Source organism: Dromaius novaehollandiae, chromosome Z (assembly GCF_036370855.1).
Source record: "Dromaius novaehollandiae isolate bDroNov1 chromosome Z, bDroNov1.hap1, whole genome shotgun sequence".
Classification (NCBI taxonomy): Eukaryota; Metazoa; Chordata; class Aves; order Casuariiformes; family Dromaiidae; genus Dromaius; species Dromaius novaehollandiae.
The window spans coordinates 25,292,999-25,437,177 of record NC_088132.1 but is presented as its reverse complement, the minus strand read 5'-3'; the positions used below and the strand labels follow the sequence as shown (position 1 = coordinate 25,437,177).

General features: G+C 38.7%; 2 protein-coding genes across 2 annotated transcripts in view; one reads left to right on the top strand and one right to left on the bottom strand.

Annotated features, from left to right (window-relative positions):
- Window positions 1-49,451, top strand: part of LOC112981888 (aldehyde dehydrogenase 1A1) — a 51,006-nt gene extending 1,555 nt beyond the window's left edge. Inside the window, exons 3-17 of the mRNA XM_026097881.2 lie at window positions 1,149-1,254; window positions 11,951-12,024; window positions 12,310-12,428; window positions 22,585-22,689; window positions 26,979-27,119; window positions 30,274-30,403; window positions 31,466-31,527; window positions 33,599-33,727; window positions 36,564-36,677; window positions 38,392-38,494; window positions 39,072-39,256; window positions 42,535-42,699; window positions 44,637-44,794; window positions 46,396-46,470; window positions 48,814-49,451. Of these exons, the coding sequence (XP_025953666.2) occupies window positions 12,339-12,428; window positions 22,585-22,689; window positions 26,979-27,119; window positions 30,274-30,403; window positions 31,466-31,527; window positions 33,599-33,727; window positions 36,564-36,677; window positions 38,392-38,494; window positions 39,072-39,256; window positions 42,535-42,699; window positions 44,637-44,794; window positions 46,396-46,470; window positions 48,814-48,886 (1,530 nt within the window). The 5' untranslated portion in view covers window positions 1,149-1,254; window positions 11,951-12,024; window positions 12,310-12,338 and the 3' untranslated portion in view covers window positions 48,887-49,451. The remainder of the gene's footprint in view (window positions 1-1,148; window positions 1,255-11,950; window positions 12,025-12,309; window positions 12,429-22,584; window positions 22,690-26,978; window positions 27,120-30,273; window positions 30,404-31,465; window positions 31,528-33,598; window positions 33,728-36,563; window positions 36,678-38,391; window positions 38,495-39,071; window positions 39,257-42,534; window positions 42,700-44,636; window positions 44,795-46,395; window positions 46,471-48,813) is intronic.
- Window positions 49,452-70,246: 20,795 nt separating this feature from the next.
- On the bottom strand, window positions 70,247-137,378 carry LOC135324812 (transmembrane channel-like protein 1). The gene is made up of 20 exons (XM_064501758.1): window positions 137,339-137,378; window positions 127,393-127,458; window positions 126,894-127,269; window positions 122,408-122,548; window positions 113,114-113,204; window positions 111,445-111,526; window positions 103,283-103,389; window positions 101,950-102,048; window positions 97,445-97,587; window positions 93,859-94,003; window positions 91,635-91,829; window positions 86,013-86,192; window positions 85,638-85,790; window positions 84,313-84,441; window positions 79,232-79,299; window positions 76,176-76,415; window positions 73,429-73,554; window positions 71,635-71,713; window positions 71,388-71,526; window positions 70,247-70,634 (listed from the first exon to the last, which is right to left on the bottom strand). The coding sequence occupies exons 1-20, from the start codon at window positions 137,376-137,378 to the stop codon at window positions 70,363-70,365; spliced, it is 2,871 nt and encodes a 956-aa protein (XP_064357828.1). The 3' UTR covers window positions 70,247-70,362.
- Window positions 137,379-144,179: the final 6,801 nt, after the last annotated feature.

The following is a 144,179-nucleotide window of genomic DNA, read 5'->3' as shown; positions in this document are numbered from 1 at the left end:
AATGGAAAGGAGTCTTGTGAAAAACAGACCAAGAAGTGTAGAGATGCACAAAGAGCAGACTCTAGCCTGATGTTCTAGTTGTCTCAGTGCTCAGAAGCTTGGGATTACTTGTGAGAGAGGAACAAAAAGGAGTATCTCCCAGTGCACAACATAGTCTAGCGTGCCAGCTTTACTACTTGCGAGTCACGGTCAGAGAAATGATTAATAAGCCAGAGGCAAAAGCAGATTTATTAAGGGATCCATGAAGGAGACAGTGATAAGTTTCAACTTAAGAAAGAAGATTGGGAGCTTCTGAATGGCCCTCAAAGAGGTAATTAACAGATTAGAGTAAAATGGAAGAAAACGGATTCTTAAAATGCATTTGCTGCAATTCAAGTCCCAGCTCCCAGCAATTGCCAAGTTTTACAGCGGCTTTGGGAATATTTCTCTTCAAAAGTCACAGCACAGAGTTATGGATGCATATGCACTGAAAGGGAATGCAAAGCTGTCTGTTTGTGCTCTCACTGAGGTAATGAGAAGCGGATCTGGCTATACTTAACCTATAATGGGAAAATATTCAGAGTGTAAGCAAAGAATCCTAAATTTCCTGTTGCAGTCCTTTCTAACATTTTTTATGTCTTTTTAGCTTCTTTCAGTAGTTAGATATACACAGTTCTCTTTGATTCTAATCTGTATCTGAGTCCACAGTAGTGGAATCTTCACCTTAAAACTTTCCTTGTCTTTATTAACATTGTAAGTTTTAGATTGCATGTATTTTGAAGAAACTCACTCCCTTCCCCCCTGCTCCTCCCGTTGACCAGTTTCTTTTTTGCCTTATGGTTTGGTAAAAGTTTTTATACTTACATATGCTGAATTAATACAAAACTCCATGTGAAACTCAGATGTAACCAGCATTTTGCTTAGTTTTGAGATGAAATGGTAATTTTTTCTTGGCAATGATGGGAAAGGAGTGGTTTCGTGCAATCCTCATCCTGAGCAAAACAGCTATTGACTTATATTGGTTATGAAAGACTAAATTCTGTCTGCCACAGCCTGCAAAACTTCTGTGGCAGTGGAGTTTGGCAAGCTAACTAAACAAGGAAGGGTAGCAATATTTTAATTTTTCTAGCCCAACTTATAACTTTAGCTGTATGCAACCTGTTTTTCAGGGAAAAACTGTAAGGAATCAATAGAAACTTCTACCTTCTATAGCTGTCCCCTGCCTCTGGCTCATTTTTGCTTCTCTGCCTTCTCCAGAATCTGCTGATTGTTCAGGTGAATTTTATTTTATTACTATCATTAACATCACTCCAGAATACAACCTTGGTTATCATCCAGATAATGCATAATTCTTAGAATTTTTTGTGAGTTTAGTATAAGCATAATTATTGTGCATAAGGCATAACGTTGTCACTCACCACCCAAGCAACAAGTCAGAAGTATGAGGCAGCTTATGTATTTGACAAGCCTCAGCAAGATCTTGAAAAACGCATTGAAATCTTGTAAGCATACACCAATTTTTCCTAAGAATAAGAAACCTTGATGTTCTCTGTTCTCGTATTTTTCCTTATTCAAAGTGACAGAACCAAGACGTTTTTTGAATTACTATGCCAGCTAATAATTGCAGCAGTCAAACCAAAATAAATCTCATTTTATTTTAAAGCATAAAAAAAATTAAGCTCTTCAAACATTTGTTTTAAAAGTCTGAATTTGTTTCTTTTCTTGAAACACTGAGGCAGCAGCAGCCAGAATATGTTACACACATTTATTTACATTCTTAATTATATAGATTACCAGTGGCCCAAATCCACTGATGATCAGAACAAGCTTTGGAGCATTAGCCGACTTAAAGTTGCCTGAAATATAATCAGAATAGGATGAAATATACAATGTGAGATTGAAAGGTACTTTCACTCTTTAATGTGTTTGTGAAAAGAAAAACAGCAATCCATAAAAAAAATCAAATCAAAAATAAAGATTAGAATCACAAGGAGAAAAATGTTTTTGTTGCTCTAATTTTCTTCTAAATTGTTTGGTAATCAGAAAATATTTGAAGCCATTTTTTTCTCATAATTACATTTTTGGGGGCTATACAATTTCTGTGTTAAATATTCTCATTCTTTAGAGAAAGGTTTTTTTTCCTTTGTCCAATTATCCTCTTTGAAGGGAGGTGAAACAAAAGTATTGAATCAATCAAAAAAAAGTGGGTGTAGTTCTGTCCATCTCTGCTATACTCTACATGTATGTGCAAATGCACACACCTCACACATCCACAAAACATGTTTGTTCACAGTAGTTCTAATTTTAGATGAACAAGTTAATAATGTCACACACCACATGCAGGGATGTGGTTTTCACTATAAGCATGGCTCCTTCCAAGATTTACTGTAGCTGGTCTTGCATTTGTAAATCCGCTGGATAACATTTTTCTGTAACAAAGCAGGAAATTAGTTCCCCAAATGTATTCTGTTTATCTGATTTCTTGTATGAGGAAGTTATTATCTTTTTCATTCCTGAGTTGAAGGGATCTTACAGAAATGACTAATATACTTCAAATTTGCCACAACAGATATTCCTTTCTAAATGTTATTATTTTACTAAATGGTACACAAGACTTAAAACTACTCCTTCTCAAGACAATGGGAAAGTTCTCAATAGCATTCAGTGGGGGCCAGACTAATCACATCATCTTTCTTAAAATCATAGTCAAGCATTTTAGTTGTTAATTCTCACTTACCAGCAATGCTAATGAGTAGCATATGTACATTAGTATAATGCTCCTATCAACAAACACATGGGAATTGGATCATAACCATGACAAAGTACGTGAAGAATGGGAATTACAAATGACAAGCTAATGCGGTCAACTCACTTTATCTAAACTTGAAACTAAGATGTGAACAACAGGACAGGGATAATATCAATCTTACTAATTACCTTAATAAAAGGAGAGTAGATTCTACCAACAGGGAAACAGAGACAGTTTGTGATTTGTTGCAAAAGTTTTATGCTATACTGGGATTTGGATTCTGAGTCTTATCCCCCATAGCACATGTATGCTCAGCTCCAGAACTTGGTTAAAGTTCACTTTTCATTATGAACATCACCAGATGGTGACAGCCTCCACAGAGGCCTCCCTGAACTCTGTAAACAGAGAGATCTTGCCTAGTGTTAGATATTTGTTTGTTTAAGTTAAATCAAATCACTGGGAAACAGGGGAGTTGGAAATCCATCAAAATCCTCCTTTGGCATTATAATACTAGGAAAATACTGGAGTGTCGCAGTTAATTTGGAAATAAGTGTACGATGAATCACTCTGCCAAGTTACTTTTTGTTTCTGATAACTTATATACAAGCATGGTACTTTCCTGGCATTCCTTATTTCACTTCAAATGTTATAACAGTGAGCTCTGATCCAAACATTTCTTACCCATGTGAGTAGTTTCTAGCAAACTCTGTAGGAACTTTCCAGGAATAATCATGATAAAATCAAGTCCAGGAAGAGATAGAAGGCCTGTTATTGACTCCACATTAGCTTTTATTCTAAGTTCAGCAGAGGTCCTTTTGATTTCTCCTACCACAAGCAAGTTTCAAATCATATCCCAGCTGTATGGGGAAAGCGCACTCTCTCTCAAGTGAGAAGGCTGTTCTCACATCCACTGTGCAGATCCTATGGCCCTATATATCCTACACAAAAAATAAATCTTGAAAAAACACTGCAAGTTATAATAATGCTACATATTAATGTCAAATACAAACATTAAAAACAATAAAAATTGGTACAAGTAAATTATGGAATATGTATTTGGAAAACTTTTTTTTAATCAAAAAAGAGGTAGATTAAACATCCCTCTGACATTTTTTTTAGTTGCACATTAAATGGGTTTTAGATGCTCTTTAAAACTTCAGAAGTAGAAAGAGGGTTATTTTCACATGTGAGACTTTCATAACTGAAGAACACAATCACTACACACAGACTTATAAAGCATGCATAGTAATTATGTAAAATCAATTGAGGCTGTCTAAATCTTGGCTTTGAAACAAAGGTTCATGGAGGAGATGCTGAAAATGACTTGGCAGCAATTGCTGCTAACAATGCAGGTTAATAATTAGCATTGGGCCTGATTCTGATCTAACTCAGGCTAGTTTTGCACTTGTATGAAGTCCATTGATTTGCAACAAGTTATTCATGACATTCACTGATAGCTTTTATTGTAACCTATGGCAAAAATCTGCCTCCTTATTCACAAGCAACTATTTGAGGAAACTAAACTATTTCATTACGTATTTTCAAAAAAAAATGAATAAATATATCTGGTTTAATATTTAACAGAAAGGCAGGGATAAATTTGTCATCATGACTCAGGCAAATTGCCTCTACTTAACCTTAGGCTTCTACAGCATAAATTAAGGACAAATATAACAGTATTCCAGAAAAATATTCTAAATGTCGAAACCATTCTTTGCTTCCAAGACAGGCATGAAGTCTCTGAAATTATAATGGCAAAAACTGCGCTCATATTTATTTACTGGTAAGATGTTGCTGTGGTGATACTGTTCTTTTATTAGTTCTCATTTATTACAGCCTACATGCAATATTCTTCCCACAGTTTTCTCAAAGCACTATTGCGAAAGAGATATAAATCTCAATTAAATTTCAGAAAATAGTTAAAAAAAGCAACAGACCAGTAATAATTTTTTAATTGAATAATATCCTGTTGACATGAAAACTAGTTTAGCCTGAGTGAAAAACGCATACTTTTGTCAGTTGCTAATTTATGAATGGACGGTTTCTATGACCTTAATTTTGCAAATATTTGATGCCATGATAGAAGATAAGGAGGAATGAGCAAAGCAGGAAAAATTCTATTGATATAAAAGACACTGTTTAGAACTGTATGTTCCATATTTTAGGGTAAACACATGCAGAAGCAGACCATTAAGATTCACAGTTACATTTTTCATAGGTATGGTTTATCCCTCTCTCGTGAAAACTGACCTTTGTATGTACATTTCTGAGGCATCAGACTATAGTGTTATTTGCATTTGTTGATCTCTTCACGGACAAAAAGATCTGTTTTATTTTTCTGTCAGTTCTTTGATGATAAATTCAAAAAGGGAGAAAAACAATCACATGTCCTTTCAACCTAAGGGAACTTAATACATTAAATGTTACTAAATAGTCTTGCAACTTTTAGGAAGTGCTGTAATTAGTTAGTACCTAACTATCTAAATTGTTTTATAAAGAAAATTCCTTCCTATGGCTGAAACAGGTTCTGCAGCTAACCTTTTTTTAAAAAAATGATGTTAAAATTTCCTGAAATTATTATTCTATTCTCTCTCATTGTCCCACAATATTTCTAGTTCATTTTAATACTCTCCTTTTGTTTTTTTCATTTTTTTTTGTGATGGTCCTAAAATCATTATTTTATACTGAAATTGTCCTACATATGGAGATATGGTGTCTGTCCTCAAAATTAATACACATTAAGAAATGTATGAACTAGAGATCAGGAAGAATCAGTGTCCAGGTGATAGGAAGGGGGATGAGCATTTTGAAAACATGTGGTTGTTTAGATGGATCTTGCTTCCAGGAAAGTATTTTGCCCTAAATAAACCCTAGATTTTAAACTAGATTTTAATTAACTAGTCCTGGACTCCCAGTCAATCTTTTAAAGAGCAAAGGCTCTCCTGCACAGAGGATACGTTTATCTTCTCCTGAGGGCCGGGAAGGGGCTATATCCATGGAAGGGATACTGTTTGTCTCTAATGTTGTTAAGCTTTATTCAGAGATTACTACAGCTCCAGAAGCAATATAAAATTTCATAAAAAGTAAACAGGAAGTCATCTCCCTAAGTTTGGGGGGAAAAAAAACAAAAAGTGAGACCTGTCTCACCTGACTGTAGATATCTCCAGTAAGATGTTTGTATCTGAATTAGTTGTCTAGACTCCCTTTACAGTCACCAGCAACAATTAGGCACCCCTAGGATTGTATTCGGCTGATCTAAACGAGGTGCCTCCCTCACAGTGTAAGGAATTGTGCTCTGAAGGCGCCCGTTTCTCACCACTGATTATGGAGGAATGGTGCGTGCTTAGCACAGATGTGGACAGCTGTGTTTGAGTTACCTACATTTGCTCAAGCGAGCCCCATGCAGATGGGCTAATCATGACGAATCACATCAACTCAGCCCAGCAAAACTAGAAGGATTGGGACTACGGCTAGTTTTCTAAAGGTAGTTTTTGACTGGTTCTACTGCAGCCTATATGATTTGCAGAGTCTCCAGTCCACCAGGTAACCTTGCTGTCCCTGTGCTTGGGGGTTACTGGTTATCTGCACTGCTGCCCACACTATAAATATGGATTGTGGACTTTGCATACTGAGACCCAAGTTTCCTTCTAGGTACTTTGTTCTCTCTTGCTCTGTCTATACTTTCCTGCCTGTTGTGAAAGGATATACAGTGAAAAGCTGAAATATTTGTTGCTATGTCTGTTTAAAGGTCTGGATTCTGCATACAGAATACAGAGTTGAGAAGGGAGTTTCTGATCTGTGAAGGAAATTAGAAGAAACAGTATCATTTCGCTAGTAGATGGGTCTCTTTCTGAATGAGAAAGTATTATATTGTGGTTACCTATCACTTTCTAAATAGGAACAGAGGGGACACTTTGTCCTTTGCAGAAAATATCTTGAGCCAAAAGTGTCAATACTGGATTCAGCAGAGAATAGGCCTCGCTATGGCTTCTGCACAAGCATCCCAACCACAGATGGCAAAAAGTTATTCAATATCTTTTGATACCAAGATTACAAAATAAGTAGCACTAGTTTTTCTACTTCTTACTCTGCCTCTGCCCTTGTTTTAGAGAGCCAATGCAAGTTAACCCTGGCCATTACTGGAGCAAAGGTGTTTGCATGACTCAGCCAAACAATAGCTAGCATGCTATGTGCTCTGACTTGTTTGTGGAGGCATTATCAAGAAATATCTTCTGGCACATTTCTTCATACACTGTTATCTTCTATGTAGCAACAGGGAAAGATTTTTCACTAAATAAATAAAATATGTTAAAACTCAAATACATGCTTATTCATCTGTCAGCTGCTGCACTCCAGGAGTTTGTACCTTATGGACATTTTATAATGAATAAAGAACAGTTGTACTCAGAGATATCAATATTTATATAACAGGAATGCTTGGATTTTCAGAAATGCAGCATACCTAGTATGCTGCAAAAGTCAAAGCAATTTGCTTAATTGCCTTGAAAATTTGGTCATTTTCACTTGAATACTTCCATCTCAAAATTAGAGTTATCAGAGCTTTTAAATCCCAATGTCCTTTGGCCTTTCAGTCTAAACTACAAAATTCACATCAGTTCTGACCAGTTTCTAATGTGGCTGCCTTTCCACAGCAATCTAAACAGTGACCACTCTTTCTGTTCAATAGTCTTTGATGGGATTTCAGAAGAAAGATTAACAAAGTGAATAAAAGATTTTAGAGAGAAGGTCCAGTGATTTCATGAATATCGATGATTACCACTTTTTTAAAACATATTTTGGTGCTTTTGAAATTTGTTGCTTCCACCCTTTTTGTCAGTTCTACAAGAGAAACTATATGAATCACCAAATCATTTCCATTCTTGACTCCCTGGATAACACAAGTTTGGAAGAAGTGGTTCAGCTAATTATGATTTTGAATAACATTGATATTGTCTCAATGGAGATTTTTCAAGTGATTTTTCATGATAAAATTTTGCAAGGTAAAAATGTGCTTTAAGCATTAGAGACTAAATGCAGCACAGATGATACAACACTGCTACCAAACTGTGGAGTGCATCAGATGATTCAGTTCATTTCCTATTCCAGGGGACATTTGACAATAGCACTTAAAGCCACTACGTTAGGCTATTCACCTGAAATGTTTTGAATTATAACAATTACAACTTTTTGGAAGTTGCTTAGACCATTATAGCACTTTCTAAAAGGCATAATAGTTATGCAGCTCAAGGAGTAATTTTGGTAGATCATCAGATGCCAAAAACATGCAATTAGAACCATTCCCAGAACATGACAACAACTGAAAGTAGAGAACATCTACTGTCTGTTTCCCTGCAATAAAATCCTTACACTGTCCTACATTAAAGGTAATGCAAGCTAAAAATACATGGTCTTACCTGATCTGCCTAGATTTTAGCATGTCTAGTAGAAGATAATAGTTAGATGTCCCTAATGATCAAATATATGCATTCTGAAGGGCATACGTTCCTTTCTATAGAAACTGTGGCCAGAATGTCTTACTGCTGTGATCACGATCTCAGCATTACACAAAGAGTAAGTCACCTGTCCCCTATGCTGGAGAACAGAGGCACACAGACTGTGGGAACTGGGAAGACGGTTGGCACTGATTCAAGAAAAAAATAGAAAAGAAAAAAAAAACAAAAAGAAATACATTGTTTTGAAAAGAGACAAGTTTGTGTCTATTCCATAACAGCTTTTAAATGAATACTTGAAAAGCAGATCTTTTCAAATAATATGGCATAATTCAAAAGTAAATATTTCTGTATCAAATGCTGGAAGGGGGAGTTTTGTAACAATTATATAGCTTTCACACTGTGTCCTGCCTGACATAAACTAATGTGAAAATACCAAGCAGAACCCTAAACCTTAGCTCATGGCTTCTGGTGCAGAAGCCTGGCAGAGATGACACAGGACCTTCAGGACTCTCCTGAACTGACATCCTGGGGTAGGTAAGGCATTTCAGATAGTACTAGTACTGCATTTAGGGAAGTGAATCCAGTGACAGGTTGTCTCTGGGTGATATCATTAGCTGACACACTGATTTCATTAGTTGAAGATTTCTGGCTGACTCAACTGAAAACTTTGCCTTAGCCTGTTAATAGCCTGTTACTAGCCTGGCTATTAAGTGATATCTCCTGTGCAGACCATGCTAGTACAATGAATCACAAGAGCATAGGCCAAATGTGCTTCAAGCCAAATAACTTGCCCATCTAGATTTCAATAAACCTGACCAAAAAGCAACTGCTAACAATGTTGGTAATATCTCACTGTATTGCCACATCTGAGGAGAAAGGTAAGGTTCATCCAGCCCAAATCAGTTGTTTTAGCACCTCCAGTGTCCTGCAGCAGGGAAGTTCATTACTTAATTACAACTTGTATGAATAATCATCTACTTTCTTTGTTCTTCCTTGATCATGTATTAAATAGAGGAAATCAGTAGGTTTAAACCAGGAGTAAAGTTATGAATTAAAGAGTAGAAAGCACTATCACACAGTTACATATGATATCGTGTATTTCTTCAAGGTGTACAGTGGCAAAGAAAATGGCTCTTACCTTAACAATAAAAAGATAACAATAAGTAACAATCAAGACAACGACCAAAAGAAGAGGAAAAAATCAGATGGAATCTAAAGTCTTCACTGTTAGGTAGAAAATATTGACAACAACACTATGTAAACTTCCACGTGTAGTAATATCTGTAATATCTGAGTGTTGGTTAATCCACCAGCTGAAAAGAAGAGAGTGCTGAAGTGAAGCTCACATCTTTATTCTGGTGAAATATGTAACAGTAATGTTGCAAAATGGAGGGAAAAAAACCTCAGAGAATGAAACCAAAGGAAGCTGTAATAAACAGGCAGACAGGAAGTGAGGAAAGGGAAATCATATCTACACTGGGCCAGAAACAATGCTAGGCTGAAAGTGGATAGGAAAGTTGTTGGATGAGAATGGGATGATCATGAACAACTACTCTTAGTAACAGAATTTCCTGGAAAAGGGAGGGGAGTCAGGCATTCATAGATGTGAGAAGACAGAGAAGTTAAAGGAATTATTGACATTAATGGTAATGCAAGGAACAAGTTTCAGCAGATAATGTCAGACAATAGGACAAGCAAAGAGGTCAAGATAGCAACTAATCTTTTTAAGAGATGAGACTTTTTAACAATGTACAAGGTCTAGAGAAAAAAGAAAGGAGTCACTGGAAGTGTACTAGTGAAGGTGATTCATGCAATCCAAGAGTGAAAGAAGGAAACAAAAAGGAGAAAAAAGAGGGTAAAATAAGTGTTAAATGAATGAATGGTGTGGAAAATAAAGCAATGATTACCAGAATGTTTGGAAAAGTTGAAACTTTTCACCCAGGGTAGTATCTCTAAAGCCTGTCTGATGAGATTTCAGGCTCTCCTCATCGACATGGAAAGGGGATAAATGCCATTGTTTCTCAGAGAAGTTATCTTAATTCACTTGTGGTTCAATCATAAAAAAAAAAAAATCAGGAATGTATTAGTGCCTAAAAAAATGAGAATGCATTCAGGAGGATCTCTCTTGGGAGAAAGAATTTTTTGTTTGTTTGAAAGCTTGAAACCAGGCAATTCCACTGATCTCTGCATTATAGCTCCAGTTAAATTCAGTCTAAGTCATGCAAATCTGAGCAATTAGCAGGTGAGCTAACTGGAGACCAAATCTTTGTGGGTTAATGGAGAAATAAGTAACAGGAAGACTATTGTAAAGATTAGAGTTTAGTATCTAAATCAGAAATTTGCATGGAAATAACAAAAAGGCCCCAAAAGTGCTGAATAAAAATAGCACTGAAAAGCTATTTTGCAGATGAAAGTGTGATCATACAAGGAAAATGCTTACACATCTTTAATGAACAAATCCTATTTAGACACTGCTTTTTCTTGAGGCTCAAGGACATTATTTAAGGCAGGCAGACACTGTAACCCAAAATGTTAAGATCAGCAAGAGATCAGTACAGCACTTTTGAATATATCGTTCTACTTTAGGATGTCTTGAGCCGGGCAGTTGATGAAGATGAAGGACGCATCCAGAAGGAAGTTACTGAGTTGGCAGCCTTAGAAATCATGGCATTACAGAGATGAGAACTGGAGCCCTTTGTCTGCATGAAAGAGTGGATGGCTGAAACCTGTTCAGGTCCCCAAAGCCCTTTAAATCTCACTGAGAGAAGGTTATTCTGAGAATAGAACCATCTCTTTTCCAAAAATTACTCTGAGTTTTCTCAGGGCCAGAAACTCTTCCTACAATCATCTGTCCAAACACAAAAATCATCGATGAGAATTATAGCATACTCTTTAATTCAGAAACTATGTTACATATAGCTAATGCATCGTAAGATTAATCTCATGATACGTCTTTTATCATCCATTAGTTAAAAGCAACAAAGCCTCCATTGCCAGATGGTTTAGATGAGTCCTGATACAAGAATTAGCTGATCTCAGTGAGTTCTTCAAGCATCTGTGTAGTCTCAATGAAAGCAATAAGACCATTTCTCTTTATTTCAATGGCTCAAATCCTTTGTGCATATATAAAATCTCAGCATATAAAAATAAGTGTTAATTCAGGAAAAAATATCCCAGTGTGTTCTGTGATATCATTCTTCAGAAAAAGTAGAACATGAAGAAAGGAGTTTCCTATGCTTTATAAAGATACCTGCCTGTACCAAAGGTATGCTTCTCAGTGAATAGTCAGAACCAGCCATACGTGCACCAGTGAATTCCACCTTTGGTAGAAAGGTTCTGTCTACTAAATAATTCATTTGAAGGGCACAAACCCAGATTTTTCAAGGGGAACTACAATAAAAATTCTGTCCTTACAATCAGCGGTGCTGTCTGGAAGAAAAATAATAAGCCTTTGCTTGGTTTTACTCACAAAGGCTTTTCTGGATCAATCAATTTTGTCCCACCTTCACATTATTTGAAAAGCACAGGAGGACCTTTGTATTAGCATAGTCATCCCTTATCTCTGTGATCTACACAGCAGATATTAATTAAAGGAATTATAAGCAGATATTAATTAAAGGAATTATAATTTACTCTGAACATACTACAGCACAACCTAGAGTGGCTGTTTTTTTAGTGAACGCTCTGCAGGTTTGGGAATTATTTTTGCTAGCTCTACAGCGAGGGCTTAGTTTGTACCCAGAGATAAAAAGTCTGTCTTTACCTCCAGAACCACCTTCAAGAAAGTGAAGAACTCCACTTAAAATCTGCAGACCCGCCTACTGAAAGCAAGCAATTTTACTGGTAAGACTATGTTTCCCAGCAAGAAATGTGTTGTGTCTGGGTAGGCAGATTGGTACAGCAGAATTTGCTTTGTCGAGGTCTCGGCTTGGCGAAAACACTGTTGCTCTTGGTCTTAAAAATAAGTAGTGTCATTTTCTCTTTGCAATGAATTCTTTCATCCAATCACATTCCTGTATGCAAATATACTATAGCTGGTACAGATAAAAAAGCACAAATAAAGCTAAAGGCTCAGTCAGGACAAAAATCCCTGCACTTCCCTGATACCTCATTTCACCTGCGTTTCAGGAGCGTCCCCAAACTTCTCAACCGAAAATATGAAGAAACAAGGCTCGGACAGCAATCCCGCTCCGGTTAACCCAGCATTGCCAGAACCACTCAAAGATTTGAAGATTAAGTACACCAAGGTTAGTAGCATTTGCATTTGTTAACTTTTCTTATGCAGGCAGTTCAGAGTGTAAGATGTGCTAATTTAATTTTATTTGAGCCATGGAAGTAAAATTGAGTCAGGGGTGTGTTTAAAATGTTTATTCAGATTTTTTCTGATATTGTACTTGTTAGTAATTAATGTTCTGTGATCCTTTTGCCTAAGAATGTCAGGAAGTGTGTAAGCGTGTCAGGAAATGTGTAAATGTGATAGAAATGTTTCATGTTTTCTTGGTAAGGGGGTCTATTCCCCCTAGCCCCCCCCCCCCCCAAAGTTTCTGCAGTGATAAGTTTCCTAGAAAGTATAAATGGAGCAAAGAAGGAAAAGTTTATATTATTTTTCAGAACAGCAAGACCAAATTGAAATATTATGGTTATAGCAATGTATTATAAGCAGATTTAAACAATTATGCCAAATATGCTCATGTGGAAATGGATGTGTGAAAATGACACTAAAGTTCACACCGCTCACATATTTTTCTTAGAGATAATAAGCTGGTTTTCAGCGTAAGCAAGTAACTATCAATAAAAAAGATAAAGGCTACCATTGCTAATTACTCAATATTATTATTATTATTATTCTTTCCATACGCAGTTAGAAATACACAGATAAAAAAGACTTGCGTTTGTAGCTTTAAAAGGCTCCTTGCCTGTTTGATACCCTAGTATGCAGATATCTGCAAGAACTTTGAACAAACTCTTGGCAAAAATGTTGAAACTCTGCCTTCTGAAACTTTTGGGTAGAGCATTGATCAGAAAGGACATTTTCTCTTTGGAGACTTCTTGATTACTGTTCTTTTTTTTTTTATCATTACCCATGCAAAGGAAATAATTTTTACTTTTCTAGAACCACTGCTTATTTTCTTTTCCAAAAACAAGGTGCTTGGGTGTTCAACAACTACCTAGACTTTGAATTCTGTTCTATTCCATCATTTATTACTTTTAATGTGAAAACCTACCCAGATTTCAATTCATACTTTTCCTGAATAAAGCATGCAGGACCTTAGTTTGTAAATATTAAACAGGCTAGGAAAGCGGTGTAGTTCTGCCACGTGATAGTTCACTAGTGCTCTTCCTGTCTCAGAAAAAAGGGAGGGGGGCACTCAATTCTGAGAAGATACTTTAGTTCCTAGTGGACAATGGTGTTCCAGAAATTACAGTGATCTTTGTTCAATTTCTAAATTTTCCAACAGGAAACAGCTAAGAGCTAGCTGCCAACACAGAAATCTGCTGTCACTGAACATGACAAACAAATTCCAATAAACATTTCTGTTCTTCCAAAATATTTAGTTGACAAAAGCCTACTTCATTAATATCAGAGATACCAAAGGCAACCACAAGATAGGCAGCGTGGTGGAAGTTTCTATATTTTGCATTAAGGAGAGTGTAATCTAGCAAATACTTTTTTTTTTTTTTTTTGCCTTGACAATAGATAGCAGTTCCTTAAAAACTGCATATAATGCATTCCTCTGCAAAATTGCAAAGCATTTGCAGAACTATATACCTGCAACTGATCAGATCAAACATACCCTTGCAAATGCTTTCCTTTTGCAGTTCTTTCTTCCTCCTTCTTAATGTCTGAAAGCCACAAAAGTGAACAGGGGGACAGGGAGAAGGGATAATAGAAATTTCATTCCATCAGCAACATATGCAGCAATGCTCCAGCAGTTTAATATGGCCTTCGTATGGCTGGACTGACTTTCCAGTAGTCTTCTTACCTGCTCTGTTCCTCTCGTGCCCCCTCAGAGCTGGTGCACGGTGTGTGGGTTTGCCGTGGCGAGTTATGCTGGACCATTGTGAGATCAAGACGAGAGAAGTGTGTGTTAGTGCTGATGCACTAACCCTGCTACCTGAAGCACCCTGAGCATCAGCAGACCCCCCACCTCCTGGAATTCACTCTTCTCCTTGTATGTAATGATATGATGTCAACTGCCATCACACGAGGATCTGAGGCAAAGTGTACAGCAGATGTTCCGAGCGCTTAGTTAAGTCCCCTTAGTTGAAGTCTCTCCCTATTTTGCTGTCTATGAGAGGAATCAGCTTCGCCTTATATATTTTGGTAAAGTTTTTCATCTGGGGGCGTGTAGGTTGATATAACTACGTTTAAGAGCATGCCTTTCACATAGAGCATAAGACTAAGCACACTTCAGAGAACTAGAATTTCAAGAATTAAATTGTATGAATTTTAGAAAGTTAAATCAATTTGGATATTGAACCATAGTGCGGTCTTGAATTGGTTTCCTATCTGAATCTCCTTTAAAGATATGCCAATGAACTCAAAGAGTGTTTCAGTGTTGGTGGCTGGCTACAAATGTACCAGTAAATATTTTACTTAGTCAACTCTGAGGAATTAGACAATGATTGTTTGACAAATTATTTCTGTCATGATTCTTTCAATATATAATAATATATATAATATAGTAATCTCTGTCATGCTCCTTTAATTAGGGAAACCCAGATCAGTTAAATATTAGGTTGTTAAACTGCATTTGGAGGAGAAAAACAGCCAAGTATTTTCTTACTAAGCTCCTTATAGGATACCAGAGAGCATGGTAAGCCACCTTGAGGGAAGAAAAGTTGCAGCCAAGTATCATGTATGTTGTAATCACAAACAAAAATGAGAGAAGGGGAGAAAGGGAAAAAATTAATTACAATCTCTGCAGTAAAGGTAATCAACCATAAAGCTACTATAGGAACCAACTTTTTTTTTTTTTTAAACTCAGCTGGCTGTGTGAATACCAAGCCACTAACTGATGCACTAAAATTTTAAATAAATAATAAATAGAAAGGATAGCCTCTCTGACTGCTAGTTCACTGCAGAATTAAAATGTAATTACTGCATCAATAATAAAATACAGTTCTTAGGGAAACAAAAAATTGTCACCTGAAATATTAATCAAACATCAACTTCTTGTAAGGAAAAACTTGAAAAAAAAAAGAGAGACTTCACAGTAGGTATTCCATATTAATATATAGGAAATATTTATTTAAGCTTGTGATTTCTTACCTTGAGAAGTTATTAAAGTAATTGCACTGATTTTAATGGTAGTCCTTAAAGAATACACTGAGACTTAATGAAACATTTTGGGAGAAGTAAATCAGAGGTTACAGCACTTGAAATAAGTCTACTCACAGGCTACAGCTCTTTCAGGTTTGGATATAGCTCTAAGATTTACTGGCAGCATCAAACCCAAGAATAACTGAACACTTCTTGCAGGCTATAAGAGCAGGTGTGAATAGGCACCAACTTTTTTCAGCTTTGTGCTTCATCTCACCTGAGCAATGCTGAATTCAACAGCCCAGCTGAAGCCCTGGTGCACCCTTCCTATTCCTAGCCTTTAAAAAAACTGGCAGGGTAGCTTACTGGTTGACCATCCGTGCTAGAAAGCTTGTGAGCAGAGTCAGTGGAACAGCTGTTGGAACAGGGTGATCAGGTTTAGCTCTACATATAACAGGCAACTGGACACATTTGAAGAGCATTGCAAAGGAAAGCTTTATCAAGCCAGAGTTATAGGTTACCAGCTGGCAGATTCATAGGAGGAAGAGGTTATGCATTTTCTGCAAGTATTTGGAAAAGTTACTAGTAGCTAGAGAGAAGATAGATTAGACATATCCTTGTACATTTATAAAGCCACCTTTAGGTCAGTTTGAATTGTCTGCATTTTTTGTTTTATTTTTTTACTTTTCTTAAGTGGATCTCTGGTGTATGGTTTATATATTATAATAGTAACATTACAATAAAAATTCTTCCCTAATGAAGAATAAATTTATAGACAGATCCTGAATATGGGAGCATGTATAGGATCTTTGCAGCATCAGAAATGCAATTTTTTCTCCAAGCTGCACAACAGAATAAAACTTTTAATTTACTTCTACAGAAGCACTGAGGCCTGAAAATCCTGTACAGACTTTGCACAATAGAAAGCCCACAAAAGGGGAGCTTTAATCTCTGGGAGATACTCTCATGAGCTATGCTTTACTACGGCTGGCACCTAGGGCAGAGCCCTGAAATCCTACCCAGCAGAGCTACACCATGCTCCACCTGAGACAAAGCTGTCCTGACTCAAACACTTTCCTTACGCAACAAAGACACAAATATGGCACTTTCTAGCTTACAAATACTTTGCAAAATGTGCAAAATGATTCCATTGTCTTTGCAACATACACAAGGGCTGAGGGAGGAAAAAAAACCCCACTGGGATGACAAAGAAAGGCAAAGAGCAGGTCTTTTCTCCCAATTCTCTGCTCACATCACTTGAACGACCAAATCAACTGTCTAAACAAAGACAGAAATACTTCAGTCTTGCAGATAACTTAAGCCCCAAATGGCAGAAGCTCTATATCTCATTATCTGAATTGAAATCAATCAGTTCAGAGAACCAAGATTTTATTTTACTCCTACACCGGCAAATAAAACCAGTCAAGGGCATTTTGACTGCAATAGCCTGTTACCTGGGCTTAATTTTAAATACAAAGCTTTAGTAGTGTCCAGCATCATCTACATCAAAAGCTGATTTCCATCTCTAGTGCAAGGGTAAAAGTTAACATTCTTAAATTTGTTGTTTCCTAAAAATGCCAGTGAAATAGCAGTTACAAAATGCATGCAACAGTATTTCTAAGTCAGTCCTTGCAACAGAAGTTGTGGCCCTAAGCTCCATCGGCAGGATTCAGTCATTATAGACTGGACAGCATGTGCAAGAGAGAAGGGGGTCTTTTGCACTTATGTCCGAAAAACAAACAAACAAAAAATGGATTTTGGCTGCCAAAGAAATTCTGCCTGACAGCAGAAACATGTAACCTATTGCAAGATGATCCCAAATGCTTTTTTCAGTAAGACAGGGGAGTAGCCAGAGACTGCTTTTGGCTAGGACATCAGTGCTCTCTGGATTTAGAAATACACATCCTGTTTGTTTGCAGCATATGCTCCGCAGTGCTAAATGAGCAGGGCTTCTCACATGACCGGGAGTGCAGCTACCTGCAGTATATGTAATACTGCTTATGTGGGAAGTTTTGACTTTTTCCTTCTCTTTTCTGTCTTTCCTACCTGCTTAAGGAAGACTGCCATCTAACTTAGAGAAGACATCTGGATAGCTTGACTTGTACAGTCATGATACAATTTTGTGTACATATTTAATGTAATAAAGTTAGTTTTTTAAAAGGGAATGGTATTAGAAACATTAATAAGAAAGATACTCTAAAGTAATATCATGGCTGATATTGGTTGGTGCAATAAATGTGGTATTTAAACAAATACTTTCAGAATTTCCAAAAATGGTATGTTTTGCTATTATTCCTTTCACAGACAGATATGAATTTGGCATACTGTAACATCATAGCAGTGTTATGTTAATATTTACCTTTTACTTTGTCTCTTTTCTTGGCAATGTAACTACTTACTAAAGATGGCTTTTTTCATATTAACTATTTAACTGCTGTCTTTACACTTTCATAACAATCAGAATTTTATGTGGATATTCCTGAAATTTCCAGGGACTTATATTTCCCTTATGTTCCTTACAGCTTTTGATAAGTTAGGAGTTTGCTGGTCAACCCTGATAGCTAAAGGCAACTTTTTCCTTTGCAATGACACTGTGTATATTGTGCCCACATATAAACAAACTCAAACATATAGGAATATAATAATAGCAAATTGTTACCATATCCATTTAGAGAGAAATATTTTTATTGGCCTTGACAGTTTACTACCAAATTATTCACCAATTATTAATAACTGCCCAGAGAGTCAGTGTAAGTAATTTCAATATTATGCAAAAAAATCTATTCCCTGAAAGGTTTTCTGTTTTCAAAACATATAGGGTTATAGCAGTTGTGTTTAAATTGCAGTTCCATGTGACAAAATGCATTTATCCTGCAGTTATGGTGCCTTGCTTCTGCCCTCCTCTGAATCAAGCATTATTTGCTTTGATTTGCCTGCCCCAAAGTATTTCCTGGCTATGTAAATGTAGAAAATCCTGCTGTTATGAGCAGCCGTAGCGTTTTATCTTGATGGAGAGGAAATGGGAATGGTACCTTTTCTGCTAGTTGGTCTTCCTTTGATGGCGTGGTTATTAATCAGTGGGGCAAGACGGTAGTTTCAAACCATGATCCCAAAGATAGGCGTGATGTGAGAATAAAATACCCTCGTAGCAACGATGGCACAGTCACAGCCCGCCGCCGTCCCCAGGAGAGTGAGTTGTGCTCATGCCTTCCCTGTGCAGGGGCAGGCAGTGCAACGGCATTGGGAGCCCACAGGAAAGGAGGATGCCAGCCACCAACAAGGAGGGAGATGGGCTCAAACACAGGGTTTGGGGTTGCTCAGAGAGGTGATCCCATTTCAACACTGACCTCAACCTGGAGAGCGTAGGGAGGATGCAACAGAAGCAATCGCTACTGGTAATATAGGACCGTACACATAATAGTGTCCACTTTAAAGAGCAACCTACACAGCACCAAACACAGCCTCCTCTTTTCATCATCTGTGCAAAGTTTTAGGTCTTTCCTTTGAAGTTTTCACTCCTCTTTCAAGACAACTTACAGAATTAGAAAGAGAAAATTAACTCTTTCATAATTTCACCAGTAGTGGTTCAAAGATGGCAGTCTTTAGGGTAGCACAGATCTAGCACACCTACTAATCAGCCCCAGATTCCACTTGGAATTAATTTCACCCAGAAGACCTTGGCCTTCACCCTGCTATTGTATTCTAAATTTTCACAACTTTCTTGTATTACATAATATCTCAGTAATTGCAGTTAAGATAGGGAATATTTTCAATAGATCTATTCCTTCTCTACTGTCTAGCAATTGCTGAATCCCTTCATTTTGTGTCATCTTCGATATGATGAATGAGAAACTTCAACAGCATTATAGTCTTTTTATAAAGGTATAAAGTAAGTGTTTTAGAAGACACCATCTTTACAGTGGTGTGGAAGGTGTCCTATTTTCCCCTACAGAATCAAAAAAAAAAGATTTTTCAGTAATAATTTCTGTGGTTTAATGTTCTGTGGTTTCCTTTTTCTTTTTCTAACGGGGAAGCAGGTTAATTTCTACACATTACATCAACTGTCATATTATCTAGACAGGATTTATTAGTAATCAAAAACCTACATGGATGCAGAACTTCTTACTCCTGAAACACACTTTTAGTGTAGTTTTAAGGGATGTATAGCAAAACTGAAATAAGAATGCCAGAGCTTGGAGGAGCAAGAAAGAACCATACTAAACAGATAACAAAATAAAAGCAAAAGCAAACCAGAAAGGATTTTGTGCTGTCTTTGGAGAAGGTATTCTTGTTTGACATTGATTTCATTTAGACTTTATAAGGAATTCAAATATTTAACTATTTCTTCTACTGTAATGGCCCATTTGCCAATTACTTATCCCCATATAAAAGAGTCTAGATTTGAATTTCTGGTACGATTATACCATGAAAGGTTATGGATCATAAAAGTTCAATATGGGAAACTGCAATTCCCAGCTTGTCTTATTTTGTTCTTATTATATGTATGCCAGCAGTGTTTCAGTCAAGATGTGATGGTGTTTGTTCCAGCCATGCAAAGTAATTTTGGTACACACTGTGCTTTCAGCCTGCATAAAAGCTTAGACTTTGAATAATGACACAGTTCTAGCAGTTATTAAATGAGCTTTGGATATCAGTTTCATTGCTGCTGGGTAAGCTGTTATGATTAACTTTGATGTGGGCCAGCCACTGTGCAATCGTTGCTTCTATATGCTTAATTGCTGACTACATGTTTGGCCCTTTATTAACAGCTTGAAATAGCACAATACTAAACAAAAAGACAGAATATTCTAGCAAGACTGAGGAAAGCATAGTTTTAGCTTATTTTCTTGTGTTTAATGTTATTAGACTTGCTCCCATCCCTGTCATGTAAAAGTCATGAGAAAACACTTAAATAAGCAAAGTGTGGTTGCCTGGTGTTCCTGGAATATGGATGTTCAACTTGATGGCAACAGCTTACAAAAACGGGCCAGGAACGAGAAAGGAAATTCAAAAGCAGTGGTGCCTCCTAAGGAAAATCAGTGCAGAGACGTAACAGAAATCCTCAGAACTGGAATGAAGTATGAAAGACTGTCAAGCTGGACACAAGTATTATTAATTTGCTGTGATGCCTCTTGCACTTCCAATAAAAATATTCCAGCCACTAGTGACAGTCAGAATAACTGGGGTATATTTGCACTCTATCCCCATCCGCTGGATGGGAGATGGGAAAGCAGCACTGATACCAGGCAGACAAAAGATTTGCAGTCTGTGTCAATTAAACTGGAGATAATCAGAGCACTGATGGAAATTACTAAATAAGCATTGAATAGCAACAAATGATTGTGACTGGCTTAAGAAGAAAATACTCATACTGGTTATGCAGTAATGACAGCTAAAACTGTCACCCAAAGACCATCTCGTCGAAAGTTGAAGCTTCATCTTTCAAAGGCAGGAATTGCAGCACACACTGAAGACCAAAGAGGGAGAGGTTTGAATTCCTGATGTGTTGGAGAGAAAAGCTGAGGTAGGGAGGGGAGAGACAAGAGCTGTCCATAAATGTGACCATCAGCTGTAGTCCTGCCCAGCAGTGGGGGCACATATAGCAGCAACAGCAGCAACATTTGTTGTATGTTTATGTGAGTATCCCCACATGCAGAGTCAAGGATTATGGTCATATGATTATAACTCCACATCTGGCATCTGTTGTATAACCTCTGTGATAAGAAAATGTTCAGATTCTTCCAAAAAAGAGGAGTAGGAAATAGCATCTTAAGCTATGATCAGAGATCCCACTGTTTCTCATACATTTTCAGCTAGGATGTTTGTAGGTCTATTGGATTACATGTGTAGCTGGGCACCACTATCATCTTCTGCTCAGGAGCCACCCTTGAGAGTCCCCTTTTCATCAGCTCTTGGACTTTTTTAGCTTGGCCAGTATGAATATTTAATGTGCGCTCGTTATGGTCTGGAAGGCAAGACCATGGCATGGAAGGCAAGAACTCTCTTCCATATGAGACTAGGGCAGGCTGAAAAGACAGCCATTAAATAAAAAGATGTCTGGTTTTTAATCAATGGATCAGTTCAACTTTTTGCAATGTGACCATGGTATACGAGAGAGAACTTTTTTCACAGCATGCACTGCTAAGCTTTTTTTTTAAGCATGTGTCTCTCTTAAATGTGCCCGCTACCAATTGCAAGGACAGTGTAGGATTTCTGCATGAATGCTAACAGTACATTTTTGGCAAACACATCAATAATTTCCTCTTGATTTGTGATTCCTCCCTTTGCTTAATGGAGCAGATCCTGTTTCTCCTGTAAAAGGTTAATAGAATTAAGTTTCTGCTTTTAAAAGTTGATTATGATCCCATCCAATCCACAAACCCAAATGATTTTGGTGTAAAATAAAACAGGCTTCTAATCTCTGAATATTTTTCTCCTGTAACATGGAAATAGATGAGTATACAAACAACTTTGATTGACCTTGTACTTTGTTTAAAGGTTTCTCTTTGTTTCATTCACTGGGCTGTGATTTTTTCAGTCTTGACTTCGTTTCAGAGAAACATGCTACCATTTACCGTTGGGATTCCCCCCCCCCCCCCTTTTTTTTGGCAGGAGAGAATGAAGAATTGAAGGAAAGCTGAATAAAATGGCATTCTCCAAGATACTGCATGAACTACATGTATTAAACCCAACTATTGGGTTTATTTCTGTAGGGACATGTTTATTTCTGTAGGAGCAGAAAGGCCCTCCACTGTTACTGAACCTGAGAGCATAGTAAAGATGGATAATTTTAGGTAGGTCACTTAGGACTGTGTCTGCCCTGTTCTTCACAGACCTTGGTTTAGCAGAGGAAGGACCCCTAGGAACCAATATCTTTTCATAATATGAGAAAAAGTGAAAATATCTTATGGAGAGAGAAAATGGCTTGTCTCCATAGGAAGTTAATTTTAAAAAGCTATTCTTGGTTAATGGCCTATATGAGCACTCATTTCTTCAGAATGATGTAGAAATAGCTATTCCATTTTGCATTCAGGTGCTGACCAGACAGCTTTCGGTTATGAACAATAGATTTAAACATTAAAATAGATAATAGACAAGATGCTACTAATAATGTTGCATTATTCTTTTTTCCTTTGCAGATATTTATAAACAATGAGTGGCACAACTCAATCAGTGGTAAAAAATTTGCGGTCCTTAACCCTGCAACCGAAGAGAAAATCTGTGAGATTGAAGAAGGTGACAAGGTGGAGTTTTCTTTCATGTTTTTAACCTTGCCTTTGAATATTATTCTGTAACTTAAAAGCAGGAAGGCAACATTTTTCTTTGTTCATGTAAAATAGTACCTCAGGTGGAGATACATCTACTTCTTCCTATATAAATTCTGCAAACATAATTCTTAGCTTTTTCACTAAGACTTACTGTTGTGTGTAAAATGACCCTGGAAAACTGATTTACACTTACGACCTTACTCATCTGAAGAAAATTATGAGGAAATTTTTTTTGCTAATTTTTATCTATTACTTTTGATCAGTAGCATCTAGTCATTTAACTGTCCTTTTAGCTATTTTTTCACCTGTCATCCTTACACAGTGATATAATCCGCTCATACCACATACTACATAAGGCTTTTCATTACCAACAACATAATAAAGTGGACAAATACTAGTATTTTCGCATGATAGGCAAACTCTGAGAAAATGTTAATAGGGTCATCACTATCCACATTTACAGCTGTGAATTTCTGTCTTCTCAGTACTGCTCCCACCAACAAGGTGGTTTTCCAAAAAGCATATTGGAACACAGTACTAAAACAGACTCTGAAGATGTAGGTTACCTATCAAATAGATACTAATTCCGCCAAAGCTGATTTGCATGTGGAATTGATGAATTTAAGAAGAGGTCTAAAAATATTGTTAACGGCTATAAACAAACATTCATTCTGGCATATATGAGATTTCTCGGTGAAAAATTACAGATAAATGCAGCTTAATCAAAGCCATAATGAAAACCTAAGCACTCAAATAAGCAGCTATATATTTTCATCATTTTAGGTAAATTTCATTTGAGAAGAGTTTGCTTAGTGTTACTATATAGTTTAAATGCATGTTATCAAGTAGGGGGTTACTTGTTTAAAAAGAACAGACACTGCAGCTTAAACAGTTTCAAAACTGATGACCAAAGAAACTTTTTGGATAAATTCTGAGAAAGTAAGTCTGAGAAGTGAATGTTCTTTTTCTACTTGACAGCTATAAAAAACTGCTAGCTGGGCTTGAAAATAATACTGGTTTTGTAATTATTGCTTTGGCTCATGCAATTATTTATTTGGTTTTCTACACTTTCCCACCAAGGGCAAATTTTCATGTCCAAATGCCAGAAAATTTGCTCACATTTCTCACAAATGACATCTGACATTCAATTTGTTTTCAGTTGGGCTCGTTTTTGATCAAGAAGTATGCATACTTATAATGATTTGTTTAAAGAATCTGTTTTATATTTAGCAGCAAAATGGTTTAACGGTAAACCCCTTCTTATCCATAAGAACTATTATGAAGCCTATAAGCACTGTATCTATCTTACCAGTTTACCAACACAATTTATTGCCAATATAACAAACAGAGTCTCTTTCAGAATATTTTAATTTTCTGTATGTAGATTCTCCATGAAATTAAATCCTAAATTCAACTTTCAGTGACCATTGAATCTCAATTACTTGATTCTATAATTTTGTCACGGATCTCCTGATAAACTTTGGCCCAAATGCTATCTGTCAACAGAGATCATGCATGCTGCCAGGATTAAGAAAGTCATAGTTAAGACATTTTTTTAAACTTTTTGTTATACAAAAGATGGCTGAGAAAAGTCTGCATAATCACAAATATCTGAGCATGAGTCTTGAAATGTCTCATTCTTGCTTTCTTTAGTTCTCGTTATCTGTGTCTAGAGCTCAGTCTCACTGAGATTGTTTCAGGCTCTTTCTGCCTTCAGCCAAAGAATTTCATGAGCATGCTGTTAAATGCTGCACTGCATCACACTAGCATCATAGGTGCTTTTGATGTAAAATGCTACCCCTTCTACCTCTTCTCTGTTCAGTCTTTGAAAATCAAATTACACTGCAAATCAGGTTGGCCTGATATTTGATCATCCTCAAATTAAATTACTCATGACCTGCAACTGTTCACTTAGCATTCAGAACTCTTGTAGCTTTCATTCTTTACAAGCAACCTAACAACTCGTTAAATGAAGAGATAATACTGTTCGACACACAGGTTTGCTTTCTCTCCAATAATTTTGCAAACTAATGTGTAATGACAACTGCTATTAACTGAATTGCCCAGTGAAATGTACAAATCTAGTAAATTGCACAGTCATTGTGAACCTAATATTCTAGAGCCTAGTCTTTAGATAATGAGCCAAGAGATTTTAGGAATTTAATTTGTGTGTACAATAGAGTTGACAAAGGGCTGTACACGGCCTTGCAGTGGTATTTAAAAAAACAAGTGGAGATTACAAAGCACAGACACATATGTGGGTGGGAACTGTTTTCCTTTCAGTTTGATGGCTTTTTCAAGCTACATTCACTAATCCTAAAGGCCGCTGCTAATAATAAAGGAGGACTACATTTACTTAACAAATGGTCAGTGGCATCTAGAGTAAAAAATCTATAAAAATCTATTAAAACAACTAGCTCTGCAAGGCACTATCAATCTTGATTCTCTCAGTGTAGATTTATATGCCTAAATTTAATTTCATATAGTTGAAGAAAATCTTTTTTTTCTTACTTTACATTCACAGCATTTAATTAGTTTTAAATATTTTTTCGTGATTTTTTATTTATTTCTACCTGCAGTAGAAAGAACACATGACACTGTATTTAGTTTTAATTTACATCATTCATGGAAGTATGACCGAAGTTCTCAGCTTGTTCTTTCTTTTCCAGTACTTATAAATGCCAAATGTTACAGGCCAGGGCATACATCCCAAGCTGTTGTATTGAAAAGCTTTAGATTGTTTGCAATAGTTAAACATAAGAAAGATATGAAAGTATAAATTAATTATTCATTGAATGTAGTTTTCTGGTCCACAGATAAGTGATGAGATATTTGATAAGATTATGAGAGTTCAGAAGAGAAGCAATCCTTCTTAACTTGGTAGCTTTCAACTACCTGATGTAAGTGACTGGTCAGAACTACTGTATAATGATGAATCAGCTGATGGATCCTTTGGATCCATCCTTTTCTCAGATCTCCTGACTTTACAAGTAGAAAAAGTTCTGGAGGGTCTCCTGCCTTGCAGATCTGTGCTGGCTTGGGGATTTGGGGGTTTTTCAAGGGAAGATTTGAGGCTTTTTTCTCCCCTTAAGGAGAACTAATTATTGGTTATCAACATCAGTTAAAAGTTCTAGTGCTGGCTGACATTTAAAAACAATTGACTTTGGTGTTGACTTAGTCAACTCTGCAGACTTAGTCCACCTTGATAGTGATTTACCCAGAGGAAACTCTAGCAACCAGCAATACAAAAAAAGTTAAAAAGAAATCCTTTTAAAGAATGCATGCAAATTTCTCAGGGAAATGTGCCATAGATATATTTGTCCTTTTTTCCTTAAATTTGTTTTCATCTATAATAAAAGACTAGAATGAACCTCTTTTTTTGTTTTTCTAGGAAAACTTTTACAAGATTCATGAAATACAGAAAATTTCCAAGCACTGAAAGCCATTTCTCAGGAGATTTTTAATTGAGTTTTTTTATATCCTGGAACACCCTCACATACAGAAGAGTTTCATATAATTTATTGTATGCTTCTTCATTATACCAAAAGCCAAATAATAAATAATAAATTAAGCTATAGAAAACATTCATAGTCTGACAAGCTAACTTGTTTCATGCAAAGACAATGCTCAGAGTGCTTAGGCTCAGGATTTTAAACCTGGTCAGCTAGTCAATTACTCACAGTATTTTAAATGCTTATGTTCCTTAATATCTTCAAATACAAATGCAATGATTTGTTTCTCCCAATAATACGTTTGTATTCATTTTACAAAGCATTTTCAGGAACAGATTTTTCTAAATTGGTCTTCATCACACCACCAGGTATTTTTAGATTATGTTGGATGCCTGAAATTTTAACTTGCAGATTTGGGCATTTCTTTGTATCTGAAAGAGTTTAAATTGCATGAGCAATACAACTTATGGGTACATCCCCAATTATGGATGCTAAAAGGTGGACAGGTTTGAAAACAAAAACCTAAAAATAGAGTTCCTTAATATGTTTTTACTTTAGGAGCTTTGAGAACCCATCTGTTTCTCATACGGCTTCACATTGCTGAAACGGTAGCAAAAATCTTTGAAAGGAAAAGAAAAACATGCATCTAGTTTACTACTACAAAGTTACTATACTAATTTTGATTCAATTCTAAGTTTTCTAATGGAATGAGTGTCTCGTTATTCTGCAAAACACCTTGCATGTTTAATGACCAACAAAACTGGGTGACAGAATCAATTATTGATGATAAAAGTTTCCCTGTTTTTCCTACAGGCAGATGTAGACAAGGCTGTTCAAGCAGCCAGAAAGGCTTTTGAGCTTGGTTCACCCTGGCGAACGATGGATGCTTCAGAACGAGGAAGGCTCTTGTATAAACTGGCTGATTTAGTTGAAAGAGACCGGGTACTTCTTGCAGTAAGTATAATATGTGAACAAAAAGGAGGAGAAAAAAGTCTGTGCCCTGAATTTTAAAGAAAGAGGTATCAGCAAGGGTAACATGCACAACCCCTGGGAAAGTCAGGCTATCTCAATACTTGGTTTTGCTCTGTATTGCAAATGGACCTCGTTAAACCCGCTTGCACTCTGGTCCCCTAAGGCCCCGGATCCACAAAGTACTTAAATGTTTGATCAGCTTTAAGAGAATGCTTAAGCCCGCTACAGTCAATGCAGTTTTAATTGCTGATTGTTAAGGACACACTAACATCCAACATGTGCTTAACGCTTGTGCTTAACGCTTGGCTAAATCAAGACCTGACTCAAGGCCTAAGTCACAGCTCGGCTCAAAGGTCTCATACTTACAGAAGAAACAAGTCAGAACTAGGAGAAACCTTGAATTCATGAGTACGATTTTTTGTTGTTGTTGTTTTTAATCACTGGTCCTTCATTAATTCTAGCTTGTAACTGGCAATGAGTGAAAAATACTAACCAGAACCAAAGGCAACACTAATTATCTGTTAGTAGAAAGAACATTGGAGTGGGGCGGAGAGAGGAGGATTTCCTATCTTTGCCAGCTCCGGTCTGTTGGCACACCCATTTTACTACTCCTGTCAGCAGCACCACCACCTACCATCTGTGCACAAATGCAACAATGTTTGAAGTAGAAATGCACTACTTGTTTGGTAAACTGTTCTGCCCTACACATTTTAAGCCCCAAATTTGATGCTATCATTAAGATGATCTCTTCGCTATTTCAAGCACCTCCTGGAATTAAATTTTAGACAGGATACTTGTCTGCACTATCTTGAAGAGGAATTGTGTTTTCTGTGAACAGTGTCAAAAATTTAAGAAAGCATAAGGAGTATCAAACATTCAGGATCATCACTTTGACTGATTTAATCACAACTCAAAGTATTTAGCCATTTGCTACAAACAGCACAAACAATAAACTAGTAAAACTTTAATCTCCAAAACACATAAAATTTGCAAAAAGTATTCCGTTGTCCTTGGTTTCTTTCTGGCTCTGGTCTAGGCAGATATTTGCACTGGAACTGAGGTTATTTCCTCAAAACTTCAAAGTTTGCAACTGTCAGCTTTACACTTTTCTTCAATTAAGTTCTTTCTCTAAATTAATCCTATTGGATAAGGTGGCATTTTCTTCTTTGTCGTACAGCCTAAAAATTCCTCAAGGAAGCAGAGCAGTCAGTTTTCATTCTTATTTGTCATTTTTATAAGAGCAAAGTACTCCTTCCCTCTGGGGCCTATCCCTTGTTTCTGTTTTACTGACTTTGTTTTTATTTCCCACACCTTCAATACATTATTGGCTGCTTTTCCCTTTTAGATAAGGTGTGTTTGAATGAAGTGCTTTCCAGACTTCATCAGAACAGTCTGAGTTCGCCAAAGAGGTTTTCTGCACTCACAGCTTATCTGAGGAGTTGCGGAGCCACTAGAGAGAGAATAAAAAACAGCCTTGTAACCACTAGAGGCCAAACTAGACCCCCAAGTTCATTGTAAATACATTTTCACAAGTTTGTGCATCTGGCCAGGATCAGAATTATTGTATTTTGTTATTTCAGATAATGATAAGATGCCTCCTCCAAAAGCCACAGAGGCTGAACAGTCTTGTAGGTAGGCCACTGGAAGAGTAAGTCTAAGTAGAGTACTGAAAGAGCCACAGAGATTTTTGTTTCTAAAGTTTCAGTCTGTTGTGATGTTCAGAGTTCATAAGTTTGGGGCCAGAGAAGAATTTTCTCCCACAGCCAAAGAGAATGTAAACAATACAGGGCTAGTTATTGCCTTGAGTGGAAAGGGTATATTTCATTTAATCAGTTCCTTGTTGAAAACCATCAAGCATTTCTGGCTTCTCCATTTGATCTGTTCTCTTCCTGCAGTCCTTTCACTTAACTAAAATTGTGGACAATACAGGGAGTATTTAGGTGAAACAATATCTTTGCAAGATCAGACTATAGACTCATCCTGAAACATTAAGAAACCTTAGCTATATGAAATACTAAATTTCAAAAGAAAAGAATATTTCCAAGATTTGACTAGACCTTGGAAATATAAGTTGGGATTTTCCTGCCAAGAATTCTCACAGGATTGTCCACAAAAATGAAGGTCCCTAGTGTCTCTGTGTTTGGAAAACTTGGGGCAAAACTTCTAGGAGTATCAAGAAGATGTTGACATTATTTAAGAATTGTATATGGTCTTTAATTAAATTTCCCAACAATTAGGGGTATTAAAAATTAGATTTGGCTGGAATTCTACCTTACTCAGTGCTGGGATCTCTGTGGGATCATTAGCGCACTGTGGGAGGAACAGAATCAGTCAATGGAAAAGTTATAGATGAGTACTTGCTGATTATTATTCTACAGGTTAAGGTTTTGGATATATATTCACCGGGCATGGAAAGATGGTTTCATATTGACTAGTTTGTTCACTCAGTTATTAGCTAGCCAATAAAAAGAGTCTCTTCTGTATACCTTACTCTCCCTTAAAGTTTCTTGAGGGCTCAGGTCTTTCCTTTGCTCATTCAGCGACTCAAGGCTTATTTGGGGACTAGTATTGCATGCTTTGGGTTTTCTTGCTCATGTAATTTGCCACTTATGCCTCCATTAGGCACCTAGAAAGATGTCCCTTGGTAATTAAAAAGCACAGCAGCCTAAATAAGTGTGACAGTCATTGCCAGGAAACTACTACCTACCTTGAATATCAGTACAAAAAGCACACAGAGTGACGGTGACCAATCATTTTATTTACATCAGCTAACCCACACACTCCTAGTTGTAGATGTTTTCATCTACACTTGTAGGATATTTAGATTAAATCAGAGAAGTTTCCCTGATTCAGATGGAAGAAATTTAATGTTTTCACAACCTCTGATCATTTCAAATGTACCATGACCAAGTTATCTGCACAGATTGCTGAGAATAAACCTTTATGAAAACTTCTTATTTGTAAATTGCCCGCTTGGGTTTTTTCAAAAGTTAACTCTCCCTCACAGGAGAATTAATGTTCTAGATGATTGTAGTAAAACTAAAAAATTGAACAACTGAAAGCTGTATGACAAATTACTGATATAAGAATGCTTATCAATATTTGATATTAACTTCTTAACTGTTGTGGTCTGCAGACAATGGAAACCATTGATGGTGGGAAACTCTTTTCCAATGCCTACCTAATGGATTTAGGTGCCTGTGTTAAAACATTACGGTACTGTGCAGGCTGGGCCGATAAAAACCATGGTCGTACTATTCCAATGGGTAAGTAATTTTGAGAAAACCAAAATACGGGACTGAATCCATATGATCTGTTTTTAAGAAAAAAATACCTCTTTGTAAAAGTGGTGCCATACAAAAAAAATCTTAAAAGGAAAATATTTTTTACATCTAAATATAGGTTAATTGAGGTTTATCATAGTGTTCTTTTTACATATTTAATGTAGTTATTCAAATTTATTTCTTTGATAGATACACCACTAATAGGTACTCCTTATTGACTAGAAAGGTGTTAGCCTGTATGTGCATCAAAAAAACTCTGAAAGGTTCCTTTTACATAGGAAAATGTAGCTTGTATGATGCTATAATAATGTAAGCCAGGTATTTGCTCATTAAGGCTAAGATTATCACAAGTAATAATCTTTGATTCAGTTATTGGAGAGTGTATTAGGAAGAGTTCAACAGATAGAAATGAGGAAACACGCCCTTATTTTGCTGAAATTCCATTCTCTTCCCTCTTCCCATTAACTAGCTCTATGAAAACATTTTATCTAACTGCCTTCTCTCAGGAGGAAAAAAAAAAAAGAAATGGTAATAAAGAAGGAATTAAGGAAAACTGCAGTGATAAATATTTCCAACTTTTTGCATCACGCAGATCCCTAGACTAGACTTAATGGAACACATGTTTATTTGAAACAAAGAGAATTTTATACTTAATGGATTTGATTTAAGCTGAGATCTAATATTAAAAAATGTCTGATATGTATGTAAGATTGAAAGTAGCTTTTAAAAAAGCACTTTCAAAAAAAAGGTGATAGAAGAAAAAAGAAACAAAGAATGCTCATTGGTGTTCTGTGCATACCATATTGAGAAGCAGGGTTACCATTGCAGCAAGTCAGTCAGACTGGCAGAATCAAACCTTGAAGCTATGAGATTGAATCCAGATGTACTTTTTGGTTGTTGTTGCATAGTTAAAATTTTGAAAATGTCACTTATAAGTAAAATAGTATGCAGCTAAGTTTGGTATCCAAGTTTATCTTCTTTTTTATTTAACTATTTCTTCCAAATGCTTTGTCTGAATGTCTGATTTATTTCTTCTTCCTCTAGATGGAAACTTTTTTACATTTACAAGACACGAGCCCATTGGTGTGTGTGGCCAAATTATTCCTGTAAGTTGGAGCCATTTATCAAATCAAATGTTCCTACTGTAGATGGACTTGCTTTTGAAATTTTGTCTGTGCAAGTGGATATGTGAAACATTACCAGTCAGAACCTCTCTGGTCCTATAAGGTAGAGACTATCCATCTTGAGTACTCCTCAAAATCTGTTAAGTGGCATTTTGAAGAATGCTCACCTGTCCACCCTCACTTCTCTTTTCCCTGTGTGTGGAAAAAATGAATAAACAAATCTCAAAAGAGTGATTGATCGATTGCTTTGAAAGACAGGTATGTGTTCTGTTGGAACTGAAAAACTTGGGAATAAACTAGTAGGAGAGGTGAATATTTACAGCCTATAAACAATATGCTCTTGGGGACATGGAATGTCTCCAATTCTGTTTTGTACGGCACCTAGACCACTGGGATCTTTATTTATGACTAAGACTCATACACCCTGTTGATGGTTGAAATAGCAACACAAAGAATGTGTCCAATAAGCGCAGTGATACTGAGCCATATGTTCCCAGGCTCCTGTTGAGAGTGTCAAAATTCCCATTTTTTTAAGTTACTTGTTCTAAGTGGAGTCAAAAGGACTGCCTCAGTCTGAACACCCCAAACCCTGAGCAACTTGACCCTGAGATTCTTTGGTAAGGTCTGGACGGATTTGATGGGTTGCTGTGAAAATAGCTATTATTTGTTACAGTTGTACTACACACTCCCCATCCACCCACCTCTGTGCACATGGTAGGGTGTGGGCAGCCTGACCTAACCTGTTTGACAGCCTATCGGTTTTTGAAATAGTCAGCTTGTCCACCAGATCTGCTCAGACCTGTGAGTCCCACACATGTTCCCAATGTCTTTCAGTTGAGCTTGGAGGTTTGGCCTCTCTTTAGACCACTGCATTGGTTTTGAGGTCATCACTGGAATAAAACATTTGGATGGAGCCTCTGGGAGAGCTGCTATTTTGGGTCCCCTTGTAAGTCAGGCATGAGCTATTTCAAGTAAAGCGCTCTGAGCCAAGACATGCTAATGAACTGGACACATGAGATGTGGTGACTTCTAAGTAAAACTGTAGCCTTCAAGTATAGACAGTTGGCTGTTAGTGCAAACACTGGCCACCCTTATAAAATATTCAAGGACTTCTAAGTGTATCTCTCTTTGCTCTTCATTGAAACATGAACCCATCAAATTGGAGTATTTTTATATAAACAAAATTTTGGAGGATTATGTGAGTGTTGCAAACCACTTCAACTAGCTCTGCTTTTCCTTTCTGCTTGCATTTTTCTGCTTCACTGAAAAAGACCTAGGAAACCCTGTAGTCCCTTACTTTGTGCTAGTTTGTGCTTTTGTTATATTGGGGGGGAGGAGGGTTGGAATGAGTTAAGGAAAGAGAGAGAGAGAGCAGTTGTATAGGCATTTCTCCAAGCTTTTCTGGCATAATAGGTGAGGGTTAACAGCCTTTTCCCCCCTTTCTTAGATGTAAGACACTCTCCGTCTCCTGCGGTGAGGCTCATGGGCTCCGTACTTCTAAAGCTACTAGAAGGATTCTCAAAGGGGCAGAAATGACCAGCCCCGTTTGTGCCCCAGCCACACTGTGCCCCACGTGGCTGAGCCTGCGGGCCGAGCAGTCAGCCGTTCTGCAGCCTGGCTGGGCTCACCGCGATAGACAGCTGCCAGTGAAACAGCCAGGGAAGAGGGCAGGGGCAGTGTGGCAGATTATTACCTTATCTCCCTTAGAAGGCTGAACTGATGCCGGATGTGGTCGTTTAAGAAAGAAGATAGCAAAACTCCCAACTTCACCACTAATCCAGGAACTCTTTGTCAAGCTTTGTTAGAGGCATACTTTTATTGTCTCCCGAGCTTTTAACTAACCCTTTGGATTCCCTGGACTCACATATACCAAAATCACTGGTCTTTGTATAACAGCACTTGCTAGTTGCTTTTTCAAAATATCTTCACACTGAAAAGAGTTCAACAAAGAGTTCAGCCACCCAGTTGACAATTCATGTTATTATTGCAAAAAAAGCAAGGGCAATTTGGTGGTGTATTAGAAACAGGATACACCTTCTCATCTGTCTTTCAGTGGAACTTCCCATTGATTATGTTTGTCTGGAAGATCGCCCCTGCCCTTTGTTGTGGAAACACGGTGGTTGTCAAACCAGCAGAACAAACTCCACTGAGTGCCCTTTACATGGGATCCTTAATTAAAGAGGTAAGTCAATAAGAGCCGAGTTTTTGCACTTCTCAGAAATGTAAGGGAATACTTCAGCTGAAGTGCCATGGAGGTAATATAAGCCCGGCTGCTCTGTGCAAGTACTCCTCATTGCATGTCTAGCCTTGTGCTATGGAACTCGCCTTACTGTAAAGCAGTGAAGCAAAACCAGGGCAAAAGCATGAATATCTTTCCGCCTAGTCTCGGCACAAAAAAACCCACAACAGCAATTTATTAAACCCCATTCCTTGGCACACATAGGTGTATTACAAAAGCGCCATACCTTTCAAAGTCAAAAGCAAACAACGAGTCAGGAGCAGGGTTTTTAGAGCTGGGTGGCACCGACTTTATTAGTTATCACAGAAAGGGAGCTGTTTGTACAGCTAATTATTATTCTTATTTTTATTATTAACTGAACAAACATTTCATCCATATGGGTTTATGATTAACAGAGAGCTGTAAAACTTAACTGCCTAGCTGCTGCCAAACTCATGAGCAATCTTCACACAGAAACTGGGAGAAGGCTACACCTTGTGCTTCTGAGTGCAGGGAGCAGGGTAGTTCCCCCAGTGCCTCCAAAGCAACCTTGATTATTGTGCCCAGCCCAGCAAACACGCAGAGAATATCAGGGAAACAGTTTAGCTATCCTGCCTCCCAACAAGGTCAACAAATGTAAGCTCACGTGTTTGAGGGGTCGGCGCGGGTGTCAATAACTGGCAGCCCGGTGACCTTCCAAAGTGCTGATGGCAATGACTTAGCACATTTCAGCGTGCCGAAATGCTCCGAAGCAGTGATTCAGCAGGGCACACCGCCTGGCTGCACCCCAATATGCGGGGCAGGCGAGGGGGGTGCAATGAGTGAGTGTCATGGAGAAGCCAAATCCTATTCAGAGGTGTCTTCTCTATTATTTTTTAACAAGTATCAAAAAGTTTATTTCTGTAGAAAAGCAAATTTACAGGGAAAATAACTCAGTTCTGACCTGAGTCTAATAAAGTATCTGTTCTGATACGACTTCTTGAAAGGAGAGCTAATAACTGGGAACGTGGTTGTGATTGCATTCAAGCTCAGGACTTTTACACAGTGATAATGACTGGTATGACCCTACAGCACTTTTAGTAAAAGACAAGAGATGATCCACATTTTCCCTATTCAGTGATCAGCTGAATGAGAAATTTAAATACATCAGTGTTAAATGTCTTTAGTGGATTATCTGGCAGACACTGTGGGACTTTAATTAAAGGCAAATATTTATCTCATCAGATGACTCAAGATTTATTCACCAAAATCTAGCTGAGTTTTTGTTTACATCTGAATTACCCAAATAAAGTGGGAGCCCAAATCCTTGTTAGAGATCAAAAACCCAGTGATCACTTCAGTAGCGTTTTTAGAGTTCTGGCGAAACTAACTGGTGAGCTAATTTAGTTTTGTTTTTCTCTAGTGTCTGAATAAGAAAAGAAATATAGTCATGGCTGGTAATCCTTGCTATCCTTATTAATAGCCCTTGTGAGGCTCCTCTGATATAGATAATAGCTTCTGCTACAGACACAGAAATTAAATGCCTGAAGTGAGAAGGTATGATTTACTCCCCCCCCATACACACACACACACTCTGTAGAGGATATCTTCCTTATTTTTCTCTACAAACTATTTGTCCAGATTAGCTTTGAAGCACACTGCTAAGGAAATGCAAAGAACCTCATTGTCTCATCAGTTCTGGGTAAATATTGATCTGAACTGTTAAATGAGCATAAAAAGATTGATGGAGTGAATCAGAGCGTAATCCCATGAGTAACTGAAGTTGCTAGAACAGAAATACTTGTCTGGTGTTCATAATACAGGATATGAGGTCTAGGAGCTATAATTCACCAGCAGATAAATGAAAATGGAATCTAGGCATGTTATTCCGGTTTAACCCTTAAAAGTGACTGGTTTAAGTGATAACAGAGGAGATGCGCATTTTCAGTCCTGTAACTCTCTGCTTGCTCTCTTCCTAAGCGCTGTGGAGATCCTATAGCTGCTTCAAAAGTGTGAAGAAAATCCAGCTGCACCTCACACATTCATGAGAATTTGGGCTGATGGGCTGTTAGAAGAAAAATAACTTATTTTGTCTATGAATGCAGCATATCCAATACAGAGTTAGTAGGAGACAATGGGTTTTATTTGGCCCATAGGAAGGGCATCTTTAAAAAGAAACTTTGCAAGATACTAGAACTGCAGATAGGCCAGGTAGCCAGCTGTTAGCCAGACCTGCCTTCTTTTGTACCATAAACTGTCATATTGTCCATTGCTCTGTTTCCAACCTATGTCCAGAAGAAGCAAAGCCATTAAATTTGAAATACTATTTCCATCATTTTTCATAGTAGAATTTCAGATTCACATTATTAATAGAATTAATCATCATTAATTAAGTAATCACTTACTAACAAATTAAATATCATCTAACTTGAGGAATAATGAGCAGAAGTCAACAGGCAAACAGAATGATTCAAACAGCTTTAATGAAGCAGACAGAAAACTAAGCAATCTTTTTCTTTACACATCTGACTGAGGGAGAAAAGAAAAACTAAATGTATTTGTTGGCAATAGCACTGAAAAAAACCCTAAAATAAAACAGAGAGTTCTTCTTTTTAAAGGGCAAATTTAATGGCCTAAAAGATAAGTATGGGGAAAAAAATAATGTGAAAAATGAACACATTTCGGATTCTACAGTTGAGAATATCTGTATGTTGAGGACAAGGTGGCTGGAGAAATGAAAAGGGAAATAAGACAATATGAGACATATTTTTCTAGTCATTATCACTTCCTCATGTTTATGGGTTTCTCTCTTCCAATTCAGGCTGGATTTCCACCTGGGGTTGTGAACATTGTGCCGGGCTTTGGACACACTGCCGGAGCAGCAATTTCTCACCACATGGATGTAGATAAAGTGGCTTTCACAGGCTCTACTGAGGTATTATAATGAATGCAAGAAAGTGTAAGCAGGAACTCTGCCCCTCCAATTCCCAGTAATGATTTAATGTCCAGCTTGTTCTGTGTAACTATTTTAACTTTTTTTTTTTCTTTTGGCTGCTGGTTTGTTAAACAAAGTCTGTTTAATGATTTGTTGGTTATTATTAACTTCAAACATATTTAAACAATGTTTGTATTGCAGGAAAGCCCTTCAAACAAAGGCGCTCCATGAGCTACAATTGTTTCTAGTATACCAATGCTATATCAAGACTTGTCTTTAAAAAAGAAAATATTTTCATAACTTTTTCAGTTTTCTTCTTGTTTAAGAATGGTCATTTTTACAAATGCAAAAGTGAAACAATCTGTGCTCTCTTCTATTTAATTTTAATAACAACATGATGGTAGCAAGGTACTTCCAGAAACCTCATTTCTGGTCCTGCAAAGACTTAGGTTAGGTTTTGGCTTTTGATATCTGAATAATACTGATGGTCATTTGCATGGCCTTGGAAGTGTATTTGAATATTTAGGGGTATAATAATTGAAAAGAAGGTCACTGTTAATTTTCCCTCACCTTCTTTCTAAAGAACAGTGATTCATATGATTTAAGATTTCTCAGTGCAGACATTATATAACTATATACTTAATACAGTGCATTATGCTATACTGCATGCATGCTATGTAGAAGAGCTGCCAACTGGTCTTTTAACTTCTTGGATGTAGACTCCAAAGATAAATACCATTGCCTCATGTCAAGGGTCAGTACACACAGAGTGCAAGAGTTATGTTTATTCTCAGAAACCCTCAGTGCTAAAGTAGTGGGAAAAGAAAACAACCCAAAAGTGCAACCTCTGAGAAATAGCCCATAGACATTCCCTACATACAGCAACAGCTAAAATCCCTAGTGCTCCCAGGGAACCTCATTCCCTCCAGGGGCATGTGGAGCAGAGGGAATATCTGCAGACTCTGTTGATACCTGACAGAGCAGTTTAGCAGCAAGAAAGGAAGGAGAGGTGTTCCCAAAGGCCAGAAGGCAAGCACAGGCAAGAAACTATCTGAAGTTTGCTACACACTGGCCACAGCCACAAGTGCTATAAGCATATTTTCCCCTCACAAGGGAAGTACATATGGTATTTTTTCCAGGACAGTTCATAGAAAAAAGTTCTTTTAATTATACTGTCAATGCAAAGGAACAGGAGAGCTGCACAGGTCTGCCCCTTTCCTCTGGTTCTCTCAGGCCTCTCTCTCAGTGATGTGGGCCATATACCCGGTATGGGTATCTGTATTTTCTCTCATATACTTTGTGCATCAAAGGGCTTTCCCATGTATAAAGTAGAGAAATCTCAACCTAATGGAAGGAATTGGCAGAGCAGAAATCAGTGTCTACTTTAGATTACAGATATGAGAAAGTAGAGTGGCAATACCAAGCAAGCACCAGATAACTTTTAGTATGAGAAAGTCCAAGGAGAAGCTGTTTTAGGAAGCAGTCCTGGCTTGTGATTTGTCTGCATCCTGGCTCTTCCCTTCCAAGTCTTCTCTCTCTTTTATTCATTTGTTTGTTTGTTTGTTCTGTTTTGTTTTGTTTTGTTTTGTTTCTACAGTTACTGTGATAGTGGACAGCTGTGAACTGTGATTTTCACTTTTGAGGAACTCAGAAAAGTGTTACTGAGGTCATAATAAACTTATTGAGATGAAGTTGTTCTTTTCCTACCTTCTAGGTTGGCAAACTGATCAAAGAAGCAGCAGGGAAGAGTAATCTGAAGAGGGTTACATTGGAACTTGGAGGGAAAAGTCCTATCGTTGTATTTGCGGATGCAGACTGTTAGTAATGTTTTTATTACATAAACCTAATACATTTGCAAGTCCTACTTTTTATCTTTCCTTTGTCGAAAAATGGTTTATAAAGAGGGGAATTATCCCCCTAAAGAGGGGTAATTCTTCAATTTTTTCTAGTCATGCCATAGTTTTCATTTAGATTGCCACCAGAAATTGATGGCCCGTTGATGGATGGGAACTTCTGACGACATCCCAACCCTCACTGTAATTAAGTATCATCCTAATTCAACATAAATTCTGGGAAAGAAAACCAACTAGATGGATATTATATAGGAATACCAACTTTCTAGCTGAATATTCCTCTTGGTACTGCTAATAGAGCAAATAAAGTTAAATCAGCATTTCGTATGGCATAGTCAAATGTGCGTTTGTCCAGGCATATTGTGGTATTCTTCATGAGAGTAGCTTTAGACATAAGTAAACAGATAAATATCTGTGTTTTAAAGGGCCAAAATATAGAAAGTACTAAAAAGGGAAATGAGGTGGCATGACAAAGGTTAATAAAGAATTTGTGCTGTGACACTCAAGCTTATGGTTTGATGAACTCTGCATTTCTTTTCAGTGGACACCGCTGTGGAATTTGCACACACTGCTCTGTTCTACCACCAGGGTCAGTGTTGTATAGCAGCATCTAGGATTTTTGTGGAAGAGCCTATTTATGATGAGTTTGTTCGCCGAAGCATTGAACGAGCAAAGAAGTACACCCTTGGGAATCCTCTGTTGCCTGGTGTACAGCAAGGCCCTCAAGTAAGTTATGTTACATGTTTCTAATGTAATTTGAATAACACATCACGTTTTAATGTACTTATAAAGTTATTGTTGTATTAGTGTTGTGGCTAAGTACAATTGTCTAGTGGTTAGGCTGAAAGACCAGGAAGAAGAAACCTGAGTTCTAGTCATTACTGCCACCACCACAGGCTGAAAGGTAAGCTTTGATCCTCTTTTCTAGTTCCCTGTACTGTGGAATGGGGACAAGTGTACAGAACTTAAAACACCTCGAGAAAGCTCAGATGTGGCAGGTGAAAAAGTGCAAGTTCAGTCACCCATGTCAAAGATTGCTAATAGCACTGTATTCAAATAGTGCCACTGTAAGTGAGCAACTTGAGGAAATTAAATAGCGTCTTTTCCCCTTTTCCAAGATGCTAGTGTATCATCATGGGAGTCAGTTTTAGAGTATTGCACGATTTAAACACATCATTTTGTACTTTTTCCTGCTTGTGTTAAAAGACTTTGCCAACAGCTGCACCATTAAATGAATGCTAACATGCAGCATTAGAAAGCATTGCTATCACAGGTCTGTGGATTACATCAGAGAATTTTAAATTTTTTTTATCTAGAATCTTATTCATATATCAGTTTGTACTACAAGATGTACACTTTCTTGGCAGAGTTGTTATGTACTCATTTGATCCTTACAGAATAAAGGAACTGTATCAGAGATAAAGCAAAAGCTGTAGTGACAGAAACTCCCACACGTTTGATAATGATAACATGTTCTCTATTGGTGTAGTCACTTTATGTAATCAAAGACACCATGCAAATTAGAAAACTGCATTCCAAGCCGCACAAGCTTTGGAGAATTTGAAAATACTAAAGATGCTATTTTGATATCCTGAGGTGTGTCTTGCTAATAAAATAATATCTTCAGCTGAATAAATTCAAATGCCAGAGATCAGGGAGTCTGTAACAAGGAAACTCTTGGAATTCATTATCTGCTTTTCAGCCTAGTATATAGTTAATAACAAACTAAGAGGAATCCACTCTTATTGTTTCTTTATTTCTGTACTAACAATTTTTATATTAATAATTTAAATGATAGAGAAAAATACATTTTATTAACCAAAATGAAAGGTTAAACACTTGAAAATAGCGTTGCTGAGAATACTTGAAAGAAAGTGAGAACTTCTTTCTCCATCAGACTCAGCATTTGCCTTTCTTGACCACTTTTTCTCCCTAGCAAGCTTTAGCAGACAACTTCTTCACAGGTTAGCAAAGTTTCTCCTTCTAGAACTTGTGTGGTCTACTTTTGTCTGTGCCACTCTACCAGTCCAATTTTAATGGCAAATTGTAACCATGCAGTTTAGATTCATTTCTTCTGTGGTAATTCCTTTAAATACCTCTCTTTATCTTTAACTTCTGTGCTGTGTTTTGCCTACTTCTCGGGTATCTTGAGTCAGGTATATCACTACGACCTCTTGCCATAGAGCCCCCTCGAAAGCCGTATTTGCCCCCCCTGCAGCGTGCAGGCTCTGCAGGGCAGCACCTGCCTTGGCACCGCTTTGTGCAGTGGGCACCAAAGAAGGGCCGAAGGCCATGTTGGAATGCACAGGAACATATATATGCTAATTCACGTGTTATTAAGAAAAATAATGACGATGGTAGTAATGACAAAGGGACAACTGACAGCAACATGAGCTGTATCATCTGAATGTTTTCTTCTCTTCATGATGTTTATGCACAAGAGGTCACCAGGGTAGCAGAAATTTTATGTCTTTAGTGTGCAATGAGGCAATTGTTTGAAAGCATAATGACAAAGGGAGTGCAGGGAGCTAGAAATCACATTCTTATAAATATTCTTATAAATAAATGTTCTTATAAAAATAAGCTTCTATCACATTTTTTGTTGAGTAACTGTTTAGTCTAATATGTCTCCAGGATTCACCAAAACCTTTTAAAAATATTTTTTTATTTTATGACTACAGTAATACTTGTTCCTTATGCTGAAATGGCAAAAGAGAGTACGATGCAAATGATCCATTGCTGAATGTTGTAGTATGACCACAGAGAAGCAGCTTGTGTGCAAGGGTAGCTGTCCCTCTGGAAGTAATCTCAGTGTCTCCATAAGCCAGTGCTTGAAGGGTTGAACTTTGAAAAAATTAAGGAAAGAGTAATGAAATTATGAAAATGGCCTCTAATAAGCAAGCTTTACCATTGACTTTCTCTCAAAATAAATGTTACTTTCTACAAAATTTCCCTGGGTGCATGAAGTGGTGAAGTGGTGATGTGGAGAGGGGAGGAGAGGAAAGGAAAAGTGATCTATTTCTGTACCCCATGTAGAAGTTTCTGGGGGGCTATAGCTATAACTATTTCCAGTTACTCCTTTGCCACTGAAAACTGAAAGGGGTTGGAGGAAGGCAAGCCTCTTTGTACTGCCGTCGTAAACTCCTTTCCCAGGCAAACACTGTACATTCTGCTATACCACAGAGCCAAAATGAAAATGGCAAAGGTTGTACTTGTTGGTGGGTTTGTGCAAGGGACAGGAGTGGGCTTCCTCCAGTAAGCAATCTGCCATCTGTGTTTCTCAGGCTCAAATGTACGAATCTTTATTTCACTAACATGTCAGAACGAATGGGAAACAGAAATGAATCTCAGTTATATTTGTATCATTGCTGCTCTTTAACTTTTTTAAAAATAGTTTAGGAAAACAGCAGGGCCAATCTGCTGGCCCTAGTGAAGAGTGGAAGAATCCCACTGGCTGCACCAAGCTCTCTGTTATGACTGCAGAATCAAGCCCAGCAATTCTCATTTTAATAGGCAATTTGTAGTTGACATGAGTATTGAAAGAAGTATAGAACACATTTATTTTATAGAGCATTTTTCTTTTACCTTCTCTCCCCTTCCCTTCCCTTCCCTTCCCTTCCCTTCCCTTCCCTTCCCTTCCCTTCCCTTCCCTTCCCTTCCCTTCCCTTCCCTTCCCTTCCCTTCCCTTCCCTTCCCTTCCCTTCCCTTCCCTTCCCTTCCCTTCCCTTCCCTTCCCTTCCCTTCCCTTCCCTTTGGGAAAACAGGATATCAGACCCCATAAAGCTGAGTCTCTTATGCCTAATTTCTGATTACTGGTCCATTTGAGAAAAGCCTGTGAAATTCTGAGAAGTTACGACCAGAATGCTTGTAGGGCTCTCCAGCTGTTTCACTTCAGCCCGTACAACTGAGGAAAGCTAGAACATTGTTACAGTGCAGCTAATGGGTTAGAAAAGAATTGTTATCAGTGTACTCTGTTTTCATCCCTGCAATATCTTTTCTTTTAGATTGATAAGGAGCAGTATCAAAAAATCCTGGAGCTAATTGAGAGTGGGAAAAAAGAAGGAGCCAAACTGGAATGTGGAGGAGGTCCATGGGGAGACAAAGGTTACTTCATCCAGCCCACAGTGTTTTCTAATGTTACAGATGATATGCGCATCGCCAAAGAAGAGGTAAATAAATTCCTGGCAGTTTGTACTTTTGCTGGAGATTGTCTGTTTAAATGTCTGTACAAAATATCCATTTAGAAGGTCAAGTGGCTACATAAAAATGTTCCTAGTAAATATGTCATTCTAGCCTGGTGCAGTTTAAAATCCTTTTCTTGGTTTCTTGCACCCGTTTCAGCAACTCCGTGGAGGTGAGGGAGAGGAGAAGGAGGCTGGCCTGCCAACAAAGGCTCTGGCTTAAGCCGATAGGACGTAAGAAGTGTTAAGGTTGGGACTGTTAATTACATTGCTCCTGTGTCTCTCATACCAGAGTCACGGTAACCTGTAACAGGGAAACAAACCTTGGAGGCACAGCTTGCGAATTTGTTGCCCCCCATGAGGATCCAAGCCACTTGGGGTTTTGACACAGCTCTGCAACCAGGAGCTATTCTGCAACAAGAGAAAAGAGTTTAACTGCGCCTCCACAAGTGTTTTTCTTGGTGGCAATGACAACAAAGCACAGTTGTACCTCTGCAGGGTTTATTTAACCTGGATCAGTTTGGAGATGTGCCCACGCAGTGTTGAAGGAGCCTGCACTAAGGAAACAGTGCCCAAGCAGCAGTGGCCAGCTGGAAGGGAGGAGAGAGGGTTAGGAGTGCAGAGCTGCTTTGCTTGAGAAAATTAATTGCATAAACAGAGCCTCAAAGTACAGTCTTGGCTTCCTCTCTCTCTGTTTTTTTACATTCACCTTGATTTTAACATCTGCAGTTGCGCTGCAATTGGTGCCCATTATGCTTCTGCATACTAGATGGCTCCTTTGAAATCAGTGCAACCCTAGTTATTACTTTACATAGCCAGCAATACTGCAGTTGCATTCTGCTAAAAGTATCCAGTGCATTCATCAGGCTGACTTAAAATTAGCACGGGAGTGCTAATGGAGAATCTAGAGTTCATTATAAATGGGAGAAAAATAGGAGAACTCTGTCTGAGAAGTAAGTTTGATTATTTTTGCTGATCTGGCAGTCAGGTGGGAAATTGCACAGAGATATATTTCTTCATGGATTTATTAGTTTCCTGTGGGTCAGCAGTATCACAGCTGCGCTTCTCATGCTATTTCGAATCTATTGAGTAATGAAGCCACAGTGAGCCAAGGCAATTTAAAAATATTTGGGTTCTGAATATCACAGGTGGAACTGTGGAGCCATGTTCAGTAGCTTTCTGATTTATGTAAATCAAATCCTGCAACTATAGTTAGAAACTTAGCACGAAACCCTGTTTCCCATAAAATCACATGGAAAGCTCATGGATTTCCATGGGAAGAAAATTCTTTTGATGTGTCAGTGCCTCCCTTCCCCTGCCCGACATTAGCACTGTGTGGTGGCACTGACATCTCTGGCTGAGAACACAGTGTGAGGAGGTAGCAGGAAAGCTGACTCTGAAGAAGCATTCTTGTGTATAATACTTAACACCCAGAAGGAGACCGTAATTAGTTGTTTTACTTGATGTATATGTCTGGTTGTGCAGCTACTTGCAGTGACGAAAACTCTAATAAAATGTTCAGGAGAAGGAGAAGCTGAATGTCTTTTTCAATTAACTGGAGTTTAGAGAAGAAAATAACAGTTTACTGGTATCCAGTATAGATCTGTAATGTTTTGTGATTTCATGCTAGGTACCTCTATGCTAGATGTCTCTTCTTCTTAAGTTATTTTCATCATTTATTTTCAATTCATTTATTATTTATTGCTTTATTAATCCTTTTACAATAGACTATCTTGATATGTGGCATAGCATACAAATCTTATGGTTATGTGAAACTACAATACTTCTTATTATTCTATTCTAAGAGGCATAATCTTGACTAAATAAATGTAGGAATAAGGCCCATCTGAAAGAAAAATACTTTTAAAAATATAAATTATTCAAAAGCTATATTAATTGACTTCATGTGTATGTTTCTGAAACAGATATTTGGACCTGTTCAACAAATCCTGAAGTTTAAAACTGTAGATGAAGTTATCAGGAGAGCAAACAATACTACCTACGGCTTAGCAGCAGGAGTTTTTACCAAAGATGTTGATAAAGCACTGACATTTACAGCTGCTCTTCAGGCTGGAACAGTATGGTAAGTAATGACTTACTTAATTCTTCCTCCTTCAGATCTGCAAGTGCCAATGGCAATAATTGGTGGGAGTAGACATCTATATTTCAATTCTTGGCCATCTTCAAAGAGGTAGATTAATGCCATCCTCCTCTGCTTCTCTTCCATCCACCTTTCCACATTTAATGTGCTATAAAATAAATATTTCTTGCAAGTCGTCACATGATTCTCCTGTAAAGTGATTTCGAAAAATGAAAGAGACTTGCTTAAAAGGAAAAGAGAGAAAAGGGAATCCAGTGAGAATGCCAATTTCCTTCCCATTCAGGATGCTGAGAGAGCCCAACACACACTCAGTTTGGAGGGATCACTTTTTGTCCCATATAAAGAAATCCATTATTTGAAGGCCCTGGGCCATTAGCCTGCACAGAATGTTCTCCTGCGATTAGAATGGTTGATAAAACATGGCTGCAAGAAGAGTGGAACTGGAAATGGGAGGAGACCAGGTAGAAGGAGGCTGGAGCAGATGCAGGGCAGGTACTATGAGGCAGGAGAAGGAGCCAAAGAAGCTGCCAAGCTGAGGTGGAGCAGGGGCTCCTCTCCTGCAGGGAGCCGGGAAGGGAAAGGCTGGGAGAAGCAAGAGTGAAAGCCTGGAGGAAGAGCAGACTGAGTCTCATGGCTATCACTGGCAAGAAGACCTGCATTTCCCTACAGATATCACAGTGCATCAGACAGAGAACAGATGGTTTTACTTGAATCCAAAAACGTGTCTCCCTTTTATATTAGGTCTCGAGGAACTTGCAGCCAGCACAAATTCCTGCCCAGGTCCTGTGACCTAAACAAACACACTTTCTAAAACTCAGTTAATATTTTAACTGGTGTGTTGGCATTGTTTGAAAAGGAAGAAGGTTTAAAAGAAAATCAAAGCTTTATTTTTTAATCTTATGTCAGAGCTGATCTGCCTAGAAATCTTCAGCTATAAGAGGAACCTCTTTGCTGAAACCAGTAAGCTGGCAGTGAGAGTAGAAAAGGTTGTCAGATGTGAAAATGGAGAATCTCTATTTGCCAATGTTGCAAGACAGAAAGAGCTTCTCAGCTAGTGAGCAGAATGCTTGTTCCAATAAAACTCTTCATACTACAAACTCCCAGTGTGAAATTCCTTTCTTAATGACAAGCCTACCTGTTAATGTATTCCTGACCTCAACAATATAGAATATTCAAACCACTGAGCAGCATCAAATAAAATTCCCTAAATAGGGACTGAAGTGATCCTGAATTTACCTATTGGAAGCATACCTGCAGAAGACTAATCATGACTACTCTTTGGTTTGAAAGCTCATGCAGTAGCTAGGAAGAAGATTTACCATAGTCACCAGCAGAAAGATTAGACTGTCACTCTGTTTGAAGACCTTTGATCAACGGTAACACCTGGTCATATCTAGTAGTATAATTTCTGGTGATATTTTGTTTCTCTGAATCTTGACCTACATGGATTTTTGAAATATATATAGTCATACGTAGTTTGTGAATATCACCATAGGTTTATTACAGTCAAAGGAACAACACTGATTTTTCAGAAGTGGAAAAATTGTACCACACTGTGTAAAGTCATTTGCCTGTTCTTCCAGGGTTAATTGCTATAGTGCACTGTCTTCCCAGTGTCCTTTTGGAGGATTTAAGATGTCAGGAAATGGACGAGAAATGTAAGTAAATACTTTTCTAAGTGTAGATTCACAAGAACTGCAAAATGAAATTCAGAAGCCCACTATTAATATTCATGACTAGGATGCCCAGTTAGAGATTTTGTCACTATTATTAGGAACAGTGCCAAGCAAAGATTTCCTCTATAAAAACAATAAGAAAATTATTTACATACACATGTCTTTTGAAAATTACGGCTTGTAGTAGCTTGCATATATATGTGTAAAACTGATCATTGTGTTAACACTGTGCAGTTTTTGCATATATATAGTGTCATTTGCATGAAAGTGTATGTACAGTCATGCATAGCTTGTCAAATCCTCTTTAAATGCTCAGTTTTTGAAATGATAATACCTTTTTGCTCCAGTTTCAAAATCTTTGATTTAGAAAAGAGTTTCCAGGTTGACAGTGTTGTGGCAACAATGTTTTTGCAGTACTGTCCAGCTTGGTCAAAAGTTATGACAAAAATAGCCTTCTGAGGTCCTTAAGCCTTTGGCCTTTTCCCAAGTTAGTAGCACAGAATTATACACAAATGAAAAGCTAACCAAATTCTTCTTAACATCTAAGGTTTAGTCCAGTTTCAATTTGAATCATGTCTTGTTTTATCTGCATTCATTCTGATATTCATATTAAAAAACAAATCATGTAATGTGCAATATCATGAAATGTTGGAGATCATATTTGTTTGTTATATTATATAGCATTATGTCTTCTGGGTTTTCTTGGAACATAAATCACAAGCAGCCTTTTGCTAAAGAATGCCAAATAAGTGAGAATACTGACCAAATTATTTTTACAGCAAAGAATAAATATCAAAGTATGTAAGTTTTCCCTTTTGTTAGTTCAAATGCAAAGTACCTTTCCTGAATTATGGAAGTAATTCAATAATATGTGTGCAGGCATAACGCATGAGAGCTTCTTATCCTTTCTTTTTTTTAAAGAGAGAGAAAGGCTAGGATTTTCATGCTTGCTCATCACTGGACTCAGTCTGCTCCTGATGGCAAAGTTCCCACTGACTGCAAAGGAAACAGAGTTATGTCAGTGCTGAGAGCTTTAGAAAATGTCAAAATGAAAAAAAATATATATAATTTAGGCCATTACTATCAAGGACTGTTTTGCATTTGCTGAATATCAAAAATTGGGAAGATCATCAGTTCTGAATTACTGTCCTTTGCAGAAATACTTTTGAGATTTATCTGCTGGAAATAACAGGGAAACAATAATATAATGTCATAAGGATTAATATTGTCTGTAACAATGCATTTTAAAGGAGTCCAGCTTTTGTGCATATGAATTTTTCTCGTGATGTTTGGTGCATAATCACAAGTAGTGAACCAACAAAAAAGTACTTTTGCCATAGGGAAATGAAGGAATTAGTACTAGATAGATTGTTGCCATGGAAAAAAGAAATTTAATGCCAAATAATTTTGTAAACAGCATGTGACAAAAAATTTTAGGAATGGAAGAAGTGGTTGTGAAACAATTACACTGTAATAATCAGAAAGTCAATGTATCAAGGCATATCTAGAATTTCCTTGAATCCCGGAAGATAACTCCCTAAATAATTCCTGGAATGATAATATCAGTGTGAAGTAAACTATTGAATGTTACATATTAACAGGATGCCTCTTCAAAATAATATGAAAAGAAGATTAGTTAACATTTTCCCACATCACACAGTCCTGAGCATAGATTTCTGTTTTGCATACCTATGTGCCTAGTAAGCTGGCTGTGGGAACTGGATAGCATTATATTGTAGCAACTTTTGTTCTGTAAAAGAATCATTTATCTAAATTGTGTGACTGCATCAAATACGAAACATCTAGGCACCCAAGCAATTTCATCTCATAATGTAAAATTTAAAGGTGGAATCATGCTAATTACATGTCAGTAAGAGTTAAGATTTTTTTCACTGTCTAAGAGATATTGTAGTGGATTATGTCCCCTCATTTACTTGAGACGAAGCACCTGTTCTCAGACTCTGGGGAAAACTGAGAGCTGAGGAAGACTTTTGCAAAAGACCTGTTGAGTGTGCTTGTGAAGACTTAGGAGGTCCCTGATCTGGTGATCAGAAGCCCAGTTTAGAAATGCACTAAACTGATTAAGCAGCATTCTTCTACACAGAAATGATATTGTTCCCTCTCCCTCTTTTCAGGGGAAACCATTGCCATTCCGTTTCAAAAAGCATCCAGCAGCAATCTAGCTGCAGAGACATCTTCAGAATATGCATAGGGTACTTGCTATGCATCTGGCCAATTGTACAGCACCACAAAAAATCCCATCCAGGACATAACTCATATAAAAAGAATTAGTCTAAGTACTGCCTTTGTTTCTCTTTTATCTAGGGGAGAATATGGCCTTCATGAATATACAGAAGTTAAGACTGTCACAATCAAAATCCCACAGAAAAACTCATAATGCTGCTGGAGATGTCGAGTTTAGCTTCGTCAAATGCTAAATGATTCTGCAAATGCCATCTGAATTCTGAGAAGTTTTATATCCCAAATTATTACATTAGCCCTTTTGCTTTCTGATTGTATAAGAGATACTTGCTTACATTAACAATATAAACAGTAATGTAGAAAATTAAAATATGATTAACTGAGAGAGGGAAACTTCAATGTCTGGAACATAGCTAACATTTTGAAATTCATATTAAGAAAGAACTTTTTTTATTTTCGTTGGAAGTTATCTGTAATGCTACAAAAATATTCCTTTTTCAGTACACTATACATGTATAGCTTGAATTTGTGTGCTCTTCTAAATGTTAGATGGCAAGCTTCTCTTTGCATTTTCTTTTCTTGTGGCCTTAACAAAAGCACTTATGAGTAACTAGCAGATAGATACCTTTCTGTGTCTTTGGAAAATCATAGACTTCTCCTAGATGTATTTCTTAGAATGTTGAATTTAGTCATCATATTAAGTACTACTCCAATGTAATCTGGATAATATTAAACAATATTAAAATCTACCTTAAAACTAATGTTCTTTCTTTTATTAGTCTTTTCTATTGCACTGGTTTACTGCTGGGCACTGTGTAGCACATATTTTATACCCTTAAAGAGGCACTACTGTCTTAGCAGTGTGTTTAGGTCATTAGAAGTATATTATATTGACTATAGGGAGACTAAACTCCCTAATTCTTTGACAGTATTATAAATGGAAAAATATGAACCCAAACAAAGAGCACCAGCCAGTTTGCCAAAAGCCAGCACTGGGCTTTGTAGTGATAAGTATATCATAAAGTCTTAAACAGATGACAAACGAGAAATAAAAGTGTGGAGGCAAAAGGAGGGAAGTGGAGGAGAGGGAAGGGAGTCTCCTTTCTGATTTATATTGGCTCCATTTACTCTATACTCATACGCCTGCATGTCACTCATATGTACTCCTCACTCTTTCCCCCCCTCCTCCTCTTTCCAGTCCACCTGTTTCCTTTCAGCCTCTTCCTTTGGCATCTCTTTTATGCACAGTTCCTCCCACAAAGACCCTCTCCAGACATACACATCTCAAGATGACGGTAACCCTTTAAGGTCCCTCCATCTGTGCAGCTTTGGTGTTTTCATTATTCCCCTCCAAAGGTGGCTTGTTTTCAGCAGCCACCAGATACTCTGGGGTGGTGGTCTCCAGGCACCAAGTAACCCACTGCCAACAGGGCCATATTTTCTCTAAACCTCACCAAAGTCCAGAGGCACAGTTCATCTCTTGGAAACATATGTGTATATAGCCTTATATATAAACTCTACCCATTAGGAGAAATATGGCATGCTGAAAATTTTTAGGCAGTGAATGTTGCATAGCATTGAAAGGAAAGAGATTTTGTTCATTTGGGTAGACTGTCAGAATTTTTTTTAAAAAGGGGGTTACAACAAAACCCTGATCAAGTTTTCACACTGTGCCTCTTCTCTGGATACAAACAAGTTTTGTCTCTGGGGAAATTAAGAGCTGGACATAGGTCTTAGGGCAGAGGTCCATGCCTTCACAGGCATCCATACCATCTGGCTTTGAAGGGTGACTCTTCCGAATCCCCCTCATTTGCCCTCCGAAACAATTTCACTAGCCATAGCTGGCAAACAAACCCAATCCTTGTCCCATGTCAAGAAATGTAATAAAGTCATAAAAGAGGGAAAAGAAGGAAGACTGAATGGAAAATAGAAGTGCACTGTGGTAATGTTTAGCAGAGCTTATTCAAAGGAAGGAAGTGTACAGAAGAAAGCACAGAAATAAAAATAAATACCAAACAAATAAAAAGAGAACTTCCTAAAAAAATAAGCTGCAAAGAAGAAGGAAAAAAAGACAAAACACTTTGCAAGACTTTAAAAGCAGTAAGGGACAGTGCATCAGAGGAAATCTGGATGCAATAAAAGAGTAAACATTTAAAAGGAAATGCAAGGCAGTATCCCGAGCAGGTATGGGGCTTCATAAATCTCTGATTCTCCTCCAAATTCTGCTCTTGCTGGAGTCAAAAGAGAAATAAGTCAAATGAGCGTAAGTCAACATTTGCATTGTGGTTTGGATTGGGAGTGCACCTTTGAAGTGATTTTCCCCGTGGCCCCCACTTACCACACTTTGGTGCACACCTGGGGGGCGATCCTCGGGGGCAGAAGCATTCGGCTCACAGAGACAGACCAGGGCCAGCCTGAAGCCAACCCCTCTGACTGCGCACAGCACGGGCAGAGGGTCCTCACCACCCAGCAGGGTCCTTTTGCAGCAAAGGACTGCAAATCCAGCTCTGCTGGATGACACTACCTGCTACTATAAGCATAAGCAAAGAGTGTCTTCGAAATGTAACCCAAGGACTGAGGGGGCGAGAAAAGCATAAATGCAAGGGGATGCAGGGAGGACTGACTCTGTCCTTGCGTATTTGTATGTATTCTTCTTTGCAATGCCCAAAATATTTTTATACTGTAAAAGAAGCCTGGCGATGTTCTTGATTTGTCAATTTAAATGGTAACACCTATCAGTGACTTTAAGTTCACATCTTTGCAATAATTCTGAGTCAGAGAAGTGTGTCCAGTGTGTACTATGGGCAAGAGAGAGAGAGCAAAACTTCTTTTGCAAAGGTTACCATTCAGCCAAGGCAAAACACACAGGTATTTCAGCAGAGCCAAGTACAGCTTCGGGTTAAACTGATGACAAACTGAAGTTATTCCCAAGAGATGCCAATGTAAAGAGATACACCTTTTGGCTCCTGCTTGGTTTAAAGAATTCAATATGTCTCTGTTTGTCTAAAGTATTTGAGATAAGTTTGAAGGAGGCACACCAAAGTCTCAATAAATTGAACAGCACATTTTACCTAACAAGAGCAAGTCAGTTCACACTGTATGACAAAAGCATCCAACCCAGAAGAATTTCAGAATATAGCCCCATTTTTTCCTCAACTGCTCAGTTACTAACTCAACGTGGCAGAGTCAACATCAAGGGTGGATTTCTCTCCACAGTACACACAGAGTTGGTACTAATACAATCTCTCTGTGAATAGAGCAAATTCTCAGAAATGAGCTTTACCAGTGAGTTCTTTCACAATTAAGAGTGTTCTTAAGTTACTGTTAAATACTTCATTCATCTGCTGGTGAAACATCTTTGTAACATCTTTGCAGCTCTATCTGCAGATGGGTACAGTGGCTTGTGATCACTCAGTCCGGGCAGGTATAAATGAGGACTTACACTCTGCAAATATTACAGAGGTAATTAAGGAGGCCCTTTCTTTCTGGGGATGAATCTCTGTCATGTTACTCCTGTTATATGCCAAAATAGCACCACTGAAATTTATTTACTAGGATGAAACAGAGAAGAGCAATACTTGATCTCTGTGTAAACACTGCTCATAGAGTTAGTGAAGTTGTGTTCAGCATTTCACAGAGAATAAAAATCAACAAGGAAAGTGAACATGCTGCATTTGTTTTCAAAGCACCTGAAAATTGACTGCTATAGTCAGCAGCAATTACAGAATATATGTTTTACGTTTAGATTAAAATGCTGATTTTTTTTTGACTATGCTTCTCCAAGGCAGTATGTGCCCTAATAAACCATCTACACCATAATAAAGTCCTAGCAGCATTGAATGTTACCTTTCCTCTGGGCATCTATCAATGTCCTTTCTACCTCTTTAACATTATTGAATGCCTACCTCTAATTTTGAACAAAAGCATCGCTGAAGAGATGTTTTTGTACAGTTCTTGGAAAGTTATTTTTTCAGGCTATTTTAGACCGTGTGGAAAAGCAAGCCCTAGAAATTTGGAGTCTTTAGTGCCAATGTCCTGCCATTACCCAAGTGTCCCCCCCCCCCCCCCCCCCCCCCCCACGCACACTACTTTATAAAAAGAAGGGGAAAGCTGTTGAATGGCAATAGCAAGAAAGAGGAACCCTCGGGCTATTTCCAGCAAAATAGTGAAGCTGTAAGGAATTCTCATTCTCTCTCAAGAAAGAAAATTACTCATAATCCCAAGCTGCCAGATATCCAGGTCTTAAGACAGACAAGAGAAGATATGGAAAAAATATTCAGAGCAAGAAAGGCATCTGGCTTGGATAAGGAGTGAAAATTCCCTGATGAAGTAGGTTTTAGGGAGGAATTTGAAAGATGTGAGACCTTGGCAGGCAGAAAGGGTTAGGGGGAGGAGAGGGGGATATTCCATCTGTGACACAAAAGATAACACAAAAGACAAGTGCAAGAGAAAGAGGGCGAAAGGAAGGGAGCAATAGCAGAAGTGAAAGGAGTGAGACCAGGAATGAAAGCAAGGCTGAGGATCACCTTGACACACTGTAAGATCTCTGAGTTCACATTAAGGGCTTTAATAGATGACGCTCCCGCCCATCCCCATGTTCGCTGTCAGGTTGTATTTGTCCTGCCTAATGGTTCCCTCATCCTCTTCTCATTCAAGTCATGCTTCAGTTCTCTTGATGTTAAGGTTGTCGTCCGTCTATCCATCTACTGAAAACTGATGTTTAAATAGCTCTGTATTAGAAAAAGCCCCCTTGAAAATAAAGAAGCAAAAGCAAGCAGAGTCTCTAAAACTTTGGGAATAATAGTTCCCTGTGAACTTAGTGGGAGTCCCTAAAGACTCTTCTCAAGGGTTGAATTATAACCTTTGCTATGCAGAGAGAAAAACAGTGGCTTGATGAATACACTATTCTGGAAACAAAAGTTAAAGATCTGGGAGCACAACATAAACTGACTCAGTCAAATAAAATGCTGCATAGTCTTGTAGGAAGGACATAAATCACTTGTTGCATTAAAAATTGAACAGGCATAAAGGTTCAAGAAACAGAACTGAGTTTTGGGGGGGTTGACTGTTGAAATGCCAACTTGTGCAACAGTGCTAAAAGGGCAGTGATGCAGGTGATTCACACAGTATAATAAACTGGCCAAGCAAGAAGAGACCACAGCTGTTTTCACACATTACTAGCAGGCATTGCGCAAAGACTGGGGAGAAGTGTAAACCAAAACTCAAGAAGGTTGTCATGGATAGGGACAGTAGTAGAAGAAAACTCTTCTGAGAAAAATCATTAGTACTGAGAGGAATTTAGAAGCAAGCCACAAGGAGAGTTGTTCATTATTTTAATTTTCACTCCTTATATTGCTTTTTGTTCAATATGAAGTGTGAGGTTATGACTAAATAATAGCAAGTTTTCTTGACAGTTATGAATGCTCAAGACATCTCAATCTAAGAGGGCTCCAGGCTCGAAGAGCAATTTGACGGCCGCTGACAAGCATTACAAGTTTTTAAACAAACCACTGAGACTGGGCACCATCCTTTCACTGTCAGCTATGGATACTTCTTTCATGGAAAATTAAGAAGCTTTAATAATATAGTACAGCATTATACATACAGAACAAATCCAGCTGTGGCAGACAGACTCAGAATATTGCCTTTGTATCATCATACCTTGCAGAATGGTACCATCAGTCAGTGCCTTACCTATTAGCTTCTGGTAGGAGACAAGTGACTCCAGTGACATGGATTCTGCATTTGTACCTAATAAAGCTCCTTATTATATGTATTTACCATGCTTAGCTCCAAGAAACATACTATGTGGCAACAGCAAGAATGACACTGACAAGATTTGAGAAAGATTTGAGATTGGTTGCACTTGGAAAAGAGGAATCTCTGACAAGCAAATAAGTGAACTCAGAACAGACAACCCCATCCATGACTAAGTCTATTGAAGAACTGAGAAAGATTTTGTGTGAATGTGAAGAAGCAAATGTGCCATGTGCACATTGCCTCTGGACTAAAATGTGTCCAGAATATAGGCACATAAACACATATCATAGAATGCTTATTACAGACAGAGTATTTTTCTAAGCATGGTACCTACTAGAAATGTCGCACAGAGGGTCCTTGATTCTGCTTATCCACTGTGCTGATAACATTCTCTAAGAGACCTAAGATCCTATGGCCTTTTCCAGCTCCAGAAATCCTCAAGGAAGAGAGTCCATGCAAGAGATTCCATTCAAGTTATCTCATATACACCCTCATGACTAATCCACAGAGCACGTATTTTCAGCATTGTGTGTCAGGCCTCAGACTATAAACTGGTTATGGCCGAACTACAGTGAAAAATTGCCAATGCACACATTTGGATGATGAATTGACACAAGAAAAGCATAATTTGTCTGCAGATATTTCTCCAACAGAGGAGGGAGATGAATGCATAGAGTAAATATTTCTTGCAAATTATTTGCTCAGTATTAACATACTAACTATTACTCAATATTCCTCTCCTGGTGTTTTCTCATAGTAGGGAGTTTCAGGGGAATATAGGTCATCTATATCTTCTATGTGCACTGAGTCAAAATTCTCAAAAAGAAAAGAATATTTGAATATAATAGACAATGTAAGTACTTATTTTTTGAAAGTCTTGGGCAATTAAAGGGTTCATCTGAATCTGGGTGGCTTTGGGCATAGGCTAACTAAAGGTAGCAAAAGGAATCTGAAGTTACACCTGCATGTATCCATGTCTCATGAGGGAGATTCAACCTGAAGGAAGGAGACACAAGCACTCACCTTTTGTAGTTGCAATGCTGTTCTAGTTGTAGTGGTCTAAGAACACTTACAAAACACCATGAGACAAAATCGTATATAAGACCAATGGAAATAAAGGGACAATTGTTTTGGGCAGCTTTGGAAGCTTTTGGGCACAAAATCCCTTCTTCATGTCACCTGCTGGCTGCCTGTTGTCAGTGTGTGGTCATGAATGAGAGCGAACAATTAAAGTCAAAATATAGCCATTTCCATCTCATAAAAAAAAATTCTTTATTAGCTTCCCTATGTATCATCTATGGTGAAGTGGGAAAAGCAGTCAAGGTTTCTGCTGCCTCAGCCTCCTACTATTGATGCACCTACCACTGATTCCTCAGTGCTGCATACTTCCTTCTCTGTTATCACCTTTCTTAGGACTTGCTTTGAAATTAGCTTTCCATGTTGAGTTCCATCATAAATAATTTTGATATGATTGAGGAGATATCTGCATGAAGTTATTTACATGGACAACTAGTCATAATAGTATAAAAATGGGTAAAACAAGCAGTCTTCTCTTCAGAGCTTAAAGAAACCTCTATTGAATCTAGTAAACAGTATGTTTCGTGTCATGTGTTTTGCTGAGGTTGGGTTTCATTATATTTCTCTTTGGACTTCAGCAAACAAATGGAGCCATTAACACTAGGGAGAGATTAATCTCCATGAGGAAATATCTTAGGAACCTAAACCTTATAATCAACACAGCAAGTTATCTTCAGGGTGTGTGTTTCATTCACACTATGTTTCTTCAACTTGTGTTGTGTCACTGTACCCCTCTTTAGAAACATTTTAATTACCTTTAACAAAGGAAAAATGTCTATGCGTTAGGCTATTCACTGATACAAGACCAGTCATGTCTCACTATATATGTTGTTTTCTCAGGAACTGCCCGTAATTGTTTTCTGTATATCATACACGAGCCATCACTAAGCAAGGGAGCCCTTGCAAAATTTTTAGTATTTTATCTGTCACTTTTCCTTGCTTTGGTAAATATAGTCTGAACTGTTAACCGCCACCACCTTACTGCTAGGAACTATTGATCTATGTAGCTTTATGGACACTGGAGGTAATTTTTTAACCTCATTTAGCCAAGTGACTTATTTTTATGAGATGTATTTATTTGTTGCATAAGTAACACTTATTTTACTTTGTCTCATTCTTGTTTTTCATATAAATACTCTGCTTAGAAAAGATGACATTTAAATACTAATCCTGTGCAAGCAATATACAAACATGAGCTTACACATAAGCCATTGTATTATAGAGTATATTTACAAGAATAGAACAAGATAACAGAATTTTATTTCATAAAAGTGCATTATGAAAACTAAAAACCCTTGGCATACTGCACAATTAGGAAGAAAAATAACTGTCTTATACATGCCTTCTCCTCCACACCACCAAGCCTGTCCAAATCAAGGCCACAACAGCTTCACTGTGTGCTTCTGTGCCTGCTTCCCTGGCATGAAATCCGTGGCCTAGGAGGAGCTGGGTGAGCCAGTTTGACTCAGACATTTTGGGGAGGAGGGTATGTAAATATTGCAGCTGGAGAGGACAGAGGACGTTAAGAGTTCCTTCATGTCATATAAAGAGCTGCATGGGAGAAGTCACCTCTATTTTAGAGCAATCCCCACATGACAGACTGAAATGTTCCATAACAACCAGACCTAGCAGAAAGGGATTTTCTAGCATCTAGCATTTTTGACTGTTAAATCAAGCACCCTGCACTGGCGATGCTGGCACTGACCTGTGGATGACAGAGACCAGCCTGAAGGCTCTATAGACTCTACAAAAGTTTCAGCTTTATCCACATAGAGATTATTTAAACTGAAGATTTCTATCTGTGTCATCTATTGCCAGCATTAATTTTGACAGGTCCAGGCATCCTTGTGATTCAGGTATATATCTTCTGTGAGCCTTGCTACATTGTCAACAGAAGAACCAGTTATTCACCATGTTCTGGTGCTTTACTATCCAGGATTGCTTGTGTGACTTTGCTGCTTTAGCTTCCAAAAGCATGTTTTATCTGAAAGGTGCATTTTAGCTCTTTAATTTTTAAACAAACCAAATGGATATCTTTAAAACTACTCTTTCTCTCGAATATACCATAGAATAAATTATTTTGAAGGTGAGACTTTTAATAACGGCATTCAACCAGGGAAATGTATAACAAATGTGAAGACAGAAAAAAAAGTGCACCAGTTGAGAGAATCCAGAAACAAGTTAAATATTTAAAACTAAAATTCTCATTGTATAAATAAGACATTACATGATTAAACAGAAAATATCTGTTTACTTTTTAGTCATTGTGGTCTCTGTGAGAAAACTTGCTGCTCACCGATGCGCAGGTCTGTGAGTGTGCATGTCAGTGTGTGTGTGCACATGGACCGCTACCACTTAGCAAAATACATAGTGCTAAGGTCAAATCTTGTCATAATAATCAGATAAGGGAAGAGGGATTTCTTGAGCAAGATGAACAAGATTTACCCATTTTGTCTCCCCAAACATTTATGGGCTTAAACAGTAAAACTGGAAAAAATAAGAAGTAGCAAAGATATCAAGTAAATTATGAATCCTTACTGGAAAGAGAGAAAATATATGCTAGCAGAAAAGAAGTAAAAGTGAACAGAGAGTGAATGCAGAAAAATACACAGAATCTTTTGCAGAAGTAGAAATAGCAAAGAAAATGACTCATTATGTGAAAATAAGTCAATTTCGTAATTACTTTGTGTACGTAAGAATGAAGTGTCACGAAGTCAAACATTCCACCCTGTTCTTCCAATTTGTCAGTTGTCTTCTAGAAGGTCCAGTTCCTAAGCTTTATAGGTCTTCCCTACTTCCCTACGTATTTCTTTAAAGAATACCTATCCTCGGAGGCTATAGTTCAACATATATATTGATAAGTTAGAATGAAGAAAAAAGATTACAGAGAACAAATTCAGCAGTATGGACAGATTCAGAGATTCCACAGTTAAGATTAGACTTGAAAGAAATGCAAGTACACAATGCATAAAAGCCACAGTAGGGCATACAAATTTCTGTAATCTTTACAGTGATACTCTGTAGTCACCAAAAACTTATGAAAAAGCCATTTTAGAGCCTCTGATACTAGGTTAGAGTCACTGATTTATTTATTTTTAAGTCACATCTAAGTTTTTTACATTCTTTTCTCCTTCTTCTCAGTACCTGAGAAATAGCTGTGTAACAGTGGAGTCATCCACAGTTAACCTGCTGGGGGGCAGTATGCCATTAAACTCAATCATTGACGTAGATATTAATGAGAATTTCAAGAAGGCAGTGAACAACGGCTTATCTGTGAAATATGATTCTACAGCTGTGACACTTGTGACAGATTGGCCTTGTTTTCCCCAGTAAATACATTTTTTTCCTCTGCCATAATGCAATGCAAACACTTGTTCGACAAAAATATATCAATACATGAAGAAATACTATCTGTCAAAAGAATATCTGCAGAAGGATTTATATAAAAGAGATCCTCCTAGCCTCTAAGAGGTGACAACACAATATTACTTAAAACTCACCTTATCTGTCAGTGAAATGAGAAACACACAAACAGAAAATAGCTCTACAGCTCCTGCCAGTAGGAAGGCTCCTAGTTTTTAACCCAGGATTGAAATATTCTTTATTTAATTATCGGTCTGGGAGAAAATCATGCTATTTATGACACAATCTCATACAAATTAGATGTAGAGCTACAGTAGGCCTGAGTTAAAATAGTGAACAAACAAAGTTTTCATTTACTCTTCATTTAAATCCCTCTGCAAACACACTTGCCAACTTCCAGGAGATTGACAAAATGCCCTAGAAGTTATCCTACCGGTTTAGGCTGTAGTCTCTAATCTGAAGGCACTCTGCTCCCTGCAGGTATTCCCAGTAAGGCGCCCTGAGCTCTCAATAGTAGAGCAGGCATGATCAAGTGCTTTGGAAAGAAATCCACAAAAACTTCTATACTGAGCACCAAACCTCACTGCTAACAACTACAAAATAGTTGAGAGTTGTGGCAGCTAAACACAGCACAGATGAGAGGCCAGTTTCCCCCATCCGCAGGGAACAGCCCCTATAATCACCAGGCTCCAGAGTCAGCTGGGCTCACCCTCTGGCCCAAAGACTCACTGACTGCACGTGGAACTGGAGAAATGCAGAAAATGCCATCTCCAGAGCCTCTGCTGCATCCACATTTCCTGCAGAGAGGAAACAAGACGGCAGAGCCTGCTCAGACACCGGAGATTTGCAACTGGTGCCATGCACAACAAAATCCATCTGCCATCAGGGCCCTAGGACAGAAAAGGGTAAGTACCAGCCTGACCTTCTATATGGTGTCAGTCATTTCAAAGCTGACATGCTTAAACCAGGTGGGATTTAAGCCTGAATCTGAGTTACTCCCAGTAGAGCTTGGGTGACCTTGTGCTTGGTACAGTCAAGTCTTAAGCAGGTCTGCCCATATCCTAGTAGATGTCTAGGTGCCAGGGTATCTCTGGTGGTAAAAAGATATATTCTTAAAAACTTTTGATAATATCATGCAGGGCAGCAAGAAAGTGAATTTTTTAACTCTAAAATTTTGAATACATGCAATGAAAGTGGAAGTTAAATGCCTATGCTCTTCCTCAGGTTCATCTACTGCTCCTCTGCTTTGTACCTCTCAGACACTAGTGTAGCTGATACAGGAAATTTATTCACTAATACTTTGGCCATCCTGCTGAGAGGTCTCAACCAAATCACTTCAGATGGCCCTGTATTTGTTTAGACTTACCCTAGCAAGAGAAGCAGAACTACAAGGACAGTTTTGAGCAGAACTTCCTGCAGCCTTACAAGGGTTGTAAGCAAAATTCACCACATGTGCAGAGATGGTACAGTCACTTGATACATAGGATGAGGGATTCTGTTATATATCTTCAGCATGTCATAAAACACCACAGAGCTGTAGCCTCAATAAGTAATAAATTATTGCTAGCGAAGAATGCAGTAAAGAAAATTATCCTTATAATATTCTTTTCATCCTTCCCAGGAATTAACTTCCTTCGTTTACTTGCTGCAAGATTCCTATACCATTTTAGTTTAGTCTGTAACTTTTAGGAGACCAGAAAGCATTTATTCTGCATTGCACAGTGGCAGCTAGAGTGAAGGCAATATTTGTCTTCTCTGAAGTAATGCTAGAGGTTGTCTAGAGGGAGTATTATTTGCCGCTGCATAAGTATTTGCTGTAGTTAACTGAAATACGATGTGGGGATAATATATGCCCCATTGCTCTCCATGGAACCTGGCTGCACCTCTGCCTTACATTTTATTAAAAATAAGATTCTTCCCACACCTTAATACTTCTCTTCTGTGTTAGGAAAGGGAAAGGTATGGTCTGATGGTATGGTCTACACCATGACTGCATGGCGTAGAGAAAAGCCAGCATGTACCTGCATCCTCCTGCAATGGATTTCTCAGACCTTGAACATGTGTTGCACTTAACTCTATGGGCAGTTTTTGCAGAAAAGAGCAGTTTTTGCCTTTGCCCTGTTTGGTCATAGCTCTTAAACCTGTGGCTTTCTCTTCAGTCAAATCTCTGCATGTGATCTCCCTTTCCTTTCGTATTTGGACTATTACAGATTCTCCATGAGATGGAAAACTGCTGAATTCTTTGCAGCACTTCACTCATAATCTTCAATGAGAGAGTAGTAGTTTACAGTTTGTCCAAAAAACTGTGCTTCACAAAACTGTCTATTGAATTATTCTGGACATGCTTCATTGTCTGAATAGTGCCACAAATGTGTGGATTGAGCCTGCAAAATGTAAAACCCTGCTGCATTGGTCAGTTACTTTAGACAAGACACTTTGGTCAGATGGTATTATTTTGCCTTCCCAGACACAGTCGGGTTCCTGACATGAAAACTCACTTTGGTGAGCTTGCAGCATGACGTCTCTGTGGTTTTTTCAGTAGTGCTTCAAGCTAGATTTTCCAATGAACATTACATTGTCAAGTTTGAAACCAGAGAATAAATGGAATATTTTGGCCTGCACTATACCTGTGGGTCAGACTATACAATTCAGTGATGTTGTTTTTGAAAACAGAGACCAGCAAACTTACTCCCAAGTGACTATACTTCCAGCTGTTATATCTGAGATACACGAAAATTTTAGAAAGGCCTTTTTTTCATCAGATTTTCCCATGAGATATTTCACATAACCTTTCAAATTCTCTATTTCCATCCTGTCACAGTACAGCAAAGCCTGCACTATCAGTATTATTCCAAAATTCCAGCAAATTTGTGGCATTCCCATTAATTCCCATTGAGCTGAAGCCCTACAAGCATGCTTAGCTCAGTCAGCTTTTAAAGCTCAAATGGCATTGGGTTCCCCCCGCTTTTCTAATGCAACTACTCACATGGGCAGACAGCAATATGTTATGTTGTTGTGACCTCTGCTGGAGAAAAGATAAAGGCACATGCTTTCTTCTTTTTTTATTTTTTTCCTCTCTGAGACAAGAGAAAAAGAAAAAAACAGGACTTTACTGTAAGCTTTAAAAGTATTTCTTCTTACGCACCAGAATAATAGACAGATTAATTTCTATCTGATGACACATACCAAAGTGAAGCTATTGGCTAAGTACTCACACACGTAGATGCTCACTTTACTAGTAACTCTCAAAGATCCCCATCAGATTCGGACCAGTTCTACAGTGGGAGCCACACAAACAGATAAAAAGGCTGCACTACTTCAAAAAGCAATCAGAAAGTCTGACAAGGAAAAATAGCTGAAAAGGAAGCAGACAGGCAGGTAAAGACAGTAGTTATAAAAATGTAGATTTTTTTAATGGGTTAACTTTTTCATCCATTATTAAAGTGGGTTTGCAACTCTAAGAGATGCCTCTGCAGTCAGTGAAACTGGCTATTTCTTAAGTTTATGCTTAAATGCTAGATAATGAGCTATGTGGCTACAGTCTGTAGTGATAGAGCAGATAGGGTAGAAGCTAAGCTGTCAGCCAAGTCCTGAGGTAGCAAGGAAGAAAGGCAAAGAGCAGGATTTCCAGGAGAGGGCTGAAGACTTAAAAAAAGACAAGGTACAGCTCAGAGGTACAGTTTCGTTAAGTTCAGATACTGAGAAGAAAAATGTGATACATTTGTCTTTGTTGAGTTAAAGCCAATGACCTACTGAGATAAATTATCTCCTAAGTAAAACACTTTGGAATACAGAAGTACAGAAGGGATTGTATCAATATAATTTCATTTAGCTTTAAGGCATCTTCTGATAAATACAGAGGCTAAAGTTCTGGTAAATAGAGAGGCTATCAAAGAGATACTGAGTGCCCTGAAGAAAACACTGCAGTCATGTTGGAGACAGCATATAATCTGTACAAGAAAATCTATCCAGCCTGAGTTGCATAGGTAAATGCAGAAGTTGGTCCCCACTGCCTAAACAACCCTACATATAACCAGTGGCATTTTGGGGAATGATCTGCAGAGCAGCAGATCTGGAAGTGGCTCAGGACCACCTCTGCAGAGAGAGATGTCCCCTGCCTTTGGGCATCATACTTGGAGGCAGCATTCTGTGTCACCTACGTAGGCAGCCTCGGCCGGAGGGAAGATTTCCTGAACCACACGAAACACGAGGAAGAGACGACTGGGGAAATGGTTTGGTCACAGAGGGCCCATGGATGTATAGGGTGAGCTGAAGGGAAGCACGAAGGTGCCTTCCCTTCCCTGTTCACGCTAGTATCAATCTGTCCTCCTCTGTGCCTGGGTCTGGAGAGAAAGGGAAGAGTCCTCTCACCAGATTTGCACTCAAGCCCAGGTGTGAAGGATACCTGAACAAGGCCTAGAGGCAGCTCTGCACTGACATTGACGCGTTTCTCTTTTCACCAAATGGATCTGGCAGAAGGCAATCCTGATATAAACAACAGGAAGTTCCTTTTGGCTTCCCTCTATCTCACTTACTTTCAGTTATCCATCTGTGAATAGGGCAGAGGACAGCGATTTCCTAAGAGAGTACATTTTGATGCTCCATTTGGTAAATCCTCAGATGAAGTTCTGTCGATGATTTGAGGCAGGGTTTGGAGGGCAGGCACGATGAGCCGGAGAGCGGGATCCCCCATGCCAGCACCTGGGCCTGGGCTGGCATCACGCTCTGACGGGGAGGGGATGGCCGGGGGGATGGAAGCTGTCACTAGAGCAAACCTCAAATGTAGACAGTATAGAAAACCCCTGGGAGAGACCCCTGAAGTGGGGGGGGGGGGGGGGAACAGAGATTAATCCATAATGGGCTTTGTTTTCCTTGCTATAACTGATGTCCCATTTTCTGTGCTGTCATGAAACCCTCTATGCTGTTAGAAAGCTTTTTATCTTTTTCTTTTTTTTTTTATCCTTAGTTTTGCCTGGTAATGAAAGCAACATCCTGTTATTCAGGCAGCCAGTGGGCACTCAGCTCCTCTGAAAACTGCTATTTGCAGCAATGTGTCACCATGCCCCCAGAGTATCTTCCTTCAAAAGCATGTTATGCCGCTCTCCTGCGCATGGGGGAAGGACAGGAGATCTGCTTTCCCTTGCGCAGCAAAGGTTGTTTGGGGAGAGCAAATGCCAAGTGCCAAGAAGCCTGCCTCAGCAGACAAAATCAGTGAAAACACAGCTTATGATCTGAGACTACCCATCTGCGTGACGCTAATCCAGTACACGGGAGCAGCAGTGGCACAGGCAGAGCTATCAGTCTGCGCTTGCATGCTGCCTGGGAGCGAGGCTGATCTCAACAAAGAGAAACTGCTTGCTTAAAAAAAAAATAATATTTTTAATCTGTTTGCAGCTGGAACTCATTCAAGGTCCACCAGTATTTGTGGCCATCAGAGATACTCCGAAGGTGCCACACTGTTGCTATAAACTGGGGACAAGAATATGCCTTTAGTGTGGGGTAACAGGTTTTAAGAGGCTTTCTGCATTAGTTGTTTACAAGCAATAAGAAGACTTACAAACTGTTTTGAAAAATATCCTGAATGTTTTAAATACAATTCCTTCAAGCGAATGAATGTAGCATGCAGACTTTCTAAAATTATCTGTTACGGAAGGTACCTGGAGCTGAGGCTCTGCCTGTGCTGCATGCATCACAGTGAATTTTAAAGAAGCAGAAAGGAATGTTCTTCAAAACTAAAGTACAACACCGAGAGTACATTGGCTTCATCCTTCCTACAAAAAGAGAGAGAGAAGGAAAGATAAAGGTTTTGAAATACCACATTTAACTCCAGCTGGTAAGAGAAGAGCCCCATATTGATTATGATGAAATCGCGCTTCATACTTGCACGCTCTAAGGACTGAAGTGTTACTTTATGTAAGACAGATATATCTTACTGGTGGGTTTTGGTGTCTTGCTGAAGATCTGGCCTTCATACTTTGAGAAGCTCTGAAAAGTACCAGCTTTTTTTCCTATAACTGTTATATTTTATTTTTTTTTCTGTTTTCCCTTCATTTTTCCAGTTTTTTTTTTAATCTAGTTGAAAAACAGAGACAATTCCCTTATCAGAGTGCGAAGAAATGGTTTTACTTGTCCATTATTCATTTGACTCTTATGGCAAAAGGGAAAAATAGCTTTTAGTTTCTGGAGTCCATCACTTGTGATGAGCACAGGTAGACCTTTGTAGTCAGAAAGTTCGAAGTGTTAAATAAACAGTTTTAGTGAACAGTATTGTCTGCAAACTGCTCTAAGAATTACGCAATTTAAATATCGGTAGTATAAATATTTTGTTTCCTGATTACAGACTATTGGATGTTGTTCTTGGGTATTTGGATATTGGATTGGGGTTTTTTTTGTTTATTTAATTCCAAGAGACAGAAGAGAACGTTCTGGTTCTACTTTTATGGAGGTTCTTCACAATGGTTTAAAAGTTTGAAATGTTAAAAGCTCTCCCCACAGTCATGTATCACAGGCCAGGGCACAAGAAAGAAACAAAAAGGTAATTGATAATCACAGCTTGTTGCAAACCCATTAGTTATTGTATGATAGCAGCCCACACATGATAAGAGCAGATTTAAGCCAGGAATTCAACCACAACTTTTGAAACCTACACTCCTTTCTTGTGTAGGTTCAAAATTAAATAGCCAGTGTTTTTTAAAATATAAGCACCTGTGATATTAACCACATGGAATAGTACATAGAAATACACAAAACATTTTCCAAATATCAAGAACAACAAAAAAATCAGATAAAGTGTGTAATACTTTTTTTTTAAGTATTTTGCTAACACTTCAGCAGATGTGGTTTGCAGCTTTCTATGACTATGCACTGCAGCTGAGATGTTATATCTCAAGAGAAAGAAAATAAATTTTGATGTGGCATATGAGCTTTGCTCTTTAGATTTTCATTCTAAGCAGGATAAAAGATTCCCATTCCTGATGTGTGGATCGGTACATGCTGGTGTTCCCCAGACAGGCAGAGGGCTGATATTTATCCCTGTCTTGAATTACTATTGTCATAGCTAAACATCTTTCAGCCCTTTACAAGAACCTAAAATCTTCCAATAATGTAACTACAAGCAAATACTCCATGGTGAACTTTGAGACCAAAATACAGCACAACCACGTCCTAACCTAAGGGGCATTTTTGCTCGCAAGAGGCCAATAGGGTCTGTAACCTTCATATAGAGCATATAGAGCCTTTTATCCAAAAGTACTTGCTGGCCTCCAGGTCATTCTTTAATTTAGGGAAATATTATCTTTCATAGTTTTTTATAACCAGTGGGTATGGATGCACATGAGATGGTAATGAACTTCTCTGCAGGAGGTAAGGGAATACTGTTTGTGTCGCCGTATTTTTATAAGCCCTTTTTTTGACTGTTCAGCGATTACAAGGAATTAATACAGACAGGTTATGTGGCACGGACAGTACAAACTCAGAGTGAACTCACATAGCCTCGTTCTTCGGTAAAGGACAGACATAGAGCAGATGTTACCTGCTTTGGGAGTTAGTCTCCAGCCACAATTTTAACAGCCCATTTTTTTTCACAGAGAGCTCGGAACTGAAGCAAAGGACTCAGCACAGATAAAAACTGTATCTAGTTTTCCAGTGAGCATTTTATGATTTGTTTACCAATGTAAGGTAATTAAATAATTCCTTAGATTTAAATCTCTTTCAGCTTCACAGCTGTTCTAAATTTCCATGGATTTCCTTGCAGAATGCATGTTATTTTCAGCTGCTGGCTACCATAGTGTTGAAAAAGATATGTTATAAAAAGACCTGTCTCCCAGTTTCCGGGCCTTTGGTCAAGGCCTGACTTTATTTTCATCCTTCTGCTTCCACTCCTTCTGAGAACATTTCAGAGTCCCCGGGGTATGATTTTGTCATTGAGTAAAAATATTTAATTCAGCGTCAGAAAAAAAGATGAATAGGAGAAGGGAGATATGTGCAATAATTATAATTATTCAGTAATTATAATTTTCACAGATCAGTGTGAAATTGAATTTTTGGCAGGAACTTCAAAATATTTTGAAGGCCCCTTTGTGGCAGTACACGAATGTAGTGAAACTGCACTTTATTATGCAGAAAATTACATGAAACGCTCAGCCAAATATTGTGAAGACAGCATGTAAATTGTGCAGAGGAAGCCATGGGACGTGGGAAGGTGCACTGAGCCCATATTTCACTGAAAGTAATTTGATAGTAGGGCTCTGAGACATTCCCAGCGCCATTTGCAGGTCTTAGGCAACAGCATAGAAGAAAGAAAATGATACATGTGTCACTGCTGAGAACAAAATATATTCTGTCTCTATAAGCAAGATCATCTGGCGTGATCTGAATCACAGTAAGCATTATTCCTGCTGTCAAGATTGTTTGTTACTTGTTCAGCACTGTTCAGGACTTAAATAAAGGCATAGATGGGTAGGTACAGGGATTGAGGTTGCATGAGGTACTTTTTTTAAAGAAAGCAGAGAGAAAAGATTTGAACTGAGAGAGTCCAAATATAGAAGGAAAGGGAAAAGGCTATACAGAAAGGAAATGTGAGTTGAAATCTGATCATGCAAAATTACTGTAACAATCCTGGAACCAATTTTGCCAAGAAAAAAGCAGGTTTTCTTAAAGGTGCATTTAGTATAGAACATTTAATATTATAGTGTTAGATCTTCTCTGCTAAATTCCTGTTATTTTATCAGTAGGATGGCAGACAATTAAACAGAACTAAGGAAGCACAGTCTTACGAAACACAGTGCCAAAAGATCTTTACTTAAAAGCACCAAGGAATATGAATAAATATTTCGTTTTCAGTCACAGCAGTTTAATGCTAATCACAGGACATGCACAACATCTAGTCCTATTGTTATTCATGTTAGCTATTACATGCTCATCAGTGCATATACAGATGCATTCTGAGAACACATTTATTCTTGAAAATCAATACAACATATAGATCTAGCAGAAAGTTCTTCAGAATAATTTCAGCTGGTGTTTTTATTGTTGTCTCTCTCTTCCATTCATTGCTGTAAAACAATCATGCAGAGCAGAATATGAAGCCCACTAATAATGAAAAAACCTTTAATACCAACAGAAACTTTGCACTCCTAATAGAAACAGGAATCTTTATTAAGATCAGTGTATATGGCATAAACCCCCCTCTACATTTCTGAGAAGCAGGCTGCACCTAAACCAATTTACAACTCCAATTTATTCCAACACCTTTGAAAAATGCCGTTCTATTTGATGGCTTCTTGAAGGATCATCAAGCTGTAAAGCATTTCTGAAATCAGTTTATTTACCTGTTCTATATGTCAGAATGCAATGTGCAGTCTTGAGTGCAAACTAGCTTCTTCCTTTTTCTAAGGAATATCCCGTGTATTGTCATCTAAAGTTTTCTCATTTTGAAATCTCTCTTCCAGATAACAAAAGATGAGCTAAAATCTCTACACAAATCAATGACAGATAAATCACAGCTTGTAAGAAAAAGTTTATCTTAAAAACACAAATGAGACAAAGTCTTAGAGCATTGGGGCCCATGCTTTACTTTGAAATCACTGAGACTACTTACAGTCTGATAGGTTCATGGGCTAAAAACATGCACACTTTAAAAACTAATCTTGTTAGAAAAAGTCTACCTAAAACAGATTGAACTACTGCATTGTTTGCAATATGTCTGAAGTCCATCGATTATAATTCTTATCTGGGAAAGGTGAAACAGTTTATGCTACACTTAGCCATACTTCGTGTAATTTAACAGTACAAGACCCACTGCACCCCAAATGTGGTCGTGCCTTGGGATCCAGTCTTAGAGCATTTGTCCCCTCATTTAAGTAGCAACTTGCTTCCAGTCTGTTCACTAGAAAACACCCTCTCTTGTTGTCACTGTGATTCACTTATCTTCATTCGGTTGATGTTGCTCAGTGTTTGCATGCAGAACAGCCATGCTCGTGCTGACGAAATGTCTGTTTGATCTAATATCTTATCTCCAGCTGATAGCAGATGCTTATGGAAGCAGTACAAGAGTCGAGTCAAGTATAAAGGGAACTTTCCCTTGATTCATCCTACCACAGGCTGGCAATTGATTTAAAGACTTCTTCAACTGGAAATTGCATCTGGATCTTTGTGTATTATGGGGATTTGTTGTAATCCTGTTCTGACTCCTTTTATATCCATGACTTCCTGCGTCAACAGGTTCCACAGTTTTATTATATGTAAGTTGATTAGTGATGTCACAGATTTGCCTTATATTGAGATATGGTTAAAGTTTTTTGACTGTATAAAATAGACCTGTATTATACAAAAGGCCCCCAATGGAATTATATTCATTTTTTAAGAAGAGTCTATTGACTACTTTTGTTGTTATTGTACTTATGGGTCTTAAAATAAATACCATGGCCCAAACTCTGGATAATGGATTAAAATCAGAACATAAAAATAAAGCTGCCTTATAGGAATAGGTAGTAACAGCTTGCATATGCACTTGCATCCATTCTGTATTTGTACAAGACCTATGATACTAAAGTCCTGTTCCACCCTGGACTCTCCAGAAGTCATTACAATGTAAGCATACAATAACAAACTCACAGAGCAGTTGTGTTTAATTATACAGCACATGTTCTTATGCAAACTAAATGTCTCTATGCAATGAAACAATCCTGGTCAGTATCTGGGGAAAATATTACAAAAAACAGTCTTACCTCTCTTCCCCAACTCCTTTTTTTCATAGGAAATATTTCTTCCTCTCTTTGATTTTTCAAATTTATTTTTAGTCTTTCAGAATGTCATAAAATTCATTATTACTATATTGACTAAAAGTGGTACTGTAATAGGAGTTCAGTTTTCTTCATTGCAACAGCCAGAATATTCCTTGTCCTTTACCTCTTTATTGCTTTCCCAAAGACTTCAGAGGTAACTATCCGGCTTTTGAAAAAATCCCAGTTTTCCTATGCAGCGTAAACTCTTTGGGTAAGCATGTCAGACTGGCAGGAGACAAGCTATGCTCATATGCTTTGATTAAGTAAAAATGACTGATACACTTTATGAGAAGTTACATTTCTAGTGAACTGGGCTTTTAAGCCAAAGAAAAAAGATACTAGAGAAACACTTTTAGGGTTTTAGGCAAAATAACCAACTTAATAAAAGAATAATTTTCATTCCTCTAATAAATATGCGTAACTTCAGGAACATATTGACACAGATAACACATTTTTGCAATGCCTTCAGATGCAAGCAGACAGATGCAACGGTTCCTACTGAACTTGAACACTGAAACCTCCTATCCTGCAAATGCTGAAGCATGAGTAACTTCTATGCACATAAAGATTTACAGTGAACGCAATGGGGTTCTGCACTTATGGGAGTGTTTTGGGGGTTAAAACCACTCTTTTCTCCCTCAGCGTCCTTCATCGTATTACAGAGCACTTTTCCCCGAGGAGAGCCTCCTCATCGGTAGCTTGGAGGGCCCCTGGGCACTCCTGGCTGTGCCCCTGGGAAGCGTGGGTTTCCGGGAGGATAGCCTGGTGCTCCGTACCCTCGGGGCCCCGGAGGCCGTGTCACAGCCACATGTGGGGGAGGAAGGTTTCCTCCTCTGCCCTGGGGGGATAAGTGCCCATTTGGGGCTGGGCCCGGATGCTGGAGGGACGGGGAGGAGCTTGCTTCCTGCTGCTGGCTTGTCTTCTTCTTTGATTCATTGTCTCCTTGTCCTTTCTTGTTATCTGAAACATATTTGGAGAACAGCATTGAAGGACGAAAATGCAAAACAGAAATTCCTTGCTAGACAGATTCTGCTGCAGCCTACCCTCTCCCGAATATGAAGGTGGCTGACATGCTTTCCACAAGGTTCTTCCGAAGATGATCACTTCTAACGCATTTCCAAGCCTTTCTCTCTCAGTCATGAGCCTCTAAGTGTTTTGTGGCACACATGGAGAGGAAAGTCTAGAAATGTTCAGGAGTAAGGAAATAGCCTGTGAAGTTCTTCAGGATGGGTCGAAACCTGCCTGGCCAAGCTAGGCTTTCTGATAAGGACTGCTACTGTACTGTGTTCTCAGTGCATCTTCTGTTGAACCTTGGCTTAGAGGCCATATGCTGTCCTGAATGGTCCTGGATCAAAGAAATATAATAGAAAGATACAATACTTGAACCATACTGATTTGCAATATGCAAGAGGGATCACTGACATTCAGATCAGACTTTACGCAACTTTTTTGGACTGGGACCTTACAATATGCTACAGTTGTGTTGTTTTATTACTTTGGTAAAAGGTTTTGCTTGCTGTGGAATGTTGTTACAGTATTTCTTCAAAAAGCCACAGGGAGAAAAATGGACTGGAGATTAGGCTAATAATTGTAAGACAGTGTTGTGACTGTCGTTGAAGGCATTACTGCAAGTGAAGCAATAAAGGCAGCAAAGACAACTACAGCCTGACGTACAAATATTCCTCAACCTGAACAATTCAAAACAGTCCTTACCTTGATTTGGAGTGGATTCATCTTGCTTGTTGTTTCCTTTTTGCTTTGGCTGTGGTGGTTCTGTCTCAAAAGGGTTTTCCTCTTGTTCATTTGATTTTTGTGCTTTTTGTTTATTTCTTCTTTTATTTTCTTCTGCTTGCTAGAGGGAGAGAGAGAGAGAGAGAGAGAGAGAGGTCACATTTCAGTGAGCTGACTGGCTTCTCTAATATTTAGTAGAAACAAAAATGAACAGTTGTCTATTCCTTACACTTTGTAGCTTCTTTTTAAGTTCCAAGTTAGCTTCCTTGTAGGACTTGGATGTAGCATTGAGATAATAAATACTCAGGCTAAATGTAAAGAAAAAGAATATATCTTGTTAGGTAATGATTTAAATATAAAGAATTTTACAGTATTCCTATGGCAATAACTACAACTGTGCGATTATAAAAACTGTATCTTTTCCTCATTTATATCTTACCAGTAGTAGTATTTTGACAATTAACAACACACTTCCTCACAGTGTGAAGAAGGCACTCTTATTTCAGGGATAAAAAAAGGCTGAAAGGAATTATTCCATCTATGAATATTTCACATGCAATATTATGGTAGTTAAGGAAGATGCTCCATAAAGCTATGCCTCGCTCTGAAGTGTGTTCTAGAGAATAGTTTGTGAAAGTTAATTAACTTGTATGACATATTTAGAAATGACTAAATGATATTTATAAAAGCTTTTTAACTTACACAATAGGCAAACTCATGTACTGCCAAGAAAACAGCCAAAAGCATAGGTTTTAATTTTTGCTCTAAATTACAATCTCTTTCTACCAAGTAAAAACACAACTGCATAATGAAGTTTTTATTTGCCAATGTATTGTATTAGTTTTGCGATAACTCTATGAAATTACCATTTTTTCACCATCCTGATTTAATTAGAGACATGCTTATGTGAAGTCTTTTACTGATGTAAGCAGTAAATAATTAATCTGCATATGTTGTTTTCTCTGCTTTGCCTGATTTTGCCTTGAATTTTCTTTTCTTCTTCTTTTTTTTTTTTTTTTCCTGTCTTTGCCTTGAATGATTCCAAGATAGGAACAGTACTCAAGAAAATCAGTGGGAGCCGAGACCATGTATTTCAGAGGACAATCTGTATTCTTTATTTTTTCCAGCCAAGGGTTAAACAGAACGTGATTTTAAGTGAATCTTGGCCAAATTCCATCTCAAAATTTCAGTTTACTCACAGAAGATACTTCTGTAGTTTCTATTGTATTCTATAATCTTCTGTTGGCAGTGCTACAATGCAGGGTTAAATCCCAGCTCATTTCCACCAAGAATTAACTTTTAGTTTAGCAGTATACTAAGCAATCCTATATATGCATATTGCAGTTTACAATAATTTTATCTTGAAGGACATTTCACAGTCTCTGAGAAAGGCTATTCAATGACCATTATTCTTTAACAGCTCCCGAAATATGGAAAATTCCTACTAGCCCTATTCCACAAAGTGGCTTTGGACATGACGGATTTCAGACAGATAGTTGAGATAGGAATGTCTCCATATGTTATCTCCACCACCCTGTCTCACATTCCAGGCCCAAAAGCATAGAGTGCTCTTTTTATCAAGGAAAGTCTCAGGCACTCAGGATCAGACCTACTGAGAGTTACCGAGAAATAACTGTTTCATGGTGGTCACAGTTCTGAGAGCTTTCTACTGAAATATTTAAGGATTTATGATATGTGTTCTGCCTACTAAACAGGCTGAGCAAAGTCATTGCACTTCAGATTCCTTATAAGCTTTTGCATTTTAATAGTTTGGCCATTATGGTAGCAACAAAAAAATTAATAAAAAAAGCAATAACAAAAACAAAGCCATTGAACAAAAAAGACATTGCCCTTTGTGCACAGGCACATTAATTATGATCAAATAAAAGGCTCATGAATTCTTCAAGTCCCTCACCACAGGGCAATCATTTAATTAGATACCCAGGCAGCGAAGACAGAATGAAAAGAGCTTAACCGACTTTGGAGGAGGCAAGCATTGAGTTAATATTGAGTTAATACATACACCATCAGCAGTATGAAAGGCAGGACGAGCCCAGGGTTGGAAGCATACCCAAATACCTTCCCAAACCAAGAAGGGAAGTCGTGCTCCAAAGTTTCTGATATCACTTCAAACATTCTAGTTTTCCCACTATTAAATAGAAAAGGTGACAGTGTATCACATACAAATATTCTGGCAGTGGCAGTGCAGTAGTATGAATACTTAGATGAACCACATCACAACAAACTTGGGGCAAGGACAAGAAACTGTAGAAGTTAGCGTTATTTAAATCTTAAACTGTCATTATTTAAAACAGCATTTATGCATTTTAAAGAGAGCAGTGGATACCAATACTTTTTAATGTCTGCTAATAGATCCTGCCTGTAGTTTCCAACAAGTGCTTGTTCTGTCACCAAGATTAGTTCTCCAAGGATCAGTGTACTGATCTGTGAACTCCACATCACCATCCATAGTGTGGAGGATTATTTGTGCTCTAGGGAGTCCTTGAGACAGACTCTTGAGACATCCCATCTTCATATGATTGAGAAGTCCACTAGCAAATAGTGTCCATTCAGCGGTATACAGGCCCAAATTCTCTCTCTTTGCTCTGTATCAATCCTACAGAAGTCGACGGCTCTGTTTTAGGACATTTTAGTTATTTTTCTAGCAAACTAATAACTTTTATACTAAGTTTTCCCATAACCAACTTTTCTAAAGTATTTTTTCACTAGACCTTTAACACACAAGTTTTTCTTGCAGAATCATTTTAATAGATGTTCCAAATGTTCTTGTCTTTTTATTTTGCTTTTGGCTGTGCCTCCCAAGGTAGAGTTTGACATTGTTTACCTGAATGCCTGACAGCGACATGGCTTTTTATGTGCATTGAGACCAACTGGCAGGTTTACTTGGTTAAAAGAATTGCCACTAAATTCACCAAATTGCCTCCAGCCATTGAGGTTCTCTATCTCCTATTTTTAGTTCTTGTAAAACATTTCTGCCAATCAGATCATTTTCTTAGTTTAATGATCTCAACCTTTATGCTCGTCCTGCAAATATAACAAGATTACAGGGGGAATTCTTCCTTCAGATCAGCTCGTCCTCTCCCCTTCCTCCCCACCAATGGTAGATGTGAAATTCCACTCTCTTCTTATTCTTCTCACCAGCACACACAAAGCTTCTTCTGTTCCAACTTTGCTAGTTCTGTCCTGCCTCTCCTACTCCTGGCAGATCTAGAAATCTCTGCTTAGTTGTATATGCTGGCTTTAAATTCAGGATTAAAAAAAAGAATTGGAATTTTCATAATGGATAAGCCACTGACTTACCAACAGCAAAACTTTTATATATATATATATATGTGTATATACATATATATATATATATATATATATATATAGCCACACATTGCCAGTATTTATCTGCTCACCAGTTGTATTACCTATATAAAGGTTGAATGAACCTTCTTTAGTTTATAGCCCTTCCCAATTAAAAGCTGTATTGAGGATTTTACATTTTTGATGAAGAAGAAAATATCTTTGCATTTGACAGAGGAAAAGTTACAGGTTACATGAACCTTCTCACTTCTTTGAAAAGTAATCTTACCGTGTCAGTAATATCAGATTCAATAACCGCAGCTACTCAGACTTGACTCCAGATGTCTCTCTCTGTACTTTCTTTGCTATGACTCAGTTAATAAAAATCTTACTTAGCGTCACTTGTTTTATCATCGCTTCCCTAAAATCCAAGCAATTTTCTGTCTCAGCTGAATTTTTTGCATGTCATGCAGTTCTCTCTCTTAGTGACTGACTATTGCAGGTGGCTAGAAAAGATCTCCCACAGATGGCCTTTGGCCAAAGTTAATGTGTCAAGACTTCTGCTGCTTTACAAAGTGTACTGGGGATTATGCAGAGATCACTTTACCCATGACAGTAATGTATTATTCAAGACCTTCACTGGAATCAGGAAGCCTCTTTTACTGTTCTACTGTTCTTGCCCTACTGATACTTTGTTCAAAAGCAATGACTGGAGCCTTTTAAAAAAATCTGAATTTTATGTATTAACTGCTGTTGTGTACTCATTAAAGTTGTATCTCATGCTCAGAGGCAAGTAGAGACACTGAGAATGGTCCTGGACTGTGGCAGCACCTCAGCTAGCTTGTATGCGAGGCACATGTTTGCACAAGTGCAGAAGGCCTGTTTTTTCAGAAGAGACCAGCAAATGTGGAGGTCTTGAAACCTGAGAAATAGATTCAGCATCACAGAGGTAATACTACAGCTGCATGAAATGAAATACTGTGCCACTGCAGAAATTCAGAGCAGCCAAAGACTGTAGTGCCTCCTTGGCAAACCACCACTCACCAGCACTCCAGTATTCCCATCCTGGCATGGCACGTGCGGATATTTCCTGCAACCATCGCTTTCAAGCCAATAGACGAGAGATCCCTAGCAGGTCACTGCCCTACTCCCTAAGAATAATTCCTGACTTAGTTACAGTAGTAACAGTAAAATTTTTCATTAAAATCAACAAAAGAAAAAAGAAAAAAAGATTTTCTCTTCTACATTTTAGGAAAAACTTTAAAAACAACTAGCCAGTTTTCTAAGGTTTCACCATCAAGCATCATGCGCGATTGAAAAATGACACAGAATTAAACATTCAGCCTATCAGACACTAAAACTTCCCAAGGAAGCTCCTTTTCACTATTGGATCATTCACTGTGATGCTGTGAGGCAGTTTATCTCATCAGTAACAAAACAAGGACATAAAATACAAAAGACCTGAAAGGACCACAGTCAAAAGATGGTGGGATGGAGACAATCGTGTACACAGCAGGCAGCGTGGACAGAAAGAGAATGAAGAGCAGCATGGCCATGTAGAAGTTGTTGGATCTGGAAGCCTTGAAAACCCTCTCCTGGGGCACATTGCAGCACATCACTGCCCAGCACTGCAGGTACATGGAAGTATGGAGGCGGAAGACGTTGATCGCTGGGAGGCATGGAGCATAAAAAGATCCCATCCTAGAAACCAAACAAACAAAATATAACCAGTTTGTTACAAAATTTCTGCCTTGCTAGACAGGCCACCCATTCCCTTCTTTCATAGGCTTGTTTTACAGCCACACACGCTGTGCATGCAGAAACCTAGTTCATAAAACATTTACATTTTTTCTACTGGTCTTGTCTCTCTGGTCTTTTGTTAAGAAGAACTCCAGGCACATGGAGAAAACTCTCTATATGAAATTTTTCTTTCAACATTCCAAAGCCCCTTTTCTCTGCAAATATAATCACCACTTAATGAAATATTATCCACCTGTACTTTGACCCTTTAATTCAGGTAGGATCTCACTTTTGTATTGTGTACAGAAAGATAAAGCAAATTTAGAAAATTATCAAAATAATCTTTTTCTTTATTATTGTCTTGTCACCATTTTAGGAAGGATATTTTTGCTAAGCTGACATTTATTTTACTTCTGTTACCATGGTTATTTAGTGACTGATTCCAATGAACTGCTTATTGATTTGCCAAAATATTGTGTTTTCCTTATTATCTACAGTTGCATGGTTATGACACTGAAACAGCTGAGACCATTTTATTTTTATCTGACCTTGTTTGTTGTGCCCTGCTGACTGAAGAGCAATCATTTCCATCAGCATGGCCAAGTGACACAGAGTGTAAGGGATCAGGAATCGACTTCTTCCTTGACCACTGGCCTGGTCACCAGGACTGAGCCACTTTGCCTCTGAGTGCCTCAGTTTTTCTATTTACAAAATAGGAAATAGATCTATTTCTCTACATGGTTGGAAAGACCTCCAGAGTACAGTGATGTCATGACAGAATGAATATATGATATTGATATCGCTCCTTCCTTATTTCATGCATCTTTAATGAAAAGTGACGGTAAAGACGTTGGTAGTCTATGGGTGAAGGCAGAGGGCACTTCATGGCTCTGTTTCTTATGGTTACAGAAATCATTGCAAAACACTCAACTTTGGCAAGCTGAAACTCTGGGTAATTCATGGCTGCTATCATAAGTTCTAGGTATAACATTTATTGTAAGATACAAGTATTCTTTCCAATGCCACATTAATATGGAAAAGACTTGCAAATGACTTGCAATCCACTTGCTTCATGAAAGCAGAGAGAAAGAGAAGAAAGGAAATTTCCTAAGCACATGGTCTCTCTCTCATACAGAAATATAAAGGCACACATACATGCCTCTCAAAGCCTTTCTAGCTCTGTGATACAGCCAACTCACCAGGTGCACCTTAAACTTGTTATTCTGTTTCAGATGAGCACAAGCATGTGCAGTGGAATATGTAAAACTATATAAAACAGAAACAAATTTATCCTCTATATAATACTATGGCTTCTGAAGTATATATTTACTATAATTCAGTCACCATTTTTTTAAAACTATTCTAATATGCTTAGTTCAGACCTTTTTTTAAAAAAACAGCACAGTTCTAGCGCCTTACTTGGCACAGCAAATATCAATTGGCATGTAAATGTGATCCTAGCTCTGCAATTAGTAGTAACATAGATAGTACAGTAAGATAGATAGTAAGATAGATGCCGTATCCACATAGCATCATTGGGACACAAGTCACAGATTCTGTGATAGAACATATATATTGGGACATTGTGCCATGGAAGTGCACGACGTCTGTATGGGTAATGAAGTATAAAATGATAGCTGCTACATATAGAAGTTTTCTTAGAGAATAATCAGGAATCTCCTCCCTCATCCAGTCCCCAGCTTCTTTCAACTACAGTGATTTCCAAAGTATTAATTACAGCAGCAGAAAGTGTGAGTGAGATCAATCGTGTATAAAGTGTGCAAGCACAGGTTACACTGCAGCCTGATCACTTTGATGAGCAGCAGCCTGAGAAATGTTTCCTATTAGAAACTAGGATGCCACTTTTAAGGCAGACAGGAACATACTGATTGCAAAGCTAAGCTCACTATTTAACTCCAAGTGCCATGTGCAGTGCAGGTCCCCTGCACTTCAGCAGTAGGTTGGACTCACTCTTCCCATGCTCCGATGGCACACAGCAGATACGTGGCCATAACTGATGCCGTGCTCATCTTACCAACGAACCCTTCATCTGAGCAAGCCAGTGGGCTTGTAATGCCCCTTGGGCTTGCACGAAGCAAAAAGTCTAATCAGCAGAGTTCTGTTAAAGTTAAATAAATCAGGTCTAAACAATAATTAATTCAGAGGAGCAGTCAATAGTGCTTGAGGAAGATGGTTCCTGAGAAAGACAGAGCATCTCACAAGGAGTCAACAATTTGCTTTCTCAGCAAACCCAAATAAATAAAACCCAGAAATGTTATAAAACAGATCTCTCATGTAGCAGTGTTGAGGACTAATACTGCAGCAATAGCATTTTATGCACACACACACACACACACACACACGTGTATATAAATTTGTTTTAAGGCTTTTTTTTGCCACAGGGCACATGGGAAAAGAGTATAAGATATTTGGAAAGCCTGAAATTAAAAGCAAAACAGGCCAGCTGCTTGCTCTGCTGTCACAAAGGACTGCAGCTGTCAACCCAGCTTTATACTGGTTAGTCTTACCTGTTCATTGCAAGATACTGCTGCATCTGACCCCATAATCTTAGCCCGGAACTGGTTTTGGAACAATTATGCTGATTTCAATGTGCATGAGTTTGATATATATTGCATGATGCTTCTATCAGACTAGAGCAATGAGGTAGGATCAGCATGTGAGAAGAACCTTTACAGATACTGCTAATTCTTGCATTCCTGCAGGGAATGCTGACCCATAAGAGACCTCTAGAACACAACACCCTTTGCCACACCTACCAGATCATGCCTTGGTTAAAGATCAGTCCCAGCACGTTCCCACTTATATCAAACTCTGAATATGATGGCTGAAAGAAATAACACAAATGCTTTCATTAGGCTTGCACAAAGCTTTTTAAGATGATTTACAGTAGATTAAAGCTGTCACTTCCAACAGCACAAACATACTGGCATTGTCTTGTCAAGACTCTTGTTACATATTATCAGTGAAACATGAAACAAATTAATATGACTCAAAGCCAACAGGCAGACTTTAATACAGCTTGAAGCATTTTATTGAAGATCCTTTTGAGCTGTTTGTACAGAGGAAGGTGCTAAGAGAGAATAAAAATAGCTCTGGGTACTGGGTGAATTTTAAAATAATGATTTGTCAGCTTCCAATTGAAGTGGCTAAAAGAGATTGTGGTGGTCATCTAGTCTGCTCTCCAATAAAGCACAAGCCGTGCGGCTTCCCTGAATTAATTCCTGCTTGAACTATAGCATATCTTTCGTATTTTAAATTTAACAATTGTGCTGTTGAAGAATCCATTTTAAGCATTGATAGATGGTGCCAATGGTTGACTGGCTTTCCTGTTTAATATGTATATCTTATTTAGTTCAATTTTTACTTCAAAACCAAGTCATCAGGTCTCATTATTGCTTTGTCTGCTAAATTGAAGAGCACTGTGTTGTAAATTTTTGTTTCCAGTGCAGACATAGACTGTCATCAAATCATTCCTTAGTCTTCTCTGCACTATTCATCTCATTCTGTTTTTCCAAACCTTAAATCATTTCCAGAGATCTTCTCTTACCCTATTTATTAGCGTCTCTCTAATTCATGAATGCTTTTCAACTGTGAACACTGAATACACTGCATTTGAGCAATGACTGAGATTCACAAGTATTTGTTGGTGTGCACACCCAAACAAAACTTTCCGGTAGGAAATAAGAGCTGTAAATTTTAGGTAGACACCAAAATGTCTGACACCAAAATGTTTGATTCAAACATATTATCGCTATGCTTTTATGTTGTCACAAGACTTCGTTCTATCAGCTCTCTCATAATAGTCAGTTATACTACACCACAGCCAGTAACTTGCATGATTCACTGTAGTGGGTGGGCAAGAAGATCATGAATGATGTATACCATCCAGGTAATAATTACTGATGACTGATGGAGTAAGGATATGAGGTACAGGAATAACTATTCTCTTGAGGCTGAACCAAGCCAAAGATATCCTATTAAAAGAACCATATTAAAGTCACACCTTTGGATTGTACTTTTGGAATGTGTGCAGCCCCTGTGCTCTTTCTACACAGTCTTGTGTGCATGCACAGATATTTATGTATATGTTTGCATCAAACTGCTATATTTATGTTGTGTGTATTTATGAATTTTCTTCCATACAAGGAAAGATTAAATAGACTGGTAGTCTTTGACTTGGAAATAGTTGACTAAAGGGAGCTATACAGGGGAGTAGAATATCATAAATGATGTGGAGAAGGTGAATAGCATCATATAGACCTGTATAATGTGTCACTGTTTTTCATAACATAGTAGCTAGCAGTATCAGAAAAACTATCTGAAATTGAATTTTTAAATAAATGAAAGGAAGCACTTTTTTACACTGTATGCAAATTAATTTGTGGAATTCATTGCCAAAGGAGTTTTTGGTTGTCAAAAATATTTGAGGGTTTAAAAAAAAGTCCAAAAATTAATGAACAAAAGCTACTTTGGTATCTTTTGTCACAGCTACTAACCACAATGGCACAGGTACAGCCTCTTGCTTAGAAAGATTTTAAGCTCAGAGATTGCCAGAGATTCAGTGGTTTACAGTCTGCTTTTCAACTGCTGGCTGCTGGCTGAGACAGGGTACTGGACCTGAGGAACCCAGTAGAGCCACTCTTATATACTGCCAAGGAAAAATTTCACTGTTTTATTAATAATAAATTGGATTCTATAGTACCAATGGAAACTATCAGTTAAGCTGAGTTTGCTAAATATGTATTGCTGATCAGGACAGAAACTGTCAAGTGAACACAGAATGATGTTCAAATTTAAGTCTGTCAACAAAATGAAAAATCTGGACGTGACTCACCCACAGATTCCTAGTTCCTTATAGTCTCTAATAGTGTAAAGACTTAGAAAAAAAATGCATTTCAAATGTTCCTTTAGATAAATTTCTAGCTTTTTTGCACAGAAGGAACAGCACAAAGGTTCTAGGCTACAGCACCAACTCTGATTCCTTAAATCAGGAATCGCACAAAGGTTCTAGGCTACAGCATCAACTCTGATTCCTTAAATCAGGAATCTCTGAGTCCTTCATTCTTTAAATGCAACACATCTTTTCCTCGGGGCACTAATTGCATTCTTTCTGTACAAGTAATATATTCCTAGCACCCTCTACCAACGAATGCATTGTTGATGCTTTGAGAACAATAATATATCATGGAAATGAGGCATTCCCTCATTGCTGGATAAATATGCCGCAGCTCCCATTAACAGTGGCGAACCCTTCGCAGGTGGGCTGTGAGGCTCACTCTCCCTGCTTCCTGACAGTCAAGAGCCGCTCCCTATACTACCACTCTCTATCTGTATGTGGCTGGCTGCCTAGAAAGAAGGATGGTATCTATGCAGCTCTTTAGTCCAGTATCTCAATTAAAACTCTCGGCTTTATAGGCTTTGTTCTATTGATTCAATTACTATAGTGTATTCCTTTAACATAACTAATGGTAGAAAAGCAACCAGCAAGAGTTAAGCCTGAAGTGTTAATGGACAAATTTGTGCTTCTCCAACTGGCAACCCGAATTCAAGCCACGCTGTCCTACAGTACACTGCATGGCTCTCAGCTCTGGAACACTGGAGGCACTGCACAGATCATGCAGTTAGTAGCCGCATTCAGCTGCTCTGGATATCCTAGGGCATCTCAAATAGCACTAGGCACTGTATTTCAGCAGCTGAACTCTACCCTCAGTGAATGCTTTAAACCTTTTGAGTAAGGTTTGTACCTTACTGTAACATTCAGTCTGCTAACTTGTGCTACCCTGAAAAGAGTGAGAGGAAAATACCAACTGGGTTTCTGAGACAGCGTGCTCTGTCTCTCTGCCAAGCCAAATGCACAATGGGCAATAGCACTTTGCAACACATAAGGATATCATTTTAAATGTATGAGTAATCCCACTGGAAATCTGCGTGCTCCAGTAGCTTGCTGACTGGAGTGTTAAACAAAAATATCCTTTGATCCCTTAGAGCCTCCCTATTGCACAGCTTGCTAGCATGCAGAGGCTGTGAGCATCCCCTCACCCAAAGACATTCTCACTGGGTTCTTGATTACAGATATACCAAAGGGTGCAGTGATAGAGAAGGCTCCCTGTAGCATACCCCTCTCAGAAACTAAATCTGAAAGCTTTTTCTAAAGCCTACATTGGTATTTGTAATTCCTGCAGAGAATGAGGAGGGACCCCTGTTTACCGTATTTCCTAGCTATGCAGTAAGACTTAAAGGTTGTCAGCTTTGGCCTTGGATGTCAGTGCTATGGAGATCATACTCTGCTCTGCATCCCCTTCATCATCCTTCACTGAAAACAAAAAATGCCGCTCCTCATCTTTCTCAGTCCCTGCATAAAGAGCAGCTGATTCAGACTAAATGGCAATAGAGAAGCAGCTTCAGGAAGCCCAAAAGCAGCAAAAGGGATGCGAAGTCACCTTAATTAAAGGGTCTGTCCTACAGTCATCAGAATGACTTTCAGACTTGCATCCATTTAGGCTCTTTCATTGATTCTGGATATCCTAATATGGAAAATGTCCAGACTACCACTTCAGCATCTTTGGAAAATATGAAGTCTGAGCTATTTCCGGTCAGAGGTAGCCTTGGCTACAGAGATTCATGCATTCTCCACATCCAGGCTCAGCTATTACAATGCCTGCAGTACATATGAAAATATGAGAAAGCTGCAGAGGCAATTTAAGCATATGAAAATACGTTGTTCCAGAGCTCCAGAAACTGTGCTGGCTCTCTGCCTGTACTATGATCAAATTCCAACATCTGATATTGCAAAGGGTATGACTTGTTTGTCCACAGGCTGTCTGGCTGGTTGTCTCTCCCCAGCCCTACACCAGCCCTGGCTGAGACTCCCTGTCTCAACAGCGAGAAAGCTGAACCTTGCTATAACAGCTGAATTTTCATAGTGGTTCAACAATAGCTGTGAGATTGTTATACCAGAAACCACGAAAACAACAAAACTTTCCCTTCCCCTGAGCACTGATCATTTCCCTGAAGATGGCTCTTAGTAAAGGAAGAAAAGCATGTACTTGTGAAGGTAAAACTATGAGGAAGCGAGGACAAATAAGCGGACGGCAGGACAGCTATGAGAGCTGTTCACGCACACGTGATCGAGATAGCTTTACATGGCTTAGCTCTTTTCCATAACAGTTAGTATGTGCAAGAGAGGCTTCAGGAGGAGCTTCGCAGACTTTCCCTGGCAGGTGCCTCACAGGTGAAAACTGCAGCCGTCAGTGCAGCTATCTTAGCCAGCTAATTTAAATCTAGCTCAGATCTGTTTAAGAGGGAGAAAGTCTCTCCAGGGTGAGAAGCTGGCATACCCGCATGCTTATGCTATGGGACTCATTAACTTTGTTTCGGCTAAACTAATTCCAGCAGAAAATATAGCTAATAAAATTTCTAGAGCAACTTCTTTCATGCTTTTTCCCACAAACACTGGCTGTCTCAGTACGTTAGAAACCATTTAAGAGCCTGACTGAAAGTCCACAAAAATCAATGAGAGCCTCTCCACTGTTTTCCGTAGAACTGAGGATGAGGCTTTAAAATGGAAATGAGTCAAAAATGTGTACCCAGTTTGCTTACATAATCAAATGAATAAAAATGTATTTCCTAAGGTTACCAAAGCCTGCAGAACAAGGCAGATATAAAGACAAAAGCAAATTCTGAGAAGAGCTAACACTTAATGTTGTTCTGGGATTTTGAAGGGGACATGTCTAGTCAACTATAAACTCTGGAGGCTTCAGAGGAAAATGTAATTTACTACAAAAATGTCAAGTGATAATCTGACAAAGACATGTAAAATAGCAAATCAGATACTTACAAATCCATACTCTAAGTCCCAGCACCAGCAGTAATTGAAAAACCTAACGAAGACAGCTCTCAAGAAATCACCAATTAGAATTGTGATATATGTCGTCATCGTGTCAGAGACTGTCAGCCGCACAAATTCCTGTTAAAGCAATATTTTCTTCTAAGAATATGTTTAGGCAGTTAACAATTGTAAAAATAATTTGAGAAGCAGAGAAAAAACTGCCCCTTATTTGTTGCTCTAATTTGTATTCATATTTTCTCAGTCAAGACTTCCAGAGTATAAAAACGGAATTCTTTGCTGATATCTTAAATCCCTTTTGGTCCCTATGACATTGGGAAGATTCAAAAAAAAAGGGGGGGGGCTTACTTCCTATAGACGTACCAACTCTCATGAGAGAGATATGCAGAGCAAATATGGAGAGGAAAGAAGAAAATCCTAACAGAAATCCTCATTCCTCTGATATGCTTTCAGGAAGCCCCACTAAACCCTACTGTATCAGGCCTTAGCCCCAATTGCCCAGAAGGCTCTTACTCTCTCTGATCTCAAATTAAGGAGAAAGTTAACACAGTGATAAGCTTTCGGTGTTCGTCGCTTGTCACTCAGTGCTCTTCAGACGACCAGAGAGGCTGTTTTCTCCTGCCTGTCTGCTCCCTACCAGTGCCTTCTCCAGGACTGGAGATAACCACATAGGGAGACTGAGTGAGTGATGGAGCAACAGCAAAAAGTTGTGATTTAATGGTTTATTCAGTCTCAGGAACAAAAAAACCAACAAGAATGAGGTATGATCAAACAGAGGAATAGGAGGTGTTGGGAAAGTCTTTGGAAATGGCATTTTACATGAATAGGTCAATGAGCAGGGATGTCCAACTGAATCAAATAAATTGTCTGGGCAGATTTACCATTAAACCACTGCTGTTGTATTGCAGCATGCTACTTAGCTAAAGATAGAGATACCTTCGCAAATGCACACTGCTGGCAAGATCTGATTTAATGTATATTTCCCTGCTGAGCTACTCATTTTTTATCTTTGATATAGGCCTATTTTAGACAGAAATTGATCTTGTCTGATCAAAATTCTAATATTAGATGCTGTCAGCTATCAAGAGAAACACATGAGTTCTTACTAGTTAGGGTTCAAAGAAACTAAAATAACTTTTTCTCAGCTTTGCAGCTAAGGAAAAAATAGGACCTTGCCATTATCTTGTCCCATATCTGCATTTCATCACATCTTTTCTTGCCTTAACGCCACTCAACAACTAAAATAAAGAGGGATTTTATATGATGTCTTGTAACAGATTATGATCTATTTTCAAATATTAGCTCAATTGCATTACCTGCCCTACCATTGTTTCCCAGCATGGCCCTCTGGGGACATCTGCAGGGTCCACCTGTATTGGAGGAGCAGTTGAATTTTCTGGAATAGTACCATTATATAGACTGGCTTCCCATATTGTCATGTTATACTTGACTATCTTCTCTTCTTCCAACTAAAAAATAAATAAATAGGAAAACAACATTATGAGCTTGCGTTACCAACTCTCAACGGTTTCTACTCCAAGACTCCCATTTCCAGCTCAGTCATGGACATGTTTCACAGTATAAGAGAAGAAATTATCTCTTTGACGACTCTGTGACATGGCTGGAAATCCTTGTCTTTGCCCTGCTACATGCTAAAAATGGTGAAGGGAGGTCCACTGTAAATAGCTTGCCTTGAGATTGATTTCATCCATCAGGGCAATAATGAAAGTGTAGAGATTGCCAAGGAAAAGAGCAAAGATGCGTCCCAGCTGCCATCTTAGAGCTATTCGAGGGTGGTAGTTTTCCAGAGAACTGATTACATCAAAAAGTGTTGGACAGAACATTCCTAAAAGTGACATCACCATGTTCACCTAGGTAAAAAGAAAAAAAAAAAAAAAGAAAGAAATATACAGTGAAATGTTAGGGGCAAGTTCTTTGATTATTATTGGTTTGAGAGAAGAGTGTATTTCCACTACTACTTTTCAGTTGGTATTTGATTTAATGAGAAACAAAATCAGCTTGGGCAGTCACAGGATGTTTTCACAAAGAAAGAAAGAGGTGAAAAATCAGTAGTAGTCTACCACAGACGGATATATCAGGTCTTTTTTATACTGTATTGAATTAAATTTATCTGATATCTCACCCCAAATTAATTCTACATGTCTTTGCTGCATAGTCAAATTCAAGTCAATCCTTCTTCTTCCTGCCTGTTGTTCTTTGAAGCCTCTAATAACATTAACTCATCGTCATAGCAGTATGGAAATGGAATGAGTTTACCGAATGCAAACTTAGAAGAAAAGAACAGTTAGCTTTCATAAAAAGTCTGAAATTCAACATGGATTATACATTCTACAGAAAATGAGGCATTCCAAGGATCTAATTTCACATCTGCTTGAAACTTTTGGTGAAATAGTGTAAAATCCAATTAATTGTATCTGCCAAAAATGAAAATAACTGAAAAGGTGTAAAAGTGCAGTTTTTCAATTTCAAATAAAATTTCATTTAAAAAATGTATTTTCAAGGGACTAAAAATCCCCAGCCAACAGGAGACTTTCTTTCAAGCTAAATGACAAAGGTTAGTGGAAAACACAAAGATGTTTATTTGAGATGACTCATATATAAAACAAGTAAGAAGAAAGGGTTGATTTAGTCACAAAAAACATAATTGTTCACAGAACTCTAATCTTTCAATTGCTCTGAAACTAGCATTTCTCAGCCATACTAGAATCTGTCCTGCTAAAACCGATACAAATCTTAATACATTTCTAGCTTCCTGCTATCAAGAGAGCTAAGACTGGATCTTGGTTGTCAGAAGTCGTGTGGCAGCAGAAAGGCACTATGCCTACAAATTAATTCATCCACTTACAAATTTGTACATTCTTACTCTTACAAAACTTTTTCTGTTGGACTGGTGATTTTAATTAAAAGAAATAAATAGCTTTCCTTTTCCTGTTTTTCATTTTCTGTTTTTTAATGAGTTCTAGAACTAATTACTGGATTTTTGTATTTATAGGCAATCAGTAGTACATTCTGAACATGTCTTGTGGTACTGTGTAAGAAATAGTCATAGGCAGATTTTAACGATCACAGGAATTCATTGACGTTTCCTATGTATTTAGGCTGTGTTATTTGTCACTGGGATTAGTCTGTTAAAATAACAATAAGGTACTATTCTTTCATAACAGTCAAAAAAGAAAGAAACAAACAAACACATGTAGCTGCCGTCACTAGCAGTATTTGACTTCATATCTGAAAAGGTAGGATTTATATTTAAATCGCTCATAACCTCAACCTTATTATGTTAGCAGCTGATGGGTTTCATAGCTTAATCTGTTTCAAAAAAAATTCTCTTTTATGGCAGTTGTGGATCTTCTTAGGTTTTGGTACCTCTAGAAGATAGTATTAAGCACTAGAGTATCCAGCTCTAGATGAAATGTTAGTGCTTAATACATTGGGTTTTTTTCGTAACAGTAAAGTGTGCAAACATTTTTATCTTAAAATCTTCAAAGTATCTAACATTATTTTCAACATATTTTGTCTCAGTCCCCACTAAGCCAAACAATTAATGCCCAATATAGCAGCAGATGGCAAACACAGACGCTCACGCTGGAGCCAGCCACAGCCAACATGACCTACCATGAATCCTTGAAATATAAACTTATTGTAACAGGCTGCATATCCCAGTTATCAATCAAAATACTCGGTCCTGTTTTGATCCTGCTCAGTCTCAAATCAAAATCATTGCTAATTCTGGTCTGTTGTATCCTCTTGTGGCATTGAGTCCCAGGGGACAAATATGGACATAACACAAGCATAGACATTCTGGGTCACACCAGAGGTTGGCCTAGCCGGACAGATGTCTAGGGCACAGCAAGAACAGGGCAAACACATTGCTTTCCTTTTTTTTGTTTTGTTTGTTTTTCAGCCTGAATCCTACTTGACTCATTTGATGTCCCTTAGTTCTTGTGCTGGAAGACTTAGTTAATGTGCATTTTGGAAGAAAAGATGTGTCCTACAGTAAGTTTTAAATACAGCACCTGCTAACCTTACAGAAAGCTTTCTTGTTGCTGCATTATAGGAGAGGCAGGACTAAAGTCACTAGTTTTGTCTTTAACATCGAAGATTTTCTATATTTTTATTATGTTCTCACTTTTTTTACTGCTTATCTAAAGCAAGCATGTTCATTTCCTTTCTGTATAAGTATTTTTCCATGCCTTGATTATTCATGCTCCCCATCTTGAGAGCATTTCTAATTCTGGAGAAAAAAACATTACTGGGATGGGAGGTGAAACAAGGCACAGAAACTTGCAAGCTGAAAAGTGGGGAATGATTGCAACCAAAAGTGTAAGGTTTTACTGAGATAAATGTAGCCTACTGAATTTTTGAAATCCAAAAATATTGATGGGTTCTGTGTTTCAAAAGCATAAGCATTTCTCATACAAGTTTCATAGATACATTTTCATAATTTTTTTAGTTTGGTGTAAAGGATTTTGTTGGCCAGAAAAGAAAAGCAAAAGTATATCTTCCAATGAATTTTAACCACATCTATCATGATTTCAGGAAGGGGCCAATTTATATTCTGGATTTTTTGGCAACTCCAAGCTCAGGTGCTAGAGCCAGATTTTCTTCTGCTGTTTATATCGGGGACAGTGCCAGTGTTCTGTGTGACTTAAAAATTATAGAATGATATGCCAGAAGAGGGGTGACATGCCAGCATGCATGCAAGATAGAGTTATACTCGATAGCCAACATCATCTTATATTCAGTATCTGCTGAGTGAATCTCAAAAACACTCTCCGCCCTACGGAGATGACATTTCTCAGTAAGAAGGGAACAACAGTCAAGAGGTACCCACTAATTAGCAAAAACTGTGGTTCCAAACACATTCTTTTATTCTTTTATCTCTCCAGGAGATTAACTACTGTAGAGACCAAACCCCTGTATGACACTTTGAAAGCTAGAAAATTACAGCTTATACAAGCCTTTCTGTTTTTCCAGCTGCTGCGAATTTGATAAGAAATGCTGCGACTGCAGTCATGTCTGAACACCAGCCCCCCCAGCACGTTAAACTGTGCCAGCACAACATTAAATACTGAACACTTACTGCTTGTTGGTTAAATGATAAGTTCATTAAGAGTAAGCAGTTTAGTTAAAATAAATCATTTCTTCCACCACCAATGATTGTGGTTTGTCTAGCACCTGCTGCAGGAAGCAGTAACAGAGATCTGTTTTTCTAATAAATATAGTTTCATTTTTAAAAAGTAATTAGAGTAGAATTTGTATTTCATAATAATAAAAGCTGTCTGATGATTTCTAGAATTAAAACTGAGCATCGATTTAATAACTTCAATACAAATGCACTGATCTACTTCATCTCACTGCTAGGAACTCTAAGATAAATAGCAGGATATTTTTGGCAAAAAATCTATGGAGTCATTTAAGCTTGCAAGATATGAAATGTGAAATCTATACATTTTTACATCTGGAAAAAAATCAAATGTATATCACCTACCTTCTCTTTTCCCCAATTAATTCATGATTTGTCCACAATTACCCACCAGGCCACAGCCATGCATGGGGAGAGATGCAAAGCCTGATGAAATCCCATAAGAGCCCTGGTCTGTCTGTTTCCCACAACTTCCTTCTCCTCCCCATCATGGGCTAGGCTGTTTCATCTGAGCCATGACCCCACAGGACCAGGTACCGCTGCGATAGAGAGGAAGTTAAGCCTCACTGAACCTGAGACCAAATTTGTGTAGGCTTGCAGGTTCATGGCAGAGGGGAATAACCAGAGAGAAGTATGGTGTATGTAAGACATGTACTTCAGCTATATGTAAGAGGTATACTTTCATTTGCTCGGAATAGTACATCAAGCATTAATGGCCTTTTTCTGATCAAAATCTCAGTGTTTCTTCATGATACAAACATAATCTGGATTTAGATGGATCTAGAAAATAGAAAAAAACATTTAAATGGCTATTAGGTAGAAGGCAAATTCACTTATTTAATTAATCATTAGCCTCCACTCAACAGCAATAGTGTGTACCTTGCAAGTGTGTTAGTTACCTGTCAATAGGTAGCTCTAGTCAAATCCTAGCAAAGCTACCTTACCCATCCTTCTTTAAAAAACATGCTCTATATCTTTGCTCTGTGATACACAGCCTCCTTAGCAGGATTTTTTTGTAAAGCATACAAACAAAAAATCCCCTGAAATGTAAACATGCATATGTTTAACTGCTTTGCAGATTGCAACATAAGCTAATATAACAGCTTTTGGTAGCACAGTCCTCGTTATCACAGATCTGTTACCACACCTTTTGAATGAGAGAAAGCTGAATTCCTCCTGAATTGCCTTCATTTGAGAGTCTGTTGTCACACTTAGAGCTCATGTTGCTTTTAGTCAAGCAGTTTTGTACATGACTTCTGTTTCCCATTAGAGGAAAATGAATTAATTTTTTTTAAGTAATTTCATCCAATGCCAGCAGCCCCACCTCTCTGGATTCCAAAGATGGATTGCTGGAGTTTTTTAGTTTTTAGTTTTTCAGTTGGTTTTTGATGTTCAAAATTAGGGAGCAACCTTCCCCATTCCACCATCATTCCACCCCAGCAGCTTTGGCAGGTTGGCATCCTTTTGCCTTACCTTAAATCAGATATCTGTTTTACCTACTAGTTCAGAATATGAGTTTTAAATAAGTAGCAGCTAGTTTTACAACATACACAGCAGTGTGTTTGTTAAGAAAGTAAAATCTGCCCAGGTTTCCATATGGCAATGCTGACCACAGCTGTGTACTGCAAACCATCCTAACAATTACTTTCACTATACACCTCCATGAGGCAGGGCTAGATCTGTTCAAAAGGTGGTCACCCTAAAAATGACATTGGATTCTTGAACTGGGCAGTTGGAGCTGGAAGGTATAAGTTTCACCCTGTTGCTGCACCGCAAAGTTATGTTCATGAGGCCCCATGTAACTTGGGGCATGACCACACACCAGTCAGTTTGCCTGTACCAGTCTCAAGAGGAAAGCAAGAGGACAACAGGCTCTTTGGAGGGATCTGAAAAACAATCTTAGTAGCACAGAGAACAAAAGGCAAAGCATCAAATGAAAACTAAATACGAAGGGACATTTAAAAGAAACAACCAAAGAATAATCATTCTAATGAAGCAGGAAGCAGGGAGACAAGAAGAATTGCTTTGTTAGACATTCACCACCCACACCCAAACTATTTAAACTCCAGGGAAAAAAAAGGCAGCGTGCAGAGCATAGGAACACAGTTTCAAACCACATCTATTATAAAAACGTGCTAGCACGAACTTCATTTCTTTCCCACCACCCGTAGTTCTCCAGACCTTCCAGGGCAAATTTCTGGGATCTTCTCACAACAAAAAAGATGAGGTAGCCGCTCCCAGCAAGTGTGCACAGGGCCAAGAAGTTAGCAAGAACCCTCAGGAATCGAGTCAAGTGAATATTTTCTTCTTTTCGGCTCTCCTGCTCCTCCACAATAGCTTCCTGCACTTGTTAGAAACAAAAGTGTTATTAGCAGCACCTTCAGGGTCAATCTTCACTATGTTTCTCTAGTTGTTAGAATTCAGTTAAATAAATTGTGAAGATGCCAATGCACACCTGGTCATCGTGTGTTGAGAACAGCTGATATTGTCTCCAAAAATCTGTTTTGGACCCTGGTGGGCCCCGGGGCTTTGGCGACCTAGAGTTTGTTTAGCCTCCGGTGGCCGTGTCCCCATGGAGTCTTGTTACACCCGCACTCATGTGCCGAAAAGCAACCAGCACTTTCTGTCAGCTTGTGAGGTGCTGTAAGGCTGAGTGGCCCAGAAGGATAAATGTGTGACTAGCTGCCACGAAAGGAACTGTCACACTTAAAAATATGTGCATCTGTGAGAAAATGGCAAAAAGTTGCATTTTGAGAGTAAGCAATTCAGAAGGAATGAAAAGACAGGAATCCCAAACAAGGCAAAAAGTGCACAGCTTCATACTGCAGGATAAAATGTTTGCCCCACATTTACCCTTGGCCAGGACTGATAGATATTAGGACTGTGGTGTAATTTTAATCTCCAGCTCCCACTTTCGCCATCAGAAAGAGCTTTCGCTCTGAAATGTCCTTGTAAAAAGGGAGTTTAGTTACAGCTTCTCACTTCAGAGAAGGAAATCGGTTGCCCAGTGGGGAAGCTAAACTCCTGCACTGTAATTATTATTCTACATGTCTCTGCTTTTCTTACCACTTTTGTTTGTTACGTAAATGAAAGGCAGCTGTGGCAGGTCTTGAGCAAAACTCTCAAGGCCTTGCTCAGACCCAGACTTCACCCTTTCTCGCTTTGGTTCCTTCTTTGCTTGCAAAAATCATGGTAAATCTGTGTGGGTTTATTTCTCAAGAATAAATCTGTCTCAACTAGTTTATATTCTTCCCCATATAGCTTTCAGCAACTGACTCTAATAGGTGTGCAGGGAAAGCCCACAGACCTTGAGGTCATCCAATTAGTAATTCTTAAACATTTGTTTTCCTGGGACCTTTTCTTTCCACTGTCTTTGACTGAAGTTATTATTTTCTGCCTGCAGCTGGGAAGGCGGGCAGGGTGAGGTGGTATATCGGCTCTAACATCACTAATGCAGAACGGAAGGGTGAGGCAGGGGACTGGAAAACGTAACTACTGCTTGGTCCTCCAGTTCCCGTGTCGTATGTTGTCAGTGTGACCACAGGTCACCCTTACTCATTGCCTGGTGATACCCTGCGGGAGTATTCCTTGTACATCATTATACTGAAAGTTACCATTTCCTTTCGAAATTGCTCTGGCATGTCCCAGTGACCCTAGTGTACAAGCGTTTTCTTCAACCTTCAACAAGCAGTGTACCTCCCCTCCACCATTTTCACTGTGATGCACCTCACATCCTGCCCCAGATCCCTCACAGAGTGACTGCGAAAATCATCACAGCCTAAGCTGAAAACAAGCCTGAGAATGCCTTGTACTGCATTGCAGACTGAGCTATGTTTCATAATTCATCTGAAAATAAAAACTTTCTCTTATGCAAGGAAGGCAACCTTTTTTTCTTATTGAAGGTATAGACTCAAAATTCTGAGGCAAATTCTTTTGATATGCTGAATAGCCCTTTTTAGACAATGATATTGCTGTCGAGTGATATCTCTTCAGAACAGAAAGAAAAGATGATAATGTCAGCTTGGCACAATGTCACCAGCATTAAAAAAGAAAACTGATATAAGCATCAGTGATACTGGAAGACACCGAAGATGAGGGCAAGGAAAACATTATTTTACAGTAGAATCATTTTGCTAAAACTAATACCGCAGTCACAGAGGACACAAAGGATGCTTCTTCCTCCACGATGAAAATGAAAGAGTTATGATGGCAAGGCACAAAGACCCGATCCCACCAAGGTATATAGCTGCCGAATTCAAATTTAAGCACCTAAATCCCAAACACAGTTAATATTTGACATTAGTTCTGTCTGGTTCGCATCATTGTGAAAGACAAATCAGCTTACCTCTCCTTAGTGAGCTCTATTTTACCTTAAAGCTTGTTGTGATGGAAGCAAACTTATTGTCTGCTGTCTCGGGATTGCCAATGAGGTAGTCCCAGCTTGTGAACATTTTCCAGCTGAAATTAAAACTAGTATCATCCCCACCACCATCTTCATTTGCATTTCTTGCCATTCTACAAAAGCCAGAAAGACACAAAAAGGCCCTATTAGAACTAGTTTTTCTATCCGAGCTTAATTTTCAAATTGCTCCTAAAATTCTAACTTTGTTCTTAAAGAACTATATTATTATGGCTGTCAGCCATGTTATACTAAATCCAGAAAGTTCAGTTTGAAAACAGAATGGAGAAAGATGGAGAAAGGATTTTCATTTTTTTAGACAATTATGTCATCATTGCACACATTTTATGTGCTTCTTTCATTAGCATTGCAGAGGAACTCTGTGGATGAGAAACTCAATAGAAAACAAGATGTCAAGAAGATTTCTCAAATAGAAAGCTGTAGAACATCCTGAACTGCTGTATATTTGATTAGAGACTTCACAAAGAGAAAAAAAATATCTAAAATAACTAGCCAGAACAAAAGCTGGTCATACCAAACCAAGAAATCACTAATACAGCTGTCTATCTTGCCTTTCATCTCCTATGCACTTATAAAGTCCAGGCTTCATTTGGACTACTAAATTCTCTATTTCAAGGTATAATAACATGGATTTATATGTATTATACACACACACACACACACACACACACACACACACACAATATATATATACATATATAATATACATGTAACAATAATTCATGCAATAATGGTTGTCCTATTTCTGCATAATTTATCTCTTAATTCAACTCATGAAGCACAAGGAAGGAATATATTGGTAGAGTATAAACCATTTAGCCTTGGGTTCTGCATTGATTTCTTGCTCAGGAAAATGCAGCTCCTTTTTTAAAGTTGACTAATGCAGCAGAGTTATGTTATTAAAACCAATAAGTTCTTCACATCAGGTTTCTGACATCACAGTGAAATATATATTCTCAAATACAGTCAGAGAACAATAAATAAATAATACTGAGCTGGCACAAACCCTGCCACTATTTTTGCTGTTACTGCTTAAATATGGAAAGGACAAGGACCAGGAAAGGGTATTGGGAGGATCTGCCGCACTGCTGCTTTCTAGACTAAGACAATTTCTTCTCAAGAGTTTCTAAAAGACAGCAAACTATTCAGTGGTTAGAAAATCTATTTCCTAGAAAAAAAACGGCCAAAATGATGGTTGACAAGTGTATAACAGGAATTTAGATATTTAATTGCATATTGGTATTTACTATTGCCATTCAGCATGCCAGTATAACTTGTGCTGCTGTATATAGATAGTATAATTTAGGTAGGTAATTTTGAGAATGAGACTAGATATGTTAGGTACACGTTCAGTGTTCAGATTCTCCAGAACACTGTTCTGTCTTCAGTTGTTTCATGTGTCATACCTTCTATCTTTTTTGGTTATAAAGATGCCCTTTTTATCCATAAATATTCAGGGAAATGCTCTCCATAATCATATTTCACAACATCTGATCTGAACAACATGGAATCTAAATGTCCCCTCAGCTAAATAAAAACTAATGTGTTTATATTAACAATTACTGAGGAGGAAGCAGAGAAAGGAGTTAAAACCTTCTTCAAAGCTTCCTTCATTTCAGTTTCTCAAAATGACATCTCTGTGATGAGTCAGGGACACAGGGTGACGAGGGCTCTTTGCAGCCAGAGCTATCACAGGTGGAGAGACAGCAGCAACAAGAGTGCCTGGAGGAGTCACGCAGGTCCCTCCCTTGGAATTAAAACAAACTGATAACTCTGAGACCAGAAATACTTCCACTTTATACTATGCACTGGACGGTTGCAGAGAAGAGCCTTAAATCCAAATGTTTTCCCCAAACATAGTAATACTCTCCAAACACACTTCCTCCCTCTTGCATGGGGACATCCCCTTTCCCAGGTCCCAGTCACACGCAGAGCAGCGCTAGCACCCCCAGTACACTGCCTTTTTGCCTGTGCGCTGACTGCACTGCTTTCTGGGGAAATGGCATGAAGCAGAAGATTGTAAGAACAGCTCTTAAGATTACCTAAATATAGATCAGCGCTCGTGTCATGTGGCCAGATGGAAAGTCAGTGGGTGCAGTGTAGGTTTTCCCAAGGGTATTTCCTTTGTTTGGGCCTTAGGGAGTCTCTGCTGGAAGGATTTTTTTCTTTTTTTCCTGGTCTGGGTGACAGTCATTGAAATATAATTCTCTGAGACTAAGATATTTCTAATCTTCAGAGCTAGGCTATCAAAGAAACATTTTAAGGGACATTCTCCAGCTAAACCAATGACTTTTTCACTGAAGTAGGTTGTTCTTTCTCCAAATATACACTTGTGTAATTGAAGGAATTATTCTTCTTCCAAAATGCCTCTTGCCCTATGCAGGAAACCATGAATTATTTGAAAAAATGGAACATGAATTAATCTAATGCTCATGAAAGTGAAAAATACTGGCTTCAGCACAATACAGTGCAAATAGATTATCTGCAATTTTCTACTCTATATTCACAAGTGTCCTTGAATCTTAACCTGCACTGCTCTGAAATTTTTCACCCTAGACATATTCTAAAGCCACCTTACCGCTGAACTGCATTTATTGTGGTAGGCGGTTGTCTCATTTGAATCAAGGATATTAAAGGTTATGTTCACTAGTGACATATCTCCTTTGAAACCAGCAGAATTACCACAGTTTATTCCAATAGTGAAACTAGCTATAAACTATGATTGAATAAGTATTCTTTTTAATTCTGATCCTAGGACAAGATTCAAGTCCAGAATGCAAGATCGAAAAGGCTAACGTCTCACCAATTGTACTGCTGAAACCCTGTTTCACTTACTTACCCATATGCTTCCTACTGTTTTTAATATTATGTTTTTAACATTATATTAAATATAGTTTTCCTTAGGAAATCACTGTTGGAGATTATTTTGTTTGCCACAGGACACTAAGCCTTTACTATGACCAGTAGCATTAATTCTTCTACACCACTGTGCAAATATGAGCTAACTGCTATAGTCTTGCTGAGAATCATTTACTGCTGCCTGAAAGTTATACATAGAATTATTTGCCATGTGTTTCTTCCTTTCCTGCCTTCTTCCTTCTTAAAAGAATTTAACTCCAATAAGGTATCGTTAAAGGAAGAACAACTGAACTTCCTTGATGTGAGCTGACATTCTGCTAGATGGAGAGTACTACAAAAAGATGGGCCGACAGCTCACTTCCTTACTTTATGTATTCATTTTACACATTTAAGTTGCAGGAGGGATGTGCTATGTTATTTCAGTAAAGATTTTTCCCACTTCTACAAGACTGTGACATACTTGCTGGTGCAAGAAAAAATATATACATAGGCCTAGGGAATCTCATGAGACTTTGATGTAAGCTAGCTTTTCCTTGCATTATAGTCCTATCACTCTTGCATTTGTCCTGCTCTTCAAATTATCATATTTCATGCATTTAAAAAAAAAAATCTCAGTAATTCAACACTGGAATTATCTCTCTTTTAACACGTTCACTGCAGAGCCAAACAGAACTTACGTTCGAATGACAATCATAAAGCTGTAGCCAATAGTCCCAACTCCAACAAGGAAATAGGAAAGAGGCATCCTGAACTTTAGCCATCCAATTGTCCTCTGGTTATTGTAATAACCATAAAAGAGCACAGAATACTGTGCGAAGCCCTGAAAAGTCAACAAAAATTAGGTAACATCACCAGTCTGTTAAATACGCAGATAAACAGAAATTGTACCAATAGCAACGAGTTGAAATGTGCATTTCCATGCATTTGAAACAGTTATAAGCATCACTATAATAAATTTCAAAGGATAGAAAAATTCTCCTTCTGAAGTTTTTTAAAATACTTCAAAAGTTTCATATTGATTTTCAAATCTCTTACCTTTAAAACTCTTCTTGGGCACTACGGTTTAATGAGTCAAAACTTTTTTATCCACATATTTTTTGTTGAAAAGAAAACTTTTTCATCCACATACTTTTTGTTGTAAAGACAAAAACAGCGTTTTACAAATTTTGTTTCACGAAGTGTGAAAGTAAGAGAAACATGAAAGTGATTTCAACAAAAATGTCAGATTAGTAATTTATTTTCCACATTTGTAAAATTTCCTTGCCTGTCCTGTTTGATGTAACATTCTCATACACTTTCTACCCACATTAGTCTGTCAAGAAATACTGTTTGCTCTTTTTACTGTTTACAGGTGATATACATTATTCAACAGGTAGCTTCATTTTATTGGATAATTATTATGCATGCACAGGTTTTTTTAAGCCTGTCCTCCAAAGCTATAAAAAGTGCACATAAGTGTATCCTTTTTTTCAGAAATTCAAAGTTTATTCCCTTTTTAAAAAATCTTAATGTGAATGACCTTTCCTTTGGGTCAGAGTGTTGATTTTTCAAAATAATTTACTATGTATGGTTAACTATAGTCAAGTTCTGGGATCTAGAAGCAATCAAAATTGTTAAAGCTTCCTGATAATCTTCAGGTTACAGCAAGAATTGACCACCCTGCAAGGACACCATATTCAGAAACCTTTACAAGGACAGTTCAGTGCATGTACAGCAGTGGCAAAGCTCTGGCTGGACATAATGAATTCGAGTCAAACGCAGAGTTCAGTGAAAATGTAATTGGTGGATAGATTGAGCATTATTTTGACACTAATACAGTAAGCTTAGGCTTTCCTGAGTTGAAACAGCCATTCACTTCCTTTCTGCTGCTAGTATTTCTTAAAATAAATCCTTTAGATTGTAATGCCATTAGACTAACATCCTTGTATATTATCAAAGACATGCATTTGATTTATTGTAGCTCTTACAATACCTGAAACAAGTCATGGTGTTATCTGCAAAACCTCATTTGCAATTCTTGTTAAGGTGAAAATGAAATGTTAATATATGATAAGTAACAGGAGTATTCAAAATGTCTTGATTTGATAATAAATATATCTCATTTTCATTCATATCAGACTAACTTTCCGAGATGTGCATAGCCATAACAGATAATAGCATTTGCTTCTCTCATAAGCGAAATATTATTATAGAACACATTTATTACTAATTACTAGTAGAATATCTACACTGATCAGGACACACTCAGATGCAATAGTTTGCCTTTTGCATCTGTATGTTTATTACAGCATCTTATAATTCCATGTTAGCCTGTTTTTCTGTGCAGCCATTGCAGTTCTGGAGAGCCTTTTGGATCCTTCAAAGTATTAAAATATCTTTTACGTCACTGTGCTCTGTCAAGTCGGAGATAATCCCTCTACTGTGTAATTCAGTATGTTGTTTCCTGACTTTTGCCTGCAGCACTTCACCATGAAACTTGAAATATTTTTAGCTTGTAAAGGTAAGCATACATGGAAGATCACTTTCATTCCTTCCTCGGTCTAACATAAAAGAAGGGTGAAATAATAATATTGGTCAAAAACATTATTATAATGAGCCTTGAGATTCTGATTCCTTTAGATTTGGATTATTGCCTGATCTGTAGAATATACAGTGTTAAAATTGAATTCCAAGGAGAATATGCATGAATTCAAAACTACTTCTCTTTTCCATGTCAATAAAATCAGTACAATATTAGGGACAACAAAGCAAAGAACATTTTGAGCTCATCTTTTGTTCCCCATTTTGAAGATTGGTGAGTATTTTTAGAACGTGAAATGATGTTTGGTGATATGTAGTCACTTATAACTTACTTTGTAGCATACAAAAGTCGCTATCAGATAAACAATATTTCCTACCCTGTTTAATTAAAGATGTCATTGCTTTTGGAGAATGTTTGTCAATCTGACATGCCTCAAGAAAGTCCTTTTGAATCTGAATACTTCAGGGGATTCATCTCTTTCACTGCCCTATTCTACATTTTTATTGCCATCACATTTGCTCCCTGTGTTAACTGCTGCTGTTATTTGCTAGACTTTCTTCTTCAGAGCTGTCAGACCCTGTTTCTCTCAGTTATTATAAACTTCCCCTCTCCTTCCACCATCTGTCTTCATTCTTCTCTTCTTTCTCTAATCCATTTCTTTCAATACGTTGTTCCCACTTGCCTTATAAACCTCTTCACCTCTCTACTCTCTTTAGAAAAGCTCTGTTACTACAGCATATGTTTAATTTTTCTCCAATATCTCCCTGATGTTTTAACTTCTCATTTTAAAATAACATCATCATTATCTAACTGCCTAGCCACATCTCTAGATGTATTCTTTCCGTCATTTAAATATAACTCCCAATGAACCAAATGCAATGTTGTTTTATGTAATAGTCATTGCAAAATGTTAATCAGATGGCTCTTTAGAAAGGCCAAGAGCCCTTCTGTGCTTTTGTAAGCAAACAGGGCCCACCATTTTATGTGACCAAATAGAGCAGAAGTTGTCTAATTGCTTTGTATACATCTACAGTCAAAAGACAGATAAACATACCACTTTATACTTGTTACATTATTTTTTTAATTCAGTGGTTTACAGGTAAGCCTGAAAGAATTGCTTGTAAACGAGAAAATTAGCATATCCAGTTCATTTTTCTCCCACATTCTGCAGTCTTCCAACCAGATTCCTCATCTGCTGATAGCTGAAGATGGAAAATAGAGCAAAGAAAAGCTAAATAAAGGACGACAATCTGGAGTCATTTGAGGCTCCACATAAGAGTATTGAGCCACAAACAGAGGGAGTATTGAGCCACAAACAGAGGGACCTTATCTGGGCTTTTGTCCAAGATATGTATGTCACAAGATTAAAGACCTCTGCACCCTAACCATAGTCAAAAATGTCAATAATTGTGGCAGGCATAGCCACTGTACCCTTTCTAGGTTTTTTCGGGAGGATAAGAGCTTTCTGTACATTGCAAAAAAGAGTGGTAGGAAAATCTGCCTCTGCTCCCGCTGAGTTGCTCACGTAGAGCCTGCGCCGTTCCCTCCACCAGCACAGTGGAGTTGGACCTCATGGGCGACAAATCCAAACGGAGAGGCTGCTTTTAGAAGAGCCCTTCGGCTGACAGCTGAAGCAGCTGAGCTGTAAGCTGGAGGAACCAGTGTCTGAGTTTATTTGTCCCCAAAATGGATCTGCTTCCAAAAACATATTCTTGCCTGCTGTTGTTAAAACAACTCAAGTGCTAAAAGATATGTATTTCCATAGTTCTTTGAAAGTCTTGGTACTGCTTATAGAAAGGAAAGAGTGCAGCAGACTGAGGGAGAAATCACACAGCTAAATGGATGCTCCTCCTCCTAATCTGAAGGAAAATTGTAACTAGATGTGAAGAGCACTTTTTGATGACATCAACTGCAGGCCATAAAAAACTCTAACAGCCTTCTAACGAAGGCACTGTAACACCAATTTTATCATCAGCTGGCTTTATACAAAATTGTATCATCTTTGTATAAAGAGACCAACCACAGAGACATGCCATGTGCAAAATTAGATAAAAATATGTTTTCACAGAGTAAATGTAGTCTGACATACTTAGGAAAGTACCATTAAGAGGGTACAGGAGGTGTAGTTCCTCAGGGTAGAATGGGCATCACATCAACAGTAAAGAATTAAAAAATATGTCTCCACACCGCTAAAATAGCTGCATATTCTACAAGACTGAGAAAAGCTAAAAATAATATTCTTTATTTTAAAAAAAGCCCTACAGAGCATGTTTTGCTTTGTTTTGTTTTTCTTCTTTGTTCTAATTCATACTGCTTCCTTGGATTTGGAACCTTAACTCATATCAACACAGAGGGCCACTTTCACCTGTGAGGAATGGATGGCAACCAGAGATGTGAATCTAGCCTAGAGACTTTTCCCCATACAACTGTTTATTGCTAAAGATACTAAAATGTGCACATGGACACTAGACGTCAGTGTGATATATTTTACCTGTGGGAACATATATCCTCAGAATTAATGAAAAAATTAGGTAAATTATTTCTATTTCAATTTTCTCCTGAAATATTTCATACTAAATCTCTGAATATTAAATAATGAAGCAAAAGCCAACAATAAACAGAGTACTGTGAATACACAGTATTGCAAGAATATGCACTTACACTAAAATCCCAGAGAGTAGCAAAGTTCATGGCACTTGCTTCTTCAGCTCTTGGGACAGTTTTTCTAGGTAAAGAGCCATATGGCTTTCCCATCAAAGCCTGGAACCAAGGAATGAGAGAAATTTACACTTTAAAGCAAAATACTAATAAAGGGAAGGCATATAGATCTGACAGTTATTAGGAAGACTTATTTTGTGCTCCTTAACTGTTTAGTGAGTATGACCTGCTTCTCTGCTTCTTTCCATCCCTCCTCACATTAATAATTGGAACTATACTAAAAGTATGCAGTCATGGTAAGGTTTTTTAATTTAAAGTGGTGTTCCGCTAGCATCAATGGATGTGCCTCTTGCATTCAGTGGCAACAAAGAGGTCCGAGCTCTTTTGAGGAGTGAGCTTGTCTTACAGACAAATGGATTCACTTTTTTTCCATTATCGATTTTGCTGCTTTGTTAAAAGAACTGTATGGGCAGATGCTACGGATTTAGGTTCTGGATGATGACAGTCAGGATGCTGAAAGTCTCCCTCTTGCTGGTGAGATGCTTGCCCAGTATATGTCTGCACTGGGCCCTTGCAAGGCCTCACCCTGGAAACAGTTGGGCATTTTCTCAGTCTTTGTTTCAGTGGAAGATAGAGCTGTTAAAATGCAGTACTAGGAAATGGTTGGAAAGTCCTATCTGACCTTTTCATATCTGCTCACTAGGAGATAAAGAAAGACAATACGAAACAGTGAAATCAGGGAGATGACACTACACTTTTAACTCCATACAAATCCTCTTTTTAGGAAGGCACTGTAGTGGCCCAAAGGTACTAGATAAATATCACATTGCACAAAAGTGATTTTTGCTTGAATTACAGCGTGTGGGCAGCATTTTTAACAGTGAAGCAAACAGCTCAAAATACAAGGGGCCTCTCTCATGCCATATCAATATGTGCACTTTAAGGCTGATGAAAAGCACCCATGCTGCCTAACAGGCTTGGAATATATCTTCATAATGTACATTATATCAAGATATACTCAGCTGCTGCTTAGTCTCAGTCCCTCTCCTTGGTTCTCCACAGACAAAAACACAACACTGGCTCCATCCCGGGCCATGTGAAGTCATTTTGGGAAGATATTTTACTTGCAGATATTTTTCTGTCATGCCTATTTCAAGAGACTTCTCTGGATTCAACTGTCCATGAAGAAAATGCACCTTTACAGCCTTTGTACAACTTTATAGCTCTTAATGCATAAAGACGCTACAAAATTCGTTGATAGTCCAGTCTATGAAATCTTACAGCAAAGACAGAAATTCATATAACAATTCTCAATGACAATTTAAAGCATTCCCACCTCAGGCACCATTACAAGTCCAAAGGTCAGTCCAAAGAGAATCATGTTTATTCCGTACATCCAGCGTAAGAATATGAAATAAGAAGCTACTGATGAGCCAAAGTGACCTATGAAAACACAAGATGTGAAAAGAGGGCAGATGGGTCAGTCCATTTGTGTTTCTTTACTTTAAGGTAAAGTTGCTCAAAGTTTGTTTAAAATAAATAAAATCAGGGACACTTTTCATTTTCTTTATTACTATAACCTTCTACCATTTTTCCAGATTGCATGCTAACAATCAATGACATGACAAAAAATAAAAAACAGAAACAAAAAAGCATAAGTATTATTTAGACATACTATTTGTAGTCATGTAAAATACTGTCATGTTTACTTATACAAAATCCTCTAGCAGCAGGATTTAAAGAGAATCACCCCTTTTTCATTTTTCCTTTTTTCTGATGTGCATCAGGAGCATTCTTGACATGTTAAGAAGTACCAGCCCAGTTTTAATGGGAAGAAGCACAAAATCAGCCAACGGGAACAGTCTTTCCAAAGGCACAGAGTACTTACAGGTGCTTGTCTAACCCAGTTACTGGTGTGGTAACTGGAGTTGTTCACTGGAGAAGAAAAAAAGATCTGCGAGTGTTGCATACCCTTTCTTTCTCTTGCATTGCTACTGAGGTACTCCAGCTGCACCCAGGTGCAGAGGCAATCCCATCAAACCAAGTGCACAGATGAGCCTTGGACTACACCCTTGGGGCAGCACTGAGCAGGGAGGAGGAGGCTGCAGAGGAATCACTGGGTAATAACAGCCTGATTTGACCAATATCTCTGCAAGTGAGGCCAAATAGAAGTAACGGTTTGAATTCAACGCCAGCTTGCCGCAGCATGGCTTCTGCTGAATATAGAATAGCTGATGGTCTTGTTCATCTGGCTGTCAGAATTAGGAAAACACCAGATTTCATTTCTGTTACCAGCCATTCACATGTAAAAACTGACCTTTTCACAAGTTTTCTCACACACACAGTCTAGTGAAGGAGACTGACACACTCTGATGGCAAATAACGAGAAGTGAATCTCTCCGTGCATAGGAATTTAGATTGGTGCATCCACGCTGTTTTGCAAAGCCCTGTAACAGATTTTTTCCTTTTGTAATATGCAGTTAACACAGCTGGTGCCATCTGGGGTTTAGCTATGCACTTTTTATCATACTAACAAAATCAGTAGAAAACTTAATATACTTAAACTGGTATAACCCCACAGCATAAGCAGACATCCATTTAAAAGAGGCATTTATGAGACCTGTGCAAAGGGAGAAGCAAGCCATTTTGTCAAGGATTTCAGTATTTCAAAAGCTGCTTGATTCACAGTTCAGAATGAAAATAATTTTGAAATTCTCCATGAAGAAGAGGACAATCTTTGCAGTTGTCTGCCTACTGGGGAATCTGGGCACCAGCCTAAGGCAAGAGACTTTGAGTCAGTCAGACTGGCTGTGCTATGTCAGTTATCCCATCACAACCCAGCGACAGCATTTTGAGATGCCATGGACTCAAACAAATTAAATGTGGGAGTCGAGAAGGTTTCTGGCAGCAAGCAACCTTTGATGCCGTAGGACCTTCCCTGCTGTGTGTTTTGTTTTGGGTTAATCCTAATATTCCCTCCCGTCAGAAATAGCTTCCTTTCATGAATCTAGTTGTAGTACAAAAAAATGCCATCCTGATGAACTCACTGTTATGCATCCACCTGGAACATCTGTATGAAGGCACTGCATTGGAATTACGTGTATCAGTATAGTTATTGCAAGTCACAGTGCACAGTCTGATATTGGCCTTAATTCCTCTTCACCAATGAGGCAGGAACAGCAGCCTCTTGTAAGAGGAAGGCTCAGCTGGGGATGAAGATAATTTAGCTATGGATGCACCCCTCCAGAATGGGCAGGTCCAAACAGGGGACAGCAGGGAATGTGGAAAATGGTACATGCAGCCTGTGCCAGCTGTCAACAACAGTAGTCCCAGTCTCACCAGACATTTTAATCCACTTCAAAGTGCAGGATGTTCAAGCAATGAATGAAAGTCTAATATTTTAAAGTAGGCATCAGCCATCCTTCCCAGGTTGCTGGTGCAGCATCCACAGCCTTGCTATACATTGAGATGCACAGTCCAAATGCCACCTGTGGAATAAGGAGGCTCACTGTCCCAAAACAGCAATGTGCACTTCCCATAAAATTCTGGTGCACAGACATTACTAAATGTCTATTCTGTAAGAAAAAAGTGGTGGCCTGGAAGAGTCAGTCGCAGTTGAAGGGGGCTGTGATAAAAAGGGCATTAGTTACAGAAGGGAATATTATGAAAGTAGGAAGAGCTAAAGAGGAAAGTTTGTCTGTTAGGGATTAGATATAGTAGTACTTTTTCTATTCTTTTTATTAATCTCTTTACTTCTTCATTATCTGATTTATTATTAGCAGATGATATTGCTGCACAATAATCACAAAAAGGAGAACTCTTTCAAGGATTACAGTATAGAAGATGATCTAAACATGAGCAATCCCCCTGTTTCTTGTCCATAAGCCTACCAGAAATGAATCTTGTGTAAAGTTTAAATGTGTGATTAATGTGACTCTGCAGTTTGGGTTACAGTATGAAATGACCATGACAAGGGTGTGTCTTCTCATGCCAGAGCAATGATTAAGATTTATTCCTCCTATAAGAAGCTTTTTTTAGCCTGCCTAAAGCACAGTGATGTAATTGTTGAATTATCTGACTTACTGTGGTCAGGGTGTTTCCTGGGTATCTACAAGTGGCCTTGAAATAAGAACATGACTTGTTTCTTCAAAGAAGACAGGAATTCTTAGATTTACAGTTTTGGTCTCCTTCGCAGATTACCCCGACTCATCTTAAAGAAGCCCCTTTTTTATTAAAAGTATCTTCCTGAAGTCTGTTTTAACTCCCCATCCAGACAAAGCTATGGCCAAAAAAAAAAAAAAAAAAAAAAAAAAAAAAAAAAAAGAAGAAGAATAAACCTTGTCTCCCTCACCTTGGGAGTTTCCATGCAGAATGGGCACAAATCCAGGTACAGAGAGCTCTGACCACAACTGCAAAGCTGCTTAATGTGAAGTACTGTCTTCCCTGATCTTTCTAGCATATAAGCAATGGTCGAGGAAAGCTTTCAGTTCGGTAGCACTGCCGGGCTGTGACACATCTGTGTGTGTTACCTGCTACAGTTCAAAATATTCTTCACTGGACCTTTTTTACCTAAAGCTGTAGCTATTTCTGTTGACACAGAGTGTGTGAGGTCATTCTGTTGTTTTCATAAAGTGTGTTTATTACAGTGTTATTTTTTTCCTATAAGTTTTCTGCTGATATGTTATCAGTTAGGATTAGCCCTGTGCTCCAGCTATCCTAGCAACGTTTGTCTGAAAGGAGTGAATCTGTAGTTGTTCACTAAAGATATTAACTGGGACTAAAAAATCCATAGCCCTTGTTGCACTGTAGCTAAAATACCTTTTTCTTTAGGCTTGAATTTGCTGGCCTTCCAACATGAGTTGGCAATGGTAGGGTGGCACAGCTACCTACCCCCTTTTGCTTGTGTGACAGGAATCTTTTTATAACTTCTAACATTGCTTTACCAGTACAGTATATCTTTCTAAGAAGAAAGGAGAATCTTCCCCAGAAGTACCCAGCTGATGTTTTACTACTATAGGGGACCTTCAATTACATCGTTTGCAACCTCCCTACAACCCAGGCTAATTTTGAGAATGGACCAACATCTAACAACACTAGAGTGTTAGATGCTCTAGCATCAAGTTGCTAAACAAGAGCTTCTATTACATGTTAACTTCTGACCTGCATCACAAAGATGACAGTCAGATCTGTGTCATTTTATCAAAAATGACTTGATCTCCTTTGCTCTGTTGATCTTCTAGATTTCAAATGTAGTTATCATCATATTCCTATGCTAATATTAATATATATGGCAGAGACTGTTAGTGCTGCAAAATGGTTTCCTTTTGGACTGAAACTAGTCATGTTTGGTCTGTGTCCAGATACAATTTTCGGAAGGACTAAAGGATAAACATTAGCTGTTCTAAGTGGATAGAAAATTTCATTTACTTGCATCATTTTCTACTATAAACAGATACTGCCATATTTGGTTGGGATTTTTTATAAGCAGCTCAGCTTTTAGATGAGAAAATGAAAATCATCTTCATGTAAGAGCTCAGACATGGCTTATGCTGAGAAGTAATTGGGTGGAAGCTAAGAGCTGTGAGGGTTTGCTGAGCATAAACAATCCCTTTGCACACACATTTAACCAGAGAGTTTCATTAGATAGAGTAGCTGCATATAAGTGTCAGTCTTTCATTCCATTCACAAACCTGCACCTTACACTTTCTATTAATGGGATCATGTAGGACTCAAAGAGAAGTTTCATACAATTTTTCTCCCTTCTAAGGTTATCGACATGACCTGTTATATATCCTGATACTACTTACACTTCAGTGCTTAGCAGCTGCCTTTATGCTGAAAGAAAACAGCTCATAGCACAGTATCAAAAGTGATAATTGAGGATTATATACAAGTTTTACTTCTAGTTTCTTTGGTCTGAAAGGGTTGCTCATGCAATTTTAATGCCATGGTCCTTCTGTTGGAAGGAGCAGATTACAAAGGAACATTTCCTTTGTAATGTGTTCAGCTGCCTGTTGAAGTATGCCAAATCCGTGTGTACACATGTGTCCTAGTGGACAAAATTATCACGGAAGACGCAAACCAGTTTAAACATGCCAAGGGGCACAGTAACATGGAAGGCAGCCGTACAGACCGAGCTCTGTGGCACAAAACTGAGCCAGTGAATTTTGTTATGTTCATGTGTTGGCAGGCTGTCAAAAGAGCAGAGGATTGGTATTCTGTTCAGGGGCTGTCTCCCACCTTATTAGTTTTTTGAAAGGTAGATTTACTGTGTGATAACTACACTACAGGTCTGTTTGCAACTAGCTGCTGTAATATACTTTTGCAAAATTGAAAACACTTTCTGAAAACAAAAGATTCTCAATTCCTCTTAAAGGAGGACTTGCAATCTCCTTTAAATCCAGTTCCTCCTTACTACCAAGTCTACTGTCGCATGAATAACCAGGGACCACTGGGGACCATTGCTTAAAATTTCTGCATATGCAATACAATACTTAATTTTAAACTTTGACAGAATGTTTGAAAAAAAGCAGAAGACTCCAATCACTCACCTAGAAATCATTCTGTCTCCCTTTAAATATATCCAATGAATAATTACATACTAGGCAGAAAGGCCAGTCTTTGCTTTTTCTTGTATATAATTTAGAGATTTCCTTCTGAAAATCTTGCCTAACTTTCTTGAGAAGTCTTTGCCTATTCTTAATACTTAGTACAAAAACTATGGAATCAAAGGAATTAAAAACTATAGAATCAGAGGAATTAAGAAGAAAAACATGATTCATCAGAATTTATTATTCCCTTCTATCTCCAGACATAGAAAATAAAGCATTACTAGCTGTCAGGTAATGCAAATGCCCTGCCTCATTCCTGCTCCCTCACACAAATGGGTTTCCAGGAGTGGTCCAAACAGCCTACTTTACCTGTCACAATCTGCTGTTTTCTGCTTGTTTCACTGTTCTAGCTCCTCTTGAAACGAGCTGTGATGCAGACAGTGCTCCGAGGGCCTTTGCATTGCCCTATTTTGCTACATGAGACTACAGTTTGTGGGAACTAACACGACTAAGCACTCACCACAAACATAATTCTCTCTAACCACAATATCTGTCTTTTAGATAATGATCCAGGTGTCCAACCATTTTCTTCGACCTTTCTTGAGTCTTTTGGGTAGACGGCAGAACAGAGTGGTTACAAGTACCAGCAACAAGATTCTCTAAATTGTCCTTTAAGCCACTTTTAACACCTCATGTGTAAAGGGAATTTTAAGTAACCAAAAATATTTTACTACCATATTCTTTATAAACAGCATCATGCATATCCCATTCCTCGTCTGATGTCAGGGGCTTAAGTCAGCAGTGTCACTGTCATCGTGCAAGTGGCTCCATTGAGCCCCAAAAGAAGAAGTGGTTGGCGCAGTGACCTAGGAGCCAAAGGTGAGTCCAAGCCTCCTGGTCTTGGCTCAGTCCGTAGCTTCTGGAAACACACCTCCCCTTGCAGAGCTGCTTCTGTGTCTTCTTTCAACACAGCTGCACCTCTGAAGACGGCAGTTGTTAAGGACATTTCCTGGAGTTCATACGTATCAGCTTGATGCTTGAAGCTTCTCCAACACAGTCTGTATTTGATCTCTGCTCAAATCTGGAGATTTTGATCAGAGCTTGATATGAAAATGGTTTTACAAATGATCTCATACTGACTCTGCTACCCGGGAATTTTGAGAAGGCAGTATAATCCTTTACTCAGACAATACACTTTGTTAAATGCCAAAAAATACAGGATAACTCCTGGCCTATTACTGACGTGAAAGAGTATGACTGATATGGTACATGTTCTATCTACGTATAAACTCAGATGACAATTAGGTTTTTATAAAATGTTGAAGCAGTATTTGTCTGGTCTCTGTACCTCCGCAGATCCTATTCTCTTTCTTCCTTTTCAATCTCTCTTGTTTCTCCTTTTTTTAATATCTAAACCACTTTTCTTTTTCCAGGACTTGGGATACTCTTCCAGTCAAGAGGATCTTGTGCTTAGTATTACATATGAGATACATGGTGAGAGTTACTGCTTAGACTAACCAAAGTCAAACAAGTTGTGACTTAAAAATATTTTCCTCAGCATTATTTTGGAACTGTTTGTAATCAAAATTTGTTCTAGACTTTAGAGTTTTGGACCAAACTGTAGTCTAATTGCACTTCTGAAATTACTAATATTCAAAGCACAGGATTGTTTCTGCAAGCAAAAGCAATTGCAACTCACCTAAGCAGTGAGCTGAGCATATGGAACAAAATATAACAGAAGAACAGAGTTCACAATCTTACCTCATCAGCTTACTAAAATGCAATATCTTAGTGCGATTTTGGGAGCTTCCAGGTGACAGCAAAAATGTTGCTCATTGCAAGAGAAAAAATAAATAAATATAGATGTAAGACTAGAAAAATAACTCATATTTTATATGGAGCAAAATGTGGCTGTTAAAAGTTATTACTAGCAGGACAGCTTGTGCCAGGACTACTTGTTTACAGAAACTAACAGAAACATCACTCTCATAAATCCTCAAGGTGTCTATTACATGTCCAGACCAGTAAGAGACCACATGCATCTTGCTGCTGGGTTTGATTTTATCTACATATATGCAGCAGCTTCTTCTAAACTCCACCCTAAACAAGTAGATAATCTGCTCAGCAGTCTGTAGACCATATGTTTGGAGGCTTTGTATAAGTCCTCCTCAAGGATTCTTTTGCAGTCCAAAACTCCATAAAATTCAAAATTCATTATTTTCTTGTTCTTCTGTTGTTCTGGTCATTGCATTTTGATGCAACTCACATCCAAAAGGACCAAGCAGGGTACTATTGCACTCTCAGCTGAAGCTCATCAGTGGCAGAGCTTTGCTAAGGTACCCATGAAGTCAAGCCAAGTTTCCTCTAAAGAGAGGGCTGGAGATTATATCTGTTACTGGAAGTGGAACATAAAGCTGACTTGTGTCAAAGAAACACTCTCAAACATTGCCGTAGTACTAACTACAATGTTTTGTTTACATTCATGCCTAATATATGGAGACATCCAAGATCATGATTTTTTCCTCTGTGTCGTATAATGTTGTTGGAAATTAGAGAAATAATGCCTAAAGAGTCTCTTACATAAGGCTGAAAATGATGAAAAAAGTCGCAGAAATAATTACATAAGACAAAATAAAACGAAGGTAGAAAATAGCTGAATTGCAATAGCAGTTTTCCAGATTTAATTTCAGTACTGGCTTCTGATCTGTTATCTGTATATTAGGGATTATCATCTGTAAGGTGACTAACAGTCTCAAATATATTTTCAAATAGCTGTAATATCAAGCTCAATAAATATTAATGGAAGAAGAAATATTCATAACTTTTTATACTTTACACTTGATATAGACAGGTATTTCTGAAATATGAAAAAGAAAATTAAAATTCTCACATACATCAGGGATACGATACTAGGTACTATTCTTTATTACCTTCTGCAAGTACTTACTTTCAATCTCCTTAATTTTCATTTCCCAGGGTATGCAAGCTGTCTTAAAATTCTCAAAATCTCTTTGAAATTTCATCCATTTCTGAAAGGATCACAGAGAAAAAAAAATGCAGTCATCTCAGCATCTGCATGCCCACCCCTGGTCCCTGTCTTAGATCCTTATGGGAAATGGAAGGAGTTACCTGTAACTGATGTTTTCTACCATAGCAAAAATACTGCTAGCTCTGCCTGGGAACTGCCTGGAAAAAAATGTGTTTTAACTATTTCTTCTTTGAAATTGAAAAAGTGATGAGGCTGGCTCAGGCCAGAGCTCTGTCTATCCCTTATCTAACAGCAGTCAACAGTAGGTACCTGGAGAAGAGGGTACGTGCTTTTAATCCTTCTTAGCACCCTCCCAGGTGCCAGTCTTCTTCAGCTCTCAGCTCCTAAGCCAGATGGGGTTATTATATATTTCAAAACCTTTGATGGATTTTCCCACCACGAACTTTCCCTGTTACCCCTTGAGCCAGTGTAACCCCTTAATCATCCACAGTATCCTTTGGCAAAGAGCACTGCAGCAAAAGCGCTAGTTTGTGAAGAACCATCTCGTTTTGAATGTGGCTCCTACTGGCTTCATTTGAAGCCCCTATTTCTTCCACAAGAAGAATGATTAAATAATCCCTTCCTTTCATATCATTCATTTTTGAGAATTGTTTCTGAGAATTTAATTTGTTCTCTCCTTTGCTATTCAAAATTCAGATCTGGAGCTCAAGCTGTGTTATTTAATTGCAACTACTTGAACCAGTATCTTATCTATCGGATAAGTATAACTTTTATAATTGAGCTTCTTGTGTGCAGCTGAGTTTGAAAGCCTAATTATTTTTTGTGAACATTAATGCTAATTAAATGTGACTCTACAAAAATGTGTAGTCACAAAAATGTGACAGTTGCCTGCAGAAAAGCCAGTTAAACTAAGGGTAAACCTGGCCATAGCAAATAGTCCTGCCAAATATTATTCTTAGGGTGTTTCTGCATAGCATTTGAGTTTGGAGCAGCAGCATGCTTTAGAAATGAATCCCAGCTTACCACACTTTGCTTTGCTTTGCACTGTGGAGTGGTGTCAGAGAAGAAAACTAAGCCAAAAGATGCGCTCTAGGAGTGCACTAATCCACATCAGCTGCTACCGGGCGGTCCATGGGACCACACCGGACTTGGCCCAAGGTAAAACCTGCCAGGACACCTGTAGTGTGGACACTAGGTGCTCAGCAGCCACTGCTTGGCCCTTCCATTATGCCTCTGCAGAGCCCTGTGTCGGGCTGGGCCGACATAGCCCTGGAGTATTGGCTCAAGGGAGATGCTGAGGGCATTTCTGGGAGGGAAAAGGCGCTTTCTGATGTTTCACTGTGGGCTGGCTCAAGGAAAACACTGGGCTTTGGATCCAGTTCACAGAGGAAAGCCAATGTACACCCGTATGAAATTAAACTCACAAACAAGTTGACTTTTGTCTAGATGATAAGTCTCAATCAAACTGTGTGTTTGCATTGGAAATTCTGTCCCAGGACAGCGGTGGAAAAAGGGTTAAAATGCAAATAAAATAGGGAACTTTATTTGGAAAGATGTGGACATATGGCAATATCTACAACAAGCTCTCTGTCTGCATTACATGAAGTTAATGAAATAATATGTTTACCTTGGTCATCATCACTTTGTACGCGTAGAACTTTTTTCCTTTTCCTTTCCCAAGTGCACCTTCAAACTTTTCAACAAAAAGCTGGGCTTCCCTGGGAAACGAGGGCAAAAGAGAGATGCAGATGATGTGATGTTAAACAGAATATTGCCTCTACCACTGTAATGTAATTTTTTGGTGTGTCCTAATCCCTCCCCCATCACAGATTTTTGTGTAACACTGTTCCTTAGCAATATGCAGGAAAAAATCTCTGAGAGGTTTTAGTTCACAGAAGACTAATCATATGTAGTGCAAACAGAAAAAGCAACCTGAGTCACTGCTCTAATTCAAATGTATTTGCTGACGTCCAGTTAATGTTATCTAATATTTGTAGTTTCAGCGTCTTTCATTAAAAGTCCAATTACTGTCCATTTGCGTCACTTATAAACTGTTATTCATGCTTTGGGCCACTGGTTCTTGTTCATCTACCTAATAGAAATTTATTTTCTCTATTTTCTGGAAAGGTGTATACACTTATGGCCCTGGTTCCCCATGTCTACCCTTCTCAAGACTAGTTTTAATTCAGTCCTTCAGAATTTTGGCATAGATCATCTATCTGTACCATTCTCAATCATTTCTTATATGTCTAGCTTCAGTGGTCCCTAAAATATTAATTTTTACCTTATAAAGATACGGAAATGAAATAATACCCTAGTGATACAAATACGAAAGGGAGATTTTTTTAATTAGTTTTAAAATGCACGATGTCCACGGATTAAAACAACAAACAGATGAGATCAAGAATGTACTAATATTTCCTCCATTCCATTGTCTCTCTATGGAGAAAATACACCTTAAAGGCCACATGTGTGGATCTAAAGCACTGGAAAATAAAGCAAGATTTCTTAGCCTTCACTGTATGCATCAGAGTGAATAACTACTTTACCATCAAGTGAGACTACTGCAAAGTATTGTGTATTATATTAGTTATCACACTAAGCGCCTGGGGAAAAGTAGAGCATTAGAAAAGTGTTAATTGTGATGCACATCTTTCTAGAAGCTATGCAGAGAAGTTCATTGAGAGAAATTAAGTATCATGCTTATAGCTGCATCCCACAGATTTAAGTCACATGAGGAGGCGAAAAGATTGTGTCAAACTGCAAAACCTAAAAATGACATGACATTCCCAAGATGACGCAATACAAAGCTGCTGAATCCATGGTTCTTTCTCCGGGAGCCCTCCGAGCGCGGAGCTGCTCCGTCACCTTCTGTAGCTCACACCTTCACCATGCCAGCGAGGCGCCAGCTTGAGAGCCGGTACTTCTCACCTCCCCAGGCAGTCGGCGTGCCTTTGCCACCATCTGAGCCCCAGTTTTCTTCTTTGGGACACAGGTTGGCAGAAGCTAAGAAGTACACACTACAACGTGGATCCCAAGCCAGTCACTCCGTGCCTTTGTGTGGCACAAGGCGCACACATTCAGATGGAAAAATAAAAGATCCTCTCCCCCTCCCCTCCCACCACATATCCCATCACTTAGTGTTTGTTCTTCAGGAACCAAGTCAGTGTCTATTGAGGCTTTAGAGCTCTTATTCTGAATTTTGTTCTTCCAGATCACATGCCTCTTCTGGATCTTAGAGTCTGATCTTTCTATGCTTTAGCTAATTTTGCTTGACACTGACCGAGCCCTTAGCTTTTTCCTTTGAGACAGTCCTCTCGGTACTTCAGAGATTTCCTGGCTCAGCACTAACACCTCATCCTTTCATTTTGGTTTTCAAAAAATTCTCCTCTTAAATTCTAGCCTTTTCAAATAAGTTAGAGAAAATGGATTCTTCCAGCTTCAGGAAACCAGCATTCGACCCCATTTAAATCCATGTCCTCAAGGTTTAAAATCTTGCAGTGTCTGGAGAGATATAAGGCTGTCCTAACAGCAGATGGCAGCTTCCTCATGAACCCAGTAGTCAGTGGTGGAGCAGCACCATAAAAGCAGCCAGAATAAACTGAGCTGGTACCAATCCCCCAGATAATCATATCATATTTTTGACTTAAGAAGTAAGAGGAAAATCATCTACCAACCACTTCTGTCACTAAGTGATTCAAGCACTGCAATAGGTTCATGAAAAATTACTGAAATCAAAACCTACAGAACCATAGAAAAAACTGTTCTTCCCGTAACTGATTGCACATAGGTTTGCTGCAGAATATCAAGATTTTCAAAATTTTTTTAAATTGCATCTATAGCTTCAAATAAGTATATTCTGCCATAAAATTAAGCTAAGCCAGGACAAGAAGGAACTTTCCCCAATAAGAGTCATTAAAAAATTTATTTTCAACTCTGAATCCAAGCCCTGTGTTCACTTGTGTGCAATATCTTGTTATGTTTTTCTATACAAAAAAAATGTTATTTCTCATCCCTCTCTATCTTCTGGCCTCTCTATCAAGGGTATATTTAAAACAATCTTTAGAGTATTAGCAGTATAGAAACTCCTTGGCTGTCCTCAGGCTTTCAAGACGGACCAAAACCTTGCTGTTTGATCTAGATCTCTAGGTTTAATGTTACTGACTTTCCTAAATGTTTCTCTTGTTTTCACTTTGCCAGTGGCTAAGTTCTCCTCTCTCCCTCCATTCCCTCTTTGCCAAAACTAGTCCCCTCCAGTTACGACAAGAAGGGATTTCAAACAAACATAACAAACTACAGGTATTAGTATTGCCCATTTCTATGAAGTAATAGCCAAAATCTTCATATAGGAAGTAAAACATAGCACATGCTGTGTGACATTATTATGCAGTTGAAAGAAGTGTGTACTTATTTTGTAAAATGGAGAAGAGTTAAAGTCCCTTTTATGTGTTGAAAAAGTTACAAGCATGTCTTACCCTTTTCTGCGTGTGGTGGATTTCTCTTTACCAGCTATTTTAAAGAGCATTTTCATACCAGAGGGTATGAGGCTAAGTCTCATTTAGAGAGGCTAAGTCTCATTTAGAAAGACTAAGTCTCATAAGAAAACCCACCACATACAGGCGTACAGAGGAGTTATGTGCCCCACAGCAGCCTATCCATTAGCCATAGCCATGAATATTTGCCTGAGTAATTTACAGTTCCTATTTAATTGGTAGTTAAATGCAAATCTCAGTAACAATTTTATTCTATGAAAAACTCCCACTGGAGTTTTAATGAAATATATGAAAAGCAAATTTATTGCAGACGCAGAGCTTGAAAGACGGCCTATGGGTAATGAGGCAGAGAATGTGTGTTGCAGTTATGTGCAAGGCAGTAATATGGAAAGCGTTACTGCCAGATGATACTGGAGCCATGAAACAGAATGTGTTTTCCTTCCCTCCCTCGTCCTTTCTCCCCTCTCTACCATGTTAGTCCCACTGGGCTGCTCCTGACTCCTCTGATTTGTAGGTTAAGGAAAACTTTCCCCCACTTCTGCTTAAGCTTCCTGGCTTTAAAAGTTCAGCAACAACACAGCAGTATTGGCTTGCAGAACAGGCTTGCAGTGGCCTTTCCATGTCTGTGACACGTGCTCTTTTTTGTTAAATGTAATCCAGTATGTCACTTGATTCAGTTTTCTACCTTGATGTCTAAACTAAAAGACCTCTATTTGTACATCTCTGCAGACTTTTACCAAACTTTGTCCCTTCCCCCGTTTCTTCTGCACTAAAATAAAATATGGAGGCAGGGGGAAAGATGGAGCAATAAAAAGTAGTCTCAAACCACGAGTCCTATTTTAGATGCCTCAACAACAACCAAAAACCACGCACATATATATGCACACCTGCTTGGAAGTCACGCAACTTAGCTAACATGGGGACGTGTCAAAAACAACACAGAGAGACAAAACCAAGCTTTGTAATCACTGGTATCATGTGTTATAGGTAAATTATCTATATCACAAGATAGGCCAAAGTGTACCCCGTTAGCTAACTGTGAACTTAAAGAAGCTTCAGAGAAACCTTATTAATTGAATTACCGACACAAGGAACTAATAAATGTTGCATGGGGCCAGGCATTATTGTCCTGGAGAAGACTGAGTTAATTATTAATAGTAGGTGTGGAGTTACAGCTTCCAAAGTGCTAGGTGTACGGTACTTCGAGCACTTCAGCATTGCAGGGAGAGGATGAATTACAGCTCTCAGAGGTTGTTGCTAATGAATAGGATTCAAGTGGATTGCTCACATTTTTCAGTAACAGTTCAGGAAGGTTTCAGTCTCCAAGATCTAAAAACTCATTAAAAAGAAATGTCATATTAATATTGATCATCCAGGACTTCTCCAAGTCTTGAAAAGATCGGCTAAAAACCGACGGCAAAACAACTGTTGCCAGGCAGGGGCTCACTTGAAAAGCAGTTCAGCAGTAATAATGGGCAAATTATAGTGTTATTTAATACGCGGTTGGCCTCAGGGACTGCCACGCTGCCCTTGGGGACTGCCAGGATGTTCACAGTAAAAGAACTGAAATACAGATATGCTGGCGTATAAAGACAACATCCAAAGAGGAGAAATTTCCTCCATCTCACAAAGGCACCTTATGAATCATTGTTTTTTGTATACTTACAGAATATTCTGTTTTTATTTGATCTGTTTTGACGGATAACCTCAGTTCTGTAATAAAACAAATGGCACTAAAGAAAGATATTTAAAAATCATTGTACTATATTCTGTCCCTGATCCATGAAGAAGAGATTGCTCCTTGGATTATTTAGAAAAACTAAAAACTGCTTCTGGATCTCTTTATAGTCTGTATTTAATTGGGAGTCCTTTAAAAATCATAAACTTGACATTTCACTGCTGCCTTTTTCATAACACTATTTTGTTTGTTTTGATAGTTTTCTAATTGGCTTGTGGTATACCTCTAAACTGAGGCTGCTGTTAGCACTTTTCTGGGTCCTTGTGTACAATTCTCTGATTACATGGTAATTTAATAGATTTCATTAGTAGATATAAACTGCATGGCTGCTAATAGCCCTTCCTATTTTATAGCACAAACCTTTATGTAAAATGTGGAGTATACAAAGAAGGAGAATAAGATTAGCATTCAAGAGCCAAACACAGTAGCACAGCTTTTTAAATCTTTCCCTTGCTTTCATATCTGTGCAAAATCCAACTTGGAGAAGGCCCAGAAAGGGACACAACCCTCCAAAGCAGACCCTCAGCTATAAATTGGTATAGCTTTCCCTGGAGCTTTTCCAACTTGCAGCAGCTGAAGCTGTGGCCCCATGAGTTTTATCTTTTGTACCATTTTCTAATCCAGAAAATATCTTAATAGTTTAACCCTCTTTCTCTAAATCTCATTACGGTAAGAAATGACTGATGGCCATTACCAGCTGAGAGCTCTTCAGCTAATTTTGGACCGGCATAGGTAGCCGGTTTCGAGAGGAAATGTCCACAAAATATCATCTCCCACAGAAAGGGTGCAACAACAGCACTCACAAACCCTGCAAACCAGCGGGAGGAAAAAGCAGAGGGCCAGCACGCTCTTCTGAAGGAGGGCATTTTTCTGTGAAAATGGAAAACACGGGGCTCCAGCACGGGCTGCCGCGTCCTTTGCTCGCAGCCTGACAGCTTTACAATTAGGGGCCGGGGGGAGGTGCTACTGGTTTCCAAACAACACCATTTCATGCATCTCCTCGGCATTGCCTCCCTCCTTTCCCCTCACTGGGCCTGTGAGGGTCTCAGCATGGTGTCACCCATGGGACTGGAGCCCGGCGGGGACTGACGTCCCCCCGCCTGCACACTGCAACGGGAGCAGCGATCTCCAGAGGCTTGTCCTCGTTCGCGGGTCTTCAGAGAATAATCGGAGGCTACTTGAAATGCATCTTCTAGTTGCAGGGATGTAAACCAGAAGTTAGAGCTGATCTAATTTTGTGGTGCAGCTCAATTAAGAGAGCCATTTCAGCAATGAGCATTTAAGTCTGGTTTCAACAGAAGGTATTTTCTACAAAGCAACTAGTTCAGCAGCTCTGTTCTAAAATTAAGTGCTGATTCACACATTTCAGAACAAAAGGATGACGGAAAAGATTAACTTTTTTACAAAGCAGTCACTAGAGCTGAGTAGAAATTGGCTTTCCCATCCTGTACAGAAAAAAAGAAAAGAAAAGAAACTCCCTCAGGAAAATCCAAAGCATTTAGTTTCAATACTTACTCTTTAAAAAAATAATCATTTTATTATAATTGATCTACATTTAGACAAGAAAGTGGCTGTGAATCAGAAGAGTAAAGGGGTTGTTAGGTCTTGAAAATACTTAAACAAAATGCTCCAACAATTTCAAATTTCTAATTCACTTTTTTAAAATGGACAATTTAGTGAAAATTAAACCTTTCCTTAAAAAAAGTTTGCGTTGACAAATTAACATTTTCTGCTAAATAATATTTAGACAAAAAGAAATCCTCACCAGCCCTATTAATTACTTCTCAAATAATGTGAGAAATATTTTTTTCTCTCTTTTTTGGCATGAATATATAACTAATCCTTAAGCATTCCTTGGGGGGAGCTTCTCCTTCCCAGAAAAATGTAGGTGCTAACAGAGAACAAATATGGAAGTGGGGTTTGGTTCATGGCAAAGAACACTCCTTAAAATGCTGAGGAGAAACCTCCTCCAATGAAGCATCTCCCTTTTGTGGAAGCTGGAAGGCAAAAAAAAAGGAAAGTTTGTTCTTCTATTTTTAAAGCCTATATTTGCTTTCTGCAAATCCCATAGTATTCAAACATCTGCCCAAGCAGAGAAGCAGACGATACAGGGAAGGAATCACTAATAATATTTGTTGACCAAAACCTTCAAGAGTAAGAAATGACTGAGGAGTTTAAGACACTTTAAGTCAGTTTGTGCCCATTTTTCGTATACACAAGAATAATGCCAATCTATCAACCTAATGATGCCAGGATAATGGTTAAATAAGCTCCTTTAATCCAAAACAAGTTTACAGATATCTTAAACTGTGCTGATGTACGTTCATAATAAAGCAGCCACTGCTATAACAATATTAGTTCTTAGATTTTAAGCAGTATGAATACACGAGGTCTTTCACTGCAACTCATTTGGACTTGGGCTCCAAAGGGCCAGTTATGAAAACAAGACTCTAGAAAACATAGTCTATATCTGTATTATGGTATCTAAATAATTGGTTCTGATTTTTTTAAAGGTACTGAGTACTCACAAGTTCCCTGATTTTCATCTAAGATGCAAAACATAGGTTTAAACACTTAATTCTCAACACACAAGTTTGAAAACATGACCAAATATTAGTTTTTCTTTTATATTTTTTCTTCCAGTAGTTTTCTGGATTTGTTTGTTTTTGCCTGCCAAGATATGCATGATTCTGTGCAGAACTGTGACAGTCTAAAATGAGATTGTCCAGAATAAATGGTGACTATTTTTGGAATGTTATTCGATAGAGGTACATTGCAAATAAATGTAATTCTTCAGTTAATAAAAGCAGATTCAAAATAAAGAAGCTAATCTGAGGAACTGTCATTTCCACTTGGAATACAAATTTTTCTAGGGCAAATAAGCTACTAAAGTGCTTCTAAGCCTACTTCAAAGAGAGCTGTAGCAAAGTATAGAAAAAGCCATTGTTTTGAAAAACCCCCAGAGAGTACACTGATGCATATTTTGTACTGATATAGACCTTCTGATGTGAGCAAATAAAATTGAATGCAAGTCTAGTCACTCAGTCAGAATTTCAGAAATAAAACAATTTAAAATGTGGTCACGTTAATGGACATTCAGATAGAATTGCTGCCCATGCCCAAATATGTAAGGTCAACTTAATACTGAATATTAACAGAGAAGTGATTTTCACTTCTTGGACAGATAATAAGGGTGGGATTTTGAAAACTTTCTGTTGGTTTAACTGTGAAAGCCCACCTCAGAGTGTAAAAAGCTGTCCAGTGCAGTAGTTCAGCAGTCACTGAAGCTGACTAGAAGCACTCACTCAATTACAAACATTTCACAATAACGTAGATTTTTAAGGCCTCTCTCGCTCTGACCATCAAGGCTCCTGGTTCAAACCCAGAGCTAGTGGCTGAGCTAATTATATCATGTAAAATTTGCACCTCCAATTTAAAGACTTTGATCTGTACTTAATTGACACTGTCCCTAAAGACACTGCTATAACTTGCCCTCACCATAAATGTGTGCCAGTTGCCTTCAAACACTTCTTTTTTTGTAATGTCATAAAAGCAAACTGAGAGAACTAGCTGATGTCAAAGCTAGAATAGAAAACAACTATGAAAGTAGGAGCTCCATTCATAATAAGGACACAACTGTAAAAATTTTATTTTATGTTGGTGAGGATCCTATAATTATAGACTACGAAAAATAGAGTAGCTCTTACATAATTATCTAATCTGCTTATCTACTTTCCCTGAAATTTCTCTCATCTCCACAGTATGTTCTCTTTACATCTGCTGTGTACTCTGTTCTCTTTTGCTCTATGTCCCCTTCTCTCACAACATACATTCAATTTCCTCATGAGTATATCCTCCACAAAATGACTTTACCTTCCAGAGAAAAAGAAAATCATAGACCTTCCACCCTGCGTTTTTCCACCACTGTTGATTCAACCTGTGTTATGCTCTCTCTTCCCATCATGTTTCTGTTTTCTATCCATATTGAAAACTCTCTGGAGCAGGAACCATCTTTTCTCTGTTAGTTGTGTCTAACAAAACCCAGTCATATCATTTGTTGGTGTTTGAACAGTACCACAGTGACTGATGAGTTATTTAAAACACATGAGCATAGCAGCTTTTGCAAAAGAATAAATTTCTGTACATTAACCCAGTTTCCTATGCCCTAGTGGATTTGCTAGGGCAAAACATAGTTTTACATGGGGCATACCTAAAAATGTATTAAAAAATCAAGCTCAGTTTCCAATCAGAAAAAAGGTTTATTTTTTTCTTAAGTTCAAAAAAATCTGTTCTTTCCCCAAGAAGGTTAAGACAGAAAAGAAAATCCACCCTTCCCATCCCAGTAATCTTGAGGTATTGTTGAAATTCAACATTTGGCTTGCATCAGACCTAATAAAAAATTATCAACTGAAGAAAATGAAAGCTTTTACTGGAGTGTGTGATGGAAACCTCAAACAAAGATCTAAGTTTTTAATATTTGATTTCAGATCTGCAGAGATGAAAAAAGCACTGATCTGCAATACCATTTAAATCCACTTTCTCTGAAAGCACATACCAGGAAGGAAATAGAGATCAGAAATGGCTTGAAGTTAATTGTGTCACTAGGTGTAGAAATAAAGCAAAAGTTCAGGAGAAAAGTGCACAGTGCAAATCAGGATGGCAGATATTCATCATGAAAATCAAACCGTACTTCAGGACAGCCAGCTTCTTTTTCATCTTCCATGGCTTGTTTCGTAGAGTGGCAATTAGCTTCTTTTTTTCTTCTACCTCTTCTTTCAGCTTGGCCAATTCCTCCTCTGTAATCGGCTCCTCCTCAGAGTCAGAATCGGAGCTGCAAGCAAGAACAGGGAGAAAACAGTCACTAAAACTCGGGAAGGAGAGAAGCTTTCACTGATGTGAGTACTTGGTGCTAACTCTTGTCGTCTTTAAGACCTAAGTTCGTGTCTTCCCTGCTGCTCAGCGGGGAGGATGGAGTTCCTCGACTGGGTGGAAGTTACAGGGTAAAAGGCAGAGCCGCACACTGAGGGCCATACAGCAGAGTCCCGGCCGAACCAGCGTCCCACCCGGAGCAATCCTATCACAGACAGAGAACGGGCAGCTCTTTGGGCGATGTGTCTGACAGCCCGTGATTGCTCCCATAGGAGTAACCGCCCGCCTCAGAGTTCAGCCCAAATGCAGAACGGGCACATGAGAACACTGTAATGGCAGCATTTAAAATATAGTTGTCCAGCCCACTCCACCATGCCTCGGGAGAGAAGAGACACCACAGCCTCCGCAAAGGTACATCTAAACCAGACGAAGGCCCATGGCCATCTCCACTGATCAAGGCAGTAACATTTCAGAGCTGGGAAAGGTTCAAAGCCACATTGCAGAGTGGCTGCCACACGTCCAGGTGCTGGTAGTAAGCTGAGGCAATAGTAACGGCATCTCCAGATGTGTTTTGTTTACAAGGTGAACATTTTATTCATGCACCGATTTGTAGCATCAACAAAAAACCTTGTTGATTGAGGCAGTGTCTACGTTCCTAAAACCTATGCAGATCTTTTCTGTGAGAAATCTTGTAATGGCAGCAAACCAACAGCAACAGGTGTTTCCTCTTTTTATGCCAGCTAACAGGAAAATAATAAAAAAGAATTCATTACACTTCAACTTCCTGCCCTAAAAAGCTGACAGGGATGACTACCATTGACCAAGTTCTTACTCAAAACAAACTGTTTGATGTGCTTTTATTTGTTTTTCAGGGGGGTGTTTTGTTTTGCCCTTTTTCCTTTTGGAATGTTTGAAAATGTACTGCAGTTTTTTGGAAACAACTTTCCATTTTCTAATTGCTTTGGGAACCGTTCATTTGAACTTTCTAAGCTAGCAGTTTTCGGGCAGTTTTGCTTACAATTCACCTTTTCGAGTGTTTTATATTCAAAACCTGACGTCCGAGCTGAATGACTGGTTACCCAAGTCACATAATAGTATGGTTTATGTGCTCCAGATAACTAAGGAATTATGAACTTTTGCATCTATCAAAACGGATAACAGAGCTACAGTAAAAGACCTCTGGAATGGGTTTTCTACTACCAAAAGGGCTTGTCAGCAAGGATGTCTGTGAAAAAATTCAAAACAACCAAATACGATGAAAGCCAAATTCTTTTGCAACACATCAAAATCCAAACTTCTCATGGTTCATCTCTCTTTAGCTTTGGTGAAATAGGCATAGTTTCAGCAAATGCCACAGGGAAAGAGTTTAAAACTCCAGGCACCCAGGAGGAAGTCAGCAGCGGAAAGAAAGAGGCTCATGTTTATCAAATGGCCTGCTGTTAAAGACTCAAACGTTATTTGTTGAAGAGGCTGTCACACTGAAAAGTCGAAATCATCAGCCATAAAATTTCAAAACTCCATGTGTTAAGCAACAGTGCCACAGAAAATGTAAATCTCCAGAAAGATCCTTCCGGAAAGCCAGGGAGACATATTTATTGCTATTCTGGTATTGCAATGAGCAAATGGAAGACCTACATAAAGATTTAGGTCAAATGGTTGAAGGTCAATAAAAAAAATTGTGTATAAAATTGAGAGGCATTTTAATGTGTGCACAGTGAAGAAAAAGAACAGAAGGATTAAAGGAGACTATTTTCGTCTTTATGAGAGGGCTCTAAATCTTTAGTTGTTTCATCAGCTGCTTTGTGCTATACAAAACAGAGAACAACCTGCCTGATACTGAGGATTTCCTTTGACATAAGAAAATCGCTGGATTGTGCAAAAGTGAAATACTCAGTTTCACAAGAATGTAGTGAGAATAGTGGGAAATATGAGTGGTAGGTAATAAATAGTACAGTGAGCTAAGAAACTGTGCAGAACAGAAGGGATAAAGCAGGGATAATACTGATTCTTGTGCCCGTAGCCTTTTAGTGCGTTATTTAACTTTGCAAACACATCTGCTCTGGAAGTAAACATCTCATCTTTCATTTTTCACTTTCCTTTGTAACTAAGAAAATAATCAGAATTCCAGTTTTCTAGACACCTTTAAGGTGTTTTTTTTTTTTTTATTTAACCAGTTCTGTCCAACAATGGTTACACTATGCAGTCAAACTTGATACAGTTGCAGCAGATTTTTCCTTTAGCTCCAGTGATGGAGCACTGTGAGATTTCATCTAGGAAATCGGAATTCTGTCTTCTTCTGAAAAATGCACAGGATGATATAGGCAAATACAATATTATCCTCCTGTGGAATAATATCATATTCAACGCATTGTCTATATTAATTTTACTTTCATTTATCTTGTTTAATTTTCCTTTCCCAACTTCTTATTTTCTTTTAGTGTACTTTTCCATGCTGTCTGAAATGCCAAGAGCAAGATGCGCTTTTAAGCAGCATGTAGCCTTTGTTGTGATGAGTCCTCATGGACATACTAGACAGCTTATATTTCTGTCCTCCCACCCTTCTGTTCCCTCCTCAAGGCTTTCCTGAATCATAGTGGAACTGATCACCAGCATATATTCCTTTGTTCTTACAATACTTATAGTTCTGTTATTAAAAAACCCTGTGCATCCTCTTGGTTATTTATAGAGAGCTGTCTGAACAATAGGTCACTTAAAGACAGAAGGAAAGAAACTTCCTTTCAACCTTCTTACAATTCCTTTCTAAATGTCACTTTGTGATGTATCTTTTCAGCTTCTACTTTAAAATGAAAGGACCACCCTTCTCTGTGCTGCAGAGTTGTTACCTTACTTATAATTGCTTGTTCTTCCAAAATGAGGTCAAAGAAAAGCCTGTAATCTTGTCAGTTGGTCTCCTAACTGTCTAAGAATATAATATTCTTGAGGTACCTTCCGGAGTAATTAGCTGTCCTCAGTTATTCCTCAGGTGTTATGCTCACTGCCTCAAGAATGCCCTGATCTGGTTAGCAGTTTCTAATTATTTAGCCTAAATGTATGTATTCTAGTGTTCAGTTGTTTGGAAGACAATCAAAAATGTTTTGCTTTCATTGTTTTATATTTTCAGTGGTCTTTTTTTAATTAACACTCAGCAAATGTTTGCAATAGAAGACAATAAAAATAAGCAAAGGAACACGGATTGGCAGAATGAGGAATGCTGCCATATGAGTACAGGAGATTGCACAGAGGGGTGTAATTGGCACTATAGCGAAGAGCTCACACAAAAACAGATTTTAGGCATTCTAATAGGGAGGGGGGATGAAGTCAAAGTATGTTGCAATGGGACCATGGACAAGTTAATACAACAGCATGTCTCACCATATTTTTTTCCCTTTGACTCCTGCCGTGTTCTCCAAGGGTGCCTTTGGAAACACAAATAGCTGTAGCATGTGCTCACTGGGGGAAGGGGAATCTCTCTCCCTGTTCACTGAGATAAGCATTTCTAGCTCCATTTGCTCCATGATACATTATTCCCAGAAGTTGTTTCCTTTCAAAAACATGAGAAAGGGCAGGGAGCAAGAAAAAAAAGTAAAAAGAAGTTTTCAGAAGTGCTCGGTACCTGTGGGATCTCCCAAAGACCCCCACTTGAAATGCTGTGGAAAAGTGACTAGGCATATTTCAGTGGGAGCCGGTGGCAGATGAACTTTGGACAGTCCCAGCTCAGTTCCTGGTTCTGACTCCCTCAAGCTGTGGCACTAATCTTTTGTGAAAAGTTGGCCCCAACCAGGCTTGGAAACAAAAACTCCATTTTGTGAAAAGCATCAAGATTTTAGTTCCACACCAGAAATAAAATGTGCCTCTTGGGTTTTGAGCTCCGCCACGACCACCCTTCTCTCATTCAGTCCCTTCCTCTGGCACCTTCGCTTCCCTTTCTCCAGGGACCAACTCATAAACGTAGGTCATCTAACACCATAAGGAGGAGCCAGGCTCAAGTTCCTGTAAGACTGGATTTGCTTTTGATCGGGTATCGGTGGTCCGGGAAGTGTATGGTTGATTGTTTTCACAAGTTACACCCTGGACCCACGACACCTTCCTGACTTCATTCCATTGCAACGGATATAGTGTTGTGGAAAGTTTCCATTTCACTCAGTCAGAATTTCCTCACTGCGAAAAACCATTCTATCCAGCTCAAATTGGGCTCTAATGAGAAAAGGAGTCATATTGACTCCCAGCATTTCACAGCTGTAAATGAAAACAGGTTTTACATGAGATAACAACAGGTTTCATATAAAAAATGGAATATACTGAATTACCCTGAACCTGATTTCTTTTTGTCCTTTTTCTTCTTGTTGGCCTTCTCTTTTTTCCCTTTCTTATCAGACTTTTTATCCTGTTTCTTCTCATTTTTGCCTTTCCCATTTTTACATCCTTTCTCATCTTCCTCTTCTTCATCATCTTCCTTGGATTTCTGATTTGCCTGGTTCTTCCTGGTTTTGCGGGGTTCCACCTCAGAATCACTGCCCTCATTTCCAGATGCCCTTCCCCGTCCTCTCCTGTTTCTGTGCCTGCGATGCCCGGCTCTCCTTGGCCCATCTTCATCATCATCCTCATCTTCCTCACCACCATGTCTGGCTCTTCCTCTGCCATGCCCCCGTCTAGTTCTGGGTGTTGCTTTCTTCCTCTCTTTATCTGTGATGGGGAGAAAAACACAAGAGAAAGCAGCATGTTGAAGGGAAATCTTCCCTGCTCCTGTTTCATAGTTTGTAACCCCAAAACTTCTGAGTCTAGCCTCAGTTATCCACACCTAGTTACCTATTTCTTTGACATTTTCTTCATTGTCTGCTGTGCTGCGTTTTTCTTTGTCAACATCACTGCTATCTGTGAAATCAAAATAAAAGGCCTGTTTAGTGAGGAGTAGTCATTAGGGATAGAGATCTTTCATGAAATGCTTAGAAATTGCTCCATTTCACCATTTCACAAACCCAATATTTTGGAACACTGTGAACAGTTTTCAAGAAATAAGGTGAAGACAGAAACAATGCAGTTACACTGTCGTTTAGCACTCAGATAAGCAAGCCTGAAAGTGAAGAACTTCCTCATTATCTTACGGAAATAAGCAGGATAGTAGGACCCGTGAAAAAAACCACCACGTTCAGCAACATCCCACAATATGGGGAAAAGACGAAGGGAGATGAAAAATGCTTCTTAGCCTGGTTAAAAACATTTTTGTTTTGTGTGGGATGTCTTGCCTAAGTTGTTCAGCCTAACTAATGACTAATACTAAGTTCAATGAGAGAGGCTCTTCTGCTACCTATTCACAACCAGGAAAGTAGCCTAATCATTTACCTTGTACACTTTGAAATTGGGATCATGCATATATGGAGAAGAAAGAAAAATACTCCTCTCTTTCATATATATATTATAGCCACAAGAATCCTGTCTATATATGGGGCATACATGATATTTAATTAATACTCTCTCTGGAAATATTTGTATGAACATATCACATAGTATGTCACTACTGGAACTGCTAGTGGACATTTCCTCAGAAGCAATCCACCTAATACCTGAGAAGCCAGAAGCTAAGAGGCTTTCTTGAAGTAAAACTGAGTTTGTAGATATAGGACAGCATTTGAGATACATCAGTGAAAGATGTAAAGAGAGAGATGCATGGTAGTAGGGGATTAATGAGAACAATAAGAAATATTAGCCTGAACAGAAATAGGCAGCTGCCATTCCACTTTTATGTGTCATACATTTTCATTCACATCTAACTTCTCCTCAAGGACAGGTAACATGTCATGGTCCGTATGGCTCTGTTTTTCAGGCAGCAAGAAACTAGTTATCTTTCATTTTCACTTACCTGTAGTTCTTTTGAATTTTTCCTTATATTCCATCTTTTTCCACCCATTATCTAGTTCCTTTCATAATTTTATTAAGCCACCAATGATTTCTTGAAAATTTATATGCATGTTGATCTATCTGGTGACTGCTATAGCTAAACCATCAGGCATAACTTACTAGCTTTACCCAGACAGGAAGGTATCAAGCAAAAATGGTGAAATACATAAGGCTGCAAACAACAAACAGCCTAGAGTTTTTTTCATTGCATGCAATAATGTGCAAAGGGTTATTATACATAATTTGACAGGCATTTTAAAACAGGGACATAGGCAGAGTTTAAATTCCCTCCATGAAAAATTTCATTGTAATAGTATTTTCTAGCATTTCCACAGCATCTGCACAATAAATTTTTTAAGATTATGCAAAAGTGTTATCATTCAATATCTTCAGTGGAATGTGAAAATAAGTGCTCTTTTGTTCTTCCTGCCTTCTGTTGCTGACAGTAACTAGATCTGCATTTGACAAAGATCATTACGTTGCTATAGAAAGCTTGCAAAGACAGAGACAGCCTCTTCTAAAGAGATGCTTTGCATGCAACAATAGGGCACCGTCTTTTATTTGCAACTAATGCTTTTGCTGATCTCCTTCAGCCAAACAAAAATTCCCGGGAAGCACTTTAATGATACAAGATTGGCTTCACTGCAGCTTCTGATGACTGAACACAGTAAGCAAACAGCTGGGGGCTTATCACATACCCTGAAACAGACTTCAGTACTGCAAGTATATCGTGCAGAAATTGGTATAACATTGACACAATAGCGAAAGTAGAAACAAGGGAGTGTGCAACACCCAGGCTTAAACCCAGCAGAAGGTAGTTGTTTGGGTTTAATTAATTATGATGGCATGGGGTAACAAATGTGTAAGTCTGAATCTAACATTTCAGGGAAAATAAAGTGTTAAGCTAAATAAGAAATTTCAGACTGCTTCACAAAAGTACTGTGAGTACTACTAGCGGGGAGTGTACTGAATTACTAATCAGGAATAGTCCTGTTTGCTTTTACTTTTTACCTATGCACTCAGGCATCTGAGTGATAAAGAACAGATTATTTTAAAAAAATGAAGACACAAGCATAAAACCAACCGGAAGTGGACATTACCATGGGAAGAGCCTAGAAAACGACCAGTGATTACACGGAATCACACAGCTAGAAGAACAATGGCTACTACAGACAAACCCAAGAAGCACCAGTCCAGCTTCAACGATGATTTTTGCAAAAGCTGAAAATTATAGCACCATATTGGACTTCAGGTCATTCCTGACTCCAGGGTGCTGTGCTCATCCAGAGATAGGAAACATGCTCAGTTTAAGTGTCTGAGCTTACTGTGTTAAAAAAAAAAAAAAAAAAAAAAAAAAAAAAAGCCTCATTGCACCACCTCGATGTCAAGTAGACGATTACTATTAGTTCATCTGAGGCTTGATGGGATACATTGATGGGATATATGAAAAGCCTCATCTGAGGCTTGATGGGATATGTTGAAAATTTGCAAACTTTTGTCTGTGCTGCATCAAATAATGCTAACAGATTTCAGCCAAATCTGCACAAAGAAGAATGTGGGGGGTTCGTCCCTCTGTTTCTGGTGTATCCAGAGAATGAGAGATCTCCCAAGGGCTTGCGGTGCGATGCAGAAAGCATAGTAGTAGAATTGTTTTTAAAAGAGGCTGGAAGAAGCCAGGCAAGGGTCTCATGTCCTCAAGTTTGCCTGCACATGCTGCACACTGTTTTATGTTATGAGCTGGGTTACTAGCAGAAGGGGGAATGAGGGAGCTTAAATTCCCCTGAGGTCTGTCCTGAGCAGCATATATGCATACATTCATGTAATGAATGATGTGCACAGTTATATAGTCACCCCCTCCTGCACCCACATTATAGCTATCCTTGTAATGCAAGAACTGTAATACAGACAGTCTGTATTAATAATTGTCTTTTTATGTTTTGGGGTTTTGCTCATCTCTTTGAAAGACCAATGATGTTAATTGGTTGGGCATTTGAGCAATAAGAGTGATAATTTATCATTAATGTGCTTAACATTATTATTATTAGAAAGCTACTTCAGATCATTAACTCTGTAATACTTTTCAAAGAGGAAAGCAAGAGGCTAAGCAGCTCATAACTCAGCACTTCAGTTGCTTGTGGCAAACCCTGTCTCGCTGAATTATTGGAGAAGCATTTCAACTATACACAAATTACATTTCATGGTGACACTAAATCTAAATGCACTTTAGCACTAAATTTAAATGCTCTTCTATAAACCACAACACAGAGAAACAGTAGAGAAGCGTTCCTCAGGCACTGTATTATCATCCTATAGGAAAATTGAGGAGTATTTTTGGTGCTCTGGCTTGTTGAAGTGTATGGTCTTTCATGCAAGAACAAAAACATCACTGTGCAGGATCCTTTTATCTCTATAATTTGTCTTCTGCTTTTTCACACAGATCTTCGTATGATCCCACTTATGAAAAGCTTAATGAAGGAGATATATAGCCTTCACTGAAAGCAACTAAATCTCACTAAAGCAATGTCTAGAACTGCTCATTGTTCCAGAGAAGGGCTAATAGGACCTCATTTCTTCACTGTACTAATATTCGCAGGGCTAATTTTGGTGATGGGGCTCTGGGTCAGCTAACTTGAGGTAAGGTGACCTCAGAGCAAACTATTTTTCAGCTGTTATCTATTCCCAGATACTGCATCCTGCCCCATGTATTATTAAGTATATTTGGAAATATTCAAAGTCTTACACCTTACACTCTAGGAAACTCAGTCACTTTCTGACTTTTTCCCCAGTGATTTAAAGGGAACTTTGTCATCTTGCTAGACTAAGGGCAGCAAAAGCACAAATCTGAGAACTGATTTGCTTGAAACCTCCTTTAGGTTTTAGCCTATAGCCACAAATGAGCCAACTACATCAGGCTGAAAAATCTCTGTGAGGGCATCCTGACTGAGTTCAGAATAAACCACAAGTCAGAAGCTGCAGTGAAGACAGGGCATCAGATCTCAAAAGACAGCTCAGAGCAGAACTCAAAATGTTGTCACTTTGGTTGCTGAGGAAATTAAGCGCAAAACAAAATTTTTAGAATCCTAGAAGCCTTTACTGTATGAGGTGGCTATTCAACAGTCTTGCTCATCCTAGTCACCCAGCTTTCCTGAATTGGAAATTGGGACTGTTGGGACTGTGATATTCTTATCTCATTTTCCCAAACTGTTTGTGCATTATTTACCAGAGGGTTCTGCTCAGATTTTGTATTTTCTTTCAGCTTGTCTTCTACTGACAAACTTCCTTTGATTTTTCTTTTTGAGAGGGATAATGATTCATGGAATTAACCCATAAAATGTGGCCCAGTACTGGAATACTACTGCTCACACTACTACTAAGTATAACTGACTGCTGCTAAGCAATTCTCTGTGCCATTGCCTTGAAAAAATTTCAGTGATGAGTGAAGGAGTTTGTATATGGTTCAGAAATGCTATCCAACTTTTTGAATGTGCTATAAAATAAATATTTATTGTATTATTTAATTGTTAAGCCAGTGAGATGGGTCATATGCAGACAGACCCTTGCAAGCAATTATTGTACCTCCACTGGCCTGTGCTGGACTTTTCTTGGTGCCAGAAAGATGTCATCCTAGACAGCCGAGAAACTGGGTATCCAGCATGCAGAAACGTCAACAATGCATGAGCATCAGCAATGCTTGATCATATTAATCAAAGCGATAAGCAATAAATGCATGTGAAGTGTCAGTCAAAAAGGAGAGCATGGCATAATATTCAGTTCTAGGTATCTACATACATTTTCGTGCCATTGTTTCTGATCATGTAAATATGACAGTATCTGACAATACTTCTGTAATGATAAATATCACAGAAGTAACAGCTCCAAAACATACCGTAAATAATATACCAAAATCTCACAAAAAGTGAATTGGTGATTAACTTGAGAATTGAGGTTCAACAATGAGGAGCTGGTCATATGGGAAGAGGTTGACCCAAGTCTCTCAGGACACCCCAGAGTGAAGAAGTAAGTGCAAAATGGTATTACTGTTGTTCAAGCATCTATGTATCTCTTTTGCTGTGTAAAGCAAAGAATATTTGATTGATTTGATAAATACTTCTGAAAAGCTTGCTTTTACTATAACATCCTCTCAGAAGGTAAAAGAAGATCCATAGTGTCTGGAATAGCAGAGTTTTGGGAAAGGTGAGTTTTTAAAAAGGGTTGTGAGCACTGATCCTGAGAACATAGGAATGCTGACATGTACAATTCCACTTCCAGAGTAAGGATTTTATATGTGACCTGAAGAAACAAGGCATCGGTATATTCCAAACTTGGTTGTATCTAATTTCTTTCCACCATTGTCCCTGTCCCAGATACAGAATCATCAAAATTAATTTTTATCTCCTATGAAACAACAGAGTAAGTGGCAAGACCAAATCCAGAAATCAGATTCTTTCTCTCTAGTCTAACAAATATCATTTTTCCTCTACTTTAGTTTTCATATCTGCACCACAAATCTGATATAGAATTTCTATTGCCGTTTTATTTTCCAATTTCTTTATGACCTCCTCTGTGAAACTTTTGCGTATAAACCTGATGGTTCAAAACGGCTCCCTCCTTGTCTCAGGAGAAAATACATGTGATGGAGATACAGCCAGGTATGTTGTTTACATCTGTCTAAAATGTCTCAACTATTTTTAATAATGTTCCATTTCAGCAATTAGGATCTGATAAATAGGCAAAGGATTGCTTTCTCTCTGTCTCCAGCTGCCAACCCCGAACAAAGTTTCCCTGACTGTTTTATAATCAACCAGCTTTTTACGTTACCTAGATTCAGAATATTACTTTGAGAAATTATCAATAGATAATCAAAATACCTAAAGCAAACAGAAAGAGCTTGGGATGGGGCAGGTTTTGTTCAACTGCTTTTCTGTTGGGTTTCTTGTTATATTTCATTAAATAACAGAACCATCAAAGTTAGGTTTTCTGACTACAAGTTGTAAAATTCTTTGTAGAAGCTATATAGAGGTTCAAACATCTTCTCTGCTGTACCCTAAAGTCTCCCATCATTATTCTCACTTCCTGGAGGCAAAAGAAATACCAGGTATCTGCCACATATTGCCAGATGCTAAAACTAAGCTGAAACATGGTGCTTCCAGGATGACTTTCGATACACAGCAGAGAGAATTCCACCCTGACAGCAGAAGAGCCTAGATCCACACCTTGTGCTAACCATCCTACGTGAATGGACACCAAACATGTGGCTGCAAAATTTCCATTAACTTCAGTGTTTCAGGATCTCTCACTTATTTAATCTTTCCAGTAACTTTATTTAAGAAGAAGAAAATAATTCCCCTACTCACACTACTGGAAACTAAGCCTGATTCACAGAATATTGCCTTTAAAAATAGCCTATATTTTTAAGGAACATAAATTGAAACACAGAAATTACAAATGCGAATTGCAATTTCTAGCACAACTAGAACGATTAATATTGGAGACCATGCTTGATTTTTCTTCTGTTTTTTTTTCCTTTTGCAATTTTTCCTTTCATACATGTACAAAACTGAAAGTCACAACTTAAAAAATTGTCCCATCCAGCATTAGCTATGAATTTATGGAGTAAAATAATAGTTTCTCTTCAATTACACCCACACTAGCAAACATAGCACTTATTTTTCAGTGCCTGTACTAACAAGGACATAAATATTAAAGTAGGCAGAATATTTATCCTACCATGTCATGAAAGCATTAGCATCTGGGAAGGCTTATTAGTCTTAACATATACGTTGTGGCCTTCAGAATTCTACATCCAAAGAGTTTCATAAGTTGCCTGAGGAGCCATAAGCTTCCCTTCTCTGCAGACTGCCGCTAAAGAGAATTTGCCCAGCTAGCTGTGGCTCAATCAACATTTGAGAATTACAGATGGGAACCACAGGGAACAAACGAATGATGAACATTCTTTCAATTCAATTCACATCCATAAATTGCTCATTTGGTTTCTGTTGGTAAGGAAAAATTACAAATCTTCTGCTAAAATATAACAAGAGATGGTCCTGCTTAAATAGATCGAGTTGGCACTGTGGCTGGCATTGGGCACTCCATCTGATTATGTTCTCCTCTTTCCAATTTCCTTCTGGTCTGTACTTATACAACACAGGCCTTGAATGCTGTCTCTCAGTTTGTACATCACAACTTCAGTCTCAGGCAAAGTTCCCCTTCAGGCATAAATATGTTTATTGCATGATTTCAGAGCAAAAATGTCAGGCCAATTTGCTGCTACAAAACCTACATTAGACAGGAGAGGAGCAAGATAATTCAGTGAGAGACCGCTCAGCACTTCACCTCCTTCATGAGAGCGTGAATAAAAGTTCCCAGACCACTGCCTCTTCCACAGTATCTGTGGATATACTCAAATTTCTGTACCTATCCTAGATGAACTTCTAGTCATGTAATTTTTTGGACAAACTCTCATTAGAGATCTGACGAGCTTGCAGGACCCCCTGGTTACTGTAAAAAAAAACAAGGAGAAGAAGCTGTGTTTGCATTGTCTCTTTGTCACACTGTTGGTTTGATGATGGGACATTTCTCACTTTCATTGCAGTCTTTATTTCAAGAATTAAGATCAGAATATTAAATGTCCAATGTATTCTGGGAAGCGTAAGAAGGCAGTAAATCATACCACTCTGACCTTTTCAGGTTCTGAAGTGTGATTTACTTAACTCATACCCATTATTCATACTACTACTAACATGGGAAGAACACATGTTAATATTGAAAAAACAGCTTATGTGCAAATTTCAATGTAGCATTCTCGGTGTATCTGAACCCAAACATTTTTTCAAATATGTTATGAAGACACAGCTCTTTTAACACAGGTATCTACAGGTGACCTGCTCACCACTGGCTCTATTGTTGCCTATTGCTGATAGAGAAAAACAGGCACTTTTTATCTGATCTATTTTAAACATCCACTCTGATAATTTGTGCCCTAGGCTTCTTTCCTGTATGAGGAGCTTAGAATAAGGAATTCCCATTCACGAACTTGAAGTGATGGACCATAAGTCTCCTGCTGTCCTAGACTTTGCAGGAGACATACTAAGAAACAAGAAGAATGGTCAAATCAGGACTTCGCTGGAGCTACAGAGATCAAAAATGAAAAAATGTATGGCCCTAGACTGCATTTCTGCAATTCTTCTGGGGTCTGTTCTTCACAAGAATATTCTTTGGGGCTGTTAGTAATAATGAAGCAAAACAAACCTACTGTACAGAAATTGCAACTGATTTAGTGCCTGAGCCCTGTGCCAAGCAATTCCAGTCCTCAGGATATTTTAAATTAAAAATAGACTCAGAACCACACTCTGAAACTGTCTCATACCTACTTATAGTGACACTCAGTTCACATTTCTTAAATCAAGACTGAGACTTGAATTTACTCACATGATCTCATCTCTAAATAAATCCATAACTGTCTTTAAGGTAATTAGATTTTATAATAAATTACAAAAAGGATACATTTTGATGCAAAATCTGTCTAAAGCATTATCATGATTCTACAATCTAAAGATTTCAACCTTTCCCTAGTGAAAGATATGTGGGTTTTGTTCACCTTGGGAATGCTGTCCTCTGTAAAACCACTCTTTTGGATGAATAATAAAATCACTGAATCAGCAGACAAGTCAATTCAGTCATATATCTGTGACTGGAAGGCAGATACTTAGGGTAAATTTAGAATCTTGATTTTTTTAAAAAAATGTCATTGCAGGTTTTTATAAAAATGTATATATTCTATGATCATACTCATTTTAATTGTTTATTATTCAGAAAAAAATAATATCAAACCTGATAAGTATTATGCCTACGTCACATGAAATTCTGTGTTTCTTTTATAGTAGAATAAGCTCCATTAGAATGTATTGCTTGAAATGTAAACTGTTCAGTAAAGGTATGTACAGAAAACAGCTGGGAAAAAAAACAATGAAGGCTTTCAGACAAAAAGAAGGAAGAAAATAGGATGGACTCAAAAATGAACAAGAGGTTATATTCTGACAAAATGCTAAGCAGCTCCTTGTGGGGTTTTCTGCAGTAGCAAAATCCATTTTATTACTATTGAGCACCATGAATTTGGATTAAAAAACACAGCAATAAGTGTTTAGTAATATCAGTCTTATTTAATGAGACTTAACGAATTCATCAGAAACCACTCTAGAATAAGGTCCCTGGCAATCTCCTTCCATGCTGAAGATCAGAAATGTCATGCCTATTCCATCTTAAAAAGATCAATATTTTGGAAAGGGCAATATTGCCCATGAGGACAGAAAGTACTTCCCATATCCAAGAGCTGCTTCACACTTTGCCAGAATCATTCATTAAGCACAAAAACATTTCTTAAATTTCCTACAAAAGCATTTCTTAAATTCAGAATATAATAGTGCAGTATCAGTATAGAAATATTGTTAATGCTTTATCTTACTATGAAGCATGTGTTTGACATTTAATATTAAATACTGAAAGCAATAAGCAATGGAAGGTTTGTCTCTGTGCAGCTTATAGTAGCCACAAAATATCCCTATTTTCTTATTCTTCCCTATAAGCTATATATAAATGTGAGTCAAGCAACAGGGCTGTGGTTGCACTGTTTTGATTTACTAGCTAGTGGAGAACTACACTGCCATCCTATAATTAGCCAACTCACAGCAAAGCTGCTTTCAAAAGCCAAGCAAAATACATTTCTGAACAAAAGATAATATATTGTGACAAAGGCAAATTCCTATCAGAAAGAACAAGAAAACAAAACTTGCACACTGTTGAGCTACATGCAGAAAACGAATGCTTGTATAAGATGTATAATTATATTTGTAATTACCATTTCCTTCAGTGGTGGTTGGCTTTTCATGGTTAGGCATCGTGACTGTATTTCACAGGGCTGCTCCCGCTGCCACCTACACCGGAGAGAGCCTGGAGGTTGAGTGGTTCAAGGTGAAGTGTAGCACATCAACATCGTCCTGCCTGTCAGTGAACGGATGGTGCTGGTGAAGTTTCACCGACTGAAATATAAGAAGATACTAATTTCCGAAGTGATTAATTTTTCATGAATGTTTAGTTTACTATTTAGGGTTGGCATGCTAGGGTCAAAAGAATGGAAGAACTTGTTCTCCTTCTTTATTATTATTACTGAAAAGAGAAAAATTCTCCTGCAATGTACTCACCTGTGGCTAGTACTGCTGTTTAAATGCTTAAGTGCCCTATTGATCAAGGGTGTTGCACATCATCCACATGGGAACACTTGGATGCTATATATCTGCACTTCAGTGGTGTTTGTGTGTGGAAGACGAGTTATATAGATTTTTTTTCTCATAAAAGACAGCTTTTACCTTACACTTGTATTTAAAAGGCATGGCTTTAAAAGCCAAAAAGCATTCCTACCCTGAATTAAAACATCGTAGAAAAAGGATAAATCCACTGGTTTAAATTTGCATGACTGGGTGTTGCAGTTTCCTTTAGACTCCTTTCTTCTCCTTCTGTGCAGACATTACATCCTAAGTTTACTAGTTTTACCCTGATTCACCTTGCCCCTGTAACACCAGACAAGCTTAATGGTAAAACAAAGCAAAAGTTTATTCGACAAGACAGAAGGTCAGGTTTAGAAGTACAAAATTAGAAACAACAGGTTACAAATAAAATGATACAAACTGCAGTTCTTGGTTTGTGTTTAACTAGATCATTCTTTCACAGTTTCTTCAGCATTCCTCATCTAGAATTCTTTCAACATGACCTAGCTAGAAAAAGGGACAAATAATGGGCAAAATACCCCACTTTCCGAGATGTTCCTGACTGCATCCTCTTATCCACACTACCATAAAAAACATTTGTATTTCTTTGTACCTGCAATTCAGAGGCCTGAAAGAAGTTTGTATGAAAACACAGTAATGCTGGACATCTTGCCTGTTCCTTTCCACATTTTAGCATCAGGGTTTCTTGAAAGTACTGAAAATGTTTGTGGGTGTTGTTTGGACTGACTTGAAATTCAATTCAGAGACAAAATACATATAGGTATAGCCTTGTGTCAGAATATTAACACCTTTTATTTCAGATATGCCCAGAGAGATTGTCTGTATATACAATTAAGAGAGACATTTCCTTTTATGCAAGTTAGGCACTACTCATTTGTCTATAAAACATGTTTTCTGAACTATTTTTACTTCCTTTACTGCATTCTAAAATTACTCATTATACAAAATCCTAGCTCCTTGTGTTTGATGTGCCTGGGAAATATTTCTAGTTCAAAACGAAAGACAAGGAAAGATTCAAATCATGTCTGTAAATCCATAGTTAGACCATGTCTAATAAGGTATGATTTTAAGAACTCAGGGAAAGAATAAGCACTTTCTAAAAATGCAGCTGGAAGTCTTCTGTGCTTAATTTAACATTCTTTCTTTAATAACAGAAAGAAGAAAATCCTGAGAGGTATGATGAACATGGCATTCAAGTTTATGATTCTGCAAATACTTGCAAAAAGAAGCAGAGAAAGAATTATAACAAGGTGTTTGCCTGTTGCAGTCAAATCAGGACTAAATTTGATGGAACTGTATAGGTTAGCCTCAGAAATTTGGGTTAATAATACCTCATTTTCCTTTATTTGCCACATTGGAGAATATTTGACTGGATATATGAAAAGGAAAGGAATATACATTGAGAGCTGTCTGATTTACTAATAATTGCCAACAAAAATGACATTACATTAATATTAAAGAAGCAAAGGCAAGTATTCAAAATCTAAGGAGATAAAGGAATTAAGGTTACAAATGCAGTCTGAATGTGGTCCCTGAGTGAGCAGTAGCTACAGTATCGCTGAGTGAGCATTAGCTATGCTGTAGTTGAATTACGCATCCCATTTTATTTGTTCCTCAAGGTCTCCTGACTCAATGTTCAGCTTTAGTTTAATATTTTTACTACGTCCCAACTTATTAGTGTAGACAAGCCAGATGTCTCCACTTTGGTCTGTGGTTTGCCTTTATGGATGCAGGAGCTGCTATGTCTGCACAAGTTCCTACCTTTGATTTCCAGTGTAGTTCATGCTGCAGCTGAGCACGTGTATCCAGAGTATTTCATCTTGAACAGGGAAAACAGCCTAAGGCATTTGTTGTTTCACCGCAGCATTTGCTGCCCTCTTAGTTGTACCACTAAAACGCGGGGCTGCACTGTAGACCTCCAGGTCACTACACAGAGTAAATAGTTACTTGCTTGAGTCGGCTTAGTGCAGTGATCCCGTCTGCAGCGCAGCCCCACGAGCACTTGTGTCTGCGCAAAGGGGGACTCCGGCTGTGACGTGGCGTGGGAAAGGACAGCCGGGGCAGGGGACAGAAAGAGGGTGCAAACTTTTAAGCCAGGTTTGCCGCTGGAGATAACATACCAGGGAGCTGCACCCCATGTTTCTGCTTGTCCTTGGAAGTGAGGAGCACTGAACAGCGATGGAGGACAAACTGTATTAATTTGACTTGGCAGCATCTTACTGCCACTCTGTGCTCTTCTTACAGGGATATAAATGACTACATAGGGAGCATAGACAGGTCTCATTTACCCAGGGTCCTCTTTACCGCACTCCAGTCTTTCAAAGAGGCCTTAAATTTAATTTAGCTCCGCGTAATAGCACTCCATACAATCAGAACAATGCAGAGTGTTTTTAATATAAAATAAATGAGAAAAATGGCCTTGATACAGACAAATTCAGAGAACTGGGTGCATTCCTAAAAGAGTTTGTTGAACATCACAAAAATTTATTTTGTTAGCAGATTTGCAATATTTTTCTTTCTTTGTTCAAATCTGTATCTCCTTGTCAGGAATGCTTACTATACTAAAACACCAAAGCTTGATACACAAAAGACGAAGACTGAAGTACATGGCTATCCCTTTAACACAGCTGGAACTCCTGGAACATCTCTCACTGAAGGAGGAGGGGAAAGTATTGGTCCACAATCTCTCCCTAATACCGCTAAATTGATAACCCATTCGACAGCCATCTGCCAAACAGATGAATCTACCCAAGGGAAATAAAGATGACACTAAGGAATGATGACATAACTACATTTAGTACATACATCAGTAAAACTGAAAGCATCAATTTTGCCCATAATCAGCATTTAAGTTACTCTGCCATAACCTCCTCCCAAAGAAATAACCAAGGTAATTTTTTTCCTGCCACTTTTGCACATCAGCTGCAGACCCATTTTGACATGATGAAATGTCCTGATTGTTTGTTTTCCCATGTTTCCTGGGGCATTTTCCACCAGTTTTTAAACGCAGTGCAAAACTTACGGCAATAAACTCTACCTTTAATGATTTTCTACAGACCCTTTTGCTAAACGTGGCTCTTTTGAGGGAGGGATTTTAAAATACCATTTTGCTTGTGGATATACCAAGTTTATGTTCTGCCCTAAGGCAGCACAAGGTAAACGCAGGCAGCTCTGGAAGCAGATACGAGAACAAGCCGAAGTCATGGCACTGTAGTTGTGGCACTGAAAAGGCCTTTTTCAATGTAACGCAATACTCGCATCGATCATTCCCTAACCTGCTGCATCCAAATGAGTCAGATGAGCCTGCACAGCATTAACTAGTAGGTCTTTGCCTAACATCCTCATTATCTCACATCTTTTCACAGCTGAGTGGGTGATTACGCTGACGATATCTGGGAGCAGCAAGCAGCTGCAGCAGGAGCGGGGCCAAGCCAGGCGCCGAGGTGACCCCGGGATGGGCATTGCCCTCCCCGATGGGGCATGGTCCTATGGCAGCGCGAGCTCAGCAGGCAGCGACAGCAACACCAGGGCGTCCCTGGTGAGGCTGGGACAGGTACCTTCGGATGACAAATTCGATTAATTCATTTCATGAAGGAAACTGTTAAAAGCTGGCTCGAATGAGCTTCTTGAACTCTCATTAGGGAATACCGTGTCACAGAAGCACGAGTAACCTCACTCTGATGCCACCCTGCTATTTGAGGAGAAAGCTGCTATATCATAAACTTATTTGCGAACAAAACACTTGTAGTGAGAACACCTGCAGAAGATCTGGTGAGGAGTCAGCGACTGGTAGAGTACGTGGTAGCAGCCCCAGCGTGTGAAACTACTACACCTCCCATCGGTCACCCCTCTGTGCAGCTCCCAGGGCTCCTGTGCAGTCTGTAGTGTAAGTAAGGCCTTTATTAAATCTATTCTGTTTAACCCCTTATGAACCTGGAGTGTCTCTCTCCAGCAGTATCCAACCCTCTCTTGCCTGCCTTGAGGTCACGTTTGGCATAGCTGGCAGGATACCAGTGTGGAGATGCTTCTCTGGGGGCAAAAGGACGAGTGGCAGGTGGGGAGCCGCGTTCCCAGGTGGCCCGCTACGGGTCGGTGGGCACCCATGGCTCGCAAGCTGGCGGGGTGGGTCACCCCCGCAGCGTGGCTGGAGCTGGAGAGTGAGCCGGGGGGTTCCCCAGAGCGGCTTGTTCAACTGGTTTCCAAGCTCTGGCTGGAAAAAGCAGGGCTGGTGGCACGAAAGGCAGCGGGGGATCTGGGGTGGATCCTACTGACTGTGCTCCGCACCCTGGACGAGGCATTGCTGCCACAGTGCCAGCAAATAAAGCAGTTGGAAAGTGATCTCAAAGCCTTTAAGGAGGCTCACCAACTGTCCCGAGAGGCTGAAACTGCAACCATGGAGCACCAGTGTGCTGGTGTGGCTGCCCGCATTGCAGATTGCCGGCAGTGACAGCATGGGCAGCGAGAGGTCCATCCGCTGGCTGTGCGGGAACTGGTGCGAAAAGCAGATTGGGATCCAGAAACTTGGGATGGAAACATCTTGGACCCCGATGAGCCCCCCAGCTCGGAGTCAGACACAGAGCATGAGGGGGCGGCAGCTGCCCGGCCGGTGGCAGAGCAGCAGCTCACCGGACTGAATGCAGCCAATTTGCAAGGGACCACAACTACTCGCGATTTTAAAGCATGAGAGCTGCAGGATGTGCAGGGCTGTTTTAGGCAGCAGCCCCGTGAAAGGTTATTAGAGGGGCTGTTGAGGCTGTGGGATGATGGGGCACAGGCAGTTAATTTTACTAGAGAGGAGCTCGGTGGGATGGGGGCTCTGCCCCAGAATCCCAGGCTGTGCTGACCCTGCAGCACAAAACGAAAACATTTCCTCTCCCTAACGGAGCGGGTGCTGGGTGCAGTGCATTTAACCTGGCCAACCACCGTGGACATCGATGACGTGCTCACTGCGTGGACTACTATTGCGGCAGGGATAAACCAGCTGCAGCAATCAGGAATGGTGCCCAGAATTTACTCCCCATAAATGTGAAGAAAAGGGCAAGTTGTGGCACTGCCACCACACCTGCTGCGAGCCAGCATGCCATGACGGGAGGCCGGTGTGCCATGGTGGGAGGTGAACAGCGAACCCAGCACAGAGCTGCTCGAGCGGTGGCTGCAGCTCCAGCCGGAGGTGCACACGCAGCCCCCGGGGGTAGGGGAGTGCGGCCAGCAGCCGGGGGAGCACAGGGGCACCCACGACACCCGCTGCCCCGCCGACAGCGTGCACAGAGGGGGAGCTGCCAGCGGCACAAGAACAGGCCAGGCAGCATTGCCCCTGCTGTACTCGCTCAGGTCCAGAGTGGCTGGGGATCAAAAAGTGTTATACCTGCAGAGGGCAAAAGCCCGGGGAGGTGCGGCAAATGGATCGGGCCCCTACAAGGGAGCCAGCGGCACAGATATGTCCTGACTGCTGTAGATGCCCGCTCTGGTCTACTGTAGACCCACTGCTGTGCCACAGCTGCCCAGGCTCACACCATGCAGGCATTAGAAGACTTGATTGGATTATATGGCTCCCCAGTGGAAGTCCAAGGTGACCAGAGCACTCATTTTACAGGCAATGACATTCAAAATTGGGCCGGAGAGTGAGGAATAGCTGGGACGTATCACGTACCCTACCATCTGCAAAGGGCAGGATTGGTAGAGCAAATGAACGGGCTGTTCAAAGAGCAGCTGTGCAAATGTCCCCTATTGGTACCCTCACTAACTGGAGCAAAAACGTTCATCAGGCAGCTGCCTGCCTCAGTGACCACACACCGCCTGGCTTGACCCCATAGCTCATTTCCAAGGGGAACGCATCGAGCGGCCGGGTGCGCTTTGAGTGCAGCAGCTGCACCCCCAAGCCTGCCTCCCCGTGTGAGCCATGCCCGGGAGTGCAGGGCTGGGTCTGCGACTGCCCACAAAGAAATCACCCTAGAAGCGGAGAGCCGTCCTCTTGCGAGTATGGGGCTGGCCATCACCATACCTCAAGGGTATTATGGTTACGTGGTGCCCTGTAATAGTTTAGCTCTCCAAGGAGATGGACATCAAGGCAGGAGTCACTGACTCGAGCTGCCTTGAGGGGGTGAAAATTGCAATCCATTACACCAGATCCCAGCCCCTGCGATGTGCACAGAGAGATCACATAGCCCAACTGACATGTGAGGAGATAGGGGTCCCCACTACCCAGGAATAGATTCCTTGCAACCCACTCAGCAAACAGGCAGTTTTGGGTCTTCAGGGTGAGCTGTATGCGTGCATGATCCGGCTAAACCTGAACAGTCAGAAGAGGAAATCATTGCTGATGGCCCAGGAGACACCCACCTGGTACTAATCAAAGGGGAAAGAGTCCCAGTCTATGTCCCCTCTGCGAGACTCCCGCCCAGAAAACCATGACCT

Coding starts and splice junctions, on each gene's coding strand:
- LOC135324812 (XM_064501758.1), bottom strand. CDS start 137,378: ATGCCTAACCATGAAAAGCCAACCACCACTGAAGGAAATG. Junction 111,527..113,113: donor ACAAAGTGATGATGACCAAG/GTAAACATATTA, acceptor TGATCCTTTCAG/AAATGGATGAAATTTCAAAG. Junction 94,004..97,444: donor TTTATGATTGTCATTCGAAC/GTAAGTTCTGTT, acceptor TGGCTTTTGTAG/AATGGCAAGAAATGCAAATG.